Raw genomic sequence first — 107865 nt, 5'->3', positions numbered from 1 at the left:
GTTTAAATAGTGTTGCGTGATTTCATTGCCCTGCGTCTAGACTTCTGCTCCCCGGCCTGGATTGTCAGCCACTTGAGGGCAGAGCCACAGCTTCTGTCTCTCTGTAGCCCACCCTTGGCATCTGTTGCTCCCAAATGGGACTTCCCAGGCACGTGCAGGAAGGCCGCTGCATGGACCACGCAGGCTGGGCCCCAGGCCGCGCTCCGCACGCAGCCTCCTCTGATTCTCACATCGACTCTGGGCGGTGGGCCTTGCGATTCCTGCCGAGGGGGAAACCGAGTTCAGGCGAGTCGGGATGCTCGCCCAGGGAACCGCCGCGTTGAGCTGAGAATCAGGATTTGAACCCAGTTCCCTGAGACTAAGGCCCCAGTTCTGAATTCCTACCAGGGTCTGCCTGTTTGTACGGCTCAGTGGTCATACAAGGCAGGTGATAAATGCTCTCTGCAAGGTATGCCCAGGGCTGCGGACTCAAGGGTCCCAGGTTCAATTCCAGTCAAGGGCATGTGCCTTGGTTTCGGGCACATCTCCAGTGGGGAGTGTGCAGGAGGCAGCTGATCAATGTTTCTCTCTCATCGATGTTTCTAACTCTCTATCCCTCTCCTTTCCTCTCTGTAAAAAATCAATAATATATATATATGTTTTAAAAATCACCCATGGGGGCCCTGGGAAGGCTCCCTGAGGGGGGTGAGTTTTGAAAGATGCATAGGAGATAGTTAGCTGCGTGGAAAGCATTGGACAAGGAAGGGACACTGTGTAGGACAACCCAAGGGTGAGAGTCAGTGGGAGCTGGAGAACGACAGCCCGTTCTGAGTGACTCAGGTGCAGTGGGGGAAAGCCGGGAGGTGAGGGGACTGGGGTGACCCGCTGGCTGCACCAGGCAGGGCCCCTGCACCTGGAACTCCAGGCATTTAAACTTGAGCTTTAGGCCAACAATTCGAAGTGAGCCCTGGAACGCTGGGGCTTCCTCAGAGACATGCCGGCAACCCGGAAGAAGCTAACCCAAAGGCAAGTGGCCCCAGCGCAGCCCTGCACCCAGCTCCCCACCCCGCCCTGGTCCCGGAGAGGGAGCCGATCTGCCGCTGCTTGTACATTTAGGCTTCCCATGTAAGAGTTCGCTGGGAGGCTCTGCAGCGAGCATGTTTGGAACTGCCCCTGCAGGCTGGGGGCAGTCGGCCCTGAGTGACAGGACCTATTTAGGATGCCTTTGTTCTTCAAAAGCCTTGGCTGAGCCCCACCCTCTGCTTCCGCCACCCCACGCTGCAGGGAGGGTGTGGTGTGTGCAGGCAGGGTGTGTGCTCCTGGCTCCGGCTGTGTCCTGGGCAGGTCAAGGTGGGGAGTCACACCAGGGCATGTAACTCTTTTAGTAAAAGTTATCTTTGCCTCAAGCAAGCTCTGTCCCTCGTGTCTGTGCGTCTCTAGGTTTGCACACCATGGAGATGCCTCTATTCACACCCTCCCCCTGGTCCTGGACCACCTTTTCAGACCCCCCTTCTAAAGAGCAAGAGGTAAGCCAGGCCCCGCCTCAGTTTCCCCCGTCTCCACGTGGTCTTCCTGCAAAACTGTTTTTCCTTGGCGCATTTGGAATCTTGCTCTCCGGCATTTGGCTCAGGTGAACTCATAAAAATTCCCTACGTGTTTAGACATTTCTTGCATCAACACTAGTGGGTGGAGACCCGTGGAGGACAGGGACAGGCGAGTGGATTGTCATCGGCAGCAACGATTGTTAAACGATTGGGATATTTGTCTGTCCATGTCCCTCACCAGGGACCCACCACACATCCCTCACCGTGCCCACCCACGCGAGGGTAAAGCCTGCCAGTGTGCGGCCACAGGAACCGCCGCCAGCATCCCTTCTGATTGTTGGGTGACTTGCATGTTACCCCAAGTGCAGGGGCTCTGGGAGCTCGGAATGGGGCGCCCCTGGCCTGGTGGGTGGGGAGGAAGGACCTGCGAGGCTCCTGGAGGAAGGGACCTTTATTTCGGTGACATCTGGGACTGAGTGGGAGTAGGTGGGTGAGGAGAGAGGCAAAGAGCAAGGCAGGCGGGAGGGTGCACAGCTGCAGAGGCCCAGGGCGGAAGGAGCTGGGAATGAGGGAGGGGATTTATGCTGAAGCTGGAGGGGAGGTTGGTGCTGGACCTGCAAGACCTTGTGGGCCAAGACTTGGTTTATATCCCAAGATCCAGAAGGGGTTCTAGGCAAGGGAGGGGCCTGGCTTGGTGGGAGGAGCCAGAGGGGGGCTGTGGCCTTGTCCCCGGCACAGGTAGTGAGTGTCAGGGAAGTGGGATGCAGAGAGGCACACAGGTGAGTAGAGGTAAAATGGATTGAAAAGTGCCCCTCCCCATCTGTCACGGTCCTGGGGCCGGAGCCCCGCAAATGGAACTTTCTGGAACCTACAGCAGGTTCTGAGGCTCAGAACTGTGCCTGGCCGGTGTGCGCATAGTGGCCTCCAGGCCGGACTCCCCGGAGCACCAATTCAGGAAATGACAACCAGAGGCCTAAGAAGAAGGCTGGGAGTGGGCACCTCTGCGCCGGCCTGTGTCTGTTGCAGGGTTTAGAAATAGCTGAGATGAAAGAGAGCCACAAGGAGTGGGTGCCCACCGGGCAGACAGGCCAAAGGCCCAGAGAAGCTGCCGAAGGAAGCTGCGAGCAGGAGCCAGGGTGGAGGAGGAAGACCTCAGGAGGGGGTGTGGAGTCAGGTCAAGGGACCACAAAGGCAAGTTCAAGACCAAAACGACACACATCAAAATGGACCCTCACAAGATGAGTTGTGGTGTGGCCGAAGATTGTGTGTGTGTGTGTGTGTGATGTGGACTGTGAGGAGCAATTCAAAAGCCTCCAGCTCTTAGCCCATCTGAACACCCCCTTCTCTCTTCACCCCCAACAGCCAAGATATAAAAAAAAAGAGCAAGAGAGACAGAGAGAGCAAGAGAAAGAAGGAAAACAAAATATCTACAGTTGTCGAGACAAGAGGAGAAAAATAGAGGCAAACATCAGTAATTTTCTCTGTGGGGCTTTGCGGTAATTGAGCCATTTGGATAAAAATAAAGGCAGCAGGCCCCTTAGGTAAGAAGAGCTTTTGCAATCTAAGAAGCTGGAATTATGCGTCTTGTGTCACTTGAAATCCCCCGGCCTCCCCCTTCCGCGGGCGGCCCAAACCACTTTCCCTGTTCTTATTATTTTTCAGTCCCCTGTCAAATGTCGTCCGCGGAGCAGAGAATTTCAGCTGTCACAACTAATTTCAATTTTTCCACGAGCTTTTCCCCTTGGCGTTCCGGGGGAGGGCCCGGCTGAGCCCCCTTTCCTTCGCTCTTGGCTCTTGCATCCACTCACTTTTTATTTATCATTGTTGTTATTTCGAAAACAGATTTATATCATGCATTTGTTTGCGGAGTGTTTAAGGGCTGTGGTTTGCTCCTGTGGGAGGTGGGGCCTGGCTCTGTCGGTGTCTAGCTTCCCTCCCCGCACTGCAATCCCCACCCCCACCCATGTCCCCACCTCTGCCCCCTGAGCCCTGGGACTCCCGCCACTCTCTTCCTTTCCCCACCCCCGCCCCACCCCCACCCTCACCCCCACCATTCACCAGGGAAAATCCAGGCCTCAGACACAACACTGATTCTTTTTTTAAAAAAATATTTTTTTATTGATTGAGAGAGAAAGGGAGAGGGAGAGAGAGCTAGAAACATCAATGATGAGAGAATCATGGATCGGCTGCCTCCTGCACACCCCACACTGGGGATGGAGCCCACAACCCAGGCCTGTGCCCTGACCGGGAATTGAACCGTGACCTCCTGGTTCATAGATCAATGCTCAACCACTGAGCTACACTGGCCAGACACAACATGGAATCCTCCCTTCCTCCCTTCCTCCCTCCCTCCCTCCCTTCCTTCCTTCCTATACAACACTGATTCTTGAGGTTCTATTAGAACCAGGGGAACCACATAAGTCTCCTCAGTAGAGGCAAAGGCCAGAGGGGGCAAGCATCATTGGTTTACCGCCCGCCCCCCTGCTCCTCCATCTTTCTTTCCTTCTCAGTTCATGCCTCATGGCATTGACCCAGGGCCCCTCCTGTGTGCGGGCCCTGCAGGAGGAGAAGATGAGCTAATGAGGACAAAGGCAGACAGATCGCTACTAAGCATTTGATGTGCTGGCCGGTGGCCGTGCAAGGACAGTGTGGCCCAATGAAGGGAGGTCACTTACCTCAGCTCCTTACTGTGAGGCCTCTGCCAAGGCGCGTGCTCGAGTGGACTTCGGAAGCAACTGGATGCTGCCTGCTAGACAACTTGAGGAAGGGAGTTGCAGGCCGAGGGAACAGCATGGCCAAAGGCTGGTGTTAGGAGTCCAATTGTGCCCCACCCACCCCCGCCCCCGCAATTCCTATGTTCAAGTCCTAGCCCCCAGGACCTCAGATTATGACCTCACTTGGGATGGGATCATTGCAGAGGTAATTAGTCAAGACAGGGTCAGACAGGAGCAGGAGGGGACCCTAATCCAATAGGACTAGACAGAGACACACACAGAGGGGGAGGCCCTGGAAGATGAAGGGGGAGGCCCTGGAAGATGAAGGCGGAGAGGAGATGATGCTGCCACAGCCCCAAAACACCAAGGATTGCCAACAAACCAGCAGAAGGCGGGAAGCAAGACATCCCTCCCACCCTCACCCCCGCAGCCCTCAGAAGGAACCAACCCAGCCTGGCCAGTTTGGCTCAGGGATAGAGCCTTGGCCTGTGGACCCAAGGCTCCCAGATTCGATTCCGGTCAAGGACACGTACCTTGGTTGCAGGCTCCTCCCTGGCCCGGGACCTGGTCGGGGCACGTGCATGAGGCAACCAATTGATGTGTTTCTCTCACATCGATGTTTCTCTCTGTCTGTCCCTCTCTCTAAAAATCAATAGAAAAATAGCCTCGGGTGAGGATCAACCAAAATAAAAAGAAAGGAAGGAACCAGCCCCGCGGACACCCTGTCTCAGCCCGTAGACTCCGAGCTGGGAGACAGCGGATTCCTGTTGTCAAAGCCGCGCGGTTCGTGGCGCTGTTCACTGCGGCCCTCGCAACTAACACGCGTGGAGACGGGAAACATGTTCCATGAGCGCATGTCATTCAGCAGGCGGGTGCTTGGAGTGGGAGAGGGTGAGGCTGGGGGCAGCGGGCAGACCCTGCAGAGTTGGGGGCATGATGTGGAGGGCAGTGGGCCTGGGGGGAGGGAAGGGGGGCATTTTAAGCAGGAGGGGGTGGGGCCGGCTGAGCACCGTTAAATGCACACGCTGCTGACAGCGCCAGAGGGAGGAGGCGTCTTTTTCTTCCCATTCCCCTGCTTTCCCACCCCCTGCCACACACACTGTGGGCTCGACTGTGGGTTCCAGGGCCCGGGGCAGGGCCTGTCCGTCATGGGCCACAAGCAGGGATGGTTGAGAAAAGAAACAGGTCGACCAGTCCCTGCTTCCCCCTGGCTGACAGCCCTCGCTGAGCGCCCCGGTCTGCAGATGCTGATGAGCGAGGGCGGTCTGCAGATGCTGATGAGCGAGGGCGCCGCGTGACTGTGCGTCCATGATGGGACGCCCCCGCCCGGGTGTGAGAGCAGAGGCTGCTGGAGGAGAGGCCGCCGCCCTGGGCAGGCTGGGCGCCGCTTCCCACTCCCTTGTTCCTCCTCGGCCTGCCCATGTTCCTGGTGATGTGAGCAGGAAATGAGCTCTCGCTGTGGGAGATGTGTTAAGGTGGTCCGCTGCTCTCTGAACACACCCCCCATTGGGCTCTCCTGAGGACTGCAGAGTGAAGCTCTCCAGAGCGCTCACACAGCTCCCTCCTGCTGCAGGGTGAGCCAGCACATGCCGGTGCCCATGATCCACGCCGGATGCCCGTGTGCCTGTATCTGGTGCTGGGTCACGGCTCCCCTCCAGGCCTCAGTCTCTCAGAGCTGGGCTCCTGGTGTCCGGGACGCCCCCGGCTGGTGGCCCTGGCCTCTGCAGCCTCCCTCCTCCCTAGAGCTGTAGACTGAGCCCTGCCCCACCCCCAGTTAAGGAAGATGGGCCAGCATCCCCTTCAGGGTCCCTGCCTCGAGCCCTGGCTCGGGTTCTTATGCAGGGAAAGCAGCTCTCCTAGGACTTGGCTTCAGAGGGCCCCACTGCCCCCCCACGTCCTGTGCCATAGCCTGGGCTGTGCGAGCTGCCTCCTCCCCTACATGTCTCTGCGAAGGACGCGGGTGCCCACGGGGCTGCCCCTGCTCCCAGCCCTGCTCGCTAGCATGGAGGAGCCCCTCGGGGAAACGGCGTGACTTAGGGCCATCGTCTCTCTGAGCCTCAGTGTCCTGCTTTGCTGCTCCGAGGCCCCGCCCGTTGGTGATGGCGCCCAGAGTAAGGGCTCAGCCCATGCGTGGGGTCAAGGCTCTGCCCACCTTTCTCACGGCAACAGACACTGGGAGGATGAGCCGCGAGCGCCCAGGAGCTGCTTCTGAGATGATGTGGCCACGGGCAGCATCAGGGCAGCCCTGGGCAGTCTGCTCCGTGCCAGGGCTGGAGGTCGTGCGGCTGGGGAATGGCGTCCACCAGCCCGAGCCCACGCGCGAGCTGCGCCACCGTGAGGGAAATTGCCCTAAATGTGAATCCACGTGTGAGCCGGTGGAAAGTGATTTCGATGCCCAGGAGCACAGAGCGGCAGCTCTTCCGTGCACAATGTTTTCAGCTCGCCTGCCTCGCAATCGCTCCGAAATAACATGTTTCCTCGCTGTGACTGCCACGGGCCCTGGTCCGCGGGCACGGGCAGCGGAAGCACCGCATTTAAAACCACATCTGCTTTTCATTTGTGATGCGGAACACGGGCTGCAGACTCCCACAGCCCGCTCGCCCCGCGCAGAGGAGCCGCCTCCCGGCATCGCTTCAGGCCACTGGCAGGCCCATGGCGTGGTTCCGAGGGTTCGGGAAGCGGGGACACGGCGATGCTGGGAAGCAGCGCTCCATGCCGCAGTTCCGGTTCGAACCCTGCCTCCTCCACTTCCTGGCTCTGTGGCTTCCGGCTGCTCTTCCTCTCTGAGCCCCATTTCCCCAGATGCAGGATAAGGTCTTTGCCAACCAGTGGTTCCCGAATCCCGTTCCCCCGGCAGGGACCAGTAGGAGTTCTTGGTTTGCCCCCACCTTGACAATGGCTTCAAAGGCAGCTTATCTATTTGTACACCATGTTCACAGGAGCATTATTCTCAGTGGTCGGAGAGTGGAACCAGCCCAATGCCTGCTGATGGGTGATGGGTAATGTGTGGTCTATCCACACAATGGAGTATTATTCAACTTTTAAAAGGAAGGAAGTCCTGGCCCATGTGGCTCAGTGGGTTGGGAGTCAACCTGTTCACCGAAAGGTTGCTGGTTTGAGTCCCAGTCAGGGCACATGCCCGGGTTGCAGGCTCCGTCCCCAGTGGGGGCAAGTAGAAGGTGGGGGTGAGGTGTTTCTCTCTCTCTCTCTCTCAAATCAATTTTTAAAAATGCAGGTTGTCAGTTTTTATGACGAGCCATCTCGTGTAGAAGCAGGCGCTGCTGTAGAGGCCCCTTGCTGCTCAGAGATAAGGCCAAGGCCGCTGAGATAAACCAGAAAATAGACTTACAGACTTGCCTTGTTGTCAGCGGAAATGCTGAGACCTCTGGGGGCGGGAGGGAGGTGCGGACTGGGCTGGTGCACAGAAGTCTCCATTTATTTACTCGCTATTTATTTGTTCACGTGAGAACATAATTGAGCACCCACTCTTCTTCCTTTGCTGAGAAGAATGACTCAGCACCTGCGGTGTGCTGGGCTCCGCCCCGGCGCCGGGCCCAAGGCCGCAGGGACTGAAGACCCTCCTAGCCCAGCAGGAGGCTCCCGTTGGGTTGGGGGGACAGATGTGGAAGGGAATTTGCAAAGCACATCTTGGGGCGTGAACCGCCCTCGTGAGCCTGTGCAGGAACTGGGACAGTCACAGGCCGCCAGGGTAGTTCCGGATACGTCAGGGGACACGCTCGCCCTTGCTTATTGATGTGTGGCTCCACACATGCAACATGTAAACGTCACAGAACAACTCCAGCCTGTGTCCCGGGCCTCGCATTATCCCCTCGGGAGTCTACAAGCAGGGCTGGGCTCCATGAAGACAGGGACTCCATCCCCGAGCAGCCCTGACTGGCCAGCCCGTACCCAGGCCCCACCTCCACAACTGCCCTGCGGCTGCCATCTTGTGAGGAAACCCGATCCAGCCCAGGCTTATCCGTGGGCTTCTTTCCTCTCTCCGCCTGGGACAGTGTGCTCGGCCACGTGAGAGGCAAGCGGAAACCACGGAGGGGTGGGAGGCAGGGCAATTCTGAGGTGTGCCCCGCACGGTCCTTCAGGGGACCCCAAAACAACGGAGCCCTAGGTCCCCCCTATTCTAGTTACATTGCTGCAGAACAAACTACCCCAAAACTTAGTGACACGAAACAACCATTTTATCATGCCTGCAGATTTATGGGTCAGAAGTTCAGACAGAGCAGATGCGGGAACTTTGACTCTGCCCCATGGTATCTGGGGCTCCACAGATGGAATGATTGAATAGCGAATGGCCAGGGGCAACTTCCATGTCTGGGGATTAGCATCATCTGCAGTGTCTTTGCTCACCGTCTGGCACTGAGCCGGGGTGACTGGAAGGCTCAGCTCCGGGGCTGCTGGCGGAAGTGCACACACGTGGCCTCTTCATGTAGCTTGGGCTTCCTCACTGCATGGCGGCTTCAGGGCAGTCAAACTTCTTACATGGCGGCTGAAGGCTCCAAAAGCAAGTGTCCCAGGAGCCCAGGCAGGGGGGTGCATTGTCTTTTATGACCTCACTTCAGAGGTCATGTAGTGTCACTTCTGCTTTATTAGTGAAGTAGATCTCACCTCTTTGTGGGAATTTGTGACCATTGTCAACAATTGCCAGCTCAGGGAGCCTCTATTGCAGTGGTTCTCAACCTTCTGGCCCTTTAAATACAGTTCCTCACGTTGTGACCCAACCATAAAATTATTTTCGTTGCTACTTCATAACTGTAATGTTGCTACTGTTATAAATCGTCATGTAAATAGCTGATATGCAGGATGGTCTTAGGCGACCCCTGTGAAAGGGTCGTTCGACCCCCAAAGGGGTCGCGACCCACAGGTTGAGAACCGCTGCTCTATTGGCTCTCCTCCTGCCCTGCTCCCTGTGGCCTCTCCCCCATTCTATTTGCACCCAGATCCTTGTCCCAGGGTCGATTTCTGGGGCCACTCAGCTACTTACCATGTAAGTCCCTAACTTCTCCCAGCCTCAGTTTCCTCAGCTATAAAATGTGGACACCAATGGTCCCTCCTCCTAGAGTCAGCATGAGGCTTGAATGACGGAGTGAGTGTGAGGCGTGTGAAGCAGCGTGTCTGGCGTGGAGAAAACCCCCTGTGGTGGTGACTGGTTCTATGGGCTTGGCCAGAGCCAGCCCTTTCAGCCCCGTCCCCACGCAAAAGAAATCACCGATGCTCCACTGGGTTCGGGGTCCCCAGGCTCACCTGCAGCTGGCTGGCCACTCCCTTGAGGAGGACAACAGGTGGCCAGCCCAGGGGGTAAGGTTATGGCAGGATGTCAGCCGTTGCTTCTTCCAACCATGTCCGTCATCCGGTGCTTCCTGACCAGGTGACTTGGACACTCACCCATCAGGAAGTGTGTCCCCTCCCCTTGGATCTGAGGGGGGTGCTGTTCCCGTTGCAGCTCAGAGAGCAGGGCAGAGGTGACTTTCCAGGCAAGATCCAAGAGGTGTGGCAGAGTCTACCTCGCAGGGCTGCCTCATGGGATATCTGTTCTCAAAGCCTCATCCACTATGTGACCAGTCCAACGGCCCCGCGGCTGCCATATTGTGAGGAAGCCCAATCGAGCCCATGTGGAGAGATGTACGGAGGGGGCTTGAGAGAAGGATGCTCAGTAGCCCCCAGCCATCCCAGAACCACCACCCCCGGCAGTGGCTCCTGCCCCCACCCCTGCTGTTCCAGCTCGCCAGCTTCTGTCTACAGCTGCCTGTGCAAGCCTCCCCGGCCCTGCCCCTCCACCAGAAACATCAGCTGAGCCTCTCCTAAATCCCTGGCCTGCAGATGGTGAGCAAAACAAAATGGTTGTTTTAAAGTGGGGACATCTGGGGCAGTTGGTTACTTAGTGAGAGTAACCAGAACAGAGGTAAAGGGGCCATTCTGCAGCAGGGAAATTGGTTAACCAAATCGTCTCCCCTGAGCTGGCTGCTCCCTGAGACAGTGTGCCTACAGGAAGCGACGGAGGTTAACCTTCCTGTGCTGGGTTACCCGGCCAGGCACCTGCACGCGCCATGGCCACCACGGGGCCTGGCTTCATGGCCTCCAAAGGGTTAAACTGTGCCAGGTCATCTGACACCCCTGCAGTTTCTCAGTAAGAGCCAAGAAATTGTTAAGGGCTTAGCAACCTGGACTGCCTCCACCTGGGCCTTCCAGAAGGAATCCCGCGGCCCTCGGCCCTCCGGTGATTGATGGGGACGCCGCTGCAGAGCCAGGCACCGGCCAAAGCTGCTGTCTGTGTTGAAGGATGGTGTTCCGGGCCTGGGCCTGGGCCAGGACTGATCTGCCCCCAGGGCACCTCCGCCCCAGGAAGAACCCTCAGGTGAGAGGCAGGCCTGGCTGGAGCCTGGGACGGGGCACCTCCTGCTGCGGCTGCGTGCCCTCCCCTCACCTTGCTCCCTGCCACAGGTGGAAGGACTCGCAGTTTGGTGGCTTCAGCCGCTGGGACCCAGCCCTCAGCACCGCTGGCGATGCCAATCCTAATAACAGGCACTTCCAGCTTGAAACCCAGCTCTGCAACGTACCTACCTTGAGCAAGTCCCTTTCTCTCTCTGAATCTCAGGTTCCTCTTCTGTAAAATGGGAATCACTGAACTAACTGGTTTGGCTCAGTGGATAGAGCGTCGGCCTGTGGACTGAAAGGTCCCAGATTCGATTCTGGTCAAGGGCATGTACCTTGGTTGCGGGCACATCCCCGGTGGGAGGTGTGCAGGAGGCAGCTGATCGGTGTTTCTCTCTGATCGGTGTTTCTAACTCTCTATCCCTCTCCCTTCCTCTCTGTAAAAAAATCAATAAAATATATATTTTTAAAAATGGGAATCACTAAAGGTACCCAATTCATAAGGTTATAGGCTTAAATTAGATAATATAGATGAGGGTTTCCAACACCGGCTGTTCCTAGGCCAGTGATGGTGAACCTATGACACGTGTGTCAGAGGTGACACGCGAACCCATTTTTTTGGTTGATTTTTCTTTGTTAAATGGCATTTAAATATATAAAATAAATATCAAAAATATAAATCTTTGTTTTACTATGGTTGCAAATATCAAAAAATTTCTCTATGTGACACGGCACCAGAGTTAAATTAGGGTTTTTCAAAATGCTGACACGCTGAGCTCAAAAGTTTCGCCATCACTGTCCTAGGCAATCAACATTCCCTGCCATGTCTCCCCACCACACTCACTGTCTCCATGCATGTGCATGTATGTGCACCCATCCTCCGAAATACCTAGTAAACTCAGTGGTTTGTCTGGGTGGTGCATTGGGTTTGTTTTTATACAAAAGGAGGAGGAGGACCCCAGGTCTGGGAGCTGGGCAAGCCCGGTGACCGTGACATACAGCCTGTGACACACACTACTTGTTAGTCCTCGGGGGCACTTGACTTTGGCGCACTCACCTTTGCTCACCCTGTGGCTTATCTCTTTTATCTTCGCAAACAAACCACAACCCTTCCCTGCCTGAGTCACCCTCAAGCCTCGGCTTCCAAAACATCCTTCTCTCCACTCAGCCCCGCTACCCTTCAACTCTGGCCAATGGGAGGGCGGCTCTGGAGCTGCGTTTATTTCTTCTCTACAAGATCATGGGAAGACAGCTCAGGGGCTGCAAGGCCTGTTGTCAAGGCCTCTTTTCTTGAGCCCCGAATCTTGGGCAGCTGTGATACTCACCAGGAAAGACCGGAAAGGCACATGCCCGCTGAGCGTGGAATGCCCACCCGAGTGTTACAACAGCGGCTGGGAATGGATCAAGCCAGGGAAGCGGAGCCCAGAGACAGAGAGAGAAAGTGGGTCTCAGCGACACTGGGAGTCCCCGCACCAGGCTCCAGGCCAGTTAAGCTGCTGTCCGCATGGACGCCACCTTTTCTTGCACTTTTGCTCACGCTGTTCCCTTCACCAGGACTGCCCTGATCCACGTCTGCAAATGTCCACGTGTCCCATCCAAGATGCCACCTTTTTCATCCAATTTTCTTCTCTCTCTCTCTCTCTCTCTCTCTGGTGTGTGTGTGTGTGTGTGTGTGTGTGTGTGTGTGCGCGCCCGTGCCCATGCTGAAGTGACTTCCTCCTCTTCTGGGTGCTGAATATTACGGGTGCCTCTTAGTGTTACTTATAACCATGCACTATTCCTATTATGCATTATTTTAAAACTGTAAGCTCATTTGTGCTTGGATCCATGTCTGATCTTGGTTTTCTTCTTTTTTAAATTTTTTTTATTGATTAAGTTATTACATATGTGTCCTTATCCTCACATTACCCCCCCATCCCCCCCACTCATGCCCTCACCCCCGCCCCCCGTTGTCTGTGTTTATTGGTTAGGCCTATATGCTTGCATATAAGTCCTGATCTTGGTTTTCTTCTCATAGCATGGTCTCTGAGAATATTTACTGGGAGAGATTTCTGGAGGTGGGAGCACAGGGAACCTTAGTTTTCTGCATGACGCATTCCCGGGATGAGTTATAAAAGCCAGGTGTTGCTTTTGTATTCAGAAATATATATCTAAAGACTTTAAAACTCATTGACGGAGTGAATTAGCCACTGAGTGCATTTAGTAGCTTTAGTTCCACTCCCAGATTTCCGCAGGGACGCAGCCAGTGCTCTGTGCCCCTTTGCTGGCCTCCCCCTTGTTCACATCCTTTTCACTTTATTTTATCCCCCGTCGCGTTGTCCTTCCCTCCTGAAAGCACAAAGCGACAACCAGGGTGGCTAAGGGAGGCAGACTGGTGCATAGGGGTGCTCTTCAGCTTTCACAGGTCCGTGTCTTCGACTCCATGAGTGACCAACTCACCGCAATTTTCCTAGGACATTCCTGATTTTAGCACAAAAAAATCCCACATTCCCTAGACACCATTTCCAGGCAAAACTGAATGGTTGATCACCCTCTCTGCTCCTCCCAAACCCACAAATCTTATTTTATGACATGGAAGAGAAACTTTCATTGGTTCCTGTGGTGGACAGAATTCTAAGATGACAGAGCCCTGCCCCCCCCCCCCCCCCCCCCCCCTGAGGGACAGAGGAGACCTACGAATATGGTGGGATAGCATTCCTGGGATTCGTTTACCAAAGCCTGGACTTTGTTTTGTGTTCATCAAAAGAGAGATTCTCCTGGGTGAGCCCGACCTAGTCAGGTGCGCCCTTAAACGAAAATGAATTGTCAGAGAGATGTGCTCCTGCAGGTCATGAGCGCTGGCCTCCACGAGTTTGACAGCCACAAAGAAATGAATCAAAAACCCACGTGAGCTTGGACCCCAAGCCTCAGAGTAGACCTCAGCCCCAGTGAACACCTTGACTTCAGCCGACCTTGACATGATTCTCACCTACAGAATGTAAGGTAATAGGTTTGTTTGAAGATGCTAAACTTGTGGTCATCTGTTACACAACAAAAGAAAACGTATACCATCCCATAAAGGACACTCTTTCCGTATAAGAGAAAGCTGAGTGGCTGTGGCAAGTTCCTCAGCCCGTCTGAGTCTTGATGTCTTTATCTGTAGAATGAGGAGGCCAGCACCCCATTCTCACATCTTCCTTGGAAATCCACTCCCTCCACCATCCCTGGCTCTCAGCTAAGCACCTACAAATCTTGAACAGCCAAGGTCAAAGGTCAGTACTTGGCTGTGCTATGCTTTGACTACCTTCCTTTGATGAACAAAGCTCTTCCTATCTCAAGTGGCAACTATTTTGCTAGCAGTGAATAAGAACAAAACCCCAAAGGGTCAGGTCTGGCTTGGGGAGCATGGTCCTTAGGACAATTCCTGTTGCTAGGAGGACATGGCATTCAGTGAGATCTATCTCAGAACCTCCCTGTGAATAATTATAGGGAAGCCTGCCCATCAGACACCTAACCATGCCTGGATGAGGGGGAAATATGACCTCTTTCTATCCAGGTGCCAATCATTCTTTTCTGAGTACATCTCAAGGGGCCTAACTTCCCAGGGAGCTAGTATGTGCTCATCCTATGAAAAGAGCACGAATTAAAATTCATTTTTATTGAAGTATCAGAGAGACACTTGCACAGCCATGTGCACAGCAACATTATTCACAGCCCAAATGTCCATCAACACACAAATGCATAAGCAAAATTTGGTCTACTCATCCAATGAAATATTATTCAGTCTTAAAAAGGAAGGAGATTCTGACACATGCTGCAATATGGATGGGACCTGAAGACACTATGCTGAGTGAAATTAGCCGGTTACAAAAGGATAAACAGTGTGAACTCATTGATATGAGGTCCCGAGAGCTGCCAAATTCAGAGACGGAAAGGAGAATGGTGGTCGCCGGGCCTCAGAGAGGGGGAAGCAGAGAGTTCAGTTGTTTTTTTAAAAATATATTTTATTGATTTTTTACAGAGAGGAAGGGAGAGAGACAGAGAGTTAGAAACATCGATGAGAGAGAAACATCGCCCAGCTGCCTCCTGCACACTCCCCACCGGAGATGTGCCCGCAACCAAGGTACATGCCCTTGACCGGAATCGAACCTGGGACTGTTCAGTCCGCAGGCCGATGCTCTATCCACTGAGCCAAACCGGCTACGGCAAGAGAGTTCAGTTTTAACGTGGACAGTTTCATTCTGGAAAAATGAAGAAGTTCTGGAGATGGATGGTGGTGGTGATTGCACAGTACTATGAATGCATTTAATGCCATTGAACTGTACTTTAACCACTTAAAAGTGGTTAACATGGTCGTTTTTATTTTATCTATATTTTACCACAGTAGAACATTTTAATTTTAAAATTTATTTTTAACATTTTAACTCATTAGATCTCAAAAAATAAAAATTAGCAAGGAGGAGTAGCAAGAGCTCACTCAGATGGTAGGACGGTGTGTCTCACTTTGGAGATACTGTCCGCACTGGAGAGCAGTCAGCTTCTCTAGCAAAGCAGAGGGCGTATTCCCTGCTCACTCCCACTCCCAGTAACTTCACCCCCGGGCACATATGCAGTGGTCGGCAAACCGCGGCTTGCGAGCCATATGCGGCTCTTTGGCCCCTTGAGTGTGGCTCTTCCGCAAAATACCGGCTCTTCCACAAAATACCGAATTCTGCACATGGGCCACGAAGTTTCAATCGCACTGTACATGCGCGCCCGCACGTGGCATTTTGTGGAAGAGCCACACTCAAGGGGCCAAAGAGCCGCATGTGGCTCGCGAGCCGTGGTTTGCTGACCAGGTCCTAGAGGATCTCTCACGCAAGGACACAGGAGACAAGTTCAAGATAGCTTGTTTGCAACAACATTTGTAATGGAGGAAAAATGGAAACAATCTAAATGGTTATACACAGGAGAAAGGATACATAATTTCTGGTTTATTCAGATAGTGGAATGCTGGAGCAAAGGCAACTGAAATATGGCTACATATGTGGACTTAGATAAACCTCAAAACAAAACAAAACAAAACAAAAACATACTCAAATTACAGAAGGATACATAGAGCTTGGTTCCATTTATATACTGTTTAAAAGTACCTGATTTTTATACACATAAGAGCAATCACTAAAAAACACACACACAACGAATATAGCCAGAAAGCTAATTGGTAAATGAAACTGGAATCCTAACAATTTTTCAAATAACCCACAATAAGACATAAAAGGGAAACAGGTGACAATACAGACAGGGGACAAACAGAAAACAAACAGTAAATGGGTAGCCCTAAGTCAAACCAAATCAATAATTACATTAAATGCAACTGATCTAAGCACACCAATCAAAAGGCAGAGATTGTCCGATTGGATTTCTTAAAATTCTTAGTTAAAATTTTAAAACAATAACAACAAAAACACAAGCAAACAAAGCCTCTGGGCCCAGATGTCTTCACTAGCAAATTCTACAAAACGTTTAGGGAAGTAGTAAGACCAGTGCATCTTCCAGTAAATGGAAGAGAAGGCAATACCTCTTACCTCACTTTATGAGGCCAGTATTACCCTGACACCAAGCCAGACAGATAAATTACAAGTAAACTATAGACCAAGATCCCTCATAAATGCAAAAACGCTCAACAAAATATTAGCAAATCGAATCTAGCTAAAAGGGTAAAATGCAATGAAAGGGATCGTCATCATGATTCAGTAGGGTTTGTTATGGGAAAGAAAGACTGATTCAACATTTGAAAATCAATCAATGTAATCAATCAGTGTAATTCACCACACGAACAGACTAAAAAAATAAAATGCTTATCATCATCTTAATAAATATGGAGAAAGCATTTGACAAATGCTTTTCATTCACGATAAAAATTCTCAACTGATTAGGAACAGAAGGAGTATTCCTTAACTTGATAAAGGATGTCTACAAAAAATGTACAAGGGATGTCATGCATAATGGTAAAAGAATGAATGCCATCCCCCTGAGATCAGGAACATTTCAAGGATGTCCACTCTCACCACAGACAAGAAATAAGTATAAAAAAACATGCAAATTGGAAAGGAAGAACTAAAACTATCTCTATTAGTAGATGACATAATTGTCAACATAGCAAAATCTCAAGAAATCTACCCCCAAAAGCCACTAGAAGTAATAAGTGAGTTTAACAAAGTTTTGTGTTTTTTTTTTAGTTTAACAAAGTTTAAGGATAAAAGTTTAATATAAAAGATCAATATCTATATACCAGCAATGAACAATTGAAAATCAAAATTTTAAAAGAATTCCATTTACAATAGTAGAAAAAACATAAAAATTTAGGTCTATAGCTAACAAAATATATTCTGGATCTTTATCCTGAAAACTACAAAACAATGGTGAAAGGAATAACAGAAAATGAAAATAAATACAGAGATACATAATGTCGATTGATTGGATGACTTGCAATTGTTAAGATAAGTTTCCCCCAAACTGATCTATAGATTCAACACAATTTCAATCAAAATCTCAGTAAGATTTTTGTAGATATCAACAAGCTAATGTTTTGCTAAGATAAGGGAGCTTAAATAGCCAAACAATTTTGATAAAGAATAAAGTTGGGGGACTTATCCTACCTAATTTTAAGATTTACTATAAATCTACAGTAATCAAGACACCATGGTGTTGGTGAAAGATAGGCATATATGTCGATGGAGAGAACAGAAATAGACCTGCACATATGTGACTGATTTTTTTGACAAAAGTACAAAGGCAATTCTATGCAGAAAGGCTCATCCCATTTATAATTAGTGCAGAAACAATAGGATATTCTCATGAAAAGTAAATTCATTTGACCCATACTACACACCTTATGCAAAAGTGAACACGAAATGGATTAGTGCCAACAAAATTCCAGGCATTGTGCTAGGTGGTAGGGAGAGCAATGATAAAGGCAAGCACGGTGTGTCTCAGTAGAGGTTTTATCGTAATAGATAAGACAGATAATAAACAAATAATTAAATGGTGACGTGAAAGCAGTGGTGATAAACATTAAGATGATGAAGTCCAGGGTGATAGTAGAACATATAACAGCAGACTTGAAGGGGTTTGAGTGATGTGCCCCAAGAAATAAGTGGGTTGCCCAACGCTGGTCAACCAGTAAAAGAGGGAGAAACAGAACCTTGTCTTCCTACCCAGACATTCTGTGGTCTTTGGAGCAAACTTTAACATACCTTATATTTGGGCCAATGACCCTGATTTCACTACTTATACTCAGGAGAGAACCAGCTAGAATGCAGATGAATAAACATACGAGATTTTAAAATATACATATTCAGAACACAAGTATCACTAAAATTGGGTCAGTGAAGCCATCCGTGTTCCTGAAGGCTGATGACATATCCTTGACTTTTACCAGCAAAGTTAAAACAGTCAACCCACCCAGGCTGGGCCACAAAGAGATGTGCTGGCAAGTGTTAGCCCTGCCTCAGGAGAGCACAGTAACAGCAACCAACCCACTGCCTGCTTTCCTACAGGGGTTGAAACATTTTGTCTGAAAATAATCATCTTCCATGTTGCAATTTTGCCAAATTCTTTTGTTTTCCCATAATCTAGGAATTATTCTAATTTGGCATCACTCAGTTCTAAAGAAGTCTCCTACGGACCTTCCATATGCCAAACGCTAGAGATACAGGAACAAATAAAACTCAGACTCTGTTCCTCAGGAATTCACAGTCCGGTAATGAAGTCATTAACAAATGAAGAACTGCACTTGATTATCGGCCAGTTATTGACCCTGCATGCTGACACAAGGGATCCAGAGAAGTCACAATGGGTTTTACTTCTTTAAAATATATATATTTTTTATTGATTTCAGAGAGGAAGGGAGAGGGAGAGAGAGATAGAAACATCAATGATGAGAGAGAATCATTGATCGGCTGCACACCCCATACTGGGGATGGAGCCCACAACCCAGGCATATACCCTGACTGGGAATCCAACCGTGACCTGGGTCATAGGTGGATGCTCAACCACCGAGTCATACCAGCCAGGCGGATTTTACTTCTTTATTTCCCTTTCTCAGTGCCTATCTGCCTTCGTAACTTCAAGTTAGGCATAAAACGCTTGACATGACTCTCCATTAAAATCCAACTCCTTGGTATCATACTTGCCTCCAACAAGGTGTATTTAGAAGCCCCTAAGCCTTGCTTCTTTTCTGGGGTTTTGTTTGCTCATTTCTAAGATCCACCTCAAAGGCTCAGTGTGTTCCTGCACTAGGACTCCTCTTGCCTTGAAATATCTATACCTAGCTACTACCATGGAAAAAACGTTAAGCATCCCACGAAGCCCTCTTGCAATAACGTCAGTCTTGACTCAACAGGCACGGAAGCAAAGGTGGTCCTGCGGTATTTCCTGCTTCCTCAGAGTCCCAGAGTGAGTAATGTGTAAGAGGACGCCATGCTGGTTTTCCACTGGGAGCGTCACCCCCCCCCCCCCCAGCTGTGTCGGTAGGCAACCCCAGCTGTGTTGCTAGGCAACCCCAGCTGTGTCGCTAGGCAACCCCAGGTGTGTTGTTAGCCCATCCTCCAGCAAACCGATGACGGTGCAGGAACTCAGACCTGGGACTCCCTGCAAACAGGGGGCACTGACATTTGTTGTCCTTTGTCCTCCAGCCTCCCTTTGGGTGCCATTTCAAAGAGCTCAGTTCCCAATATTCCCAAACCAATGGCCACGCCTGGGAGGGCTGCCAGGGGCAGGCTCTTCGTGAGCCAGCACTGCTGGGTGCTGTCTTGGGAGAGCCACGTCATCCTCTCTCAGTTTTCAAGCGGCCGCCAGCCGGACGCCTCGGGCCCCATCCGAGCCTCAAGAGCCCGTTAGCATCATGGACCAACCTGGACCAAATCACGCCTGGGGGGCGGGGCCGCGACCTGTCCTTCCAGACCCGACGGCGGCCCCGCGCCTTGGGCCCGCCCCCGCCCCCCGCGGCCCCGCCCCCCACTTCCGGCCGGACCGCGGTCACGTGGCCCGACTGGTCCCTCAGACGCGACGCGGCTTCTCTCGCGTCGAGTGTCCCGTCTTCCCTTCCGCCGGAAGTGGGGCAGCTTTCCCTTTCCGGCTACGGGTCCCCAAGCGGAGGGGGAGGCCGGACCGGGAGCCGAGCGGCGGCGGGGGCGGTAATGGCGGAGCTGGTGCAGGGGCAGAGCGCTCCGGTGGGGATGAAGGCCGAGGGCTTCGTGGACGCCCTGCACCGGGTCCGGCAGGTACGCGCGCGGCCGGCTGGCGGGAGCAGGGGAGCCCGAGGCGGGGCCGGCCCGAGCCCGATGGGAGGAGGGGGTCGGCCTGGGGGCGGGAGGCAGCCCGGCTGACGCCTCAGTCGGGGTTGGCGGTTCCTTGGGGCTTCTGCAGCCCGAGGAGCCCGGGCATGAGGCGCCTCCGCGAGGCCCAGGCCCGGCCCGTCGGGCGGGTCTCCCAGGGGCCGGCAGCCGCTGGGGAAGGGGCTGCCCCGGACGCCTGCCCCATCGCGTGGGGCGGGAGCTGGACCTTCGGGGCTGCCAGCGCGGGGTTCTGAGGCTCGCGATTGGGGAGCTCACGGTGAGGACCCGGGTATGGACAGGAGGCGCTGTCTCAGGCCCAGTAGCTTCTATACTTGGAAAACGTCGTCTTGGGACTTTGTCTAACTCAGAAGTACTTTGTTTTGGAGGGTCCTCTTGGAGAGGGAGCAGGAGAATGTTAAGTGGATGTGGGTGGTCCGTAAGAGGTAGAAATCCCTTCTGGGCCATAGTCTCTCCACTCTCGGGGAGAAGGTGATGTGGACGCATTCCAGCCAAGAAACTTGCCCATCTGACAGTGAGGTGCATTTTGTCAGAGTTAAATAAACTGACTTTAAGAGGTTACATGCTTCCCTGGAGAATGAATATCGGGCCTGCCATATGGGGCTTCAGGCATGGGACTTCGAATGGAACACATCCTTGTATTGTGGGTAAACCTTACAAGGTAGCGCTAACACCTACACTTCTGCTGTGCTCATCGTCTCTTCCTCTTGAATTGTAGGCATCCTGACTGACAGTGTAAAAGTTGGGCTGTAACTAATTACTGCTTGATTCCTAACAGAAAGCCACAGGACTCATTGTATTAGAAGATCCACTCGGTCGCTTGAAGATGTGGTCTTTACATCTCTTTCCAGTATTCCAGGGAAGGGAGCCCTCCCCGTGTCCCAGATACTGACTTTTCATTTTAATACTGATGCTCCTGTAGACATTATGTTGGATCCCAGAACCTTGCAAACCTATTGGTTCCACCTAAAATTTTATCTGATGACCTGTTACTTACTGCCTAGGCACCAACCAGTACAGTAGTGAGTATCCATCATATTTAGACTTCAGAGCCAACCAGTGGCGGTAATGGATGAACATGCCATCCCGCTCCCCTTCCACCTCTCTGCGTGCCAGCGTGTTAACATGCTCTCCTCTCCAGCACAAGGTCCTGAACCTTGTTTCTCACTGGCTGCTAATATGTAATGGCTTTCACTCAGTGCTGATGTGTGACAGTCACCTTGTTGGCCTCCTGTACCCAGGAAGAATTATAGTCACTACCCTAAAGAGCTCAGATCCTCAGTGTGCAGAAGGCCTATCTAGTTGAACGTAAAATGAATTTTGAACCATTGAGAACACTTTCTGCTTCTCTTGAGCCAGTAGTTGAGCTCATATTCTTGGACAACCTACTCAGGAGGGAGGGAGACCCTCTGTTACATGCTGACCTAATGTGGATTGTTGGAGCAGTGGTTGTACTACTAGCAGAGGAACTTCATTGGAAATGTTCCCAGCTCTGAAATGCACCATTGACTGGAGCAGTAATAAGCCCAATGAAGACACTGCTGTAAGTGTATTATGTCTGAATATTAACTGCTGGAGGTCGATACTATCTCCAAGGATTTGATGGCCTTTAAAAACTAAAGAAAAAAAAACAGGTTTGTGGGTAATTTTAGATTTACATTGGGCGAGAATGGCATGTTGGAAGTCTAAAATATTGTATGCTTATAGTAAAACTTACCTGAAAGGATCTCATGTTACTTGGGCATCTGGATGATGGTGGTTCTACTTCTCTGTAGTGTATACACAGCGATTTTCCCCCAGCAGTAACTGGAAGTAAAAACTGTATTTATTTAAATGATTGCAAAGCTTTCTCCCTCTTATGTGCCCTCATAAACACCAGCAATAGTCTATAAGGCCCTCGTCAGTTTGTCAGAGAGCAGAAAGCTCTATGGTGCTCAGTTTATCTAGAAGATGATAATAGCATATGAGTTGATCCTGCTGAGATTTGAATCTGCAGTTTCTATTAAGTCTGGGTATTTAGGGTTCAGTACCCAATCTACTCAACTTGCCTGCTAGCATCTAGAAGCCTCCTTGTGCTTTTGCTTACTTAATATATGATGTTTCTGACTCAAAGTCCAGTGTGCTGAATGCTCAGTCAGTATCAGTTATACTTCAGTGTTTGGCACAAATGGGTAATCCAGCCATTCTGTAGGGAAGTACACAAGTGTGGAAATATGATCTGATTCAGTCCCAAAGATGAATATCGAATACTGCTGGGTATTAAAAAAAACCATCATGTTCCGTTCTCCTGTCATTGGCAGGTTAGCAAAAATGAAGTGCTATTTTTTCAACTTGTTTAGAGAGGGCAGGATCCTAATAAGGGTGGGGTGTGGACTCAAAGCCAAAATAGGTTATCCAGTTCTGTAGCTACGCTGCACCTCTACCCTGTCTGTCTAGGTCAGTGATGGTGAACCTATGACACGCGTGTCAGAGGTGACACGTGAACTTGATTTTTCTTTGTTAAATGGCATTTAAAAATATAAAATAAATATAAAAATATAAGTCTTTGTTTTACTATGGTTTCAAATATCAAAAAATTTCTATATGTGGGGAGTAAGAGATCAACCGAAGGACTTGTATGCATGCATATAAGCATAACTAATGGACATAAGACACTGGGGGGTAAGGGAGGGTAGGGGTTTGTCAAGGGCGGGGGGGGAAAAAGGACACTTATGTAATACCCTTTGTAATACTTTAAGCGAAAAAAAAAAAAAAATTTCTATATGTGACACGGCACCAGAGTTAAGTTAGGGTTTTTCAAAATGCTGACATGCCGAGCTCAAAAGGTTCACCATCACTGCTCTAGGTTATAAGGGGACCTCATGAAGATTATGGATGAGGAGATAAAAATCTGTTTTACCTTGTTTTCTAAACATATAAAATCTTTCCAGAAAGCCCACTGCTGGTTTAGGAGCATCCGTCATCAAGTGACTGCACATTTGCATGTTAACAAGACAGTGCGAAATCACAGTGTATGACAGACTCCCAGCAGCATTCCACAAGCTCCACCAACTGTCTGCCGGTCATCAACTACTAGTAAATAGAAGAAAGGATCTGGCCAAACTGCTAATGTTTTTTAGGACTTGAAGGTTCTATTTTGATCTAGACCCAGTCAGTGCCTCTGTATTGAGTAACTCCAGAGTATTCTATCCACATGAATACAGTGTAATTGGTACCTCAGGGATTTGAGCATTATGTTGATTCTGCACCCAAATGATTGTGATCAAGCCATTGTAGAATCAATAGAGAGTAACATTAGAACCTATTCTTTACCAGCACTTAAAAAAAAAATACATTGATTAGTGAGGGGCCTCCAGAGAATGCCTCCCAGGGCTGCTGGCTCACACTTTGAGCCTGGGCAGTAGGTGATTTGGCGTGAGTGCTGTACACAAGCACCAGGTCTGCTTCAGGGAATGTGCATCCACCATGACAAGGAAAAGCCTCTGTTCGTTGGTGTTGGGTACTCCCTGAGACACCCTGCCTTAACATACGACGTTCCTGACTCAAAGTCAAGTGGCTGCCTGTTCAGTCGGTTTCAGTTATACTCCACTGAGACCATCTCTTACATGTTCAGTGCTTCAGTATCTCAAGTCATTTCACTAAGGACTTACTCCTGCATGCGCGTTCGTTTTAGCTTCCTCAGACACTTGAAGAAAACCAGTGTCTACAGGAAATCTATGGGCTGCTTCTGTATCTTTGATAGGATCCAGCAGCGTACCCTGCAAAGAGCGAGCCCTTGTTGAAGAATTGGCGAAGGGACTGAGTCCTTTTGGGTCACCACACTAATGCAAGCACTGAACCTCATGTTTGGTATTGAAAGGTAGACTCTAAGTGAATAGTATGTGTGCCTCTAAGGCTTTTCTCATTTTCATCTGAGACTATCTTTAAAATTTTTTAAAAATATATATATTTTTATTGATTTCAGAGGGAAGGGATGACTCTCTGAAGTCCCAATTATTTGTAGATTCAGATTTACCTTGACCAGAATTCTTAAACCCATGGCCCACGGGCTGGGGAAGGCTCCCAGTGGGCCTGCAGGCATGCCTTGTTTGACTCACACAGTGCCAGCACTTAGAAACCAGAATGATTTCACATAAAAAAATGGAGATTCCTAGCTTCCGCACTGCTCCCGCATTTTGCTGTGGCAGGACTGTATTCGGCAGGACTGGGGGCCTCTGCCCCTTTGCACAGGCGTTGACTCTGGTTGCCTTCATTCCCACCACTTTGCTCATGTTTTCCACTGCCCATTGGGGTGCCTATCCACAGCCTTTATTTTTCTTATCCTTTTTCAATTGTGAGCCCATCATTTCTAGGTTTTATTTGAAGTTTATAATGGAAAAAACTGGGAGGAGAGTTGGGCAATCTAAGGCTCCTGCAAGTAGCTGCGTGACCTTAGAGTAGGTTAGTCTTTCCCAACATTTGATTTACAGGCTGTTACTGTGTCTTCCATGGGGAATACAGGGTTAAATAAAGGTGAATTGGCTTCTTTACTACAAGACTTCTTAGAGCCTTTAATATGCTTATGTGCACTAAGGCCTACATGTCCTGAAGTTAAATCACTTCATACCCTCTTTTCATAAAACCAAATTCCATTCTGTGGGTCAAACTTAGGAAATGTTGACCTAAATAATCTCAGTGGTCCCTTCAAGGCCATGAGCTGGATTTGAAAAAAAAAAAAAAAAAAAATTGGCCATATTATTTTGGCTCTTTTGCTTTATAATACGTTATACAGCAGGTCCTCAAATAACGTCTTTTCGTTCAATATTGTTTTGTTATAATGTTGATGAGATGTCATAGGAATTTTACTCTTATTTATGTCAATTAGCACAGTAAAATTAGTTTCTTTATATGTTATTTCCCTGCGGTTCCAAGAACCTTTTTATGACGTTAAGTGAGGACTTACTGTATTGGGTGTCTGTTCAAACTTTCCTCTCCCTAGCTTTTCTGTGCAATCCTTTTACCCTTAAGAACTGTCTCCCTTGAAAATGTTTTGCATTTTGAGTTTCGTTGTAAAGACACTTGGGAAAGAATAGCCAATATTTCTATTGGAGGCACTTTTATCTTAATACCAGATGAGAACAAATCACTTGCAAGACTGAGTGGTGTTAATGGGAGTAGTGATGTGATTCACATTACCTGCCATTTATTTGAGTATCTGCTGAGTCCAAGGCTGCTCGCTGGATGCTGGGACAGTGCAAAGATAAATAAGACAACTTTGCAGCTGACTTTATCTTACTGTGGATTAAATTCTCACAACAACCAGGTGTGATATTCAGGACAAGGGTTATATCTCTCATTTTATATTTGAAAATAAGCCAAAGGGAAACAAAGCAGTTTTCTCAGAGGCACACAAGTAATATATCCATTGTTCTCGGACCAGGTCTTGTACATTCTAAGGAGAATTTTGGTTCCTTCGCAGAGGTAGTTGCATAGTTTTCATTTCAGTGAGACATCAGCAGAATCATTGAACAAAGCATTGAAAGGATGCTGGTGGAATTAGATGGAATGGAGGGGAGAGAACTACCGGACATGCCATTTTTAGGGTCTTTGGTGGGGGAATCCCAGCTGGAACAGTATTTCGGCTTGCAGCCTCAGCTGGTCATCTTAGCATTTTTCCTACAGATGGGTTTCTCCATGTGCACTTTAAATTTAGCAAATGTTTTGTTTGTTTTTTGTTAATCCTTGCCCAAGGATATTTTTCCATTGATTTTTAGGGAGAGTGGAAGAAAGAGGGAAAGACAGAGAGAAATATCGATGTGAGAGAAACACATCGATTGGTTGTCTCCTGCGTGAGCCCTGACCAGGGCCTGGGCTGAGGAGGAGCCTGCAGCCAAGGTATAATATGCCCTTGACTGGAATCAAACCTGGGACCCTTTGATCCGCAAGCCAAGGCTCTATCCACTGAGCCAAACCAGCTAGGGCAAATTTAGCAAATGTTTAATGAGAACCAAGCATTTTGCCATGCATTAGGGAAGCTGTTCTTTAACTTTGGTAACATGGACCTTTTATTTTTTTAAGATATATTTTATTGATTTTTTTTTTTTTTTTTTTTAAAGAAGGAGAGGGGTAGAAACATTGATGAGAGAAACACTTTGGTCAGCTGCCTCCTGTACTCCCCTCACTGGGGATCCAGGCCAAAACCCAGGCATGTGCCCTGACCGGGTATCGAACCGGCGGCCTCTTGGTTCATGGGTTGCAACCATGAACCACATCGGCCGGGCAGAACATGGACCTTTTAAAGACTCTTGAAAACTTTGAACTCCTCAGAAATATGTATTGGTTTTGTATATAAATTCAGGAATTTATCAAGCTGAGCCCTGGAGCTCCCAGTGAAGGACTCTTTGTCCCAGGGTTACTGAGGTGATTGAGAAGGTCCACTCTTCAGAGAGTTCCTTGTGAGGAGACAGTGGAACCAGTAACTTTCTCGGTGAGATTCTGCTATTTAGAGCTAGGTTATCAAGTGCTTTGCAATCACAGATAAGGGGGTATTTAATTCTCCCCAAATGGGGTGGCACGAAGTTGTCAGGAAAAGGTACTAAGAAGAGCTGATATCTTACTTGATTGGTATATAGAATTCCTTGTTTTGGCAATGCCAGTAAATAGGGCAGAACCAGCCGGGGCCCCATCTCTGCCAACACTTCTGCTACCATTTGTTGAGCTTGTGTTATGCTCGGTGCCAGGCACAGCTTTCATAGATGTTCTCTCATCTGATAGTCACAAAATTCCCAGGTGGTAAAGTCGTGAAGTGGTTATTAAGAGCTTGGCTTCAGACTATATGAGCTCAAGTTCTGGTTATGCCACCTACTAGCTTAGTCACTGGACAAGTTATCTACCTTCTTTAAGCCTAAGTTTCCTTATGTGTAAAATGGAGATCATTGATGTTAGTAATAATTTTTTAAAATAGCTAATATTAGAAGTTAGGAGGTTACCCTTAGGGGAGGTGGGGTTGTGTAGTGACTGAAGGGGGCCTGAGGCAGGCTTCTGGGGCCCTGGTGATGTTCTGTTTCTTGACCTGGATGCTAGTTGCACAGGCATTTTCATTAGCGAAAATTCAGTGAGCTATAAACGCATCCGTGTAGTTTTCTGGAGCATTATTCTTCAATTAAAGGTTAAAATAGCAAACGGTCTTGTTCCTTACCATGTGCCTGGCATTGTTCTACATTGTTACCCTGTTATCCCCGTGGATACAGTTCCAGGCAGGCCCCAAACCCCGCAGTAATGAGAAGAGTAGCTACTTTATAAGGTCACTGTGAAGGTTAAATGAGGGCAACAGCAGGCTTTTAGTGCAGTACATTTGATAGAGTGCCGTCTTCACTGTGACCCACCAGGTAGTGGGATGCAGAACTAGGACTTGCCCCTGTGCACTGACTCCAGCCCCTGCCCTCTGAACTTCTCTTAGCCCCCGGCTCGGCCGTGGGGAGCAGAGACTCTCAGTCCAGCCCGTGCATTCTCCAGGTCCGGAGCAAGGCCACTCTGGGAACTGTAGAGCAGGGGTTTCGGGGGGTAATTTGGGTTCCTGCTCCCTGGGTGGTGTGAGCTTCCACCTCTACTTGTTGGATCCCTGAAAATCATCAGTAGCTGTATTGATAGCATGGGCATCGTATGTGGAAGACTTGGTGGTGCCCGACGGCTTTGCCCGTTTCCATTTCATATAAAGTTCTAATCAGTGTAAAGTTGTGGACACAGTCACAGCTTCCTATTTGGGTTTATAGGATGAGCTTTGATTACAAAACCTGTCAACAGAGAAATTTAGTTCTAAAGGTGTGCACTGGGAATAATTAATTGCCATGTTTGTGAACTTCAGTAATTTGTGTCCTATCTTTGTGATTTTTGCCCTAGCAGTGAACCTTCAATATTCTGTTAATATTTTAAAATCATTTTAAAATTTGGATTTGTTTGAAATATTTTTCAAAAAGGAAGCTAAATCATTGTCATAAATGAAAAACTTTGCTATGTATTGAAGGTAACTGTAAAAAATATATATATTCATCCATGCACCTTTCAAAATCACCTGTGTACCCCTCTGTGGAACACACTGGTTTAGTTCGTCCCTGCATTTCACAGGTGTGTACACCGAGGAGCAAGGCATTGAGGGTCTTGCCCAGGGTCATGCACTGGGAGATCTGGCTGGAAAACCTAACTCCTGACTGACTCCTGGGCCAGTGCTCCCTTCCTTCGTATTTCCGCTGGCTGCCAGCAGTGGAGGTTAAATTAAGTCTCTCACGTTTATATTTCATCTTTTTCTGTGCTTAAAACAGCGCAGGTAGTGAGATAACCCATTCTCTTCCCCACCTACCCTCCAAAGCAGGAAAAGTAATGGAAGTGGTAGAAAATTGGTAGCAGAGTCCCCTCAAGGTCATGCTTTCAGATAAGAACTGAAGTGGCCTTGGTTTTGTAGGAATATTCTGGCTTCGGTGGCTCTTGTTTTCTGGCCGATGCCATTAACTGAGAATGTACCCTACTTTCCTTAGCAGCTGCTGTTCAGAATGATCAGTTGCGACGTGAGGAATTGCTTGAGGTCTGTGTACTGTGAACCACTAGGTTTAAGTCCTTGAGAAATGAAATATGTTTAAGAAAGTATTAGGTGGAGGAAGAGAGGTAGCTTAGTGCTGTGGTTATAGACTTGAGTCAGGCATGCCTGGGCTTAAGTACCATTTCTGCTACTTACAAGATGCATGATTTTTGACAGGTCACTCAGCTTCTCTGAGCCTCACTTTTCCTTATCTTAAAAGTGGAAATAGTGCCCTAGACCAGTGGTTCTCAACCTTCCTAATGCCGCGACCCTTTAATACAGTTCCTCATGTTGTGGTGACCACCAACCATAACAGTATTTTCGTTGCTACTTCATAACTGTAACTTTGCTACTGTTATGAATCGTAATGTAAATATCTGATATGCAGGATGTATTTTCATTGTTACAAATTGAACATAATGAAAGCATAGTGATTAATCACAAAAACAATATGTAATTATATATGTGTTTTCCGATGGTCTTAGGCGACCCCTGTGAAAGGGTTGTTCGACCCCCAAAGGGGTCGCAACCCACAGGTTGAGACCGCTGCCCTAGACTGTTTGGCTCAGTAGATAGAGCGTCTGCCTGCGGACCAAAGGGTCCCAGGTTCGAGTCCCGTCAGGGGCACATGCCTGGGTTGCAGGCTCAGTCCAACGTGCAGGAGGCAGCCAATCAATGATTCCCTCTCATCATTGATGTTTCTATCTCTCTCTTTCTCTCCCTTCCTCTCTGAAATCAATAAAAATATATATTTTTTAAAAATGGAAATAATAACACCAGCCTCCTAGAGAATCATTGTAAGGAATAAATGAGATAGCATGTTTGTTTTTTTTTTTAATATATTTTATTGATTTTTTACAGAGAGGAAGGGAGAGAGACAGAGAGTTAGAAACATCGATGTGAGAGACATCAATCAGCTGCCTCCTGCACATCCCCCATCGGGGATGTGCCCGCAACCCAGGTACATGCCTTTGACCGGAATCGAACCCGGGACCCTTCAGTCCGCAGGCCGACGCTCCATCCACTGAGCCAAACCGGTTTCGGCGAGATAGCATGTTTAAAATGTTCCTAGAGTATCTAGCACATAGTGAGCACTCATTAAATTTCAACTGGTTATTTTAGTAGATATTTCATATTTCCTAGAATAAAGTTACATTTATATGAAGAAACGAACACGTTGAATTTTATGGTATATTGTAATATACAATGAAATATCAATGTAAATTGTGATGCAATTGTATATTTTAATGTTAAACTTGTATCTAACATTTGTTTAGCCAAAGTTTAAATGCAGTCTATATGACTTTAGAGCTACACTTCTTAACCATTATTACAAATTTCCCTAGTTATAGATGCCTGAAGCAAACATGACTTAAGAACAAATCTGGCCTGGCCAGATAGTTCAGTAGGTTAGAGCGTTGCACGAACAGGCCAAGGTTGCAGGTTCAATCCCTGGTCAGGGCACATGCAAAATCAACCAATGAATGCACAAATAAGTGGAACAACAAATCAATGTCTGTCTCTCCCTCCTTCTCTCCCTCTCTCTGTCCCTCCGTCCCTCCTCCCTCTCTCTCTAAAAAAATTAAATTAAAAATAAAAATAAAATAGTGGATTAAAAAAACATTTGAAAGTCTCAGTCACAAATTTGGAAGGACACTTACTGCTATAATCAATATTAGGAACAGGAAACTATTGTAACACGTTTACCATATTGGCTGTGGGAGGAAAATAAGGAAGGCCGAGGACTCAGGAATAGCATTTAGCTAGGTTGGCAGGAAGGAAAAAGATTTGGAAGATGAGGTTTCAGCAGAAGAGAGCAGGGAGAATGCCTGATGGGTAGAGTGCACATTTTGAGGCCCCGTCTTTGAGAGTGAGGTCACATGCACACTGTTGAGGGACTCCACTGATAGTCATACCCTTTTCTTTTGTGTTTTGGGGTAATCATGTCTTCTGAGAATGTTTTGGTCGGTCTTTTAAAAAACAACTAGAGCAGTCTTTTTTTTTTTCTTACATATTTTTATTGATTTCAGAGAGGAAGGGAGACGGAGAGATAGAAACATCAATGATGACAGAGAATCATTGATTGGCTGCCTCCTGCACGCCCCCTACTGGGGATTGAGCCTGCAACCCAAGCACATGCCCTTGGCAGGAATCGAACCTGGGACCCTTCAAGTCCGCAGACCAACGCTCTATCCACTGAGCCAAACCAGCTAGGGCAACTAGGCCAATTTTGAAAACCGTTATATTAGCCAGTTTATTGTGGCAGACGAGAGGGTCTCTGTGGACACAAGCTCTAGCGTGTTCTCACCTTTTCACCCACCTGCTTTACCAGCTGAGTCCTTACAGCTAACTTTTGCATCTTAAGTAGCCAACCTCTGCAAGCTTATCCAAAACAAATAAGGGAGCAAGCTGGCAAGTAGATGATAGAATGCTGTTAGGCAGGATGTATATGGCCTTTTGTTTAAGGGCAAATGGCCACTTGCCAGTAGAGGCTTGTTTGGATATAGAAGGTGGAGTTTCTATCGGCTGCCTATCTTTAGTATTTGAGATTGTCAAACTTTTTCTTTAAAGGTCCAGATAGTATGGCTTTGCACACTATATGGTCTCTGCAACTCCTTACCGATAACAAATGGGTGTAGCTCTGTTCTAATAAAGCTTTCCTTACAAAAGCAGGTGGTTCACCAACCATAGTTTGCCCTGGTTTAGAATACCTCCTATTAGAACACGTAATGGTGTTCCTATTCTTGTCCACTTAGAATCTATTTGTCTTGGCCAAGAGGATCTTTTAAAAACAAATTAGCACATTACTTCCCTTAGAAAGCCTTGTAGTTGCTTCTGGTCACCCTTCCTATAAAATCCAAGCCCCTTACCAGGATCAGTAAAGCCCTGTGTGAGCTGGCTCTTGCCCACTTCTTAGAACACATCTAATTCCTTCTACTCCAGTGACATTGACGTCTTTCTTTTAGGCTTATACCTACCAAACTTGCTCCTGCCTCAGGCCTTTGTACAAGCTGTTTCTTCTTCCTGGACAGCTCTTCCTCAGATTTTTGTGTAGCCAGCTGCTACTCATCATTTAGGTCTCAGGTTACACGTCACCTCCTAGTGTCCTGCCCTGATCGCCCTATATAAAGTAGCTCTCCCAAGCACTCTATATGTCATTGTCTTTATTGGCATCATGCTTATTGCCACCTGAAATGCTCAGTTTACTATGTACCCGTGACTCCCCACCGACTGTGACTCCAGGGAACAGGGGCTTGGTTATTCTTGTTCGCCACAGGAACCTTGGTGCCTGGAACAGCCTAGCACATAGTAGGCAATCACCATTTGTTGGGTGATTTGCCTTGTTTTACAGCCCTGGTATTTGTGAAGTGCTTTTCAGTGTACAAAGCTCTTTTGTGTTCAGAGTATGTTGTTATCTTTTCAAAAACTGTGAAGCAGATGGTATTATACCCGAGGATCTTAAGCAGAGAAGAAACGGACTTGCCCAATATCACAGAACCAGTAAATGGAAGGGACAAGCCCTAACCCCAGGACATTTAAGTCTTGCCTGGGGTTTTCCCGATTGTGTTTAGTTGTTTGTTTAAGGTAATTTATCTTTATGTTGGTCCTGGAAGGTCTCACACTTCTGGGCACATTGGGACAAGTTCAGAATTTCCACTGAAGACTTTGCTCTCTGAGACAGGTGTGCTAGGCTTAATTCAGGGCGTAACATCAAGAGCAACTGCTATAGACATTCCTTTGATTAAATCAAAGAGTTGATTTATTGTGAAGATCACAATAATTTCCTAATGAGAACAAAGTAGATAAGTAAGGAGTCTATGTAGCATTTGTTTCGGGGGAAATTTTTTAATAGCTATGTTCTGTTCTTTAACTGATGATAAATAAAATGTTAAAAGTTGAAACAGGTCTCAGATTATCTTACTTTCTCAAGCGCAGGAATCTTATAATAGTCTGGACAGTCATCCCCCGCTGTCCAGACATTTCCAACAAAGAGCAGTCTATTGCCTTATATCTGTAGATTGCATCATCACTTTTATAGATGTTACAGTTAATAGGATGGATATATTCCTAAAGCGTTGTCATTGAGCAAACATGGCCTTTTAAATATTGTTGGGGAATTCGTTTCTTAAAGGAATCCTGTGATAAAACCTTTTGAGCAAAGTTTTTCTCATTTTTGGCCTGCTTTTTTTCTTCAAATGCAGTATGCCTCTATTTTAAGTGATGGCTTAGAAATACTAATTGCTTGTAAAAGACACACTTTTGGTACTATTTTATTTCTAAAGACACATTATTATTAAGACCAAAAGAAAACTCAGCTAACAGTGAAAAGTGTTTATACTACCATGACATTGCCTCAAATTAATGTAGGTTGGGGCGGGGGGTGGGGGGGCGGGGAGACAGTGAAAAAACAGCCCTCTAAAGAGGTCTCCTCTTTCTCCCTCGAATAGAGCCGTGATTTGTTCCTGAATATTTAAATCTGCTTCTTCTGTAGATTGCTGCTAAAATTGATTCAATTCCTCACTTGAATAATTCCACACCTCTAGTGGACCCCTCCGTGTATGGATATGGAGTACAAAAACGGGCCCTGGATGATGGAGGTAAGTTGCTGTCAGTGTCTTTGCCTTTCAGGTGGTAGTGAACCTGTCAGCGCCGTTTGTGTCAGCCATTTCCTTAACAGCTCTCTCCGGCACCGCTCTGAAGAGGAATGGCTGAGGGGAAGTATTTAGGATGATTTTTCTCAGCAATTCTCCAGCATTTGAGTTCTTATTTGCCTTGATAATACAGGAATCTTTTTAGCTGGGCTCTCAGGGAAAGACTTGGCCTTTGAGCATCAGCTTGGAAGTAATTTGACAGACTGGATAGTTTTGCTGGATTCAGCCCTCCGTTCTTCCAGTGCACATGTAAGAATTGAAGTTTCCACTTTTCTCCAAAGAAAAGCTAAGTTTTGGTGCAGAGCTTTGAGGAAGCCGTGGCTGTATCTTGACCTTAAGACCTCTGTTCTATCTGCTGGTTTTTCATCATTCCCATTTATGACAAGTTCTTTCTAGAAACATTTATTTTTCTTTCATTCATTCATTCATTTGTTATTTTGCTGGTTTGTTTATATATTCAACTCCACGCCCCCAAAATTTGAAACCAATTAGCAGTGCCTATCACCAGGACCCTGGCAGAGAATCTACCAAATGTGCTTCTGTAGAGAACTTGGCCTTCCTTTATCTGATTTGGTCTTCCATAAAGTAGGCCTATAACAGGGATTGTGAAATATACTAGATGGTACGTGAATGTTCACATAGTGGTGGGCCAGTGTCTTCTCCTTCTGCCCTGTCAGTCTGCATATGCATCCAACCATGTATGCGTGTACATATTTCTATGATACGTTAAGTGAAAAAAATCAAGGTGTGCAACAGTATGTATTATGTAATCCCTTTTTCTAAAAAAAAAATGCATGTTTTTATATACATAGGAAAAATGTAATTTGGCTTGATTGATTGATTGATTTTTCTCTGGTCTCCTTGGGATTCTAAAAGAGGAGATCGCCATTATTTTTTAGACTAGAGGCCCAGCGCACGAAATTGTGCGCAGGTAGGGTCCCTAGGCCTGGCCTGTGATCAGGGCCATCTTTCGCCCGCTCACCAGTCCCCAGTCCCGCCCCGCCACCACCCACCCCGGTTCCCCGTTCGCCATCCTGTGATCAGAGCCTGTGGGCCGGGTGGGGAGGGACCACGAGGTGGTCAATGCACCTCATAGCGACTGGTCAAGCAATCATTCTGGTTGTTGCGCCGTTATGGTCGCTGGGCTTTTGTTATATAGGATGTGGGAACCTTTTTGGAATAATTGTATAGATTCACACTAATTGTGAAAATTTTAAGGGGATATCATTTGGGTGTAAAAGTTCTTCTCTGTTTAAAACAACGGTTTATGTTTATGGTCACACACATAAAAAGTCTACTCCAGGCCATTGGAACTACGGTGACCATTTAAACTGCTGCTTCCAAATAGTACCCCATGATCTTCTTTTATTTGACTGGTGTTAGTGATTTCTTAGACCAAATATGACTAATGGTATTATCTGCATTTTGCCTTAGCAAAAAGCTTTTTACCTTTTTAGGGCAATTATGCTTCTGCTTCTCCTATGAGACATCAATAGGAAAGTAGAACTAAGTTGTCTGGCACTGAACACGTATCTTGTTAATGGACAGAGCCTCCCTGGCTCACCATTTCCAGAAACTAAGATCAATACATTTCACAACTCTCGGCCTTGTTTTCACCCACTGTGTGGAGTCGAGTTGCAGTGGGAACTGCACCCAGTGACGAGTATTCACTGTGTTCTTTGCCTGGGAACACCCAAATGTTTGCAAATGTAACCATTGGCATTTCGCAGATATTTTTCTCCCATTTATCCTTTGAAACCCATTTGAAAGAAATTAGCAAAAGGTTTGGAACTTAATGATAAAGAGACCTAGGAAGCAAGCAGCTGTAGTTAGTGAGTCACCAGCAAGTGCAGGGTCTCCCTTGAAAGTTCAGTTCATTATCATATTGTTTATTTTCACATTTTACACAGGACCTTCATTTTCTCCCCTTTGCCCTCCTCCACCCAGCTCCCTCACCTCCCTTTTGAGAACCATGATTTTTTGCATGTCTGCCTTTTGGGGACTAAATCCTTGTAATCAGAAAATGAACACAATTTCTCTCTTTCCTTCTTCTAAATAGTAAGCAATCTTTATAGTAGGAAAGAACCAAGAGAGAACCTTTTGGCACCATGTCCGGCCTCTGGCATCTCTGGATGCCTGTGTCTTACACAACAGATGTATTCGGAGAACAAGAAATGTCCCTCAGGCTTTTTGCATTCTGCATTACAGTTTGATGAAGTCAATCCTCTTCTTGTGAGCACCGTTTCAATAACAGAATCACGGGAATTGTTTTCCTCCACGTTGGTCCCCACATATAGAGTTTGAGATTTGCTGTTGATCTTAGCGAGAACCCTGGGCAGTGGGGCCTGCCTCAGCCTCTGTTGTCAGCTGTCTTCTGATGGGGATAGGTCACTAGGCCAGTTCTGTTCTGAATAAATATGTGAATAAACAGATCCTGTCAAGGAAAGTGTTTGTGTTTGCCCCACAGCTTTCTGGGGGCACAGTCTTGCTGTTTATGAGCTGAAAGGTTAGAAAAGCAGAGACAAACAACAGGCAGGAATCCCACCACTTTTTCTTTGCAATAAAGATTTCCAAAGGCTGCAGTGTTTTGTTTGGTTTGGCCTAGGGGGTTTTTTTGACAGAAGTTCACCAGAACACTTTTAGCAATGTGAACTTTCTAACTTTCCTGTGAGTTGGAGTTCTTTAACCTTCAGGAGGTTAAAGTTCAGTCCGCTAGACGTTTCTGGGGGTGTTACTTAGGTCTGTTTGAAAGTATTTCAGCTTTGAAGTTGACCACAAAGAACCTTAACCCAGCGTTTATTCAGGACACTGAGGTATACAGACAGGTGTATGAACAGGAGGATTGGAACAAGTGCTAGGCAAGAAAGCCAGGGCCAGGTTTATTCCTGGTGCAGATGGGATTGGCGTGAGTGGTGTTCCTGCAGTTTGAGCCGCCCGTGAGACTGCCCATCAGCAGCCGCCTGGAACCCGCAGGAAGAGTTTAGAGCTCAGCCTTCAGAGCCTTTCTTGGCGCCCTGCCCTCCAGCTTTGGGTCACATAACTTTAATTGGTAGCATCTCCAGTCTTGGCACCCACGCCTTCTAACCATCTTTGAGGTGTAGAATCTCCAATTCGGGAATCTCCCTGCTGGTGTTGGGTGTGGCACCCTTTCCGTCCAGTCCTTTCTTCCTGCCACTACTGGAGCCAGTCTGACCAGTTTCTGCCTCTTCTGTAAGGCCTGGGGCAGGTTCCAATACCAGGGAGGTCCAGCCTAACCTGGCCGTCACCTCCCTGCCCTTCTGTCTCTCCCCCATTCACAGCCTAATCATCTGTTCTCTTTGCTCTCCCAGAAACATGTCCTCCATCCCAGCTCTTACCTGGCTGATTCCTACTCAGCCCATAGGTCTCAAAATTGACAGGTAAGACTTCCTCCTAGCAGCCTGTCCTCATCCTCATCTTCTGACTTGCTTCAGTGCCCGGCTCAGGTGCCACGCAGCCTCTTTATCTTCTCTTGTCTCCTGTTCTCCTTCCTCCTCCTTTCCCTCTCTTCTTCCCTTTTCCCTACAGTTCCCTCACCAGTCCTCTCATTCTGCTCTGAACTTCTAAGGTTCATTTGTCCCTTAGGGTACATGTCATCTCCTGCTTTATTCTGCAGATCCCAGGTGTCCCTCTCCGGCCAGATCCTACATGCCCCCACTCACCATAGAGGCGTTCCCTATTTCTAGCCTGCCTTACAGCGGGAGGGAATAGATGCTCAATGCTTAATTCTCCTTTGTCTCCTGTGATTTGCATTTAGAAAATTTTCTGAAAAGTAAGCTCCACATGTAAGAGAACAGCATTAGCGAAGTGTTTTAAAACTGTGAATTTCAGTTTAATCTAAATCAGGACCTGGTCTCTGCCCCACCTGCTCAGCCCTGCCATGAGCTTGGAAGCAGCCATGGCCACACGTAAACAAATGCGGTGGCTGAGCTCCAGGACCTCCTTGTTTACAGAAATAGGCAGCTGGCCCTCAGGCTCAGTTTGCCAACCTCTGATCTCAAACCAGCCTTGTCAAATGATTAACTCTAACTCTTTCTTAATCTGCAGTTAGAGAGGTGTACAGAGGGCTCCCCCCACCCCTGATTTCCTTAAACAAGTCTCCCTGTCTCAGGTTCCGCTGTCTAACTGCCTTGCTGAGAAGACGAGTGATTTCTAATGTTTAGCCCAGAGCTGGCTGACAGATGGCAAAGCCGCTCTTGCCATCGTCCCCTCCGTCTTTCCAGGGGCAGTGGGAGCATCTTCTCCAGGTTTCTACCCCGGGAGAGTCTGAGGTAATTATGGCCTCTTGAGCATTTTACTTGAATCAGACAAACCTCACTGTCCCTGCCCTCTCTGTAAAATGCGACACCGCAATCAGAACTGCGGTGAATGCAGCACTGTTTCTGCCATTGCCGGGGGCGGGGAGCGTGCACAAGCAACTTTGAAACGTGCCTGCCTTTTCTGCCAAAGGCCGCTCTGAGATGGGTGCAAGTACCTTCTTAGTAGTCCCCCACCTCCTGCTCCTGTCTCCATGATGTTTCTGTGGGTGACGGAAGAAGAATTTTTGGGTGTACTATCAAATGAAGTATTTACAGGAAAATTGGAATAGAATTTTTTTTTTTCTTTTTAAAAAATCCATTTTGCCCTAGCCCAATGGTAGGCAAACTGCGGCTCGGCAAACCGCGGCTCGCAAGCCACATGTGACTCTTTGGCCCCTTGAGTGTGGCTCTTCCACAAAATACCGACATCTGTGCATGGGCCACGAAGTTTCAGTCGCACTGTACGTGCTCGCCAGCACGTGGTATTTTGTGGAAGAGCCACACTCAAGGGGTCAAAGAGCCGCATGTGGCTCACGGGCTGCGGTTTGCCGACCACGGCCCTAGCCTGTTTGGCTCAGTGGATAGAGTGTCAGCCTGTGGACTGAAGGGTCCCAGGTTCGATTCCCATCAAGGGCACATGCCCAGGTTGCGGGCTCGATCCCCAGTGGGGAGCATGCAGGAGGCAGCCGATCAATGATTCTCTCTCATTGATGTTTCTATCTCTCCCTCACCCTCTCTGAAATCAATAAAAAAGAATACTTTTTTAAAAATTCTGCACATTGACATAGAGGTAAAAAGAAAACGACTGAAACATTTAGATGAAAAAAAATATTTTTATAAAAAGTGTATTTTTTATTTATTTCAGAGAAGAAGAGAGAGAGAAACATCAATGATAGAGAATCATTGATCAGTTGCCTCATGCACACCCCCTACTGGGGATGGAGCCCGCAACCTGGGCAGGTGCCCTGACCGGGAATCAAACCGTGACCTCTTGGTTCATAGGTTGATGCTCAACTACTGATCCATACCAGCAGGGCAAATGAAAGATTCCTTACAATTAAATGCACAGTTTTATATATTTATCTTACATGTCAGTGAGAAATCACCAACTATTATGAAATGACAAATTACATTTAAAAAACAAAAAGGTCTCATAAAAAATATATCCACGGATGAAAAGTACTGTACTCTGTTATGTTTTTTTAAAATATATTTTATTGAGTTTTTACAGAGAGGAAGGGAGAGGGATAGAGAATTAGAAACATTGATCAGCTGCCTCCTACACACCCCCTGCTAGGGATGTGCCCGTAACAAGGTACATGCCCTTGACTGGAATCAAACCTGGGACCCTTCAGTCTGCAGGCCGACACTCTATCCACTGAGCCAAACCAGTTAGGGCAGTGATTCTCAACCTTCTGGCCCTTTAAATTCAGTTCCTCATGTTGTGGTGACCCCCAACCATAAAATTATTTTCGTTGCTACTTCATAACTGTAATGTTACTACTGTTATGAATCGTAATGTAAATATCTGATACGCAGGATGGTCTTAGGCAACCCCTGTGAAAAGGCCGTTCGACCGCCAAAGGGGTCGTGACCCGCAGGTTGAGAACTGCTGAGTTAGGGCAGAAGTACTGTACTCTTGATGCTGTCACTTTCTCCTCTTCTGTGTTACAGCACGTTGTTTCCTCGGATAAATGCATCTCCATACTCATTCCTCAGTTACCCGTTTTCAAAGTCTTCATCTACTCCAGGGCTATATTCATGTGGCCACCAGGCAAGCCAGGACCCCTGCATAGTCCAGTCCAGAATTCCCTTTACCACCACTGGCATCCAGTGATGTGCCTTAAGAAGTCGCTGGGGGCTTGCTCCTGCAGACTTATTTTAATCCTGATCAGAAATCTGGGAGGTGGGACAGCTGAGTTCTAATCCCAGCTCTGCTACTTAATTAGCTGTGGGCCTGAGGTGACCATTTCACCTCTCACGGCCGCAGGGTCCTCATCTTGTGCTGGGACCCCGAAGTCCTACTGGAGGCGCCCCACTAGCCTGGCCTCCACCCACCTGGAATAGAAGGTTTCTGTGGCCCTTTCCGAGTGGTGTTTGGTTTTTTTTTCCAGCACTTGTGGCATAGAGCAAAGACAAAGAGAGGAAGAACGATTTCTAAAATTCCAGACTTTCAAGGAGGGCAGCAGTGAGAGCCAAAGTTCTTGCTGCCAGTGGGCAAGGGGTACCCAGACTGCCTGTAGCCCACACCACCCAGGCAGGAGCCCGCAAGTACCAGAGTCTCTGCTTTGGAAAGAGAGAAAAATGAATCTCAGAGATGTTGGCACTTCCCCTCAGTGGAGGGTAATGATGGATGCTGCAGGGAGAAAGAGCCAGGACTGAAACTCAGTTCCTGGGAGGTGGGGAGGTGTAGGGGGAGGGGCAGATTGGCCTTTTATGAAGTAGATAAAGTAAACCAAGCCCTAGCTCTCAAGCAGTAGTCTTTCGCCTGGGTGAATGAAGACCCACCAGGGGTTCGGTGGGCCTGGTAGTTTATAGCAACCCTTCTCCAGCTCTTCCTTCTGTGCACACTCTCCCCTAAAGTGGAGCTCTCTGAGACTTGTGTCTGTGCTGGAGACGTGCCCTTTTCACCTGGGGTATAAACTCCTCAAACACCTCAAAGGGTGGGGAATCCCAAGGTAACAAAGCATGAGAGTCTTGTTAAGAAGTTCAGGCCCGCCCTACCAGTTTGGCTCAGTGGATAGAGCGTCGGCCTGCGGACTGAAGGGTCCCAGGTTCGATTCCAGTCAAGGGCATGTACCTTGGTTGCGGGCACATCCCCAGTAGGGGATGTACAGGAGGCAGCTGATTGATGTTTCTCTCTCATCCGATGTTTCTAACTCTCTATCCCTCGCCCTTCCTCTCTAAAAAATCAATAAAATATATATTTTTTTTTTTAAAAGAAGAAAGAAATACAAGCCCTAGTCGATATGGCTCAGTGGATAGAGCATCAGCCTTCGGGCTGAAGGGTCCCAGGTTTGATTCCGGTCAAGGTCACATGTCTAGGGTGCAGGCTCGATCCCCAATAGAAGGCAGCTGATCAGTGATTCTCATCATTGATGTTTCTATTTCTCTCTCCCTGTCCCTTCTCTGAAATCAGTTTTCAAAAAAAGAAAAATATGGTAGTGACAGGATTGGATTTTGATTTTATCCATGTAACTCGTGGCAAAGGCTCATGCAGTCACCTCCCCTTTCATCCATCCATTCATTTTAGGATTATAATTCAGAAGTAAGTGGTCATCATGTCGATGTATATTAACACATATGTGTAATGGGAAAGGAATTGGGAGTTTTTCTTGGCAAAGTATGATCTTACTGGTTGGTCTGACAATTGGCTTAGCCAACTAGGTCAAATAGTAGACATTTTCCACAAAAATGAATGATCTAGACCTGTTTGCAATTATTAATCTAAGGGGAAATTTTAGATGTCAAATTAAAAGGAGATTTATAGTTTTTTCAAAATCCTTTTAGAAAGTATGTGACCCAGAGTGGCTTTCTACCCTGGCTGAGTGTTAGAACCACCTGAAGAGCTTGTTTGTTTGTTTGTACATCTGGTAAAACTCCTTTTTTTTTTAACTTAAAATTTTTATTGTTTAAAGTATTACATGAATCTCCTTTTTCCCCCATTGATCTCTCCCCAGCCGCTCCCATCCCCCAGCACATGCCCTCACCCCCCTACTGTCTGTGTCCATTGGTTATGCTCATATGCAGCACCTGAGGAGCTTGTAAAACCACATCAGCCTCTCTAGAAAATGTATAAAACGAAACACACATTTACATTTTCGGTCCACAGTTCTACTCCTGGGCATTTATTCCTGAGAAGAGAAAACTTATATTTACACAAAAACCTATCCACAAATCTTCATAATAGCCCCACACTGAAAACAGCCCAGATGTCCTTCAACAGGTGATGGTTAACAAACTGGTCCACCCACTACTACTCGGCAGGAAAAAGGAACAAACTGGTGATACACATAGAGCTTGGCCGCATCTGCAGGGAGTTGTGCCAAGTGGAAAAGCCAACCCAAATGGTTCATACTGCATGAGCTCATTTATATAACCCTTAGGAATGAAGAGACGAGTGATTGCCAGGTTTAGAGATGGAGTGCTGGGGGCCCCTGTATAGATTAAGAATCAGTTAATCTATTCGGTTCCTTCGCTGCTGGAAGGAACGTTGGTGCTTAAATTCCTTTTTGTATAGCCAAGGAAGCTGATGTTGAGAAATGATCTGACCAAGCTGATACCTGATAGAACCAGGAAGACTCCAAACCTGGGGTCTCTGTCTCAAAGGCCATGATAGTGTCTGCTTGAAAATGTGGACTCCAAAGTCTGGTGGGTCAGGGCTTGAATCCTAGCTCTGCCCGTTAACTGTGTGACTTCGGGCATATTGCTTAACCTCTCTGAGCCTTTGTTTTCTTACCTCAGATTGAGATAATGCCTACTTAATGAGGTTATCATCGGGATTATAACAAGTTATTGTCAAACTTTTTAAATATTACTTACCATGTGACAAATGTTCATATTTCCACCAGAACTAGTTAGCCAACATATGTTAAGACATGTGTAACTGTTGGTCATGACCCTCTAAATGAATGTCATAACCACTGGATTAAATGAAAATAGGCATAGTGCTGCAAATCAGTAGTGTAGACGTACTTTTCCTCTTAATTGGACTACAGAGACCCTTGGGTCAGGCCTTCAGTGGGCACTTGAACTGGGGTTCCTAACACCTCCACATCCCGGAGGGCCAGGTCAGGTTTCCGCTCATCATGGAGCTTTCTGCTTTCCCGGCTGGACTCTGAAGCTTCTTGAGGGCAGAGATGATCTTGCTCACCATTTTATCCCCGGCACCTGGCACAGGGCCCAGCTCCCAGCCCCTGGAAGGCGCGATGGGAACAGAGTGCACGTGGGCACAGGCACTCGTGTGCACTGTTCTGAGGGCTTCGGTGTGCACACCTTCCTGGTGGGCGCAGTGGGACTGGTAATAACAGCGCCGGCCTCTCAGGGCTCGGCAGGACTACGGGGTGCATGCCGCTGCGGCACCTAGGAAGGCGCCTTGGGAAGCAGAGCTGGTGCTCTTTGCCACTCACAAGAGCATATGAGACTGCAAGTGAGGGGCCTTATTGAGATCAACTTGAATTTATTCTCACTTTTAAAAATAATAATTTGCAGAATTAGTAACAGATTACTTGTCTAGGGACTTGCAGCTGAACTCAGCATGTCAGTGTTTTGCGGCCCTGGGGCGAGAGTTGCTGCTTAGAACACAGGAAGCCTTTGTATTGTCCTCGGGAGAAAAGCTTTTTAAAATCGCTTGGAAAACTGCAGAAATGGCTGCAGCGAGCTTCAGAGTCAGAGGAGTCTGGAATCCAAGCCAAGCACGGGAGGATTGTTTTCAAAACCTGAAGAGGAAGGTCTGGCTTGTTTATTATTTTTGTCAGTTCTGCAAAAACAGCTGACATTTCTCTGTTGACCGCCACGCTCACCTGCCTCTGGTCCCTGCTGTGCGCGAGGCCAGCGTGCTGTCTGCGCTGGCAGAGGAGTGAGGGTGCTTTTGTTCCTCGGGCTTTTGGGGGGGGGGGGGGGGCGTTTAACTGTTACATTTGATACCTGTTATAAAATTGGGTATGTTCCCCAGCGACACTTGTTAGCGTTTCTTTTGGGGGAAGAAAAATGAAGACTTTCTTCTTACTGATGGGTAAACATGTGTCCAGCTGCCTTTTTTTCCCCAAAAAAAAATCATTATTGAAATTGGCAGAGTATTACTCTTCAGAAAGAATTTCTCATATTGTAGTGTGAATATTTTCTATGGGGAGCTCATTTTTCCATAGCCCAGGGGGCTTCCCATTATGTAGTGTGCAAGATAAATGAGAACTACACCTGTGTGTGTGTTTACGCATGTGTGCTAGAATTGAGTGCAGGTGAATTTTCGAGGCAAGAGGAACTGTTGTCAACCAGCATGCGCCATTAGGGGAAATAGGGCTGATATTTCAGCAGTTTTCTTTTTTGCAGTAAAATGATGGTAGTTACCATTAAATTGAGCTTTATAGGTGTTCCCATATGCCTCCCTCATTTGACCCCCTTCATCATGAAGACCGAGCAGAACCCCCCAGTCCCTCACCCCCCTTTCGTGGAGTTGGGCATTATCAGTGTGTGCTGAGTGAGTGCCCAGTGCCCCTTGCCTAACTGCTGCTTTTCATTTTTAGGCACCAAATGGGAATGTTTTTGAAGGGAGTACAACTTTAAATCAAGCGTTTCAGCCTTGGCTACGGCATGGGCATGGAGGATGGAGAGCATTTATTCTTAAGAGTCCACTAACTGAGTTGGGTCTGGATTTGAATTGATTTCCTTCCTGGGTGGTGTGGCTCTCAGCAGTCCATCTGTTTGTGTGCTGATGGTGTGTGCACTCATGTTTTTGGTTTGTAAGCACCTTCACTTGTCAGCAGAGCAGTTGGCCATCAGAAATGACACCGTGCGTGGTACCTGTGACACATACTTTTGTCACCAAAAAGAAATTTCCTTTTCTGTGATAAGCACAAAATTTCAAATGGCTTTTTGACCAAGAGCCTTCGAATGCTCCCCAGATCTCATGGAGTTCTTTACGGTAGCCTTGCCCTTTACTCTGTTTCTGTGTTTTTCTGTCTGAAATAGCTGGAGATCGTCAGCCTTTTGACAAGTCTTAACCGCACAGCACAATCTGTTTAGGGAACAGGCACCTCTCCCCTGTGTTCTCATCATTTCCAGCCATTTTAGTTCCTCAGTCTTCAGTGGATTCTGTGCCCCTAAGAGAAGAATTCTGGCAGGAGCAGGGAAGCTGAGCTTGACCTTCAACAGGACAGCTAACCCAGCTGGAGGGCACTCTGTCTGGGCTTTTTCTGTCATTCCCACTGCCTTAGGTGATGGGCCTTTCTCTCTCACACATTCAGGGGCTGAGTGTGTGGTGAGGATTTCTTCGCTAAGCTGCTAATTGTCCAGTTTTCATGTGAAGTGAGAGTCCCCAAGCCAGAGTGTGTATCATATGCAAACTGGAATGCAAAAAGAAAAATTTAAGAGTCGATGAAAAACAACTCTTATCCCTGAGATAAGCAGGTTAATAGTATATAATGTCAATATTTTGGCTGCAGACCATTATCTTGCTATTGATCCAGAAGAAATATGGTATTGACTCAGTAGCTTAATTTACTTTTTGCTGGCATTATTTCTCTAGGTGTTTCTTCTCCTTTTAAAATAGCAGCATCTGGCTTCTTTTTATGACCAGTTCCTGTCCAGTCAGAGAAAGACGGTCAAGTTTTAGCAAAAGGAAGAGCAATTGGAGTCCTGTATTTCAGATGCTAAACCATGTCACTCTCTGTTCTGAGGTTCATGTCATTGATCCTTCGCACTTCTCTCCTATCTGTCCTGCTTAGAACTTTCCCTAGTCGTGTTTTTGAACGCTCTCGTTAGCACATTATGAGGCTCACTCCGTTTCTTGTAGTATGTGTAGGATTTATACTGTGCCACTGTCTGCTGACGGTGTTTCCTGGGCTGCATTTGCCAGGAGAGAAACCCCACAGAATCGTTTTTGCTAAGCAGTGACGGAGACACTCAACGACAGCTGAAAGAGGAGGAACTGAAATAAAAAGCAGAGCTGAGGTGGTTCTGTGGGGATGTGACTACAGAGCCGGTTTCACCATCAGAGGCTGTTTGGCACTGTTGTCCCTGTGAAATGGGCTTGAAAGGCAGGAGTTGTTCATTCTGAGCGTCTCACAGATTGCCGGATGGGTCAGTGAAGAGGCCCGAGGAGGGAGGAAGCCAGATCCTCTCCTTGAGTTTATGCTCCTGGGAGGGTGGGGCGAATGGGGGCGCCCGATGGCCGGCAGGAGCATATGTGCATGGTCTTAGTGACTGCAGCTGCCATGGGGCCGTCCCTAACAATGCTCCTGAGTAGCGGGTCAGATCTTCTCATTTGTTTTAAAAGAGAAAGAAGGAGCCCTCGGTATCTTTACATTGAGTTTGGATCCAGAGCAGGAGGGAGGTAGGAAGTGAGAGGGATTTAGGCAAGCAGGATTTTCTCCCAGGCTTCTCAGCATGTGGACACACAGATCAATTCCTTATCCTGCGTTCAGCTGGACACTGGGTTAGAGACTGTGCTGATCAAGACGTCCCCTCCTGTTTCATATCATATAACGCATTCATTTCAGCCACTGAGCCTAAATTACTATTTGCTTTCTTCCTGCCTTTCTTTTTTTCCCCTTGAAATGGTAAGAACTTGTGTAAGGATGAAGTCAGTTTATCCGTGCTAATGCTTTGATTTTTCTTTTCTCTTTCTCTTTGCCACAGTAGGTAACCAGTTAGGGGCCTTGGTACATCAAAGGTAAGCAGTGGGTTATGTTTTATTATTTATTGATCATTTCTAATTGTTTATTGATCCACCATCTGTACTAGAGTGTTAGAAAGTCAGAGGTTGAGAGTGTGGAAAACCATGGGCTAATCTTTAAGACTTAAGTTTTTGTAGCCCTTTTTAAGCTCAGAGGATAAACTAACACAGCGTCTTAAAGACCAGCCGTTAGTGCATGTAAACTTAAAAGACTTCTAGAATGTTGGGGCTGTTCGTTCTGCTCACATACGTTTCATTTAAAATGAGACAGTGACATTTTCCCTCTTGTTTTCATGTTTTTCTCGGTGTTTTATGAACCCTTAACCTCTTCACTTCAGAAAACAGGTTCTTTTCCAAGTGAAGGTACAGCTTTTGGTCCTCAAGGAATCAGGAGCCTGGGAGGCCAGGAACCGCACCCGCCATGGTGATAGGGACCTGCCAGAGAACCTTGGATAGGTGCCCAGTTGATCCCTGCCTCAGTTGCCTCTCACAGCCTCCCCTTAAACATTGAGGATTAGAAAAATGAAAAGACCTCTGGGCTTACAAAAGATCAGTCTGTAAGGTGGGGTATTGTGGTCACATTGTTACCCTTTAAAAGGATAAAACGTACTGGAAACTGCGCCTTAGCTTCTCCTTGTAATGGATGAAATTGTGTGTTTTGTACCCGTTACTGTAACATATCCTTAACCTTCACCAGCAAGGATAGTTATATCCTCTTGTATGCTACATAATTCTTAGGGAGTTTCTAGAAATCACCAGGTGTCAGTTAATCAGAAGATTTATCCTGGGTTTTTTGTTGTTTCCTTGTTTGCTTTGTTTTTTAATGAATTGAAGTAATTTAAATAAAGTTGTTAGTATCAAATGTAACTTTCCTATAAGACCTTAATTAATCAGGATTTTACTTTCCAAAATGATAATACTTTGTGCATTAGACAAGTTTCAGCCTTGCATTTCAAATAGAGCTTTGTCTTGCTAGAGGCCCAAAGCAGTTCATCTTGATATGTTTCCTCCTCAGTGAGAGTCTGCTAAAATTGTCCCCGGGGCTGAGTTTTGTGACATTTTGTATTGTGATAGTGTGGAACCTCTTCTAGTAAATTCCCCAGTATTATTTTTGAGAATAGATAGTTTGTGCTACACACGTGAGCAGCAGTCTCTTAGCTACGCAGACAGGAACACTGTGGCCTTTCACCTGGAACAGGGACCCTTGCAGGATGTTAGGCCCGCTAAGGTTTAGCACCAGCATCCACAGTTACTGGTTAGGAAGCCCAGACTTGCCTGATTTCGGGGTGAACTGAAGATCCCAAGAGGCAGAGAGAATCTCTGGGCATATATAAACCTGAGGATGTAAACTCCACGAGGAAAAGACAGTTTGCTCTCATCATGATGATACAGTGACAAGTGCTATTTATGCTATTGCATTTCTTCTAAGTGCTGCACTTTCCCTAAAAACATGCACTTTATTCAATTCTTTCCATGATGGGTAAAAATCCAGCTGTGTGCGAGATGTTTAAAAATGCTTATCTTTTTTTTTTTAAACTACTTGCATTTAGCTTCCTCCTAAGATAAATGTTTAGATTTAATTGCTTCCCGGGGTGTTGGGCAAATTGGATATTGTCCACAATACTCTATATGGCAAATTTGACGGTTTGTTTGAAAGAGCCAGTGCAATAGTTGTTTAAAAAAAAAAAAAAAGCAAGCACATAATGGAGGGGATAGCATTTAACAGGAGTACTTTGCAGAGTAACAGGTCATTATTCTGTCCTGGTCAACACTGATTAGGCCTCCGCTGGATACTGGCTCCATTTGGGGTGTCTCACCCTAAAAGACAGAAAAATTAGAGGGAGGCCAGGAAGCAACACAAAGATAGGGAAACGGGTGCTGAGGAAAAGCTGGGTATTTCTCCATCTGGAAAGGACACCAGCAAGAAGTCTAACTTCCCCCCGCTTCCCAAAGGATCTTTAAGGGTCCTGGCCTTGGTGACCTTGCAGTACTGAGCCCCACTCCTGGACACTGTCGCTGCATAAAGAAAAGGCAGTGTGAGGGGAGTGGATGGTTTTAATGAACGCCCAGAGGTTTCTGCCGCTGACACAAGGTGATGGAAGCTTGGATCTTTTTTCTTTTCTTTTCTTTTTTTGAGAGAGAGAGAAACATGGATTTGTTGTCCCACTTATTCATGCATTCATTGGTTGATTCTTGTCTGCACCCTCACTGGGGATCGAACCCACAACCTTGGCATTTCGGGATGATGCTCTAACCAACTGAGCTGCCCGGCCAGGGCGAGGCTTGATCTTTTCAAAGAGTGATTGACCAAGAGATTCATCAGATGGTGCCCCTCATAGATGGTTATGGACCTGTTGGCCAAGTTGGCACGATTTCTTTAAGCCTTATCTTCCAACATGGTCAGCATGGGAAATTTGGGGAACCTAAAGTGGCTTCAGAATTCTTCTATATAGTTTTCCAAAATGTTCTTTGTTTTAGGGCAGTAATAACAGAAGAATTCAAAGTGCCTGATAAAATGGTTGGATTCAGTAAGTATCCACGTGTTGCACTTTCCCCGTAATTCCTGTCCCTTTTATTTCCCTCCCCCTCTCAGCGTGAGCGTCGCCTTTAGTAGAATGCTTTTGCACACTGTTCTCCAGTCCCCTAGCGCTGCAGGCCTCTGTCCAGGCGGAGGTCACCCTGCACTCTCCCACCACCCACTCTCCTTCCTCGAGCTCGAGCACCCCCTGTCTGCTGTGTTTCCCATATGGTTGCTGTGGGCTTGCTGAAGCCAGCCTGATTTGTCTAGCTGTGAGCCATGTGTGAATGTTGGTTGAAATAAGTCATCCATGCATGGTTAAATATGGATGGGGGGCATATTCTGACCCTGTTCAATTTGTTTCAGTTATTGGCAGGGGAGGTGAGCAGATTTCACGGATTCAAACAGAATCTGGTTGCAAAATTCAGATTGCTTCAGGTAAGGGCTGCTTTTTTCATAGATCTCAGTTTGGTAGAAATGAGTATTATGCAAAGTTTTCCAGATTCAGTACTTTGCTTGTTGCTAGAAGTGTAGGAACCTGGGTAAGTATATGTGATTGCTGCTTTCTTGCACTTCTGGAGCTGGACTCCCAGGAGGGAAGCAGAGCAGAAGCAGGCTCAGCGGCAAGGCTGCCCCTCTGACCTCGTTGGAGACCCTCCACGGTTCTGTGGCCTGGCCTGGCCCCTCCCAAACACCCACCACTCTAGGACCTGTTTTCTGCACCAGAATGTTATGCCAGACACAGTGGGGCCTGCAGGGGGCCTGTGGCTTTGGGGTCACAACTGGGGATTGCTCACCGGCTCCCCTGGCTCGCACCATCCCTGCCCTTTGTGGAAAGAGGCCCCTGGCGGCTCTGGCTGAATTAGCACATGTTGAACACAGTTGAGGACCTTTCCCAGCTGGGTCCATCTTGACTGCATTACGGAGAGAGGCAGATTGAGAAGAAGAGCTTATATTTTATTTATCGTTTTATCTAATTTGAGCTTCATCTCTTTCCATCGTGAAGGAGGGCATTTAAAGGACATTTGACTAGAGAAATGTTTGTCATTTTAAAGGATACTTACTAGTATAATGTCTTGAAGGCAGTAACTGGTGTTAGCTGTTTCTCTCTTTTTTGAGTAAAAATGTTAAAAGGCAGTGTTTTTAGGAACAAAGTAACGTGTCATGTGTGGTGTCGGAAAGTAAGACTTCCCTTTCTTGTCAAATGGTCCAGAACCAGTTCGACATCGATGTCACTGATCAGGATATCACACAGTAACTGGCAGTAGTCCAACGTGCATACCATGACATTTCTTTTTTTTCCCCTTTGGTGGCAGCGGTGGGATACGAACCCATGACATTTCTTACTAGTGTGCCTCAGAGCTGTTTGCAAATAATCACCAGTAAACTACTCTGCAAATAGAGAAACTGGGGAATAGCGGTTAAGTGACTCACACATTTACTAGCACACAGTGGGTCGGAAGTGAAGTTGAAGCTCGGAATTAGGATCAACTCACAAACCTCTGCTGCATTCTCCCACCTTCCCCTAGGGACTCGTTTCTACTTTGAGAATCTTAGGGTACAGCTACCAGTTAACATTCTGTCCACAAGCAGAAGCAGACTGTCTTTTTCTGGGAGCCTGGGCTTCTGTGGGGCCGGTGTAGGCACCAGCCCAGAGACCGCCTTACACAGAGGCAAGGTGCATGGTTGCCTGATGCCCACCAACACACCTCGTCTTCTTGATTCTTCTTATAGAGAGTTCTGGGATTCCAGAGAGGCCCTGTGTACTTACCGGAACCCCAGAAAGTATTGAGTAAGTTTATTTTATTTACTTTCTCCTTTCACTCTTCTTCCTCCTTCCCCAAACGGGGAGAAATGGAAGGGCAAACTGTTATTGAACACTTTCGATCTGTGCTACAGTCTGGCCACAAAAGCAGGTGCTTCTGTAGAGAAGGATCTAGGAGGCTGCCACACCAGGGGAGTTTTTCTGTTACCTAAACACACACGGTATCACCTTTTTAAAAACCCTGCAGAATCCTCAAAGCTGTCATAACACCTACTTCATACACCGGGTTCTAAAGAGTGTGCCTCCACCCGCCTGAATGCTCTAATCACCCCACTTTTTCCTCATAATACCTCCTTTACCTGAACAGGTGTGGAGTAGTGAGCCTCTCACTTTGTGAACCTTTGGGAATCCTGGTGCCAGGTCCTCGGCCTGAGTGTGATCCCATTGCTCTTCTGATACTTGTGAGCCCAATGAATTGACTTCCTGGCCAATGCTCCACTCAGAGGGCCACATGGACCAGCCAGGGCGTGTTTCGGCTTTTGGGGCCCTTGTGACCGCCTGATATCTAGCGTTGCATTCCTGCGTGGCGGAGCCTCGGACCAGGTGGAGGCCTCATAAACCCAAGAGCCTCCTGGGGAGAGGGATGTACTAACTTCGCTTCTGCTCACTTTCCTCTTTCAGTCTACTGAGCAGCATTGCATTTGGGGGTAGGGGCGCTGAGATTATGTCTAGCTCAATAGGTAGGGCTCTTTTATTTCCATTTCTCAGGGAGTCGAGATGAGTTTAAACTCTTGTGTTTTGCTGTAACAGTGCAAGCGGTGGACCAGAATAAATCAGACTGGCAGGTGTGCATTACAGGGCAAGCGAGATGGTTTCTGGTGTCCAGGCACTTTGCTTCCGGCACAGGTTAATCTAGTACACAAGCGAAATACTAAGAAGCTGCAGTAACTGGGAAGACACACGAGGCCGATTCTGCACACAAAGACTCAAGACCACAAAGGGCAACATCTATTTCCTGCCTTTTTCTTCTTTCCTCCCACTCTTCTATTCCTGCTTCCTGTCCTGCCCAAGCAATGGAGGCCACGGATTATAACTTAAGGAAGAAACAATTTTGCTTTTTTCGGTGCACAGTCCAGCCAGTCTGTTTAGTAGCAGAAATGTTCCCTATTAGAGGAACCAAAAAATAGATTGTGCTGGTGATTTGAAGAATAAATAATGCACGTAACAGCCAGGGGAGATTCTGGTGCAGAAAAGGAAATTGGCCTGACAGATGACCTCCTTAGGCTGAGATGTGCTGTTTCAACATTGTAGCTTTCCTCCACCTCCTGATAAATCAGCACAAAATAGCAGTGCATATGAAATGTGGGGCCCTGCACGTCCAACGGGAAAAGCGCAAAGCAGGTGTGTATGGCTGTGGACCTGCGCCGGGGCACTGCCGCCTCCTTTTCCCCCCTGTGAAACCCACCTGGTGATGCGGAGCCTTAAAATCGGCTCAAAAATCAGGGCAGTCTGGTTGGTGATGGAGAAATTTGGCATTTGGGCATTCAAATGACTACTAACCCTTGCTTTCTTTCTTCCCATCTTTCTCATTTCTTTCTCTCATGTCCTTACTTAACCAATATCTGTTGAGTGTATACGCTCTGGATTGGGGAACAGCGAGCTGCAGAGGGTTCAGCGGTGGCCTCTGCCACCGGTGCAGCTGACATTCCAACAGGAGGAGAGTCATGTTGGTGGAGTGAATACAAGACCCAGGCACAAGCAGAGGGCACACTTGACAGGGGGCCGTGTCGGGACGTGGTATTGTGTGCATTGTTTTTAAATTCCAGCCCAGTAGCTTGGCGGATGGCAGAGACTTCCCGGGTTGTGGGGGCAGGAGCTGGAGCTGGACGAGGGCTGCCTTGACTCCTTCATGTGTTCCCCGGTGCAGCGTTCACTTAATGCCACTGTCCTTGTGGTTCTCTTCCCTCCCAAAGACAAGCCAAGCGACTCCTGGGGCAGATTGTGGACCGCTGTCGGAATGGGCCCGGCTTTCACAATGACATAGACGGCAACAGCACAATCCAGGAGATCCTCATCCCCGCGTCTAAAGTGGGTCTGGTCATCGGCAAAGGAGGGGAAACTATAAAGCAGTTGCAGGTATGTGAGCCCTGAGCAGAGGCCTTTGTCTTCCTCACCTTCCTGGTTTGGGAGGTTTTGTCATTACACTCACTTCCCCCGGTTGACCTGGCTGTGCCTGCCACGGGCCAGAGCTCCCCTCAACCCCTGCCCGAGTGGTTCCATGCTTCCTCCATTCGACTGCTGTTTTCTGGACACTCACTGTCGCCAGGCCTGGTGCCAGCGATGATGTCGGTCCTGGGGCTTCGTGAACTCGTAGCAGCCATTGTGGTGGTGAAGCTCTGGTACCATCACGTGACAGCATCTCGGGTGAAGATCTGCTTCCAGAGCCAGCAGCACTGCCTGCGCCAGTCGTGGGAGCTTAATGTGTTCATGCATTTTTCAAAGGGCCGGGTCCTCGTCTGTGAGCGCAGGAAAGTGCCAGCCTCACTTGTAATGAAGCTGAAGTAATACCCGTTATTTCATATTTAAATGAGACCCTGCGCACCGAGCCTCTCACTGAGCAAGTGCTCCGTGAACATTAGCTGCTGTTGGCTGTAGAATCCCTCATCTGAGACTCGTGGGGCCGAACACGGCTCAGAATTTAACACCCCAGCCAGTTCCACGCTGTACCCTGTAGCCAAATGCTTATTTCCATGGCCAAAGAGAACAATAAATAGCACACTCAGGAGAGTGACTAGAAAGATGCTTCCATGAGTTCAGGTCAGTTTTGCTGCCCAATCAGTTATGAACAAACGTTTATTTCCAAGCTCTGGGGCTTTTGAAGTTGCAGGGCAGGGGTTGTGGCCCGCCTCTGTGCTCCCTCCTCGCCCAGTCCTCGGACTGCGAAGACACTCTAGTGCAGTGGTTCTCAACCTTCCTAATGCTGCGACCCTTTAGTACAGTTCCTCATGTTGTGGTGACCCCCAACCATAAAATTATTTTCGTTGCTACTTCATAACCATAATTTTGCTACTGTTATGAATCGTCATGTAAATATCTGATATGCAGGATGTATTTTTATTGTTCGCGACCCACAGGTTGAGAACCGCTGCTCTAGTGTGTGCTCGAAGAGTTCAGGGTTTGGACTCCCAGAATCCAAATTGTGGCCTCCACTCATCAGCTCTGGACTGCTCTTGGGCAGCTTCCTGTCCGAGCCTCCTCACCGGGGATGGCACACTGGCCTTGTGTGCTGGGCACAAGCCCTTACTGGGTGATATTCGATCGAGTGCTCAGCTGAGGGCCTGGCATTCCATAGAAAAGGCTCATTTGTATCTAGATGTTCTAGAGACTGGACAGGAGGAGAGTGGGGAGTGTTTCTGTGTCACACTTGGAAGCTCTCTAGCACGGTCGGGATGTCCGCAGTCTCAGAGGCCAGCCTCATGGCCGGGTCAGAGGGCAATGCCCTGTGGTAGGAGGGACATGTCTTCTGTGGACGTGACCCGGCCCCCGGCAGCATCTTGTACCCTCCTGCATGTTCATCCATGGCGGTGAGGAGTGTACCTGTGTGTGCGTCCACAGGAGCGGACGGGTGTGAAAATGGTCATGATCCAGGACGGCCCGCTGCCTACGGGAGCAGACAAGCCTCTTCGCGTCACTGGAGACCCCTTTAAAGTACAGGTAGGCAGGAAGCGGGCGGGCGGGCCCTGGGTGTGGTGAAAGAATCTGGTTGTGCTGCTCAATGTCAGAGCCACTGGCCACGTGTGGCTATAATTAAAATTAAGTAGACAATGAGTTCTTCGGTGACATTGGCTATATTTCAAGTGCTCGGGCTACATGTCATGGGCAGTGTATATTTGGAGCATTTCCATAAATGCAGGTTTTGTTGGATGGCGTAGCACTGCTCAGATGCAGTTTTCGACTTGTTACCTATCAGCTCAGATGCAGGCTCCATTTGGCTTTTATTTGCTTGTTCTCTCAACTCTTAAAAAAAATTTTTTTTAATTGATTTTAGAGAGAAGAAGGGAGAGGGATAGAGAGAAAGAAACATCTATGAGAGAGAAACATCGATTGGCTGCCTCCTGCACGCCCCCCACCAGGGATCGAGCCCACAACCCTGGGCATGTGCCCTGACTGGGAATCGAACCAGCGACCTCTTAGTTCATGGGTTGATGCTCAACCCATTTTTGCAAGAGCTCCAGCTGGTGTGGGAAGTAAGCAAAGGTGCCAGCAACCCCCGAGGCATGTGTGCCCATCTAGCAAGCATCCTGTGTCTGAGCTCCTGGCCACAGAGGACAGTCCCAGTTGCTAAGAGCAGTGAGGGACTTGGTTTTACATCACCTGGGGTGGTTTTACCCTTACTGTTAGCAGGAACGTGTGTGGGCTCTGGGTGTAGCGTGTCTGTGCCTGTGAAATAGGAACACTCTCTTTTCTGCCTCTGCGACCCTCCTTGTCTTTTCTGCACTTAGTGTAGCTCCAAGGTGACGCTCCTGGGTGAGCCAGTCCGTCAGGCAGCTGTTCCTCTGCAGGAGCTTTGGGGCGTGGATGAAGTGGAGGTTACCTGACTCAGGAAAATACTTTCCCCAGTTCTTAACACTGTCAGTCAAACTCAAATTGGTATCATTGTTGCTTTTTCAAGGAACATATGTAAAACAGTGGTTTCAAAACAGAGTGGAAGGCAGTGATTACAATGGCTTCTTCCCTTAGGCCAGTGGTCGGCAAACCGGCTTTGGAGCCACATGCGGCTCTTTGGCCCCTTGAGTGTGGCTTTTCCACAAAATACCACGTGCAGGCACACACGTACAGTGCAATTGAAACTTTGTGGCCCATGTGCAGAAGTCGGTTTTCGGAAAGGAGATAGACGAAACAAGTATACAAGACGAGTGTGGATGGGAGAGTTGGAAGGGGTCGACCTCAGCGAACGTACCTCTATCAGATTGAGGATGTTTTTAGCAAAGGCCAGCTTAGGAGTACCCTAATTAAGTTAATAACAATGTACCTACCTCTGTAGTTTAAGTTTAAAAAATTTGGCTCTCAAAAGAAATTTCAATCGTTGTACTGTTGATATTTGGCTCTGTTGACTAATGAGTTTGCCGACCACTGCCTTAGGCCCAGGCAGTGCTGCAGCCCTTGACCCCCTCCTGCAAGCCAGGACCCCCTGGCTTTCCTCCCCCAGGGTCCCTAACCTCTTTGGGAACAGGTGGGCTTTAAAAAGTCAGATGGCATCTAACCTTTCTTTAGTTGGCTTATCCAGTCCGGCTGGCGGGCTCCATGCGTGATATGGGGAAGTCTGGAAGGAACTGGAGGGCAGGCGTTCCCCAAGAATGCTGGCAATAGAGCCTGTCTCCCAGCAGCTCTCCACTGCCTTCTCTTCTGGAACCTTTGGTTTTATCTGTGGTAGAAAAAAATACCTGAGCAAAGAGATTATCTCATTGATGTTTCATGAATTTGCAGGAAAATAATTGTAACAAATGGTTTTTAGTACTGGTCTTTATTTAACGTACTCCACATTTTGTGGGGAGGAGCAGCTATTGTATTTAGGGTAAATTGTTATTTGGGGTATTTTTTCTTTCTTCAACTTTTTATTATGAGAAACTTCAAACATCTAGAAAATTTGAAAAGCTAGTATAGCAAATATCTGTATAACCTCATCCTACCTATCATTTTGCCATTCATATGCATGCATTTGTTTATTTTGTTTTACCATTTATATGTAAGTGGCAGGTATTGTGACTCTCCACCCCTAAATCCTACAGCATGTGTCTGCTAAGAATAAGAACTTTTTGCTATGTAACCAGGCCAGAGAAAATGACAGTGACCCCATAATATCTCTTGAGCCAGTCCATGTTCAGAGTTCTCTGAGTGTCCTGAGACCCCAATTGCTGTTTGGGGGTTGGTATGGTTTGGTTTTTCCAGAACCAAGACTCAGTCTGAGTTCCCACATGGCCTTGAGTTGCTAGGTACAGGTGATCCTTACTGCAGATCCTGTGGGGCTGGGGCTGGCGTGGACAGGTAGACTAACAAGTGTGTCCTTTGGGGAGAGGACACTGCGTGTGCCTTGGAGACAGTCAGGCCTGGGGGTCGTCTTGCCAGGCAGTAATCGGATATGATCTCTGAATGCTGGGAGGTTCTCTGGGCTCCAGGACGGGCCTTTTCCCTTTACCTTCCTGGAGCTCCGTTGTGATAGCCGCCTTGGTAATGTCTTTCTTCTGGAACCTGCCCACAGTCAGAGCTCTCAGAAAAATCCTCCCCTCACTAACAAACGGCTGCTGGAAGCACCTGGAGGCCACAGGAAGCAAGTTCAAACCAGCACAAATGTGCTGGTCCTACTATGGCTTTCAAGACAGTGGACCCTTACCTGAGCACTTTGGGCAGTGTAAGAAAAACCATGTCATTTAAGAATTGATAATATGCGACCCTAAGCAGCAGCCTGCCCCTGTCCCATATAATGATAATAGAATAAGGGAGTATTGCTGAACACCTTCTGAGTCTTTAAGCCCAACATAAGAGGGTCTGATGTTGAAGTTGTACCTGGTGTCATGTCTTTTTTTAGGATTTTGTGTTCCATAACGTCTTTTATCTGTGTTTACACAGCAAGCAAGAGAAATGGTGTTAGAGATCATCCGAGAAAAAGACCAAGCTGACTTCCGAGGTGTACGCGGTGACTTCGCCTCCCGAATGGGAGGAGGCAGCATAGAGGTATGCTTGAATCCCAGGTTAGCAGGCAAACGAGATTAGGATTAAGGTCATAGGTCACACGTCTGTTGGCTCTTTCATCTTGAGCAAGCTATTTCATTTTTGTCTCATCTGTGAAATCCTACCGGGACGCTTACTTCTCAGGGTGGGCGTGAGACTGAGACAGCCAGAGTGAGGGAGCCGCTGCATGCTCTTGGGGCTTGGGGCCATTCCCTGGTTTTAAAGTTTTGCTTCAAAGCTTATCCCACTGCCCAGGTGGAGACCAGAGGCCACGTTTTCTCGGTGATCTGTGCTGTGCTTGTATCAAACTTGGGAACCACATTTATTGGTGAGATGGAATGGGACCAGCATCTACCCTTCAGAAGGAAGTTTTGATCATGCTACAATATGGATGGACCTTGCCATCATTATGCTTGTAAAACAAGCCAGATACAGAGGATAGATCTTGTGTGATTCCACTTATACCTAGAATAGGCACATCTGGAGTCAGAAAATAGAATGGAGGTTACCAGAGGCTGGGGAAAGCAGGAGCTACTATTTAATGGATAGAGAGTTTTTACTGGGGATGATGAAAAGGTCTAGAGCAATGGTCGGCAAACTGCGGCTCGCGAGCCACATGCGGCTCTTTGGCCCCTTGAGTGTGGCTCTTCCACAGAATACCACGTGTGGGTGCGCACGTGTGAATGGGCACGTACAGTGCGATTGAAATTTCGTGGCCCATGCGCAGAAGTCAGTTTTTGGCCTGGGCGAGTCTATTTTGAAGAAGTGGCATTAGAAGAAATGGGGGATCGGTCATTCGGGCGGGCGACGGGATACGCGGGGGAGGTACATTGTTTTGAGGTACGTTCGCTGAGGTCGACCCCTTCTAACTCTCCCATCCACACTCGTCTATCTGAAACAAGTATACAAGACGAGTGTGGATGGGAGAATTGGAAGGGTTCGACCTCAGTAAATGTACCTCAATCAGATTGAGGATGTTTTTAGCAAAGGCCAGCTTAGGAGTACCCTAATTAAGTTAATAACAATGTACCTACCTATATAGTTTAAGTTTTAAAAATTTGGCTCTCAAAAGAAATTTCAGTCGTTGTACTGTTGATATTTGGCTCTGTTGACTAATGAGTTTGCCAACCACTGGTCTAAGGTATAGATATCTGGGGTGGTTACACAATATTGTGAATATATTTAATACCACTGAATCACGTAATTATGAATGGTTAAGATGATAAATGTTATATATATCTTTTTTGTTAATCCTCACCCAAGGATATTTTTCCATGGATTTTTAAAGAGAATGGAGGGATGCAGGGGGGTGGGGGAAGACACAGAGAAACATCGATGTGAGAGTAGCACATCAATTGGTTGCCTCCTGCACACACCCCGACCAGGGCCCTGATCGATCTTGCAACTGAGGTATGTGCCCTTGACTGGAATTAAACCCGGGACCCTTCAGTCCACAGGCCAACACTTTATCCACTGAGCCAAAGAGGCTAGGGCTGAAAAACATATTTTGAAGGACCACTATGAATGTTTCTGACATACTTATGCTTATTTCATAGAGTTTAGAAGAAAAATTTGTCATTTTAAATCTTTTATCTACGTATACAGTTTATTCTTGCTTTTCTTCATTTTTATAACTCTTTTGATTAAGTCTCAGACTTACTGGATGCATTTAGCAGACAGAAATGCAATCATTAACCACAAAATTGTTCTTAAAAGGGAAAAAATATGGTTTATTATATCACTTCCAGGAATGCACTGTAATACAAATCAAGTTACACACACACACACACACATCCATTGAGAAAAGACAGGTTTGCCAAAAGTTCTGATGAGGCTGTTTCTCATTGCTCAGGTATCTGTGCCTAGGTTTGCTGTCGGGATTGTAATAGGAAGAAATGGGGAAATGATCAAAAAGATCCAGAATGACGCTGGTGTGAGGATTCAGTTCAAACCAGGTTGGTTTTGATAGTTCTCAAAAATTCTTTAATTGGGGGGCGGGGAGGGGGGGTGGGATTGCAGGAAGAAATTAACCAAAGAACTTATATGCATAGGTGCATAACCCATGGACACAGACAATAGTGAGGGGAAGGCCTGAGGAGGGCGGGTGGAGGTCAGTGGGGGGACAAAGGGGACATCTGTAATACTTTCAACAATAAAAATAAAAGTTTAAGAAATCCTTTCATTAGAAAACACCTCACAAACAGGACTTGGTAACCAGCCCATTTGTGTTCTTTTCTCCCTTTCTCTACCTCTGTTTCTTTTTCTGTCTTTTGCAACATTCTGTTACCAAATGCCCGATTCTAGGGCTCTCCTGCAGGCCCTCATTTCTTTCTTGGGTTTGTTGGTTTGGTTACCCTTGTGCCTGAACACTCTGCACCCGGGTTTCCAGGGCTTCTCCCCCCTCGCCCCCCTTAGGCTAATAAAATTGGGGGAAATCAACATAGCATTTCCAGTTTTTAATTTTGCCAATTAAAAACTTCTAAAAAATCTGTTATTATAATTTTATAAAATTAAAGATAAAACCATTTAAAAAGGGACATTTTGGAATAAAGAACAATTCTTTAAATTTTGTAAGTTTATCTTTATAAGCAAACTTATCTCCAGTGTCTTTATTTTCTTTATTTCTCTAACGATGATAAAACATGGTGAAGGGCTAATTTTGGGGAAATATTGCTATAGCTCAACTCTGTTTTCCTTGGGGTTTTATGTTTGTGTTTTGTTTTGTTTTCTTCTTTAATGATATCTCCTTTAAATGTCTGTAATTGCGTACGTGTTGGCGAGGGCCATGCACAAAGGCGTAGTCCTTCCCCAGCGAAAGGCCCTGAACTGGTGATGGGCCAGCACCCTGGCACTGGGAGGGATATTGATGGCAAATCAGATTGACCTGCGTCTCTGTCTGAAGCTGGGCGTCCTAATCCCACCACTTGCCTTGTTCCACAGACGATGGAATTAGTCCAGAGAGAGCGGCACAGGTCATGGGACCCCCGGACCGATGTCAGCACGCAGCGCATGTCATCAACGAGCTGATTCTTACAGCCCAGGTGGGTCTGGCTGTGTGGGTTCACCTCACTGGCCATAGGGGCAGCTGCCACACGGGGCTCTAGCCGGTGGGCCTCTGGGGCCGCTCCACAGCTGCTCCTTCCTGCTGGTTTGTGACTCTACTCCCTTGGTTGTCCCAGAAGTTAGGTTTTCGGACTAGTTAACTGGGGGAAATGCAGTGCAGATCCCAAGTTTCAAACAGCTGAGCTCTTAATTTAAGACTATAAGCAAAGTATCACCTCAGCTTTAGAAAGCACTTCAGGCCCACAGAGGCTCCAAGCTGTCTTCATGCCCTGGATTCCGGGCTCCTCATCTGGAATGGGAGCGGCCGTGTGTGCTGTTGTTAGCATCTCCTCCTGCCCCCCTTGCTAGTAGCCCTGGGAACCGCTGTAGCGGACGGTAGATTGGCATGTCCCCCAGGTGTGTAGGGCTGAGGAAGTTTGAGGGTGATTGGAGCTGAAGAAAGCATGAGAAATTGTTGTCCAGCTCTGCCATTGGCCACGGGACCTTGGATGAGGCTTTGAGCCTGTCTAGGCCAAGTAGTCTCAGCAGCAAGCGGTTTTGCACCAGGTGGTCCCCCAAGTCACCTGGGAGTACAGGCGGGAGTAGCAAGTTTGTAGAATCTACCAGGATCTGTAGAACCAAAATACCCAAGGCAGGGGTTTGGGTCTCAGCTATAGCTAAATCCCAGGCCATTCTTAGGATTAGACAAGTTCTAAAAAGAGTCACTAAGGGACCTCTCGCATCCTTTTTACTAGTAAGAGGGCATGAGCCCAGAACTGCAGAGGCTGTGAGATGAGGAGGAGGCAGTCTTGTCCACAAGACCCTGTGGCACACCCAGCAAATGGCTGTGTGTGTGTGTGTGTGTGTGTGTGTGTGTTTTAACAAAAGTCTCTAGATCACTTGTGTATTTGTCCTGGGTCTCTCATAAAAGCAGAATGCAAGAAGAAAGGTCACTCCAGTGACCTCTGCTTTCTGCTGGTGTAGATTCTGGTTAAATGTTCAATTTTCTTGTAATTAATATGGGCAGGTTTTGCCAACACGTTTCTTCACCATATTGAACCTTTCAGCTTCTCCCTCCCATGAAAGAAGCTGGGCTTTCCCTCCGAGTTGAAAGGGTTTAAATGCTGCCGCTCCAGAGGGGCTCGGGAATGAGCTTCCTCTGTTCAGTGCCCGTTGTGGGTTTTGCTCCCTGGGGAGAGGGGGCGTGAGAATGAGTCAGAGACTTCTCCGGCCCTGACCATGCACCAGCTTGGCTTGGTCCCTCCCTCCTCTGGGGAGCAGGACAACCAGTTTTTCTTTTTTTCTTTTAAATATATTTTTTATTGATTTCAGAGAGGAAGGGAGAGGGAGAGAAAGATAGAAACATCAATGATGAGAGAGAATCATCCATTGGCTGCCTCCTACATGCCCCCTACTGGGGATCAAGCCCGCAGCCTAGGCATGTGCCTTTGACTGGAATCGAACCCAGGACCCTGCAGTGCACAGGCCGACACTCTATCCACTGAGCCAAACCAGCTAGGGCCGGTTTTTCTTTAAAATCCTCTTATCCTTTTTGCTGGTTGGGTTGCAAGGTGTTCTGACTCATGTAGCAGTGTCTGAATAGTTCCTCACAGCAGTCTCGTCAGGGAAGGTCAGAAGTCATCCAGTGTCACTCATGTATCACGGCAAATGGCCGTAGCTCTTCAGCATCGAGTATCTGGTTTCTGGTAGGCCCACCATGTGTTCGCCCCCGGGAAAGGGCAGCTTCATTGAAAAGAAAGTCACCTCTGACCCTGTGGATTAGGGCCCCGTAATGCAAACTCCAGGGAAAAGGGCACTGGGCTTCGGACCTACGAGTTCATATCTGCCCTGTTTCGTCAGGTCTGTTCGTGCTGTTTATGTAGCACATGCATTTATCGTCGTGTGTGCTCCTTGAATACACCTGTGATTTGTGTTAATTCTGCTTTTAAAGAGCCTTCACCATTTGAAATGTGGAATGATGCTCAGGACCTGATTTGTGGCACTGATTACATCCTGTCACTGCACCTCCTCCCTGGGGATGGAAGTGGTGCTGGTGGCGGTCGCAGGAATCTTCACCTGAGCTTTGCTCCTTTCCCAGGAAAGGGATGGCTTTGGAGGCCTCGCAGTCGCCCGAGGACGAGGCCGTGGCCGTGGCGACTGGAGCATGGGAACCCCTGGCGGCATCCAGGAGATAACATACACGGTGCCCGCAGATAAGTGTGGCCTCGTTATAGGCAAAGGTGAGAGGCAGCTGCTGGCGTTTATGTTCCCGCTCCGCTGCTTAACCCGAGAGCACATGGGTCACATACCTCCAACGCAGGGCGTGGAGGCTGGCGCTTGCCTGAAGGCACCAGGTCTGTAGCATCAGCTGCCTTCTGCGGGGGCCCTGCTGTGCGGGGGGCCTTCTCGTGAATGGGGCAGGGCGTGCAACAGATGATCCATAGGGCCCACTGCCTGGTGAAGCAGCTTCGTTGTTGAAAAGGCTAAATCGGGGGTCCTCAAACTACGGCCCGCGGGCCACATGCAAATACAAATATTGTATTTGTTCCCGTTTTGTTTTTTTACTTCAAAATAAGGTAAGTGCTGTGTGCATAGGAATTTGTTCATAGTTTTTTTTTTAAACTAGAGTCCGGCCCTCCAACGGTCTGAGGGACAGTGAACTGGCCCCCTGTTTAAAAAGTTTGAGGACCCCTGGGCTAAATGTTTGCCTTTGGATGTTTGTGGATCGGCTGATCAGTAATGAACACGCCTCCAAGGAACTTAGAGGAACAGTTACGATGATCTCCTCCAGCGAAGATGCTCTCTGAGAGGGGGTCACTACTGGGTTTGGGTATTTGGCCTTTATTGTCACAACATGTGAAAATGGTTTTATCCTTTCAACACTTTCACTACGACACCCTGCGGTGAAATAAAAATAGGTTTGTTAGTTGTTTCTCGGCATTTTAGAGAGCAGGAGGTGGGCCCATCGTGACTGGCTGGTGTGCTCCTTCCCACCTGTTAGTGGAAAGCGCAGGAGGGAACAGGCGGATTGCTAGGCTGTCAGGCTGGTTCATCGGGGCTGGCCTTGCCTGGGAACCAAGAAGGGCCGCTGAGAGCAGGTCTGTGGCTCACCGAGCCCTTCCCCAGCCGCCGGCTCAGCTTCTCTCTCTGCTCCAGACAGTCTCTGTGCCAACAGGAGACTCGGATTTAGTGTTGGGTGTTGTGTTTGAGGAGATGATGTCTTCTCCCAGAGTGTCTGCAGTTTCTGGATCCCCAGGCATGTGTTCGCTGTGGGAAGGGTGCTAGTTTCCACGGAACGTGACTTGGGACTGTCTCCACCAACAGAAAGTTGGGACCGAAGCGGCACATCCTCGCGAGCTGGCGTGGGGTGGGCATCCCTCCTGCGCTGTCACTCACCTCCCAGAGTCTGCATGGGCCCTGCCCCGGCCCTGCCCGTGGGCAGTGTTTTATGCTCTTTTCAAACCTTGATCCCTGTGTCTGTGTCGGTCTGAGATGCTCAGAAGTGGTAGGAACAATGGGGGCTTGTTTTCCTCTGTGGCGGGGTGTCCCTGCTGAGAAGTGCTTGGCAGATACTGTTAGCTGCCCAAATGCGTGATAAGCCAGACGCCCCCCAGCCCAATACCTGGCTGCCTGAGCGTCAGTTCTGTTGATGCCATAGGTTGAGAGTCAGCTCTGGGTTTCTGGGCCTTGTGAAAACCGTTTTTACCAACGAGGTTTTCCTGTGAATGTGAGTCTCCTCTAGAGCCGGGCTGCCTCTGCTGGGACAGTCCTCATAGTCGTGAGGCCTCGGCGTTCACAGGACAGCCTCTGTCAGCTCACCCACCAGTCATCCCAGTGACACCCAGAGGACAGGGACAGCAGAGGACGCAGTCGCGGGTACCGTGGCCAGTGCTCCAGTTGCAGCCCGGACAAGCCCAGGAAAAGTTTTGTTGGGGGTCGGGGGACTTTCCATACCCACAAGAGCTGGGTATGAGGTGCTCCTCCCCCTTGGGAAAGATGCATGGGGAGGAGGGGGAGAGCGGAGGGAGCCCCACTCAGTCGGGCCCTGCTCCCCCTGCGCCAGCCCTTGGGCAGACGCTGCACCTCCCGGGCCCCTGCTGGATTTCCATGATAAATACAGCAGTAGTGACAGATAGTGTGGCCAGCCCTGCTCTTGTCACCAGGCCTTTTAGCAGGTTTGATTAATTGCTTTACGATTTCACAACCAGCCAGGGGGGCCACTGGTGGGTGGCTTCTGCCCCCCATCAGGTGGAAGAATGGAGCAGACTGCTGAATGAGTCTATAGACAGCCACCATGTGCCAAGCTGGTGACCTCATTTTGAAAGAAGATAAACTTAAATTAACTCCTTCCGGCCCCATGCAGTTTTGTGGGGCCTCCTCACCTTATTAGCATGCTCCCAAGGCCTCGGGAGAGGGGTGGTGGGTCCGCTGGGCTGCGTGCCCGCCAGATGGAGGGGTGCAGGGTCTCTGGCTCAGGCAGACTTGCGCGCCCTTTGTGCTCCTGTGCACAGCCAGGTGGCGGCCGGCAGTGCCGGGGAAAGGTTTCCGCTGAGTCTTGGCTCTTCACTGCTCCCCAGAAGTGCTATTGCCGAGGAGCAGATCTGCTCACTTTTCACGATGCAAAGATCAGATTCACCCCTGGGAGCGCGGGGCGGGAGGGACAGGCCCGGGACTTTCTGCGTTGGTCACTGCTGTCCCGACACTTTCCTTAAACTGTCGCAGCTTTACGAAAACCATGTACACAAGGCTTTGGTCTGCTGAGTTCTTTCTCTAATTTGCTTTTAAATGTAAAGCCACCAAAAAGGACACATATGTAATACCCTTTGTAATACTGTAAGCAATAAAACAATAAAAAAAAAAAAGTAAAGCCACCCCATCTACCCAAGCTGATGTTAAACAAAGCTTGATCCGAATCCTCCATTTCCTTCCCCTATGTGAGCGCCGCCAGCAACAGCTGGACCCAGGCTCTAGCTTTGCTTCTTGACCCTGTGGAGTCCCTCAGAGGGGAGGGACGGGTGTCCGCTGCTCACTTCTTCCTGACAGGTGGTTCAGCCAGGCCTCCCCTCAGTGCGGGTGGAGGCAGGGAGAGTGTTGAAGGGCTGTGAGCATGTTACAAGGAAATGACACATGTCATGTGAGGTTAGGGTCACAGACTGGCCTTCAGTCGTTGCTTTTGATCATTTGGGGCTTCCTGGTCCCCTGCACCCGATTTTCCACAGATTGTCTTTTTCCAATTTTGCAAAAACTCTACTAGGCGTTTTCCTTGTATTCTGGCTCCCCCCAATTGAGCCATGCTGGTCTGTAAGTTCTGTGAAATCTCAAAAGAAGAATCAAACCATTGTTACCCTGGTGGAGCTTTTGTTACACAAATTTCATTAAGAGACTGGGACTGTCACAGGTTTTTCAAAGAGTCCAACTAAATTTTCATTAGCCCGGCTCCACCCAGGCCTCTGTGACCCCCATCCTCCGGCTGCCTCTCTGTCTAGACCTGTCCCCCCCACCCCCATGGAGGAGGCAGGGACTTGAGAGTGACAGGATGAGATGGGATATTAAAGGCCCGAGTGGGCTTCGGGCATTGTTGGGGCCTGTGGCCGTCTGTTTGACCTGTGGAGGGAGGGAGAGCAGCAGTGCGGTGAGCAGGGCTGAAGGACCCCATTGTGCCATAGAGGAGCCATCAGGTCGCCATTCTTGTGCTGAGAAGGATGGAGTGCCTCTCCGGCAAGGCCTCTGGCTGGGGTGGGAACTGGGCACTGGCCTCCAGGGGCTGAGCTCCATAGTGTGCAAATCCCTGGGCCGGTGCCTGGTTCCTGGCCTCTGGGAGGAGAAGCCAGCAGGTGCGGGTGCCCGTGGTGTGGTGTCCATAGTGTCAGCCTGGCAGCTTCACAGCCTGAGCCTGGTGTGAGAAAGCAGCTGCAGAAAATCCCCTTTCCTTGTCTTCTGTCTGCTACTCATCCTTCTGTCTCGTGTCCTCCTGCCCACAGGGGGTGAGAACATCAAAAGCATAAACCAGCAGTCAGGAGCACACGTGGAGCTGCAGCGGAACCCCCCTCCCAACACCGACCCCAACCTGCGAATATTCACCATCAGGGGGATTCCTCAGCAGATCGAGGTGGCCAGACATCTCATAGATGAGAAAGTTGGCGTACGTACAAGGCCCTTTCCCCACCGGGCTTACTAATAGCTGGATTTTCTGGTGGATGTCCAAGGTACCTGTTTTCCCCCAGAACCTTGTACTTCCTGAACCTTTTTCATCCTCGCATCACGTGAGGGCCCCTCCTCTCACTTTGCCGAGGGGGAAGGTCGGGGCCCAGGGATACCAGGGCCAGGCCCAGGCGATGAAGGAAGCCTCTGGCAGAACTCACCAAGGCCACCAGCTCAGGCCCTAGAGCCGTGTCCCCTGCAAGCTTAGATGAGCAGGGGCAGCAGCCTCCCCCCAGTACTGCCCCGGACACTGCCGTGGCGCCAGCCCTGCAGGCAGCGCTCATTGACTCTGGCTTTAGTTTCAGGCACCTCAAAGCAGATAAAGAAAGAAAGGGAGTGTTGATGGAGGACAGAGGGCCACTGCTCACCTCAGAGGGGACGTAGAAGGGCAGACAGAGCCGTGGGCAGCCTAATTGACGGAGAGTCAAGCAGGTTGGTCCCTCCCCAGGGTGACATGCCAGGGCAAATGTGGTGGTGCCAGCAGTGGCTGTGGTGGTGTTGGTCACTCAAGGGGCAGAAGCCATTTCTGGAAATCAAGTCCACTGTGGGGGAAGGAAGGCTAGTGTGAGTGCCATAGGATGTCATTCCTTCACTCGGCTCTGTCTCCCCAAAAGCTGTGGTCTGCCTTGGGGGGCCTGGGCAGAGGGCAGAGATGCCCCCAGCAGGAAGTGAGCGTTCCCTCTGCCATGACAGGGTACCAGTCTGGGAGCACCTGGAGCCTTCGGACAGAGCCCCTTCAGCCAGCCCCCTGCCGCACCTCATCAAAAGTGAGTCTCTAATGTCCACCCCGACCACAAGCTCCCTCCCTGCCTCCCACAGGCCCTCCTTTCCAGCTGCTGGTAGGGCACGTCCTGTGGGCAGGGCTCCTCCCACCTCTTACCAGTGGTCCCTCCAGCCCATCTGTAGCTCACCGACCAGTGCTGGGGTGAGGGCCTCCCAGGGGCAGCATCCCTGAGGAGCACTCACCCTCCTGGGACTGAGGGGAGGTTTTTGCAAAAGTCTTTCTGTTCGCCCTTTAACTTCGTTTTTCACTTCCTCTCAGCACCTTTCCTCCACGGAGCTCAGGGTGCTTCCCAAACATTGCTGCTAAAGTGAACGGAAACCCGCACAGCACCCCTGTGAGGTGGGTGGCCTGGGGTCATGGTCACCTGGCCACTGCTGGGGGTACCGTTTTGCTTGCCTGGGGTGGAGGGGTGAGTGACAAAGAGACAGACAGCGGGATTACAGGGGGTGGACCCCGGTGCGGAGGGGGTGTGTGACCTGCACTAGAAAAGGTGACTCTCTTTGTCCTCTGCAGTGGTCCTCCGGCCTTCCTGACCCAGGGCTGGGGCAGCACCTACCAGGCATGGCAGCAGCCCGCACAGCAAGTCCCAAGTAAGTTTCTCCGGAGGAGGTGGGCCTGGGCAGCCCCCGCCCCCGTGGAAGGCTCGAGGGGGGTAGGCCTGAAATGCTCTCCTTCCAACTCTGCCCACAGGCCCAGGATGCCCCTCCTGGGGGTGGCAGGGAGCCTCCTGGGGCCTCAGGAGCTGTCGGCAGAGGAGGCTTCTGTGCCGATGGCGCTGGCCTCCAGCCGGGCAGGGGCAGAGGGGGCTGGCCCACCTTCTCAGACCTTTCTTTCCCATCCACCCTGTCCTCAGAGCTCTGGGTCAGAAAGCCTGTGGCCACGGGCGTGGTTTACCGAGCCCCTCGGTTCCTCCTGCCTGCGCTCTGCCTCTCGCTCTGCGCTCTCCTAAGCAGCCCCTGCTTGCTGGGTGCCCTTCCCTCTCCTCTCCCTTGGCCGCAAGGTGACCATCTCCCTCTTTCCAGCGCCGCCTCAGAGGCTCTCTCTGTCTCCTGGGCGTTGGGGAAAGCACACATGAGAGCTCTGCTTGGTGGCATCTGGGAGGAAGCTGATTGTAAGAGAGGAGCTCTGTGGGGGTCAGACCGGCCCCCTCTTGGTTAGGAGTTATTCTTACGTTTTATGGCTGGGGGAGCCCATCTTGCATAGCCTGCAAAACAGAACACAAACCGGACCTTGGGTCTTTCTGACCCTTTCCAGACTGTCTGGAAGGCAGTCTTCGGTGTATCTGCGCGTGTCCCCCCTGCACACCTGGCTGCAGGACCAGGCATCACAGCTTTATTCACGGGGACCGAGCCGGGGCCTGGTGTGCCACCCTCCCCTGGAGCAGAGTGCTGCCTGACAGTGCCGCCCCAGACCCTAGTCGTGGTCACAGTTAGATGACACCACGGGGTCTGGAGGCCCGTGCTGTGCAGCCTCGGGCACATTCCCCCTTCTCTGAGCTCCAGTCTCGTGGTCTGAATTGAAGGGTTTGGATTTGATTTCTAAAGTAACGGCAAGCTCTGAAATTGCACAGTGGTATTTTTTCCTCTTCTGCAGTGTTTTCTTATGAAACATATTAAATATATAGAAGGTTTTAAAGAACTTCAACATGAACACCTAACACTACCTAGACCCGTGGTCGGCAAACCGCGGCTCGCAAGCCACATGCGGCTCTTTGGCCCCTTGAGTGTGGATCTTCCACAAAATACCATGGACGGGCGCGTACATACAGTGCGATTGAAACTTCGTGGCCCATGCGCAGAAGTCGGTATTTTGTGGAAGAGCCACACTCACGGGGCCAAAGAGCCGCATGTGGCTCGCGAGCCGCGGTTTGCCGACCACTGACCTAGCCCCTACCATTCCTGTTGCACTGGACTCACTTCACCCTGGTGCTGGTCTGTTGTGTTTCCTCCTGTTCTGACCGTTGGAGGGCGACCCCAAGATGTGAGGTGACCTGCGGTGGCCTCACATTTGTCCCATTGTCTGTCCAGGGCAGGACGGGAAAATGTCTTTACCCTGAAGCCCAAGGGAACATGTCTTTCTGCCCAGGGGACATCAGCCACGGGCTGTGGTTCTGCAGAGGCCCGTCTGCTGCTTGCCCGCGCCCAGGCAGGCCCGAGGAGTTGGGAGGAGCATCGGGATGAGGAAGACGACAGGGCCGATGCCTGGTTTCTTCCTCTGTTCAGCAGCCTGCATCTTTTTCTTTTCTTTTTTTAAAATTTATTTTTATTGATGTCAGAGAGGAAGGGAGAGAGGGAGAGAGATAGAAACATCAATGATGAGAATCATTGACCGGCTGCCTTCTGCTCACACCCCCACTGGGGATTGAGCCCAGAACCTGGGCATGTGCCCTGACTGGGAATTGAACCGTGACCTCCTGTTCACAGGTTGACGCTCAACCACTGAGTCACGCCGGCCGGGCACCAGCCTGTATCTTGTGTTGAGTTTTGTTGCTTTACTCGGAGGGTTTAGGAATTGAGAATTGGTTTTAGTCAGTGAAATCTGTTTGAAAGAAAAACCCTGCTTGTCCACATTCCTCACACCCAGCCTTCCCCCAACCAGGTCCTACTCCTAGTGTCCTGGTCTGAGTTTCTTCCTGCCCTGGTGGGAGAGGAGGGTTCTCCTCTCTTACCCGCCCCCCTCTTTTCTGTCCCCCGCCCACACCCAGGCCCCAGGCCCCTTTGTCTTCAGTGAGTTCACGAGCAGGAGGGTGCTGTGAGCTGGCTGCTGGCAGGCCCTCTGTGCTGCTGCAGACTCTTCTCCCTGCAGACAGTGAGAGGCCGTAGGTAGACACACAGCCAGCCTGGCCTCGGCACAGAGATCCCGATTAACTGAGCCACCGGGCCAGGGCTTGCTGAGTTCATTGTATGCTCTTTATGCACCTGGGCAGGCAGAGTCCACTCTACCCCTAGCCCGTCTTTACTGCCCCTGCTGCATAGAGAAGGCACCGGCTTGTGTACGGAGGAGGAGGGCGGAAGCGAGCCCACACATCCTCTGTCCTGCTCCTGCCCCAAAGGCAAAAGGCTGGCCTGTGTCGGATGCATGTTGTGGCCACAGCCCCTTGCTTTGTGGACCTCATCTTTGTCATCACCTTGAGCTCAGTGTCCGGGCAGTTTCCCGAGTGTTTGCTCTACGGCTCTGCTTGTGCAGAGGCGCAGCCGGCAGTCTTGGAGCAGAAGGCTCAGCTCAGGCAGAGAGTGTGCTCGACGCCATTTGGACTCTGTGTCCCACTAAAGCCCCTCCAGGAAGCAGCTTAGACGACAGTCATTCTGGCCCTCGGGCTCGGCTCACCCACAGCACCCGTCTGAAGGGGGTGGAGTGTTCCCGGTGGTCGCCCTGGAGGGGCATCAGTCTGCCCACGCCCAGCCTCACGGGGATCTTAGTTGCACACACACCTGGGGCCTGAGCACAGGCCCTCTTGGGTGTTGACATATCTCCTCCTCAGCCATCTGCTGCCACCTTCTTCCCAGGCCACAGGGCCTGGAGCGGCTGTAGAGCGGTGTGTGGCCAGGGGCGAGCGAGCCAGTGCAGAGCAGGGCCTGGAGTCGCCAGGCTGGGGGCCTGACTGCTTTTGTGTTCTTCGCACAGGCCAGCAGAGCCAGCCGCAGAGCAGCCAGCCCGACTACAGCAAGGCCTGGGAAGACTATTACAAAAAACAGAGTGAGTGCAATGGCCGTCCTAACAACCAGGTCCCCAGCCAGAGCCCCTCGCCTGCAGCCTTCACTGCGCATGGTTCCTGGCCCCGCCTGGCCCTGCGTCTCAGGGAGGAGACGTGGTGTAGCCATTTGCTTTCCCCTCCGCCCCCACTTTCCTCCCCCCTTCTAAACCCCAAAGGGCGTGGCACCTCCACTGGGGGACCCGGGACCGCTGTCCTGGTCCCTTTTAGAGCTGCGTGGCCAGGACGCAGACCAGCCATCTCTTGTTCCCTGGCTGTCTTGCTGTCGCCTGGCTCTTTCTGGCTCTGTCAGGGCAGGTGAAGAGGAGAGCATGGTGGGACTCGGGGAAGGGAGCCTACAGTTGGAGTGGGTGGTGAGATGTTTGATTTTCTTAAGACACTAAACCAGTCTTTTTTTTTTTTTTTTTTTAATATATTTCTTTATTGATTTCAGAGAGGAAGGGAGAGGGGAGAGAGAGAGAAACATCAATGATGAGAGGGAATCACCGATGGGCTGCCTCCTGCACGTCCCCTACTGGGGATCGAGCCTGCAACCCAGGCATGTGTCCCTGGCGGAATCAAACCTGGGACCCTTCAGTCCACAGGCTGACACTCTATCCACTGAGCCAAGCCTGCCAGGGCTAAACCAGTCTTTTTAAAAAGAGGAGGGAAAAAACTAACAACAGCAACTAAAAACCCCAGCGAATAATTTCAAACGAGTTCTCAGTCCTCCGTGGGTCTCCCACAGCTGCCGAGCAGGTGGCCGGGCGCTGGGGGAGGGCTGTGTCGTGTGGCTTGCATCTGAAGGGTGTTATTGGCTGCTTGGAAGAGCTCAGGTCAAAGGCCATCAAAGAAACAGTCACCTGGTGTTGGAGTCATCACTGGGCCAGGGAGGCCATCATCACCTGAGGTCCAGGTGCCCGTCTCCCCCACACCTCCCAAATCCAGGCTCCCAGACACAGGGGCCGGGATACCTTGGGCAGTTGCACGCACACACTCAAGCCAGGCACCCCTCCTTCCTCTCCCTCTCCCTGGGCGCCTACGAGTCAGGTGACCTACGCAGAGAATGTGATTCTGAAGAGACAGAGGGGAAAGTCTCGCAGGGATGGAGCAGGAGCGGCAGTGAAAAGCTAACCGTGTTTTTTGCAGCCAGCACTCAGGCCCTGCCTCACCGACATCAGTGGGCACCAGTTGCGGATGCCCAGGTCTTCAGGAAGCGCCTCCAAGCGTCCTTCACGTCCCCTAGCACGTCCCCGCCTGATGAGCTGTTTCCCTCTGTCCCTCAGGTCATGCTGCCAGCGCCGCTCCTCAGGCCAGCTCCCCGCCGGACTACACCATGGCCTGGGCGGAGTATTACAGACAACAGGTTGCTTTCTACGGCCAGACGTTAGGGCAAGCTCAGGCCCACAGCCAGGTGTGTAGCCAGTGCCAGCACTGCTGGGACCTCCCTCCAGCCCTTTCTCCCAGGCGTCTGTGCCTGCTCCTGGGGCAAGAACACCGGCTCCAGGAGGGGGGTGCGGGGGGGGGGGCAGCACAGGCCCAGTGCTGCTCAGCATTGCCGCCATCTGCTCAGAGCCCAGCGGCCCGCCCAGCCCCTTCTTGCCCCAGAGAGAGTAAGTGTGGGCCAAGTGGGAGAGGAATGGGTTGGGCAGTCCCTCCAAGACAGTACCTGATCCTCCCTCAGATCCAGGCCCCAGACCACAGCGCTGAGTGGCCTCAGTTTCCCCAACTGTGAATGAGAGCACCAGGCTCGAATGATTCTGGGCAAGCTTGGCACTGCAAGTAGGGCCTGGAGCTCACGCCCACTGCTGTTCTTGGGGGTGCTGGGGCCAGGCTGTTGCCCTTGCCTCCGTGGGCAGTGAGGGGGCGGGGGCAGGGCCAGTCCACACCCTCAGAAGGCTGGGCAGGGCAGAGTGCCAGCTCTTCGTCCTGCACAGAAACCTGGAGGGCTCTGTCCAGTCAGAGGCCAAAAACGGATTTCTTACTAACAGAGGGAAGAGGGCCAAGAGCTCCCTCCCGCAGGGCGTGTTTCAGGTGGCCTGATGCCGCTCGGATCCCCATGGACGGCATGGCAGTTACCAGAAGCCCGGGCCTAATGTTGACTGGCCATCTCACTACCAAATTGGCCCTTTTGTGCCTGGCACAGTGGGAACAGGTGTCCAGGCTGGTGGGTGACCCAGAAGTATCACGAGCTCTCCCCTTCCCAGTGTCCCCCACAGAAAGAGATGCCCGGGACCTCCTTCAAGGGAGGTTCTGTCTGGGCCAGAGACCCTGGCGGGGAGGCGGGGAGGTGCTGAGACACTGGCTGCTTCCTGTGTGTCAGCGGCTGCGATGGAGCTGAGGAGAGAGTGACCTGCCACCTCCCACCAGCAAGCCCTTGAGCGCTGGCCACAGGCTGACTTCTCTCCCTTCCTTCCACAGGAGCAGTAGGACAGTGACCTGTGACCCCCTCCCCGAAATCATTGTGAGCGAAAGCCTATTTGTAACAGAGGTTTTTAGATTTTCAAACCTTTTGATGAAGAACCTTTGTTCTGTGAAACACTATATTTAGATTAACAGAATTTTTCTAAAAATCGGGAAATTAGTTACTAAAGATTGTTGATTATTCTTGTTTAGTTACTTTTATTTCAAATGTGGAAGCTCTGGGATTTTTTTTGGAGCAATATCTGCAAATCCAGGCACCAGAATGTGCCTCATAGCAGTGACATTTCAACTGGTGTGTTCTTGTTCGTTTTGTTTTGTATTGTTTTGTTTCGTGTCTTTTTATTTACAGTTGTTTCTGTTGCAACAAAGTGGCTTGGAAGTCTTAGGAGATGTGTAACAAATTATTTTTTAAAAATTTTAAACAGTATTTAAATGTGTAAATTCATTAAATGTTTTACTTCTAATTTCTTGTATCTTGGCTGTCTGGTTTTGCATTTTTTAAAAAACTGAACTATTCTGTATTGTAATTATGTGAATTCTGAATTGAGACAGAGAATTGTACTGCTGTCCAAAGGGATCGGGAAGGGCATTTGTAGGGTTTGTATAATTTCTAGAGTTCTAAAGGGTAATATAAAAATGTTTTCATGTGTCTAGCATACGTTTTTTTTCATGTCTCATTACCAGTTGCAATTGTGTATCTAAGACCTCCAAGCTTGTTTTAAAAACAAAACGAAAAACCTTTCTCTATTCTCTCAGAAATATAAATGCTATTATTTTTAATATTAAGAGGAAGTTGATATAACTTTTAACAAACACTGTGGAACATTAAACCGCATAAAAATGTAGTAACTATTTTTTAATTCTGAGGCATTTTTTGCTTTTTTCTTTTAAATATTTTTTAATATTTGTCAAATTAACTAGATGAATAAATAAATCTAGTATTAACCACCATATGAATTAAATGATTTTGATTTAATAAAAGGGATATTATGATTTCCAGTGTTTACTGTAGTGTGTCTTGTACAGATAACATGTATTTTTAAAGGAAAGAAAAACGGAATTAAAGCTATTTTTTCTTGCATTTTTAATTGACCTGGGGGACATTCCGTTTGAAATGTACTGAAGTTAACCTTTCGGTTTTTTCTCCTTACTTTCTTCATAATGCTTGAAATGTCTAACTATTAAAAATAAATATTTGGAGAATGTTATGCATGTTTTTAAAAAGAAAAGTGTTCTTTTTATTTGACTGACAATACATTTTACACTCTATGTAATAAAATTTCCACAAGACATCTTGTGGGTGAAATATTTTGAGTCTGTTTGCCTTCCATTCGCTTGTCCCACCCTCCGCCCTCCGCCCGCTGAAATCAAAGCCAGAGTTCATAGCCGATCCCCTTGCTCTGCGTCAGCCCCACCTGGTGCACAACCTAGATTCCCAGCCACTTCCTTCGTTAAGCTCCTTCTAATGATTTTGTAGAATTTGACAGTTTGCCTTGAGAGCGTGGGTCACCGTCAGCCCCTCCCTCTTTCTTACCTGTCACATCTAAGCATCTCTTGCCATGGGTGCAACACAGAAATCAATCACGGCTCCTCCCAGAGGCGCTGTCATTGGGCGGCAGCTGGAAGATTCATTTAAGGGCCTCTGGGGGGGGGGGGGGGGGGGAAGAGGCGTGGTCAGCTCTGCCGCTGGGTAAGCACACTTTCCAGTAACTGAGTCAGCACCTCGCCCTTCACCCCTCAGTACCGCACCCCTCACCCTTCAGCATGCTCCCCCAGCACCCCTCAGCGTGCTCCCCCAGCACCCCTTAGTACCGCACCCCTCACCCCTCAGCATGCTCCCCCAGCACCCTTCACCCCTCAGCACGCTCCCCCAGCACCCCTCAGCATGCTCCCCCAGCACCCCTCAGCACGCTCCCCCAGCACCCCTCAGCATGCTCCCCCAGCACCCTTTACCCCTCAGCACGCTCCCCCAGCACCCCTCAGCATGCTCCCCCAGCACCCTTTACCCCTCAGCATACTCCCCCAGCACCCTTTACCCCTCAGCATGCTCCCCCAGCACCCTTTACCCCTCAGCATGCTCCCCCAGCACCCTGAGAAACGGGCTGCTCGCTTGGGCAGCTCATGCACTAAAACTGGAACGAGAAATATGGAGATTAGCATGGCCCCTGCGCAAAGGGTGTCGTGCAGACGCATGAAGTGTTTCCTATTTAAAAAGTAAATAAATTAGGCCCTGACCAGTTTGGCTCTGTGGATAGAGTGTCGGCCTACGGACTGAAGGGTCCCGGGTTTTATTCCAGTCAAGGGCATGTACCGTGGTTGCGGGCACATCCCCAGTAGGGAGTGTGCAGGAGGCAGCTCATTGATGTTTCTCTCTCATCGATGTTTCAAATTCTCTATCCCTCTCCCTCTCTGTAAAAAATCAATAAAATATATTCTTTTTAAAAAATAAAATAAAAAGTAAATAAATTAGGACCAAACTGGTCTTGGCCTGGTGGGTTGGCTGCTGCCTTCCACGGTGGCCAGGTACCTGCTTTGGCTGCAGCTGCCTGTGACCCGCTCAGCCTCTGGCTGTGTCCTGGGTGGCATTTGCTCTCAGCCCCGGCCTGCTGCGGGCCACGGTGCTGGGAGAGCTGGGAAGGTGCTCATTCTGTTTTTTCAATAAGGAAACAAAAAGGGGGTGTCCTTACCCACGGTTTAAATTCTGGAGGGGCCTGCGGTTTCAGGACACATTGTGACAATGCGGGCCTTGGACTAGGATATTGAGGGATAAAGATCGGCCTTCAGCTCTTGTTTCCCTCCTTCCTTCCCTGTTGATGGAAGCAACTGGCTTTGGACCCAGCTCCCTGCTTTAATATTTGAACACGCCTGCCTCTGCCGCTGGCCGCATGCGTGCGTCATCCCTTCATTTAGATGCGCTCGTGTGGGTCCTCCTTATGGCTCATACTCGTGTGTGTTTCCAATTCTGGTTCTTTTTCTTTTCTCGACCCCAAGCTCTAAGAGGAGGGGGAAAAGCATCTGTGGCTCCTTTAGGCCCAAAAGGGGTGTGGAGAGCAGCCCATCTGCAGCCATTCTGAGGCCTGTGAGAGCCGGAAAACAAAAAGGAGATAGGGCGTCTTTAACTACACCTCTAGAGAATCGAGTTTGACGTTGAGAAATTGAATAGTAAAAGCCACTTGAGAAGAAGGAGGGGGTTGAGCCAGAGGAGGGCATAAACGCTGATGATGGGGGTGGGAATTAGGGAGAGGGCATTACAGAGAAGACTTCCTTCTAATTCATCTTCCAAGCTCTGTGCCAAAACAGCATTTGGCATGGTTCTCAGGGAGCGATTGTGTGATAATGAACCCTAAGGTGTCCCTTAATTGAAGACTGAGCATTGCGGTTTGTGCCAAGAGTCATAAATGGTGCAGGCTTGCGGGAGGATGCATTTTCTTAAATGTATCGGTAAGTACAGATTAGCGCTTGTCCCTAGTGAAATGCCCATACTATAAATTATGGAGATCTCTCTCTCTCTCTCTCTCTGATGCAACCTTTTATTGAGGGGGAAGGCGGGGTGTAATACAGCAGGAGGCAGGGGGGGAAAGTTTGCAAGCGTATGAAATTTGGCCTCTCATTAACATGGCGCCCACGGAAGATGGTTTTCATCAGCAGTCTGGTGTCCTGGAAGGCTAAAGTGCTTGAAATGTACCAAGTTCAGCGATTGTGTTCCATTAGGAAAGCTGCATGGTCATCACGGAAAGGACAGTCTGTGTGTTTGGGAGGCAGGGGGCGGGGCAGGTGCCCAGTCTGTCTTCCGAGTTCTTGCCCCACCTCCCACACTCCACCGCACATGCACACTCGGTCGCTGCCAGCTGCCCAAGTTCACTAGTCCAGGGCCCAGCTGTGCTGTTTCAAACCCACTTCAGAGCTTGGGCCAGGGGCAGGGAGTTTTCTAGCCAATGTGCCTCCATCAGTAGCCCTGGCCTATCACGAGATAGGAGGCACTTGTCCCTCTCCAACGGTGACCATCCGTGATGTCCTACAGCCCCATGGTAGGGCTGGCTGGAGCACAGATGGCACATTGCAGGGCCCGGTCCAAGAGGGCATGGGGACACCATGGACTCCGCTTCCAGCTGGCTCCAGCGTGCAGCTTCCTGAGCCCCACTTCTGGCCCACGAGGGCCCAGCTGGGGTTTTGTAAGAGGGGCTAATGCAAATGGTCCTGATAGACTCTTAGAGATTAATGGCCAGAAAGTGACACTCAATTCCGCAGAGAGTGCTGGCCCCGGGTCTGCATCTCGTGTGGGGTGGAAAGGGAAGTGAAAAGGAACCACTGAAACAATGGGAATCCTTGCGGGCCTTTGTGAGGGAGCATCTACCAGGGGAGTTCTGGCCCTTTCCAGGCATCTCCTTTGAAGGGGGGTGAGGGACGGGGGCTCTCCACACCTTGGGAGGCAGACGGGACTATTCACCTCCTCTTACAAATGAGGGTTCAGAGTTAGAAGCTAAGTGGGTGGGGGCCAGTTTTGTGCCAAGTTCTGTGCTGCACTTTGGGGCTTCCATCGAGAGCAGAAGGAGGTTGACAGGAAGTGAAGTAGTTGACAGGACGAAGAAACGGCTCTAAAAAGTCAATGCTACGTGCTCTTGACTTAGACCAGCAGTTCTCAACCTGTGGGTCTCGACCCCTTTGGCGGGCGAACGACCCTTTCACAGGGGTCGCCTAAGACCATCCTGCATATCAGATATTTACATGACGATTCATAACAGTAACAACATTACAGCTATGAAGTAGCAACGAAAATAATCCTATGGTTGGGTCACAACATGAGGAACTGTATTTAAAGGGCCAGAAGGTTGAGAACCACTGACTTAGACTAACGTGAGGAGGGCGGCCAACTTGGAACTTCAGTTCAACTCTCTTATGTTCCTCCAGTTTTTCTTTTTCTTTTTTCCCCTCCAGCTTTTAAATAGAAATCTTGAGTTATGCCAACACCTAAGGCCAAGCCCACTTCAGTACACCTTAGTAATGCACACATATTTCTGAGTGCCCGCTGCTTAAATACGCCTATCACACACTACAACGGCTGAAGCATCAGCTTACACATTTCGAATGAGTAAGCAAACAATGGAAATGTGAACAATGTGGCGAAGGGTCCTCAATGGTAACAAACAGCGAGTAACCACGGTAAACAGTATCTCATCTGGTGAGATGGCGCACCAAGAAAGTACCCCCCCAGGTCTCGGTTTGATGGTTTGATGGACGGGGCACTTCTAGCTAACCTGTCTTCTTAAAGGGCCTGCACACAACACATCTCTTGCAGGCTCCCCCGTGCCTGGCGCATTCACTTTAAGTCTTTTCTTTGCTAATACCCATTTTCTTCCGACGTTTTCATCTGTGGGGAACCATTAGCTGCGAAGGCAGTGACTAACCTTTAACAAAGCTTTCGACTCCCTTCGCTTCCACCACGTGGCCCCCAGGACCGGAAATCCGGCTGCCCCGAGTCACGTGTTCTGCTGCCGTATTGGCTCTGGTGGCAGCTGCGAGCCTGGGAGGGTGTGCTGGGGCAGCACAGCTTCTCTGGGCAGAGTTTTCCTCCTGGGAGAGGGGCCCACAGGCTGTGAGGGCAGGGGGAGGGGATGGAGGGGCTGTGAGGGCAGGTAGAGGAGGTGGAGGGGCTGTGAGGGCAGGGGGAGGAGATGGAGGGGCAGGTAGAGGAGGTGGAGGGGCTGTGAGGGAAGGGGGAGGAGATGGAGGGGCTGTGAGGGCAGGGGGAGGAGATGGAGGGGCTGTGATGGCAGGGGGAGGGGATGGGGGGCTGTGAGGGCAGGGGGAGGAGATGGAGGGGCTGTGAGGGCAGGGGGAGGAGATGGAGGGGCTGTGAGGGCAGGGGGAGGAGATGGAGGGGCTGTGAGGGCAGGGGGAGGGGATGGGGGGCTGTGAGGGCAGGGGGAGGAGATGGAGGGGCTGTGAGGGTAGGGGGAGGAGATGGAGGGGCTGTGAGGGCAGGTGGAGGAGGTGGAGGGGCTGTGAGGGCAGGGGGAGGAGGTGGAGGGGCTGTGAGGGCAGGGGGAGGAGGTGGAGGGGCTGTGAGGGCAGGTAGAGGAGGTGGAGGGGCTGTGAGGGCAGGGGGAGGAGGTGGAGGGGCAGGGGGAGGGGATGGAGGGGCTGTGAGGGCAGGGGGAGGGGATGAAGGGGCTGTGAGGGCAGGGGGAGGAGATGGAGGGGCTGTGAGGGCAGGGGGAGGGGATGGAGGGGCTGTGAGGGCAGGGGGAGGAGATGGAGGGGCTATGAGGGCAGGGGGAGGGGATGGAGGCCTCCTGGAGGGCAGACGGGCTGCAAGCGGAATGCGAGAGGTTGTCCCCTGCAGGTGAAGACTTCACGGGGCCTCCGCCAGGCATTACCTCCCGCACGTGCAAATCCGCCTACACCCCGAAACCAATACTCACCGCACCTTTGCGGACATTCAAAGCACATTTGAGTTGCCTGATGCGCGTGTTCCTCCGGCGAGCGAGACAACCCTCCCTGCCTTCTGGTTTCCGCGCTCACGCTGTACACAGGTGACCTCGTCCTCCAGAGCCTCGCTTTCGCTTTCAGCGTTTTTACACTTTCTGTTGCTGACTTTGCTGTTGAAAATGGCCCCAGCACAGCGCTGTCGCTGTCCCTAAGCGCAAGAAGGCTGTGACAGGCCTGAGGCGGAGATGCACGTGTTAGCTAAGCTCTGTTCTGCCAGCAGTCGTCAGCCCTTGCCGTGAATTCAGTGTCAATGAATGGACAACACGCATTCAACAGGGTGTAAGTACAAGCGCAGGTAAGCAATGCCATTGCTCTGTACCCATTGGTTGATGAAAATGTTGCGCCCACAGCTGGAAGGAGCGATGATGGTCCAGTATTTGCTGATTCAGGTCCACAGGGACTTGGTGGAACACAGCTACCACCGACAGCACGAGCCGACCATGTTTTGCTTTCCTCTGGGGGCCCACGACTCTTGAGACCCATTTTAGCTTTGAAGAGGTTCTTGCCAGCATCATGCCAGGACTCTGTAGCCAGGGCTCAGGCCTCAGTCTGCCCACTTTTCCTGTGCAAGGGACACCCAGCTTGGTTATGGAGGGACCCAGCAGGGCCAGCCCACCTGGGCAGCAGAGTGGGAGGAGCAAACGTTCGGACACGCAGGCTTGGGGTTGAGTCCTGTCTTCACCCCTCAACAGCTATGTGACCTGAGGCAAGTTATTGACGCTCTGAGCCTCCATTTGCTTATCTGCAGGATGGGCATAATAACTACCTCCCTGATCAGAGGTCTGAGGTAGGATTCAGTGACCTGCCTATAACGTACTTGATGCCTGGCTCATCGGGAGCACTTAGAAAATGGCAGCTGATGGTAATAATTGAGTTCAGGGCTTCTGGCTGCTTTTGGGGGCTTGTCCTGCTCCACCGTGAGCACAAGGACAGACTGCGTGACCTGCAAAAAATGTCGGCCTCACCACTGACCCTCTCGCTTCTCCTGGGCTCTTCTGGTCCCCCCAGGACACACTGGCCCCAGGTCCAGCTCGTTTGTCCCCTGAGGTCAAGGCAGCGAGGCCATTAGTAAAGAGCAGCCCAGCCCCCGAGGGGCAGGTGAGGCAGCTATGGGAGAAGCCAATATGCACACAGATGTGTGGGGAACGACTTTGGCCAGCCATGGGGTGGGGGAAGGCTGCTCAGTTCTAGCCACATGATAACATTGAAGGAAATCCTATTTCCAGCACATTGCAAAGGAGTCTGTGATCCTGTGGGTCTCTCCTTCTTACATCAGATTCTCTCATCTCCGCTTCCCTTCCCTGAGTCGGGTCCCCGCCATCACTCACTGCGGCCACTCAGGCCTTCCATTCGTGGGGTGCTCTCAGCTGCAGCTCTGTGTTTAAGAAAAGGGTGACGACAAAGATTGGGTGGTGACGGGACTGGGATAATGCTTTTGTTTTTCAGATTGAACAAAAACTGGTTTTATTTGAACTGCTTACCTGGTTAACACTTGAAAATAAAAAATAATTCCAAAGACTCAGAGAGAATCATTATAAAGTTGAATTGTGAGTGCGGAAACCAGTGGTCAGTGGTTCTCAACCTTCTGGCCCTTTAAATACAGTTCCTCATGTTGTGACCCAACCATAACATTATTTTCTTTGCTACTTCATAACTGTAATGTTGCTACTGTTATGAATCGCCATGTAAATATCTGATATGCAGGATGTATTTTCATTGTTACAAATTGAACATAAAGAAAGCATAGTGATTAATCACAAAAACAATATGTAATTATATATGTGCTTTCCGATGGTCTTAGGCGACCCCTGTGAAAGGGTCGTTCGACCCCCAAAGGGGGCGCGACCCACAGGTTGAGAACCGCTGCCCTCGGTCATCTGGGGGCACGTGTGGGAAGGTTCTTCCCCAACCCTCCCTTCCCTTGAGTCAAGGGGAGAGAACAGTCACCTGGGGGTCCAGAGGCCTGGCTTTTGTTCCCTATTCGGACGGCTAACCTCCTCTGTGACTTGACGGGTCCCATCTCTTCCTGTCAGTTCCCCTCCTTGAGAACTGGCCACAGCAGTGGTTTCCAAATTGTGTTAGGCTGGGGTCCAGCGTTCCACAGCTGTTTGACTCAAATGCCAATAAAAAACAGTAAATGTTTTTAAAACCTTTAAATTTTTTTAAAAAAATACTGTGCACTCAAGGTTTCTATATGCTCCCTTAAAAAAAAATTTTTTTTATTGATTTCAAAGAGGAAGGGAGAGGGAGAGATAGAAACATCAATGATGACAATCATTGATAGGCTGTCTCCTGCACACCCACCCCTGGGGATTGAGCCCACAACCTGGGCATGTGCCCTGACCAGGAATCGAACTGTGACCTCCCAAGTTCATAGGTCAACACTCAACCACTGAGCCACACTGGTGGGGCTATATGCAACTTTCCATTTTTTCAATCTGCTTGTCTATCTTTACAACACTACCTTCATTACGGTACCTTTATAGTAAGTCTTCCAGCTCTGTTGTTCTTCAAGATTACCTCTTCTCAGCCCTTTGCATTTCCATATAAATTTTAGAATCTGTTTATCAGTTTCCTACTCCTCACAAAAATGTTTTCAATCTGGGATTTTATTAGGATTACATGGAATCTATTGGTCAATTTGGTAAGAATTGACAACCCAACACAAGTCTTCTAATCCATGAACATGGTATAGCCCTTCTTTTGTTTAGTTCTTTGATTTCTTTCTATAATTTTAGTAATTTTCAGTATAGAGGTTGCACAGCTTTCTTTCCATTTGTTCTTGGGTTTCTGATATTATTGAAAATGGTATATTTTAAATTTTATTTTTTTGTTACTGATTGTAGAAATACAATTTATTTTTATATAGTGAGCTGATTCTAATGGCCTTACTTAAATTCCTTTTTAGTTGTAATAGCTTATAGATTCATATAGATTTCCAATATTAAGAATCATATCATTTATGAATAATGATGATATCATTTTCCCTTCCTAATCCTGACGCCATCTGTTTCTGTTTATTGCACTGGCCTAGACTACCAGTACACTGTTGACTGAGAGTAGTGAGAGTGGGCATCCTGGTCTTATCAGAGGGAACACTCTCAATAATTCACCATTAATTATGTTTGTTCTACATTTGTTGTACATACCTAGGGTCAGATGAGGGAGTTCCCTTCTGCTTCTAGTTTGCCACAGTTTTATCATAAATGGGTGTTGCAGTTGTCGAGTGCTTTTTCTGCATCTACAGAGATCATCACACGATGTAGCTCCTTTTTTATTTTAATAATAGCGGTTACATTTTGGCCTCCCAAATGTTAAATCAGCCTGGCATTCCTAGAATAAGCCTCATTTGGTCATAAAGTATTACCTGTCCTTTTCATATAGCATTGGATTAGTTCACTAATATTTTTGTTTAGAATTTTTGCATGTATATTCATGGGAGCCGTTGGTCTGTAATCTGTACCGAACTCTAACCCATTGAAGACCTGCGACATGTCAGCTTGTGTTACTAGCTTCACTCACTTCTGTGCATGTATGTTGTCACCGTTCACATTCCCGATGAGGGATGTTCTAACTCGACTGGTATTTGAATTCAGGCCTGCATGCAGGCATCTGCTCCAGCCAGATCGCACCCAGAAGTTCATTACTCTGTCCATTACTGCATTCCGTGCTTCGTTAGATGCTGTTGTGCAGTCGAACCCACAACTCATGTTGCTGGAGCACCAGCCATAGTCAAGGCACTGTGCTCAGGGCCGGGGGGATGGGCCACAGCCACTTCTCCAGGAGGGGAGCTTGCCTTCCAGAACAGGGGCTTGCTCAGGGAGGGGGTGGTTACTTAACAATTCAACATTGTAATGATTCTCTCTGAGTCTTTGGAATTATTTTTTATTTTCAAGTGTTAACCAGGTAAGCAGTTCAAATACTGTGGTCATTTACAACTGCTGCTTTGTCTGAACTGGGATCGTACACATACTGTGCAGCTGATTTAGGAATAACCTGGCTGCTGAGGCTCATGGGAAACTGTCATTGCCAAACCCCTCGTTTTGAATCTGTCATCAGCCTCACTGCTGCTATTGATTGGCTGACTCTCTAGCAAGTAGACCTTGTCAACATGAACTTTTAAATCCATTGCGATTCAAATGCTCTCCTCCCAGGAGCATGCCTGTGCTTCCCCCATCTCCCCACTTCCTCTCTTCTTACCTCCCCTCCTCCTCTTCCCCCAACCCTCCCCCCCCAAAAAATGAAGGGTAAATGCCACCTGTATCTGTTTCCTTTTATTTTCTGCAGTTTGAATATGTTATGCCTGGATGTGGTACTTTTTGTGTGTTTTTTACTGTTTTTTTCTTTTCCTGGGCTTTTAACATTTATTATTCTTTTTTAAAAAAATATATTTGTATTGATTTCAGAGAGAACAGGAGAGAGAGATAGAAACATTAGTGATGAGAGAGAAGCATTGATTGGCTGCCTTCTGCACACCCCCCACAGGGGACCGAGCCCGCAACCCGGGCATGTGCCCTGACTGGGAATTGAACCATGACCTCCTGGTTCATAGGTCGCACTCAACCACTGAGCCATGTCAGTTGGGCAAAATTTATTATTCCTTATCCTGCTTGGTGTTCTCTGAGATTCCTGGATGTGTGGTTTGCTGCCTGTCATTATTACGTTTATTTAAAAATATTTTTATTGATTTCAGAAAGGAAGGAAGAGAGAGAGAAACATCAGTGATGAGAGAGAATCATTGATTGGCTTTCTCCTGCACTCCCCACACCAGGGATCAAGCCCCCAAACCAGGCATGTGCCCTTGACCGGAATCGAACCTGGGACCCTTCAGTCCGCAGGCTGACGCTCTAGCCACTGAGCCGAACTGGCCAGGGCTCATTACTTTTTGAAAGTTCTTGGCCATTAGTACTTCGAATATTTCTCCTGCTCGGTCTCGTTTTCTTCTCCTTCTGGTAATCCAGTCCCATGTGGGTCACACCTGGACACTGGCCACAGTTACGGGCTACCTCTTGTTTCTTTCACTCTCTTCTCTTCGCACTTCAGTTTGGGACATTTCCACGGACATATCCTCAGGCTCACTGGTTCTTCTCTCAGCTGTGTCCGGTCTATTGATCAGCCCGGCAAAGGCACTTCTCAGTTCTGTTACAGTGTTTTTTGTTTCTAACGTTTCCCTGCATTTTTTCTTCGAGTTTCCATCTCTCTGATTACGTTACCCATCTGTTCTTGCATGTTGCCCGCTTTTTCGATTAGAGCCCTTAACATATTAATCATAGTTGCTTTAAATTCCCTGTCTGATAATTCCAGCACTGACGTCACATCTGAGTCTAGTTCTGATTACTGCTTTGTCTCTTTAGAGGTTTTTTTGTTTGTGGGTTTGGTTTTTTGTTTGTTTTTTTACCTCTTAGCATTCCTTGCCCTTTTAGTTGAAATGGGAACGTGCTGCATCAGGATCTGCGGTAAATAGACATTTAGTGTGATGATGTATGCTAATCTGCCCAGCAATTAGGCTGTGTGTGAAGTTTGCTACAAGTGCCAGAGATTTCAAATTCTCTTTGGTTCCCCCTCTTGACTTTGGGCTTCGCTGAGCACTCCTCAGACCGAGTCTGAGTCCTGCAGCTCTTTCAGCTCTGGTCCATGTTAGCCCGCTGGCCCGGCTGCTGAGGTGGCGAGGTGGGGTAGATGGACAGCACAGTGGGCCAGTGGCTCTTTGCACCCACACACAAGAGCTGTGGGGAACAAGAGGACCTCCCGACCAGCTGCAGAGCAAGGATGTGAGGCTTTTCTCCTTGAAATTCCACAGAGAAGAAGCCTGTGACTCTGGCTAACATCTTCGGTGTGGCCTGGGTATGGTAGCCATGCCGGCTTGCTTGGGGAACAGCAGCGTCCCAAAGACAGAGACCTGATGGCTCCTTGGCGTCTCCTCGGTGCTCAGACAAGGCTGGCTCGCTGCAAGCTCTCGGTAGATGCCGCCTGAACTAATTCACCTTGAACTGCTGTTCCCAGGGACCAGAAGCTGCCAGGGCTGGGCTGAGGTTTCAGGGCACGACTTGCCTTTGCTCCGTGCCCCCACACTCCAGGTCCAGTCTGGCACATTGTGGGTTTACAATCAATATTTGCATAATTAAAATAAATGCACGATGATCTGAGAGTCTGGAGTGTCCAGAAGGCTCCAGAATAAATGCAACTTGTGACTTATTGGACATTTGGAGCAGCAAATGTCCCCTTCATTCTATTCTAACTACAGCTCATGTAAGTGGTCTCCCAGTGAGTCTGTCTTCCCTGATTGCTCAAAGTCTGCCTCTGCACAGAGGAGGGGAGGGGTAGGCACAGGTAATGGTGGGAGGGGTAAACGAGTCTAAAATTAAGTCTTTATTCCGCCCAGTTTAACACATTGCCTGACACCTGTTCAGAATTGGGCTTGCACAGGGCACATGGATATGAAGATACAGTGTCCGAGGGTCTCCTCTCTGGCTGTAGAGAGCCAAGGAAGGGAGAGAGAGGAAGGTCACTGGCTTAGAGGGCTTTCCTTACTCTCCCTGGCCTCAGTTTCCTTTGCTGTAAAATGGGGTGAATGTTGGAACATATCTCGCAGACCTGCTATGAATTGTCATATGTACATGTGTGTGACCCAGTGCTCAGCGTGGGAGCAAAGAGGGGCTCTCAGAGAGTGCGAGCCATCACCCCTTTATCCTTGGTGCTGCTGGCAGCTTTGGAACCAGGACTGCAGTGATGATCAAGGTGCTATCGGAGAGGCATCTTGCAGTGTGGACAGCATACAGGCTGGAGGCAGGGAAGCCCAGGGAGCCTGAGGCCCTGGCTGGGACAAGTGGGAGGGAAGCAGGGCCTTGAATGGGCCAGCTGCCTGCAGTGGGTCCCTCTGGCTCTGCGTTCAGGTGTGAGAACATGACCCGCTTGCTCATGTGGGAACATTTGTGGCTGGGCCTTAGCATCTCTTCCCACACCTTGACTGGGCCCCAGGGTTTGGAGGTCTGGGCTGCCCTGGCCTGTTGGCTCTGCCCGGTTGGTAGGGGCTGGATCTCCCCAGATGCTACTTAGCTGGGACACAGAGGCTTCTTCGTGGCACCCAGAGGCCTTGTTGTCCTTCACAGCCTGTTCCTGCCATCCTGTCTCTATCCACTCCGTTGTTCACTCACTGGCTGGGCACCCACTGTGTGCAGGCCCCAGAGCTGGCCTTGGAGACCAGGAAGGCCAGGACAAGGTCTCTGCCCTCGAGAAGCTCCCAGTCCAACCACCAGGCTGCTGAGATGGGCCGGAAGGGACCTCAGAGTTCATGTCTGCACACCTCATGCCTAGTTCCTCCACAGCAAGCGAAAGCTGCCCTCCTGCCCGCCGGCACAGCCTCTGGGAGTTGGCAGGCGGTGCACGGGGCCTCCTCAGTCACAGGTCCTTTGTCCGCAGCAGCCCCAGCCAGGAGGCTGTACTGGACGGTGGTTACGGCCTTGCCCTGGAGTCAGGTCGCCGGGTTGAGTCTCAGCTCTGCTCGTTGCTCACTGCGTGTTACAGGGGGATGTCGATGAAGCTTGCCCTTTCTCCTTCCTTCCTCGGTGGTGATGGCAGGGCTGCAGCAGCCATTTTGTGATCATGAGAACAGAGGGCACCTCAGGCCTCTCATCTTTGAACTGCTGAGCCAAGGCCCACAGACACACACCTATCTCTGTAGTCTTTTATCTGAGAAAATAAACGTCTTGCTGTAGCCGGTTTGGCTCAGTGGGTAGAGCTTCAGCCTGCGGACTGAAGGGTCCCAGGTTCGATTTTGGTCAAGGGCACATACCTAGGTTGCAGGCTCGATCCCCAGTAGGGGGCGTGCAGGATGCAGCCGATCAATGATTCTCTCTCATCATTGATGTTTCTATCTCTCTCTCCCTCTCCCTTCCTCTCTGAAATCAATAAAAATATATTTTAAAAAGAAAGAAAATAAGCCCCTCGTTACAGCAGCCATTGAGGTCACTTTTCTGTGGCTCAGTTTTCTCTTCTGAGAAATGGGAATAATTATAGCAGCTACCTCAGTGTGTTGGATGAGAAAATCCTTGTCAAGTACTTAAAAGTACTGGTATTTAGTGAGTGGCTAGAAAATGTTAATAATAATAATAATAGTTATTATTGTTGTTTTTTCCTTTCCAACCACTCTTTGTAAGACATGGACCACACTCTCTTTAGCATACTGGTCAGCTTCCTTAGCATATGGTTTTGCTTTTCAATATCCCTTTGTAAGCAATATTTGGTACCTACCTTCCTTCATACTTTCATATTTCACAAATTTCCAAGCATGGTCATGTGTTACTTTTTAAATGTAATGACCTGCTAATATTTTCCAAATTCCAAGTACATTCACTGTCCTATGAGTTTTTCATGCTTTATTGTTTCTTTTCCTTATGACATCCCTCCCAGTGGAGGTGCTATCATTATTCCCATTTTGCAGATAAAGAAACTGAGGCTCAGAGAAGGGAAGTGGGTGCCTTGGCTCCCAGCAGTACCTACTGGAGCCAGGATTGGACTCATTTTTTTTAAAATGATCATTATTATTATTCATTTTATTTTTAAATCCTTACCCGAGAATATTTTTCCATTGATTTTTAGGGAGAGTGGAAGAGAGAGGAAGAGACAGAGAGAAACATCGATGTGAGAGAAACACATCAATTGGTTGCCTCCTGCATGAGCCCCGACCAGGACCCAGGCCAGGGAGGAACCTGCAACCCAGGTATGTGCCCTTGACTGGAATCGAACCCGGGACCCTTTGGTCTGCAGGCCAACCCTCTGTCCACTGAGCAAAACTGGCTAGGGAAGGATCGGACTGCCCTGGGCCCCGGGGGTGTCTCCTGAAGGGATCAGGGGACCTTTACATGTGGGGCCAAGTGCTCTTTGGAGAGGAGGCAGCGATAGGAATGACAGCCACGGGTGTCCCTTCAGAGCGAGCGTACTCACCGGACACATCAGGCTTCATGCGACAGGCAAGGCAAGAACCCTCAGAGAGGCTGGCACCCCCTCTAGCCCCACCAGGACGCACGCCTGCACTTCTGGAAGCTGGCCTGAGAGGGCAAGGCCTGGTCTGGTGCCCCCAGGGCCTTGTACAGGGCCTGACACACAGTAGGTGCTCAGTAAGTATTTGTTGAACAGAGGAATAGTCCGAGCCTCCAGGACTCCCTGAGAAGCGGTGATGGTGTGGATGGAGCAGGGGGTGAGTCCAGAACTAGGCTGTCACTCCCTGTGCAACCTCCTCGCCGCTCTGGGTACAGGGGCAGGTGGACAGATGGGCAGGAACAGGGCTGGCGGCAGGAAGGCCGGGCAGTGGAGATGGCGGAGGAGACCAGGTGAGTGTGGGGTGGGAAGGGCCTCTGGAGAAGGAAGGGGGCTGAGTGATCGGGCTTTCTTCTGGCTGCTCGGAGACTCACAGGAAGGGTGGAGGCCAGAGGCCCAAAGAAAAGGGGGCAGGGAGGGGCGCCGCCCATCACTCCCCTACCCCCCCCCCCAAACTCCTTCTCTCTTCATCCTCCTGCATGCTTTCTCCCCACTCCTTCTCCCCCCTCCCCCATCCCAATCTCTGTGCCTGAAGCGCCTCGTTCCTCCCTCTCCCTCCCTGCATCCTGGCCAACTCTAACTTCAAAAGCCTCCTCGGGTCTCTAGGAACCCCTGTCTCTCATTGCTGCGCGCGCGCGCGCGCGCACACACACACACGCACACACACGTGCTTGTGCCTGCACCTCAGACCATGGCTTTCATCTGGACCCTCCCCCGCGGCCTCTCTCTGCCTCAGTCTCCCTCTCCCCGCCCCCTCTGCCTCCGGAAGCCGCGTCTCTCCTGGCTGCTGAGCCTCCCCGAGCGGCTCTCCCTCTGTCCCGCCGCATTGATCTGCCGGGACGTTGGCGCTGGCATCCCGGAGCCTGGGGGCCGGTGCGCGGGCGACGGGGTGGGGAGATTCCGGGAGGCCCGGCTCCCAGGGAGACTCGCGTGCCCGTCACCTGCCCGACACGGAGCCGGCTCCGCGCCCAGGAACCCGACGTGGCGCCCCAGGGCGTGCCTTTGTCTTGGGGCGCCGGAGGCTGCTGATGGCGGGGGAGGGGGGGGCGCTGTCCCTGGTCACCGTGCCGCCGCCTCTCCCTCTGCGCTGCAGGCCGCGCCCATTGAAGCCGTTGTGGCTGCCCGCACCAACCGCACCGGCGCAGCCGTCGAGCCTTTGTGGGCGCCCTGACGCCCAGAACCGGCCTGCGAGGACGGGGGCAGGGAGAGCACACGGGACCCGGGCGGGAAGAAACTTCCCTGGGCCAGGCTGGGAACGGGACCGGAGAGACCGAGCCCCGGGCGGCGAGGGAAACGGGAGCAGGGAGCTGGGGGGCGCGAGACAGCCCGCGCGGGGCGGCCGGCGAGGAGGGCCCCCGGGAAGGAGGGTGAGAAGCAGGAACCAGGAGAGACGCCACAGTGGAGAGCTCGACGGTGCGGCCAGCGCGCCGAGGAGGAAGGAGAGGGGAGACTGGGCCCCGCGGGCGAGGAGAGGAGGGGGCGCCCCGGGAGAGGGGAGGACCGGGAAGGGGCTGGGGAGCCCCAAACAGCCGGACGACGGGACGCAAGGACGGCGCAGGGCCCCGCTCCCGCCGCAAGGCTGGGGCGCAGCGGTGGGGACCAGGGTCGGGGGTCGGGGCGCGGTGCATCCACATTCTTCGCCTTTTCCCCCTCGGGCTCATTCCGGCCGATCGATGCCCGCGCGGGAGCCGCCCCCACCGCTAATATCTTTTTAATGAGTTCGCGGGGCTTAGAGCGAGCGCGATCTGCCCTCCAGGGTGGATTTTCCCCGGCAGATGTTTCGGGAGGAGGCGGCGAGCGGGCCGGTGCGGGGGGGGGGACAAATCTCTCCCTCCGAGGGCGAGGGCAGAAGCCTCTTCTAAAGTTCAAAAGAAAGACGGGCTTTCATTCGGCCCCCAAAAATGTGTTTCCCTGCGGACAATGGGCTCCTTTCTGCGCCTCGCAGGGCCGGCGGGGCGGAGGAGCGGGGACCTGTGCGCTTCGGCCCCGCCTGACCGACGCGCACCCCCTCCGCCAGGGTGCCCTCCAGACACCCCACTGCAGCGCGACCCAGACCTGGGCGCACAGGCGGGAACGGAAGTGCCCTGCGGGTCTGGCCGCGGAGCCTGGGAGCCCCTCGCTCTGTGCGCCAGGCCTCTGGGGTGCGGCCCCTCAGCCGAAGGGGCGCGCACCGCTGCCTGGAGGGGAGGCAGGACGGCACTCGGGCTTAGGCGCGGCCCTGGTTCTCTCCGCGCTCCTCCCTGCGCGGGGCAACAGGTAGAAATCAGCCGGCCCCGGTGGCCGCGGGACCCCGAGTTCCTCTCAACCTGCCGGGGCCGGCACACCGCGCCCGGTGCTGCCCTGCGCCCCAGCCCCGTGCCCCCTAATCCGTAGGCCCGTCAGCCTGCCTCAGCCTCCCTCCACTCCCGTGGGCTCGGCGAGAAGGGAGAGACAGGCCATGAGGATGACCTCCGAAGAGCCGCGGCCGATTGATTCGTTCTGCCGGGAGCCCGGGCCGCGTGAATGGGGGCCCGGGCGGCGGCTGCGGGGATAAAGATGTTCTCTCTGTAAGGGGGTGGGGGCGCGGGGCGGGAAGCGGGGCCATTCACTCCTGGCCCGGCCCCTCGGGAAACGGCACCGAAGAAAGGGGGCCGGAGCCTATTCAAGCCCTACGAGCTGCCCACAAAGGACCGATATACTGGGGGCCTCTCTATTAACGCCCATGAATATTAAAGAGATCGCGGAGCAGCGGCCCGCGGGGGCGCGGGGGGCGGGGCGGGCCTGCGAGCTCTGGCCCGGCCCGGGCTAGCGGAGGGGGCTTTCGTGCCCGCACACTGGCCTCCGTGGAAAACGGCAGGGTTCGTCCGCGGAGAACCCCCTGAAGGTGCAGTGTTCGCCCTCGCAGTCTCAGCCAGGGGAGGTGAAAACGCAAGCTTCTTGGCTCCCCAGTTTCAAGGGGCCCTGAGACTGGGGCGCTCCCTATAGGACTCCCTCCTGGAGCCGGCCCAGGTGGGTCTGCGGCCAGACCAGAAGCACAGAATGTGAGCTCACAGTGGAGACCCGTGCGGCTAGCGGGCGGCGCACGAGCTGGATGGCTATTCTGGGCGCCTCATCCACCCAACCCCCAACACCGCTCCCTGGATTTGTGGGTCTCCGCAAAAGGAATAGGGCTCCCTGGCGGTCGGAGCCCTCGATCCTTTCACCTTCTGACCCCTAGGTGGGGTTAGGACCCAAATGTTGCCCGCCAGAGGACTTCCCTTAGCGGGGTGTGGTCTGGAATTGGCAAAATCCTCAGGGCTTGCAGAAGGAGTCACCTGACCCAAAGACAGACAAGGCGAAAGAAACCTCCGTTCACAAAGTGCAGCCCAAACAACTGCACGCACGGGGACACTGTCGCCCAGAGCGGAGAAGGGCCGGGTCCTCATCGCCTGGGTCTCCCCGAGGCGCTGAGGGTGGCTGCGGGGCTTGGTGGCTGCGGGGCTTGGGAGCTGCGCTCGTGGCCCCTGGCGGCGCTCCCCGATGTAGTCTCCTCCTCCTCGGGCGCATTGCCTCCTCTACCAAGTCTTCGCAGAAGCCAAGTCCTTGGCGCCGGTGAGACTCCCGTGCCAGCGCCCTCGGCTCAAGCCAGAGCCACTGTGACTCGCTGGAGGCGTCTAGAAGGGACCCTGAATCGGGGGCTGCGCTCTCTCCTCCGCAGCGCTGCCCTCTGCTGGCTAGGCCCGAAGGTCGCGCCTTCTGCCCGGTGCAACCTCCCAGGCATCAGCCTCGGGGCGGCTCTGGACCCCGGGTCTGAAAGCCGGAGGTTTGCCCACGTCCTAGCCTAGCCTACCCCCGGTGCGACCCGGGATGTCGGAGGTCACTGGCCAGAACCCAGCATGCCGAGGCCGGGGATCCAGGGCTGCCAGGTGTGAGGACGGCTTAGTAAAGGCCGGACCCCCATGGTGGAGGGGGCTCTTTGCCAAGGGGCCTGAGGACAACCACACCTGGTGGGAAGGCCTGTCCCCCTGCCTCTCCACCGAGTTCCCACCCTGCGAAGAAGCCTGGGGAGTCGGCTTCCTCTGGCTAACCCGATGCTGGTAACGGAATCTGACATAATGTGGGTGGGGAAAGGCGCCGAGGAGCTCTGCAGGTTGGGGGAGGTGTCCCCATGCCTCCCTCCCTTGTCTGGCACTGGAGGTGGGGACCTGAAACTAACCCCCGAAGTCAGCGGAGCCTGTAGGAAGCCGTGGCCTTCCCGCCTTGGCTGTGGGCTCAGCAGCTCCCGTCCCGGAGAGAGGCCAAGAGAGAGGCTGCGCTGGCACTCAGGTGCCTCGGAGCCTTGGAGCAGAGAGTCTCCTGGCGGGGTGGGGGCAGAGGAGGAGGGAGGAAAGGGGAGAAGATGGAGGTTGCAGGAGAAAGAGAGGTAGAAGGCAAGAAGGAAGGAGTGCGGGAAGGCAACGGGTTTCCCAAGATCACAACTGAGCGGAGGAGCCAGGAGGCCCGAGTATGGAGCCCCGAGCCCTCGGGGCCTGGCCAGGGACTGCCTGCCGTTTCGGAGGACATCGCTCTGGGCACGGCTGCTCCCACTGAGTGCGGTCGGGAAACCCTTTCCACCCGCACCTCCCCTGTATCCGGCTGGAAAGCCTTTTCCGAGCCACCCGTGGCTAGTGCGGATTTCGGTCTGCCCCTCCGGACCTAGCCCCCGGCCAGGAGCCCGTCGCCCGGAGCCCATCCGTGTCAGTCACGGCCCAGCCCGGACAGCGCCTGCAGCCGGTCAAGCAGCCCTCTTCGCCAAGGGATGGTTTCACACCGACTGTGAGCAGCAAGCAGAGGGATCGGAGCGCCCGTTTGAAGCGAAGCGAAGCGCTCAGGCAGATCCATCTGCGCGCTGGGCCTGCGGGTTCTGGGTCGACTACACAGCCCAGGACTTGGTGCCCGGAGCCCTAGGTCGGGCCCAGGAGCTTGGGACCTGTCCGGGCCTGGGACAATGGGTGAGCCCGGCCCTGTGAGGCCAGCTCCCCTGCCCGGTAGAGTCTCTGGAGTCCAAGCAAACTGAACTCCGCTGAGCCCCCTCCCCAGCTCCATCCCCTCCTCTCTTGGAGACGAGCGGAGCCTCCCTCCCAGCCCGGGCTTCCCAAGGGGAGAGGAGGAGGAAGAGGAGGGCGGGGGAGGAAGGGCCGGGGAGGGGCGGGAGGAGCGAATGGGGAGCTGTGGTGGCGAAGGCTCCTCGAGCCGGCCGGGTCCAACAAGTCTGTCCTCCGACGTCAGGGCGTCATTAATAACCAATTAGGAGGGTCACTGAGAATCTTATAAAGGCGCCGAGGCTTTGCCAAGGCGAAGACCGACCGGGCCCGTGTGCGGGAGGCAAGCGCACGTCCGAGAGCCGCTGGCCGCCGCCGATTCTCTACAGCCACCCGCCTCCCATCCGCACCCACCCGCACCCGCCCGCCTTCGCTTCCAGCCCGTCTCCGCCGCCCTCCGCGCCGCCTCTGCCATCTCCGCTGCTTTCCCCATCTCCCTTCCTCTCCGCCTTGCTCCCCCTCGTTCCCCTTCCTCCCCGCCACCCCCTCGCCTCCCTCCTGCAGCCTCCTTCCCCGGCTCCTCTGCCTTCTCCTTCTGCCCCTGCGCCTCTCGCTCCTCCGCTCCCCTCTCGCCCGACACATCTTCGCGTCTGCCCGGCCGTCCGTCCCCGGCGCCGGCGAGCCCTGGGCCGCCCATGATGGGCTCCGTGCTCCCGGCGGAGGCCCTGGTGCTCAAGACGGGGCTGAAGGGTCCGGGGCTCGCGCTGGCCGAGGTCATCACCTCCGACATCCTGCACAGCTTCCTGTACGGCCGCTGGCGCAACGTGCTGGGCGAGCAGCTCTTCGAGGACAAGAGCCACCACGCCAGCCCCAAGACGGCCTTCACCGCCGAGGTCCTGGCGCAGTCCTTCTCCGGCGGTGAGTCTCGCCGTCGGGCGGCCGCGTCCCCTCCTCCGGGCGGACAGAGACTCCTCACCCGGCGACGCGCGGGCTGCGGCCGGGACAAGAGGCTTGGGAGCTGCCCGCGCCAACCTGAGCGGCCCAGCTGCTCCGTGTGCCTCGGTTTCCCAAAAGCCGAACCCGGACGCGAGCAGCCCAGCCCGGGCGGCGGACAGCTCCCCACCCCGCGGCCCCGGGAAGGGTCGGGAGAAGGATCGCGGCGCCGAGGCTGCGGAGCCGGCGGCCCCCCGCGCTCCCCGGCCCGCCCCTCGCCCCCTTGAGCCGGCGGGCTCCTGGCATCTAAAGCCTTACTCGGCGTGTAATAGCACTTGACTCAAGAAGAAGGGGTTTTAAATTCATTTGGTTAACTTGGGCTTGACCCGCTGAAGTTCCCACTTAAACCGAGAACTTTAAAAGGCGGCGGGGGCCGGGGAGGGGGCGGGGGGCCGACGGGTGGGGGGAGAAGGCCTCGCCGGGAGCCAGGGGGAGAAGGGAGCGAGGAAAGTTTCTTTTCTTTAAGATGTCTCAAGTTCTCGCTCCTCATTCATCACCCCGCGAACAATCCCTCCCGGCGCTGGCATCCCCGCGCGCGCCCTCCCTTCCCCCGGACGATCTCTGTTCCTCTCTTAATTTACCGTGCAGACTAATTCCACCGCCATTCACGCTATGTCAACCATCTAATCCCCCCTCTTTGTAAGGGGAATTCCTCGGCCCCTTTTAAACAAGTCCCCTCCGCATTGAGCTACAATTTACTGCTACAGCATTCTTCCAGGGCTAATGAATTTAGAATTAGCCATTTCTTGCGAATGGAGCCGAGTGAATGCGCTCACGTTAACAGCGTGACAAATTGCCGCCGCGCTGCAACGGACACCGTTTAACCCCCCTTTCAGCCGCCGGCTGGCCGGGCATTTTCCCAGGTAGCTTAGAGGGGAATCTTGTAAGACATGGAGGCCGCCCCTGTGCGCCTCGCCGTTCCCACATCGGCTGCCAGGCCGGGCCGGCCGGGGGACCCCCAGGGACTGCGGGCGGCCCCCGCTCTTCCAGGCCCAGAGAGGAGACTGCAGGGCTCGCCTGGGTTGGGGAGCCGCCCTTCCCGGCGCCCCCGATTCTGGATGGATGCGTAGAGGGACACAGGCGCGCCCGGGGTCACACAGGGAGCGGCGCATCCCGCGTTTCTCTTGGGCCCCCTTGGCCTCGCAGTCCGAGGTCTGTTCCCAGGGCAGCCAGCCCACCCCGGGGAAGGGGCCTCCCGCACGCACCGGGCAGGAGGCAGAGCCCCTGGCCGCACCCTGGGGCCTCCGAGCTCGGCGCCCAGAGCGCAGCGCTGTGAGCTCGCAGCGCGGTGAGCTCCGTGGGAGACGGGGCGGGTGGAAGAACACAAAACCGGACTTGGGCCAGAACTGCCGGCAGGGCCATCACCTCCTCAAAGGAGCTGGCCTCAGTTTACCCAAGTGTGAAACCACTCACTACGATCGGTTAAGTCGTTCTTAAACTTTTCCGGGGCGAGAGCAGGGGAAATGATGGGTGCTTTGAGAATTCGCGGAGAGACCAAAACAAACAAACAAACAAACAAACAACAAACACACAAAAAAACTAGAAATAAACCCAAAGCACAGCTTTCAAGGGCACTGGGGGTTCCAGGGTTGCAAACAGCACGGAGCCCCCACAGCTGCAGCCCCTCCCCGCACCATCCCTCTGCACAACCCGGGGTCACCCCGGCGGTTGGGGTTGGTCAGGGCGGCGGGAAGGGCTCCTGGGCGCTGACCCTGCCCGCGCCCCTGCGGCTACAGAGGTGCAGAAGCTGTCCAGCCTGGTGCTGCCGGCGGAGGTGATCATCGCGCAGAGCTCCATCCCTGGCGAGGGCCTCGGCATCTTCTCCAAGACGTGGATCAAGGCTGGCACCGAGATGGGCCCCTTCACCGGCCGCGTCATCGCCCCCGAGCACGTAGACATCTGCAAGAACAACAACCTCATGTGGGAGGTAGGCGCGGAGTCGGGGGTGCGGGGGTGTGGGGGTTTGGGGGTGTGGGGGGTGCACGGGTGCGGGGACCTCCAACCGCCCTGCAGCTGCTTCTGCCCTTGTTGGGAGGGGCGGCCTTTCAGTCCTGCCGCTCCTCAAGGCCGGACCCTATGCTGCTGGATCCCCACAACCCGCCCCAGTACGCTCCCCCTCTCCCCCCCAAATCTGATCCTTTTCCTCTGGTCAAATCTATGGAGTATGCCTGCTGTTGGCTCACTTCACAGAAGAGGGCACACTGAGAGCTGGGAGGCCATGTGGCTTGCGCAGGGCCCACGGCGATCTGGGAGCCTTCTCCTCGACACCTGCATTCCCCCTCGCCCCCTCCTAACCTCACCTCCTCCTGTGCCTGGAGGCCCAAGCCCCTGGTTACTTTCCCTCCTTGTTGCTGGGTTAGGAAGTTGGGGTTCAGGTTGAGCTCTGAATATCCCTGGCCGCTCTCCCAAAGGGGTTTAGGCCAGGCCAGGTGCCACAGTGAGCCAGCCTTACCTCTCTGGGCTCCTGTGTGCCCTCTGTGGTGTGGCCAGCCCCTTCCGGCTTTGGGGAAACCTCTCCATCCCTGGAGAGCTCGCTGTGTGCTTCTTTGTCTCATCGGTGATCCCTTGGAGACCCTTCTCTACTGGGGATGGGGAGGACGCGGCAGCAGGAAAAAGCCTGTGGGGCCTTAGACTCCCTATTGGCCACTCCTAGCCAGCAGGCCTCAGGCAAGTCACTGTGCCAGGCTGAGCCTCTCTGTTCTCAGGGGGAAAAGTGAGACGGTGGGAGCTGTGTCCACTTCCTGGGCTGCTGTGAGGATGGAGAGAGAGTGCCTGGCATGGAGCCGGGGCCTGGACACAGGTGGCACACCTGACAGAGCCCTGCCTCACCTGGTCCCGGATTCCCCTGTGCCCAGGTGTTCAATGAGGATGGCACAGTGCGCTACTTTATCGATGCCAGCCAGGAGGACCACCGCAGCTGGATGACCTACATCAAGTGCGCACGTAATGAGCAGGAGCAGAACCTGGAGGTCGTCCAGATTGGCACCAGCATCTTCTACAAGGCCATCGAGGTGCGTGTGTGTGTGCGTGTGTGCGTGTGTGTGTCTGTGTGCGTGTGTGTACTGCCGTGGAGGGAGCAGCGGGAGCAGCTGGGTGCGGGGTGCAGAGCAGCTGTGTTTGAGGTCTGCTCTGGAGGGAGGGGCCCTGACAGCAGCCCTGCCCAGCTGGCCCTGCCCAGGCTGTGGGGCTGAGGCCCATGCATCACGGTCTTCAGGAGCAGGACCTCCAGGCATGCTTGCTGCCGCAGATCAGATCAGAAAGGACAAGGACGGGACTTTTGATGTCATTGTGAATGTCATGAGCACCTCAACAGGGAGGCCCCTGGGCAGCTGCTGAGGGTTCCTGGGGTTCAGAAGCCATAGCAATACGGAGAGCCGGACAGAAGAAGGCAGCCCAGGGAAAGCATCCGGGTGGGAGAGGGGGTTGTGTCTGCAGCGGTTTAGCCGTGTGTTGTCCCTCCTTCTGCATGCGTGGGACACTGATGACATGTGGGTCACGATCTAGTCTCAGCTGTCACATACCGGTCGCTCCGGGTGTCAGGCTTCTCCCAGCCGCTGTACCGCATTAGCCTACTTAATCCTCACGTATTTAACCCACAAGGGAGGATTCTGCCATTGCTAGTTTACAGACATGGGAACTGGGTCTCAGTCGGTGGCAGGCAGGCTCAGGAGCTCTTACAGGGCATCGGGGGTGATGTTAACACTAATGCCTGCGGCGGGCGAAGCTTCTCAGGAGAGAAAGGGGGAGATAGCAGACAGGTAAATATCACTTCCCATGGTCCTGTGGGTGGGCGGGAGCTAAGCCAGGCCCAGGGCATGAGAAGGTTCAAGAAGATGGGAGAGAGGCTCGGGCAGAGGCAGACAAGCTCACAGTGTTCGGGCAGGAGCTGATGGCCAGCTGAGTGGTGGTAGCCAAGGAGGACCACCCTGTCGGGACCTCCCTGGGCAGTGTCCCTTGGTAGGAAATTCACTCAGCATCTGGCCCAGGATGGGGCATGCTGCCTGGCCTCCCGGCGGCAGGTTGTCGGGGAGCGCTGTTCAAGGCGATGGGGTTGTCTGCCCCCCACTTTTCCGGACCCCCTGCTTCTGCTTGCAGGTGGGGAGAGGCACAGTGCACCTTGGGTGGGGCTGGGCTTGGCTGAGTTTTAGGGTGGTCTGAAGGAGCCTCGCCAGAGTCTGGGAGTGACTTCTTGTTAGCCTAGCTCTCTTTTCTCCCGGGGACTCAGATCCCCAAGTCTGCCCAAGGCCCAAGGGGCAGTGGGGCCTAGAAGCTTCTGGAATTGAGGTCCGATTGTCCCTGAATAACCAGACCCCAGGAATCTCCTAGGGATGACCCCAGAGTGGTATTTGCCTGGTGTGGCCAGGGAGTGGGCCCCAGCTGAGGTGTGTGGGGGGAACCCTGGGAGATAAGAAAGGTGAGCATTCCTAGACGGGTTCAGGGGAGGTGGGACAGTGTGAGGCAGTGTGACGGAGGTGGCCAGGCCCAGGACAGAGGTGGTTCTTGTGACCATCCAGCTGGGCTAACACCCCGTGAGAGCAGACATCCTGGAATCAGCCTCAGGGGTGGCCGAACCCCACTTCTGATAGAGAGCACCCTTCGAAATCCACACCCCTCTCAGCCTCACACACACCCCCTCACATGTGTGCAGAGCTACCCAGCCATACCCATTCAGATGAGCCTGGGGACCCACACCCACCCCGTCCCTCCCACGCAGATGCACACGCACACGCACGCGCACAAGCACAGAGGAGACCAACAGGGACGCCTGGTGGTTTTGGCAGAAGGGCTCTGGCTCGGGCAGACGGCGGGGGACGGGGGGAAGGGGGCTGGGTTTCATCTCGCTGTGCACGTCTCTCCTCCTGCGGCTGGAAGCTGAACGGAGCCAGGACACGCATGTTAATAGACATTTATACAGACGTTCAGGGTCAGAGGGCTGGTGGCCGAAGAACTCTCCAAGGAGGGACCTGGGTTTATGGGAGTTTGAAAAAGTCATCCACATTTGGTCAGGAGTTTAAGTTGATAAAGGAAGATCAGGAAAAAGTTTGATCATTTATGATATTGGTAGCTAGAGAGCCCCGTGTGGCCAGGAATGCTCTAACTCAGGGTGGGCAAACTTTTTGACTCGAGGGCCACAATGGGTTCTTAAACTGGACCGGAGGGCCGGAACAAAAGCATGCATGGAGTGTTTGTGTGAACTAATATAAATTCAAAGTAAACATCATTACATAAAAGGGTACGGTCTTTTTTTTTTTTTTTTAGTTTTATTCATTTCAAACAGGGCCGAATCCGGCCCGAGGGCCGTAGTTTGCCCACGGCTGCTCTAACTTCATCGAGTAGCACATCTATGAAGACGTGCCTGTTTGTGGGAGGGGCAAGGAAACACAAAGCATCACCCATTTTATTTTTATCAGGTTTGGCTTTTTACTTGGTTTTTAGAGAAAGAGAGAGATTAATTTGTTGTTCCACTTACTTATGAATTCATTGGTTGATTCTTATATGTGCCCTGACTGGGGATCGAACCTGAAAAATCAGGATGACTCTCCAACCAACTGAGCAACGCAGCCAAGGCCAACTCACTTTATTTTTACTAAGTGAAGTTGGGCACATTTTTCCGCGGTGACAGTTTTCTCAAATTGTGTTGTAATGTCAGATTCCACCTACCGGGAGAAATGCGTGTGTGGGCGTGTGTGACCATCGTGCAGCAGGTCCGAGGCCGCAGCTCACGCCGCCCTCCTAGGCTCCACCGGAAGCAACGGGTGCGCCCAGACCTCCCCCCAGACGCCCCCGGGAGAGGCGGCTCTTTGTTCTGGGCCCGTGTGCAAGTGAGCCCAGGAGAGAGGCCTCTGCATGATCGGTTTTCTTAATCTTTCTGTCACTCAGAACTATTTATATTTCATAACAGTAACCCATTACTTGCCAAAAATAAAAAAATAAGAAGGAAGATCTTTATTCAGTAAGTGGGATATACTACTGCTGCTCCACAATGTTCAGCCCTCCCCACGGAGAGGAGGGGGGGTGTCAAGGCCCGCAGGTCAGTGGAGAGCGCCCAGGCCTGTTTTGCATCTGGCTTATCTACTGGCGTGTTATCCCTGGGGCACCCACCCTCCTTGCTCATTGCAAGCAGGAGGAATTTACTATAACCTCAGGTGCCTAAAACGACACTTGTAGAAAGTTCCCAGCCCATAGCAAGTGGGCGCTCAATGTTGACTGAATGCTTCTTTCTGGAGGGGGGCGGGGGCGGGGAGACTCAGTTGAAAGGGGGACACATGGACCCAGTTCTCCCAGGAAAACACCCCCCCCCTCCCCAAAGCAAGACCTTTGATTCCAAAACTCAGCACAAGAAAAGGATGTAGGAATAAGAGATGGTGGGGTTTTTTGGATTTGGGAACGAGGGAGAAAATTCCCAGTCTTTCCCCTCCCTGGTTTTTGACAAATTACTGGCCCTGGAATGTGGGCTTGTCTTTTTGCTACTTTCCTTCTCATTTCAGGGAGTTGAGCTTTTTTTCCCCTGGAGCCCATAGCCCCATCTCTCCTTTCTTTGGCCCCATGGGGATAAGCTCGGTTTTCCTTTGACCTTGTTCATTGGTGGGTGCAGGTAAGGTGCTCTGATTATCAATGAGCAACATTAATGACCCTGCCATCCGTGTGAGCCTTTACCCCGTGCCAGCGCCTTGCTAAGGCTTAGCAACCTTTTAGAAATAGAATCCTCTCCACCCTGTGAGGTGCTCTCCATCACTCTCCCCGTTTTAATGGCGATAAAACTAGGGTTCAGGGAGGTTGAGGGAGGTTGCTGGGCTGTGATTTGAGTCCAGGCCTGTCCGACCCCAGAGCCGAGCCTTTGGCCACCACGGGGCCTCCCTGGCCAATATCTATTTGCTGGAACTCTATTAATTGGTGTGTCAGGACATCTGTGGTACAATGGAAATTGATATCCGCCCAGATGACACCGAGATCCTTCTAGACGAGGCTGCTGCACCGCCTGGGAAGGGAGGGCCGCGGAGCCCCTGGGAGCGTGTTCAATGGTGTGGCGTGGGTTTGTATTAGGAAAACAAACCCCAAACACCATCACTTCAATTTATAAAAATTCAGAAATGGAAATGGGGCAGGACAAAACTTGTGGGCTGATCGAGAAGGCTAAGAAGCATGCGCTGAGAGATGGTGTAATTTGTCCATGGAAGACTCGGGCACTGATATTCCGCCCTCCCCTCCAGTCTGGGTGACGGGTGTGGGACTCAGTGGCTCTGTAAACTGTGTGGTTGATTGCATGTCCCGGGCCAGTCCCTGCTCCCAGGAAAGTGAAGGAGCAGCTGATTCTGGTTCTCTGAGCCCCAGGGAGAGCCTGGCTGGGCCAGGCTGAAGGGTTGGCCTTAAAGAAGCAGCGCTAGTGAGGGGACGAGGGGGCCTGCAGGGGACTGTGGCTGGTCTTTGCTCGTAGGTGGCAGCTGGTGGGAGCTCGGGGGCCTCCAGACAATGGGACCAGGATCTCAGGAAGAGGCTGTGGGGAGCAGGCAGAGACCAGAGGCCCAGACCCAGGGCTCAGAAGGCTTGACGTCAGTGCAGGCCAGGCTGCCTTCCCCGGCGGGGCTCAGAGGGCTGCTGGCTTCTTGCTAGCAGGGATGTGCGTCATTCTCAATTCCAGTAGGTTCTTCCTAATGGATTTTCTTTCTTTAAAAAAATAATTTTTGTATAAAAATAGTACAAGAGCGGCTCATTTTTTAAAAAATCAGATGCGTCATGTAGAAAATGGAAGTCACTCTGCCCATCACGCTGCTCCCCAGGAACCTAAATCAGCATTCGTTAATTGTCTCAAAATGACGGACCCTTCACTGCCTGGCACCCAGCGTGGGAGAGAGACTGGCTGCTCATTCTCTACCCTTTTACGTGTTTACACGTTTTTGTCCGTGGGTCCGCGTCACTATTTTTTTTTATCCAACAAAAGTAAAATTTTAATAAACTATAAAGCAATTAGAACAAAAACATTTGTTTGCATGGATGTGCGCATCACTATTTTAATCTTATAATTAATTTTAGTAAGATGACTTTTAGTACATTTTAAAGATTGATTTTAGAGAAAGAGAGAGAAACATTGATCCTGTATGGTTCACGGGACCATGCTGCAACCAACTGAGCCACAGCGGCCAGGGCCAATTTTTTTACATTTAAAAAATGTTAGTAAATAAACGACTGAGTGTTGTATTGAAACAGTTAATATTGAAGCCCTGGAATAATAATTTTCAAATTTTGTGCAGTCTCAGAGTTCTTGGCTCCTTAGTCATCATCACTCTTTTTGTTGTTGTTATGCTTAATTAATAATTCTTATCGTCAATTAAAAGAAAAAGGTCAGTGCTGACTTAGTCTGGAGGTGGAGCTGCAGCTCAGGGCGACATCACGGGGGAGGGAGGGATGGGGGGGCTTGTTGAACCTCTCAGCCCTTGTTTGTGGGAAGTGATGGGGGCCCAGCCGATGCTCTTGTCAGACAGTGAAGGCAAAGCCACGGTCACGCTGGGCTTTAACGGTGCCAGGTGCCGGCGGCCCGCACCACACCGCCAGCTCTGCGGCGGCGACTGGGGGACTCCCCCGCACCTGAGATCACTGCCAGCTTCTCTGAGAGGTTGGCAAGCTCAGGAGGGGGGTGCGGGGGGGGGGGGGGTCATAGCAAGCTCTCCTGTGTATCGATTGAGTAAAGAGCATTGTGTGCCTGGCTCCTCTGCACCCCGACAAGCACCGAGTGAGGCCGGGGCAGTGCTGCTGCCCCGCGTTATGGTGGAGGAAACCAAGGCCCAGAGACTGGCCCAAGGTCATATGGTCAGCAGGTGGGGAGCCCGAGTAGACCCCAACCTGACTGAGCTGGAAGCCTGTGCAGTGCGTCTCCTGAAGGCAGAGGCAGAGGCAGATTAAGACCGTCTGATGGGGGCTGGTTGCTTTAGAAAATCCACGATGTATACATGTCAGTACAGCTGAGAATTGCAGCCAGGGGTTGGGGCAATATTGCAGGTGACGTCCAGCCAGAGTCCTAAAGTTGGGGGACCTCAGAGACCCCAGTTCCCTCATTTGAGGCAAAGTGACTTATGTAAGGTCACCCAGGGCCCTCATGACGGAGGTCCCATGTGCGCTGTCTTGTGGAGAGTAGCTGCTTTCACAGTGAGTTCATTTGAAATATTTCACTTCCATCCTCCTGATTTCTAAAGGGGCTCACCAAACCCCTCTCTTCGCCGCCCCTTTTCCAGCAGGGCCTCTGGGTCTGACCCGCTGGCCCCCTGCACAGTGGCCACGACTGTGAATGACCAGAGAGGCCTCCAGAACTTTCGCAGTGGTTCCTGCTTTCTTTGAGGCACCGCCTACTTTTCCGTGGGTTCAGACTGCACTGGTTCCTCCATATTCAGCCCCGTCGCCACCCTCTGCCTGTTCTCAGCACTCGCTTTCCCTGAGGCCTGAGGCCACATGCTCTGGGCCCTGTGGCTGGGTGAGAGGGGCATGGTGACCCCTGGCTGCGGTGACCCCTGGCTGTGTCTTAGGAGGATTCCATCACTGGGCCCCCTCGCACGTGCACGTTCCTTCTCCCACCTGCCGCTCCCTGCGTCCCTCCGCTTCCGGGAAGGAACAGAGCTGGCTGTGATGCCTGAGAGTCTTCCCGGCTCTGACCAGAGGAACAAGGTGTGGGAGACAGTAGGTTTGCAGCATGGAGGGGGCCTGCGGGCCAGAACCGCATGGAAGGGGTGGGCCTTCGCTGTGACCACAGAAGCCACGGGAGGACCCTGCACGGCTGATACCAGACACCCCTAAATGGAATCCCATCAGATCTTTTGCGTCACTAAAAGGCCAGGGCCCTGGCTGGTGTGGCTCAGTTGGTTGAGTGTCGTCCCACATGCACCAAAAGGTCACGGGTTCGATTCCGGATTAGAGCACATGCCCAGGGTACAGGCTTGATCCCTAGCTGAGTGCATGAGGGAGGCAACCATCTGTTTCTCTTTCTCCTTTCCTTTCGCTATAAAAAAAAAAATCAATAAAAACATTTTTTTTTTAAAAAAGAGGACCCACCCGGAAAACAAACCAGCTGTGGCCTGGGGTGTCCATTTTCTCTGGACAGATGAGAGTGCCCCCGGGGTGGGTGCCAAAGCCAGCTCTTCTGGGGTGTAGGCCTCAGGAGGGTGATGGGCCGCGCCTCTCTCATTTGGGCCTGACGGCTCCCCACTCGGCAGGGGTACTGGTGGCCCCTGGAGATGACCCGGAGTGTGTGCGGATGGTCAGCTCCACGCAGGAGCAGGCCTCCCACAGCTCCCTGGGTGATCACCGCAAGTCCTCCCTCCTGACGGCCACGCCCAGGGGCAGGTCCCCCCCAGGGAGCAGCAGAGCCCTGCACTGTCTCTGGCGTTCTGTGCGAGCCCAGGACACGGCACAGTGGATTGTGTAAGGCTCAGGGGCCCAGTATTTCCGCAGGTGGAAAGGACCCGGGAGGGCCTTTCGTGCATGGAGCCATACAGAGCCCGTGATGGGGGAGGATGACCTGTGACATGGTGCTGCCTGCGGGTGCTTTGGATGAGAGCTGTTTCCAGATGAGAGCATTATCGGGCAGGGCGTAGCCAAGTGCCACGGGGCGCCCTGCAACGCAGGCTCCTTGGGAACATCCAGCTCCGCCCTGCAGACTTGAGGGCTGGCTGACTGCTCCCCCCCCTCCCCCCCCCCATGTAAGAAATGGAAAGCCTTCTCCCTTTGGGTCGCTGTCACTTCTGCTCTCTGTGAGGCTGCGGTTCTGTTGCCATCCGCTTGGGAGCGCTTGTGAGTCTGGGAGGCAGCGCTGTTCCCAGCAGATGGCAGGAAGCCTGGGCAGGAAGAGGGGAGCAGAGCACCCCAGGGTCTCCATGATCATGCAGCTTGTTGGGGATAGCCTGTGGAACAGGACCCACTGGAGCCACATCTCCATGGCAAGTGCCAGGACAGATGCCTCCTGGCTGTGAGGCGGTGTGCAGAGTTCTGCCTCTTTCTCTTTCCCTCTCTCTCTCTCGCTCTCTCTCTCTCTCTCTCTCTCTCACACACACACACACACACACACACAGGCCACTGCCTCCCTGACCTCCTCTGGCCTCCTTCTCTGCAGATGATCCCTCCTGACCAGGAGCTGCTGGTGTGGTACGGGAACTCGCACAACACCTTCCTGGGGATCCCCGGAGTGCCCGGGCTGGAAGAGGAGCAGAAAAAGAACAAGCACGGTAGGTATTCTCCATGAGCCCAGCGTGACCAAGGACCCTGGAGCCCAGCGTGTGTGTGTGGTGGGGAGGCACCTGGCTCAACCTCCAGCACCAGTGAGCACAGGGGACCTACTGGTTCAAGGAGACCGATGCCTCTGGAGCCACCACCTTGGCCCAGGCAGGAGTGAGAGGCAGTCCTCCTGTTTTCCGGCCAGAACAGAGTAGGGGCAGGTGATGGGGTGGGGGTCCACCAGGGGCAGCCTGGTTTGGCAGGATGAGCCAGGGGCCAGGCCCAGGGAGCCTGGATGAGGTTCCTGATCTGCTGTGCAATCTTGGGAATGGCCCTGTGACTCACTTTCCCCATCTTTAAAGGAAGGAGGTTGGGTAAGATGATCTCTAAGCCCCCTCCGGCCCTGAGGCTCTGTGCCTTTCCCTGCTCTGCCGCTGGTGCCCAGCCTGGCACAGCGTGGGTGCTCAGTGTAAACCTGTGGAATGTAGGTGGGGCATTGCCTCCGTGTGTTGGAGGGTCGCTGATCTATTTTGTGCCAGGTATTGGGCTAAACCTTTATCCCACTTGGGTCCTCAGAAAATCCTTGTGAAATCTGATTACCCTTATTTCTAGAGGATGAATCTGAGGCTCATGAACTGTGCTCACTGAGCCCTTGCTCTGCAGCTGTTTACAAACAGTACTTTCTCTAGTCCTTACAGCAGGCTCATGGCGTGATGCTATCATTACCTCCGTTTGAGGTGAGGAAAGTGAGCCAGTTCCCTGGCACATAGTAGGCATCAGTAATGTTTGTGGGGATAATAGTTACCTCCACTTATGGAAGGCTGCCATGAGCAGGCACTTTCCATGCGCCGGCTCAGGCAGGTAAGTGCTCAGCAGAGTAGCCTTCACTAGCCTTCAGCTTTTGGTGATCCTCTCCTCTAGTCCTGCAGAGCCCCCCTGAGGTGTAGTAGGCTCCCATTTTACAGACGAGAAAGTTGAGGTTTGGTGAGGCCAAGTCACTAAGCCTCCGAGTCTCACAGCGTGGCGTGGAGTCCAGCTCCTGCGTGACCCTAAGCCAGGGCCCTTGCAACCCCTCCCATCCCCCCGCCAGCGCTCCCCATCAGTTGCCCGAGAACCGTCGGGGGATTAGAGGTGGGCAGATCCCGGGGAGGACCACGTGCGTGGGGAGCGTGGGTGTTGGGCTTGGGCCGCGCGGTTCTAACGAGGCTGCTCTCTCTGCCCCCCTCTCGCCCCGCCCCGCCCTTTGGACCCCGCTCTCCCTCCCGGGCCCTCGCGGCCAGAGGACTTCCACCCGGCCGACTCGGCGGCGGGCACCGCGGGCCGCATGCGCTGCGTCATCTGCCACCGCGGCTTCAACTCGCGCAGCAACCTGCGCTCGCACATGCGCATCCACACGCTGGACAAGCCGTTCGTGTGCCGCTTCTGCAACCGCCGCTTCAGCCAGTCGTCCACGCTGCGGAACCACGTGCGCCTGCACACGGGCGAGCGCCCCTACAAGTGCCAGGTGTGCCAGAGCGCCTACTCGCAGCTGGCCGGCCTGCGTGCCCACCAGAAGAGCGCGCGCCACCGGCCGCCCAGCGCCGCGCTGCAGGCGCACTCGCCCGCCCTGCCCGCGCCGCACCCGCACGCGCCCGCGCTCGCCGCCGCCGCCGCCGCGCACCACCTGCCGGCCATGGTGCTGTGAGCGCCGCCCGCGCCCGCCCGCGCCCCACCTGCCGGCCGTGGTGCTGTGAGCGCCGCCCGCGCCCGCCCGCGCCCCCGCCTTCCCGCCTGAAGCGCCCGGGCGCCCGGCTGCGGGGTCTTGGGACTGAATCTCCGGGCCGGAGGCGGCCGGGGGACCCCGCAGTGCCGGTGCGCGCCAACAGTGAGCCCCGGGCATCCACTTTTCGCCCGTTTTTCACATGAGGACCCTGGGGACGACCTTCCTCTCCGGGGCCACCCATTGGTTGCAGCTGCTCGGCCGCGTCCCGTTGGGGTGGGTGGTCCCCAAGCCCTAGCTCCCCAGTCTCCCTCCTCCTATCGAGCCGGGCGTCCAAGCTGGCATCCCCCTCGTGGGTGGCAGGAGAAGGGACTGCAGGTCTCCGAGGGCCCCAAGCGGGGAAGGGACCTCCAACTTCCCCACCGAGAACGGCGTGCTGGCAATGGGAGGAGCGCGACCTCCCTGTC

The 107865-nt window shown here is 51.3% G+C and overlaps 2 protein-coding genes and 1 non-coding gene across 4 annotated transcripts; all 3 read left to right on the top strand.

Annotated features, from left to right (window-relative positions):
- The first annotated feature begins 19732 nt into the window (after positions 1 to 19732).
- FUBP3 (far upstream element binding protein 3) lies at positions 19733 to 74289 on the top strand. Of its 2 annotated transcripts, XM_070430439.1 has the most exons (19): positions 19733 to 19869; positions 32985 to 33090; positions 45816 to 45849; positions 48331 to 48380; positions 48737 to 48808; positions 50105 to 50162; positions 52109 to 52271; positions 53751 to 53849; positions 56763 to 56867; positions 58717 to 58819; positions 59805 to 59905; positions 62005 to 62146; positions 65888 to 66048; positions 66801 to 66874; positions 67150 to 67230; positions 67405 to 67481; positions 70516 to 70587; positions 71869 to 71996; positions 73004 to 74289. In XM_070430439.1, the coding sequence occupies exons 1-19, from the start codon at positions 19786 to 19788 to the stop codon at positions 73010 to 73012; spliced, it is 1719 nt and encodes a 572-aa protein (XP_070286540.1). In that variant the 5' UTR covers positions 19733 to 19785; the 3' UTR covers positions 73013 to 74289. The 2 variants fall into 2 exon arrangements, with proteins under 2 accessions (XP_070286540.1, XP_070286541.1); XM_070430440.1 differs by lacking the exon at positions 70516 to 70587.
- Positions 74290 to 75105: 816 nt separating this feature from the next.
- Positions 75106 to 75217, top strand: LOC139021305 (U6 spliceosomal RNA). The gene has a single exon (XR_011473429.1). It is a non-coding gene; the product is annotated as a U6 spliceosomal RNA (small nuclear RNA).
- An 18988-nt stretch (positions 75218 to 94205) lies between these two features.
- On the top strand, positions 94206 to 107383 carry PRDM12 (PR/SET domain 12). The gene is made up of 5 exons (XM_070430013.1): positions 94206 to 94428; positions 96240 to 96430; positions 97359 to 97514; positions 105599 to 105710; positions 106980 to 107383. The coding sequence occupies exons 1-5, from the start codon at positions 94206 to 94208 to the stop codon at positions 107381 to 107383; spliced, it is 1086 nt and encodes a 361-aa protein (XP_070286114.1).
- The last annotated feature ends 482 nt before the right edge of the window (positions 107384 to 107865 follow it).

Source organism: Myotis yumanensis, unplaced genomic scaffold (assembly GCF_028538775.1).
Source record: "Myotis yumanensis isolate MYYU_CA2020_CCGP unplaced genomic scaffold, mMyoYum1.0.hap1 SCAF_12, whole genome shotgun sequence".
Lineage (NCBI taxonomy): Eukaryota > Metazoa > Chordata > Mammalia > Chiroptera > Vespertilionidae > Myotis > Myotis yumanensis.
Note: the sequence above shows the minus strand (reverse complement) of the source record. Positions and strands in the feature narration are given on the sequence as shown.

Excerpts from the sequence above, each read along its gene's own strand:
- FUBP3 (XM_070430439.1), top strand. The coding sequence starts at position 19,786 with ATGGCGGAGCTGGTGCAGGGGCAGAGCGCTCCGGTGGGGATGAAGGCC. Across the intron at positions 50,163-52,108 it reads GGAACCCCAGAAAGTATTGA|ACAAGCCAAGCGACTCCTGG; the intron begins GTAAGTTTATTT and ends TCCCTCCCAAAG. Across the intron at positions 66,049-66,800 it reads TCATAGATGAGAAAGTTGGC|GGTACCAGTCTGGGAGCACC; the intron begins GTACGTACAAGG and ends CTGCCATGACAG.
- PRDM12 (XM_070430013.1), top strand. The coding sequence starts at position 94,206 with ATGATGGGCTCCGTGCTCCCGGCGGAGGCCCTGGTGCTCAAGACGGGG. Across the intron at positions 96,431-97,358 it reads ACAACAACCTCATGTGGGAG|GTGTTCAATGAGGATGGCAC; the intron begins GTAGGCGCGGAG and ends CCCTGTGCCCAG. Across the intron at positions 97,515-105,598 it reads TCTTCTACAAGGCCATCGAG|ATGATCCCTCCTGACCAGGA; the intron begins GTGCGTGTGTGT and ends CCTTCTCTGCAG.